We start from the raw sequence: 144179 nt of genomic DNA, 5'->3' as shown, positions 1-144179 counted from the left end.
TCATCTATTAATCTGGGTACAGATTTTCATCAGCTTCATGTTGCTGTTGTGGAAAAACAATCATCATGTATGCTAAAGCGTAGATAGTTAAGCACGTGTTTTTATTTCCAAATCATGGATAATGACTCCCAGCAACTATTACCTAACATCTCAGTCTCCTTACCAGCTTCATGATGGACACTGTCATTAACAACATGGCAGGTTCCATACAGGAAAGCTCGTGCCACTCAAACCACCACCTACATTTTAGGCTTACAGCAGAAGGACTGAAAGCCAGCTGAAAGAATTTGCCAAAAGAACTTGCCAGCCTCTTTGCTCTACAGTGATCTATTATATTAAGATGTGGTATCAGTACATTGTGAGCTTGATAAGCACTAGAGAGACTGACTTATCTGTAAAGCATGTCAATGTATTGAATGCAATGAAGATCATGGAACAAGTGTGGGACAATGTACTGACAACAATAATACATTACTTCAATTAAAGTGAATTTATGTTGATTATCCAGCAGAACGTGAACTCACTGCAGAGGGAGGATATATCACAAAATTAACTGAACCAGCATTTAATGAATTACGCATGTTGACAATTATAATTTGAGATTTTTCCAATGTTATTTTCTGTTCTTTTAAAAGCTGTAAGATGAGCTTTAACAGAATATGTTGTCATGACGTAAAATCTGGTTCAAATTCCATCCAATCAATGGCAGAGAAACAGGCCAATTGGTCTCGGTTGGTGATTATACTCTTTTTGTCTAATTTTATCAGCACATCCTTCTATTCTTTTCTCCCTTATATGCCTAGTTAACTTCCACTCAGAGGCACCTATGGTGCTGGTCTCAACTGTTACTTGCAATGGTGTATTCCATATTCTTATCACATTTTTATTAAAAGGAGCTTCCTCCTGAATTATCCAAGTAAATTTATTAGTGACTATCTTCTAATTATAACCTCCAGTCTAATTATTTCTCACATTTTCTCTAAGTCTACCCCATCAAGTTCTTTCATTATCTTAATGATTTTTGTCAGGTCAGCCCCCAGCCTCATCTTTTCTAAAGAAAAGCACCCCATTTATCCTTTCCTGGTACATACATACTCTCAGTTTTTTCATACTCTCTGAACTGATCCAGCATAGCCCAGAGCTAATAATTATCATATTTGAAGTAATCCTGCACAACAAAACGTTATATCATTTGTCAAGACTAAAACTGAAACTGCAAACTTAATACTGCTGACTGACTTTATTTACCATTTTAATTTTTTACCTATTTTAATTTATTTGCAATTACGTTATTTACTGAAGTAAAAATGTAAGGCTTGATATAACAATTCCAGTTGGCAGTGACTCTCACCAGAATGTACCTTGGGAAATTTCTGGTGTACAGCCCTATGACTTTCCATCTGCTTCCACAATTTCCTGAGATTCGTTTTCTGTAAGTGCCAATCCTTGCTGAGAATAACAGATTTTAGAATCAGCCAGATGAAGCAGATTTAATGCAGCAAGAATTTGTAATAAATAAAACTAGAAAAGCCATTTAAAATGTCATTTGCCCAAACTCATTTGTGCAATGATTAAAATAAAGTTGGTGCTCATAAAGTGTAAACCATCAACTTGCAAGAATATAATACCTTTGCCATATAAGGTGGACTAAGGCTTTCCTCAGTAGTGTAAACGGATAAGAAGTGATCCTGAGCCAAAGGTGATATTATATAATCAAAAACCTAAGGTAGATTCTTGAAGGAGAAAAGAAAGGTGGGGTACTTTCTTGGGATAGAATTCTAATGCATAAGTGCAGGGTTCAAACAGCTAAATGCACATCCACTGGCAGCAGGACAGAGTAAATGGGAAATGTACAAGAGGCTGGGGATGGAGGAGAGCAGAGATCTAGAGGTCTGGATGGGGAAGAAGGAGGCTATGAATGGGATTGATGAGGGATTAAATTCAGATTCTTGCTGATCTGGGAACCGCTGTAGATGAGCAAGTACAAGGGCAATAGGTGAATCGAACTTCGGTGCGAGTTAGCATGTAGACAGCAGAATTTTATACGAATTATAACCAATAGAAGATGGAAGTTGGGAGGACTGCCAGGAGAAAATTGAATTGTAGAGTCTAGAGGTAATAAAAACATGGATGCACCCGAATGTATAGCAGCGCTATTACTGAACCAGCAGGCTCTGAAAGATTCCTGTCACTCACACTTTAATTCCCTTGACTTAAAACAAATTTCTCTGATGACTGCCGTTAGCAGCTGCCTTTGATAAGCTCATGGCATTGCAGTTGTTTAATCACCTGCATCAACCCCAGAAAATTATAATAAGATGAGTCATGTTTTAGGAGGCAAAGTGATGCATCATAACTCATGACTAAGGAGCTGATTGTGACTGACAAAGTAAGCTTGTAAGATAATGATAGTAGCATCAAAAAGTCTTGATGCTCTGGGTAAGGGAAGTTATCTCTGGACAATCAGTTTAATTTTCAATCCAGTTAGTAGAATTCATATTGAACTAAGTTAACATGTTTTTTTTGACAGATATGCAAAATGCGTTCAAGCTCAGAAGAACAAAAAGTTAATCTTTATCAGTGAGGAGAACACAGAGGTGGCTGAACCTCCGGAGTGTTGCAGAATTAATGAGCAGCTGGAGGCAGACACAACAGTGGGAATATTCATGAGGATGAAGAATTCCACCTCAAAACAAAAACTTGCAACAGTTTTAAGTGTAGTAACACTTTGCTTACACTGCTTACAACTCGTGTATACACACACACACACACACACACACACACACACACACACACACACGCACGTGGAGGTTTTTGATCAGGGAAAAGAAAGAAGTGTATGCTAGGTCTAGGAAATTGGTACCATATGAGACACTTGAAGTTTGTAGGAGATGAAGGAGAGAACTTAAGAAAGAAATTAGGAGGACAAAAGGAGGCAATTAAATGACCTTGGCAAGTAGGGTTAAGGAGAATCCAAAGATCTTTCATAAGTATATTAGAAGCAAGAGGGTAACTAAGGAATATAATAATAATATAATAATAGGTAATATAATAATATTACATAATTATATAATAATAATTATAATTATTTTTAATTATAATTATACAATAATATATTAACAATAATAATAATAATAATAATAATAATAATAAGGAATAGAATAATAGGTCCACTCAGGGACCCAAGGGGTAAGCTATGTGTGGAAGCAGGGGATATGAGTGAGATCCTAAATGAATACCAGGGAGAAGGGTATGGGGTCTGGAGACTTAAGGAGGGGGTACACTGATATTCTGGAACACGTCCTTATCAAGAAGGAGAAAGTACCAGGAATATTGGAGCACATTAGAGCAGGTAAATCCCCAGGGCCTGACAGCATCTATCCCAGAATGCCAAAGGGAGCAAGGGAGGAGATTGCATCTTCATTAACCATGAACGAGGTAACAGAATACCGGAGGATAGTTAAGGTTGTCCCCTTGTTCAAAAAGGGCAGTAGGGATAAGCCTGGAAACTACAAGTCAGTGGTAGGGAAATTGTTGGAGAAGATTCTAAGGGACTATATTTATGTTGACTTCGAAAGATAGAGACTGATTAGGAGGACTCCAGATGGTTTTGTGCAGGGGAGATCATGTCTCACAAATCTGAGTTTTTTTGTGGAGGTAGCTAAGAAAATTGAATCAGGCAGAGTGGTAGATGTGGTTCACACGCACTTTAGAACAGCTTTTAACAAGTTCCAGCAAGATTGGCTGGTCCAAAAGATTAAGGCATAAGGAATCTGATGTGTATTGGCAAACTGGATCCAATATTGGCTTGGTGATGGTACACAGAGGGTACTGGTGGATGGGTGCTTTTCTGAAAGAAAGCCTGTAGCAAATGTACTGCAGGGCTTGGTGCTAGGACTTTTGTTGTTTGTAATATTTGTAAATGACTTAGTTGAGAATGTAAGTGGTCTTATTAGTAAATTTGCAAAAGTGGTAAAAATTGGTGGAGTTGTAGATAGCAAAAAGATTGTCCAAGGATACAGAGGGACACAGGTCAGCTGGAAAGTTGGGCGGAGCGATGACAGATGGAATTTATTCCAGACAAGTGTAATGCACTTTAGGAAGTTGTATCCTGATAGGACATATAGAGTAAATGGTGGGGACCTTAGGGTGTCAATGTAGAAAGAAATCTTGGGTTGCAAGTCCACAGCTTCCTAAAAGTGGCAGCACATGTGGATAGGGCAGTGTAAAAAGCATTTGATATGCTTCCTTCATAGGGAGGGGCACTGAGTTTGAGTTGGGACATCATGTTGCAATTGTACAAAACATTGGTTAGACCGCAGTAAGAGTATTGTGCACAGTTTTGATCATTACGGGAAAGATGTAGTCATGATAGAAAGAGTTCAGAAGAGATTCACCAAGATGTTAGCTGGAATAGGGGGCTGTAGTTATAAGGAGAGATTAGATAGGGTGGGTTTATTCTCACTGGAATGTGGGCGGCTCAGGGGTGACCTTATAGAGGTTTATAAAATTATGAGGGACAAGGGATAGATAGTCTTTTTCCCAGGGCAGGGAGTATAGAACTAGAGGGCACAGGTTTAAGCTGAGGGGGAGACATTTAAAACTGAGGGGTAAGTTTTTCCACAGAGGGTGGTGAATAACTGGAATGAGCTGCCAGAAGAAGCAGTTAAGGCAGATACAATTATAATGTTTGGACAATAACTTGGATAGGAAAGGGTCTAATGCCAGCAAATGCAATTAGCATGAATAGGAATCACAGTTGGCATGGATGAGGTGGGCTGAAAGGACTTGTTTCTGTGCTGTACAATTCTATGCTTCTCTGGAAACCTATATTGTAGCTATTGGAAAGCTTGTACTGTTACCTTGCAAGGACCTTTGTTTGCATGTTTTGAGATATTGATGGTCACTTTACAACAACCTGTCACTGATAAAGTAATAGCTCACCCATCATGATGTATCTTGGACTGAAAATCCCTTGCAATGTTTTATGACATAATTTGTAATTTTGAAAGGATAATTAAACTCTCTTGAAGTATTATGTGTCACTAATATCTTCCAGAGTTGTTGTGAGGACCAGAATATGAAGTATCCTCAAGTTGACATTATATGTTTCTGTTTGTCCTTTTAAGAAAATTTCATAATTGTAAGATTTTCAAGGCACAAACTAATTGACTGGTTTCATCTGGCACAATCCCAGCTACTTTCTCCATGTCCATATTAATGAATGCATATCCAGATGATAAATGACGGATCAATCATTCCTTAATATACTATTAGAAACTCACTTAAACCTCATGCAGCAAAGTATAATACTTTCAGAGAGGATTATAGGGACCATAGTTGGTAAATACCTGAACATTTCATCAAATCACTGAAGAACGTTGCAAAACAGTGCAGCCTGCTGAGCAACAGCTAATCACTGGCTAAAACATTTGGATTTTCAATCTCACTGCACGGGTGCATAGTCCATAAGTTGCTTTTTGGTCTCACTGTAATAATGACAGTTTCAATGCCAGTACTACCACAATATCTTGGATACTATCATTTGTTTATTTCTGAGACGAAAAATATTTATTACAGAAGTAATTTGTTAAATTAAGTTAAATTAAGCAAAATTTTAAAACAAAAGGAGTGTCATGGTTCCATAACAGTTGGTGTTGCTACCTCATAGCTCCAGTTCAAACCTTGGATGCTGTCGACCGGGAGTTTGCATGTCCTCCCTATGACCCTGTAGGATTCTTTGGGGTATTCCAGTCTCCTCCTGCATCCCAAAGATGTGCTGGTCGGTTAATTTGGCTTCTGTAAATTATCCCTTAGTGTATTAATGTAGGCTAATAGCAAATGGAATCAAAGGAGAGATGGTAGGCAAGAGTGAGAGAGGATAAGTTGCAGGCATACAGGGAAATAAGGGGAAGGGGAATGAATTGCTCCCTGGAAGTTGGTATGGGTTGAATGGCCTCCTGTATTGTTATAAGATGAATATTTTTAACACATTGCACAATCACAACTGATTTTAGATAGTGCCTTTAACAATGCAAAAGATCTCAAAGCATTGCGGCGTGGTAGTGTAGCAGTTAGCGTACGCTATTACGTGCCAGTGACCCAGGTTCAATTCCACCGCTGTCTGTAAGGAGTTTGTGCGTTCTCCCCGTGTCTGCATGGGTTTCCTCTGGGTGATCCGGTTTTCTTCCACATTCCAAAGATGTACAGGTTAGGAGTTGTGGGCATGGTATGTTGGCTCCGGAAGAGTGGCGACACTTGTGGGCTGCCCTCCAGCACAAGACGCATTTCACTGTATGTTTCAATGTACTTGTGCCTAATAAATAAATATCTTATGAATGTCATCAGACAAAATTTAACATGGAGCAGCAAAAAGAGATATTAGAACAGATTTGTGTTTTTAATTGCATCTTAAGGAAGAGATGTGGAGATGCAGGGAAGTTTAAGAAAAGTATTCAGCAGCAAGAATGAGGAACGCTAAGCTCTCAGAAAATTTTTGGACCAGTAACGGTTACAGAGACAGGCATGACATATGGCACAAGCAACTTAGCTGACCCTGATACTCACACCCTCATGGACATGTGTAAAACCACCAACCTGATATCCAAAATACTAAAAGAAAATTCTTTTAAGTTATTTAGTTCAAAGTAAATAATTTTTCTCTACTTCTGAATGCATTTGTAAACTGTCACTTATGCAACAAATCTTTTAGACTCGAGAAAAACTGCGAGACGTGGCACATCTGTTATCCAAGTATGTTTTTGGAGCATGATATGGCAAGACTCATTGACTGCATTTCATTATCATTTCCAGAAATCTACTCCATTTAAACAAAAGAAAAATTTTTAAAAAGGGATCAGGCAGATAGTGCAGAGGACCCCGGAGGCTGTTCCCCTCAATAACAAGTTTTCTGCTTTGGAAGCTGTTGAGGGGGATGACCTGCAGGGATCAAGCAGCAGTAGCCAGGTCTCTGGCACTGAGACCGGTCCTGCTGCTCAGAAGGGAAGGGAGGACAAGAGGACGGCAATAGTGATAGGGGACTCGATAGTCAGGGAAACAGATAGGAGGTTCTGTGGAAGTGAGCATGAATCCCGGATGGTATGTTGCCTCCCAGGTGCCAGAGTCCAGGATGTCTCTGATCGGGTCCACAGTATTCTTGAGAGGGAGGGACAACAGCCAGAAGTCCTGGAACATGTTGGTACCAACGACCTAGGTAGGAAGAGGGATGAGGTCCTGAAAAGTGAGTTTAGGGAGCTAGGCAGAAGGCTGAAGAACAGGACCTCAAGGGTAGCAATCTCGGGATTGCTGCCAGTGCCACGTGATAGTGAAGGTAGGAATAGGAGGAGATGGCAGATAAATGCATGGCTGAGGAGTTGGTGCAGGAGGGAAGGTTTTAGATTTCTGGATCATTGGGATCTCTTCTGGGGAAAGTGGGACCTGTACAGAGAGGATGGATTACGCCTGAACCGGAAGGGGGCCAATATCCTTGCAGGCAGATTTGCTATGGTGGTTCGGGAGGGTTTAAACTAGTTGCAAGGGGGATGGGAACAAGAGGGGTAGGTCAGAGGAAGAAGTGGATGTGGAAAAGTCAGATCTAACATGTAGAGAGGCTTTGAGGAAGGAGAAGCAGAGGACAGGGTATAAAAGTAGAAAGGTGGATGGGCTAAAGTGCATTTACTTAAATGCAAGAAGTATCAGGAATAAGGGTGATGAACTGAGAGCTTGGATAAGTACATGGGACTATGATATTGTGGCCCTTGCAGAGACTTGGCTGTCACCAGGGCAGGAATGGATATTGAATATTCCTGGATTTCAGTGTTTTAAAAGGGATGGGGGGGGGGGGGAAGAAGAGGAGGAGGGGTGGCGTTACTGGTCAGGGATACTATTACAGCTGCAGAAAGGGTGGATACTGCATAAGGATCCTCTCTAGAGTCAGTATGGGTGGAAGTTAGGAACAAGAAAGGAGCTGTTACTCTGCTGGGAGTATTCTATAGGCCCTCCGGTAGCAGCAGAGATACTGAGGAGCAGATTGGGAGGCAGATTTTGGAAAGGGGTAAGAATAACAGGGCTGTTATCATGGGAGACTTCAACTTCCCAAATGTTGATTGGCACCTGCTTAGCGCCAAAGGTTTAGACGGGTCAGAGTTTGTTAAGTGCGTCTAGGATAGATTCCTGTCACAGTATGTTGACAGGCCGACTAGAGGGAATGCCATATTAGATCTAGTATTAGGTAATGAACCAGGTCAGGTGACAGATCTCTCAGTGGGTGAGCATTTGGGGGACAGTGACCACCGCTCCCTAACCTTCAGCATTGTCATGGACAAGGATAGGAGCAAAGAGGACAGGAAGATATTTAATTGGGGAAGGGTAAATGATGAGGCCATAAGGCTAGAATTTGTAAGTGTAAATTGGGATGACATTTTTGAAGGGAAATGTACTATGGAGATGTGGTCGTTGTTCAGGGATCCCTTGCAGGATGTTAGGGATAAATTTGTCCCGGTGAGGCAGAGAAAGAATGGCAGGGTGAAGGAACCGTGGGTGACAAGAGAGGTGGAACAACTAGTTAGGAAGAAGAAGGCAGCATACATAAGGTGTAAGCAGCAAGGATCAGACAGGGCTCATGAGGAATGTAGAGTAGCAAGGAAGGAACTTAAGAAGGGGCTGAGGAGAGCAAGAAGGGGACATGAAAAGGCTTTGGCGAGTAGGGTTAAGGAGAATCCCAAGGCTTCTTTCACATATGTGAAGAGCAGAAGGATAACGAGAGTAAAGGTAGGACCGATTAGAGACAAAGGTGGGAAGATGTGCCTGGAAGCTGTGGAAGTGGGTGAGGTTCTCAATGAATACTTCTCTTCAGTATTCACCAAAGAGAGAGGCCTTGATGACGCTGAGGACAGTGTTGGTAAGGTTAATGTTTTAGAGCATGTGGATATCAAGAGAGGGGATGTGCTGAAGCTGTTAGAAAGTATTAGGACAAATAAGTCCCTGGGGCCTGATGGAATATTCCCCAGGCTGCTTCGTGAGGCAAGGGAAGAGATTGCTGAACCATTGTCTAGGATCTTTGAGTCCTCGTTGTCCACGGGAATGGTACCGGAGAATTGGAGGGTGGCAAATGTTGTCCCCTTATTCAAAAAAGGTAGTAGGGATAGTCCAGGGAATTACAGACCAGTGAGCCTTACGTCTGTGGTGGGCAAGCTGTTAGAAAGGATTCTAAGAGATAGGATCTATAAGCAGTTAGAGAATCATGGACTGATTAGGGACAGCCAGCATGGCTTTGTGAAGGGAAGATCGTGTCTCACAAGCCTGATAGGGTTCTTTGAGAAGGTGACCAGGAAGATTGTTGAGGGTAGAGCAGTAGATGTGGTCTACATGGATTTTAGTAAGGTGTTTGACAAGGTTCCACATGGTAGGCTTCTTCAGAAGGTCAGAGGGCATGGGATCCAGGGAGGCTTGGCCATGTGGATTCAGAATTGGGTTGCCTGTAGAAAGCAGAGGGTTGTGGTGGAGGGAGTGCATTCAGATTGGAGGGCTGTGACTAGTGGTCTCCCACAGGGATCAGTTCTGGGACCTCTACTTCTCGTGATATTTATTAATGACCTGGATGAGGGGCTGGAAGGGTGGGTTAGCAAGTTTGCAGACGACACAAAGGTTGGTGGTGTTGTGGATAGTGTGGAGGGCTGTCGAAGCTTGCAGAGGGATATTGATAGGATGCAGAGCTGGGCTGAGAAGTGGCAGATGGAGTTCAATCCGGAGAAGTGTGAGGTGGTACACTTTGGAAGGACAAACTCCAAGGCAGAGTACAAAGTTAATGGCAGGATTCTGGGTAGTGTGGAGGGGCAGAGGGATCTGGGGGTCCATATCCACAGATCCCTGAAAGTTGCCTCACAGGTGGATAGGGTAATTAAGAAAGCTTATGGGATGTTAGCTTTCATAAGTCGTGGGATCGAGTTTAAGTACCGCGAGGTAATGATGCAGCTCTACAAAACTCTGGTTAGACCACACTTGGAGTACTGTGTCCAGTTCTGGTCGCCTCATTATAGGAAGAATGTGGAAGCGTTGGAAAGGGTGCAGAGGAGATTTACCAGGATGCTGCCTGGATTGAAGAGTATGGATTATGAGGAGAGACTAAGGGAGCTGGGGCTTTACTCTTTGGAGAGAAGGAGGATGAGGGGAGACATGATAGAGGTATACAAAATATTAAGAGGAATAGATAGAGTAGACAGCCAACGCCTCTTTCCCAGGGCACCAATGCTCAATACAAGAGGGCATGGCTTTAAAGTAATGGGTGGGAAGTTCAAGGGAGATATCAGAGGGAGGTTTTTTACCCAGAGAGTGGTTGGTGCATGCACTGCGCTGCCTGAGGTAGTGGTGGAGGCAGGTACGTTGGTCAAATTCTACAGCTTGTTAGATAAGCATATGGAGGAACTTAAGTTAGGGGGATATGTGGGAGGAAGGGGTTAGATAGTCTTAGGCGTGGTTTAAAGGTCGGCACAACATGGTGGGCTGAAGGGCCTGTATTGTTCTATGGTTTCTATGTTTTTTTTATCCTCTGTGACTTGTTTTCTGACTGAATTCAGCATGTTCCTTTCATGTAATTCAGAATCTTCAACTTCAGTTCCAGTTAAACCCTTACACCAACGTCATTATGGAAGTTGCTTCATTTGGTGGGGTATTGCTTTAATAATGTCTTGCGAAACATTTTAAATATTTCCAATGCACTTCTCTGAGCACATCACAAAAATGTTTGATGATAAAAGTGTTTGGCACAGCTTTGTGGGCCGAAGGGCCTGAACTGTGCTGTAGGTTTTCTATGTTTTCTATGTTTCTATGATAACATTAGCACTGTGGCTTGAGTAGTATAGCGTATACGTGGACAAAACAAGGGAGATGATTGTGGATTTTAGAAAGGCCCAGGCTGACCACTCACCCCTGTGCATCAATGGCATCATTGTAGAGAGTCAGCTGCTATAAGTTCTTGGGAATATACATAGCAGACGACCTGTTCTGGTCAACCAACACCTCCTCCCTCGCCAAGAAGACACAGCAATGTCTCCACTTCCTACGGCGGCTGAAGAGATAGAAACCTGCCCTCCCCCACCCTCACCATATTCTACAGGGGTACATCTCTGCCTGGTAAGGTAACTGTAACACCTCAGACTGCAAGACTCTGCAGAGAATTGCGAGCACAGCTGGAAAGATCATTGGAGTACCCCTTCCCTCCATCCTGGACATCTACAACACACAATGCACCCGCAAGGCCTGCAGAATCATAGATGACCCCTCTCATTCATCTCACAACCTATTTGTCCCACTGCCATCTGGCAAGCGGTACCGGAGCATCCGGGCCAGTACTACTAGACTGTACAACAGCCTTTTCCCCCAGGCTGTCAGGCTCCTGAATACCCCAGAGGCAGTCTCAGACAAATACTGCGTCAAAAGTCCTGGTTTGCACAATGACGCATAAGAACTTTGGCTGCTGCTGAACATGTTTATACACCTAGTGCAATACACTGAGTTCTGTATTTTCTTTGTCCAGCTCGGTTTTGTACTAACCTTGCACTAATTTTGTATCCTGTGTATACTATTTTTTGCACTATTTGTGTTTGCTCAATTTTTCTGTCTGCGTTTATTGTATGTCCTCTGTTGTGTGAGTCTGAGGGAAATGACATTTCGTTCCTCCATGTGTTTTACAGCATATGGGTGAATGACAATAAGGTATAACTTGAACTTGAACTTGCATATATATAAGAAATTAAATGATTGCTATAAAAATTACAACATATTTTGAAGAATGAAAAGACAACTATAGTGTGCCCTGGAAAGAAATGTCTGAACTGCATTCTATTGCAGTACAATCCTTCATTGTTTCCACAGAGCACCGTTAATGGAGGAACATTTGTCTAACTAATTACTTGCCCAATTAATACAGAATGAAAAAAAAGATGAAATAATTGCTTCTTAAAATTTGGTAACCCTTAAACTTTAATGCTTTTTAACAATAAAAAGTAAACCTAGAGCCTCATTTTTTTCTAAATACATATACATATTCCAATTGAAAACATTACTTAGATTATCATAGCAGAATGGCTGCATCCTGTACAATCTTAAAGGAAATTAAGCTACAGCGCACAGTCCAGTCTCCACTTTATACAAAGCATTGGGAAAGGGCAAGTCATATTTACAAGGGTTGAAAAGTAAGGAAAGGTCACAAGTAGAAGGAAACATTGGACAAGTTGGAGTTCTTTTCACCATTAAAGAGATAACACTGGAAAGACCCAATACAGATCTTTCTTTTCAAGAAGTGCTTTAGGTGGGTAGATGTAGACAATTTTATTTTTCACTTTCAGGATAATCCAAAACTATAATTCTGGGAATCTAAGATGCAACAAGAAATAATTTTGCAAAAACACCTTTACTCAAAAATTCATGAGGAATTGAAACCTACCACCACATTGGAGTGGTTGAACTGATAATTGCACTGATGCATTAAAAGGGCAGTAAGGTTACCGCATGAGAGAGAAAGCAATAGAAAGATAGGGGATAAAGGTGAGAGAAGGTTGGTGTGGAGCACAGAACTGGTGGGCCAAATGGTCTGTTTTGGTGCTGTAGAATTCCAGATAGTTTAATGAAGATGCCCCAGGCCAAAATCCACGTCACATGTTATATTTTACAAATTGCAGTCGACAACATCTGATCAACATCACATCTCTGCTTCTTAACATTTCCAACTCAAGTCTGATCAAGTAGATTCTTACTCGAACACCTTTCCCAATGTGAATATATTTTTACAAGAGTATGAATGTTTATGAGAGTTGATTAGTTTGCAAATCCTTATAACCCAAGTTCTTAGCATCAACTGTGATGCCGCAGATCTCCAAATTTATTAAACATTCCCTGGCCAACACAGGCTTTAGAATTTTATTTGCTTATTGGATCAACTGGATACCAAACACTATTGCAGTGTAGTTAAGGCTTCTATTAAAATTACCCTTGGAATTTTGCAGTTCTCTGTTTGCACTATTCAGATATGACTACGAAAATCCATGAAAAAGTACATGAGTGGATTTCATGGCATGTTGCAGCTAAGGAAAAACAGAAAGTCAAACCTTGTGAAACCAATGCATTGATACAGGCATGGAGAAAATAAAGATTGGAAATAGCGCAGATCAGACTAGAGCAGAAGGAAGTAAGTCAGAGCACTAAAGAGGGGAAAGCCTTATTCTTGGGGTGCTAGCAGTACAGCTGGGAGATTAATCTTGCATTCCTGGAGACACCCTGACTATCAAAAAGTGTAGACAATCCCTATCCTAATACTAATTCCCACTATGACATGTACTTCATATCATGAATTAGTTGTAATTGTAGAAATTATGGAAAGGGAAAGACTGGGAAGATGGTAAATTCACACAAATCTATCACAAATTGATTTTTCTCCTTCCAGTATTGGCAAAAAATTCTCTTGTGAATGAATTCAACCTAGTTCCTGTTGCTGTGTAAATCCAATTTTAAAAGTAATGGTAATTTCTTACAAGTTGGCATCAAACTTATTCTCAGTCAGGGTGCCTTTTGTATGGGAAGCACAAATGTTAAATTGGTGAAGAAAGGGCTAAATCTGTTAGCAGAATTTTATAAAAGAGTACAGAAAATTTCTGAAAATGTTCTACGGGCAAACCAGTTAATAGAAGTGTTTTTTTAAAGATATAACTTGACTTGCAATCTGCAAGCTTTTTTTGTGGTTTAGAGAAAAATCAACTTTATTTACATTGTTGAATTTTATGTTTTATTAACCAAATAGCAAAAAATTCCTTTGTCATTGTTTTAAATGTAAAATCTGCATATTGATAGCTATAGTGTGAAAAAAATATAAACTAGTGAGGTATGTATATCATTTTTTCAATAGAGTCACCTTAAAATAAGATCTTTTTAAATCAGACAATTGCTTTTTTAGTTTTATATTGTAAATGGCACTTTCATCTACATCTATTTATTTATCAATTGCATTAAATGCTCCCAGTTATTAGCATATCACTCTAAGGATTAAATTCAATAATCTCTGCGTGTTTAACTTAACCCTCATACTTCCATACTTCCAGCATAAAACCAATGATATATAGAAAGTGTGCAGGTACACTGGCCCATAACTCCTAAACACACAAAGCTTATTATTATGCAAAATCCAACCTTTTATCACCAATTATATTTGCTACCAATGAAGAACAAGAAGATTAAAAAATGTTGATTATGGTAATTATAATGTTATGATCACTTTGAAAGAGTGAACGGAGTTTCGGGAAGAAATATAAAACTAGCCTTCAAATCAGCAGTGTGCAAAAGGAAGGCTGCTAACTATATAGACTTCTTTTCAGGCTTCTCTTTAGCTCATGTGCTTCTTCATCTTTAGGGGACAATAAAGTTCTGTAGCTTTCAAGGAATAATTTGGAAATGTTGATCAAGACACCTTGTTGAACCCTTTCAGCCATAAAGAATGCCATGAATGTCAGTGGTTTAATAAGTAAGTTTACTGATGGCACAAAGATTAGTGGAGTTGTAGATAGTGAGGATGGTTGCCTATAGTTACAGAGGGATTTAGATCAGCTAGAAAGTTGGGCAGAGCAGTAGCAGATGGAATTTAATCCAGACAAGTGTGAAGTAATGCATTTTGGGTTGTCCAATACTGGCCGTACATACATTGTAGTTGTCAGGGACCTTAGCAACATTGGTATACGGAGGGAACCTTAGGGTACAAGTTCATAGCTGTCTAAAAATGGTGACACAGGTGGATAGGGTAGTGAAGAAGGGATTTAGTAACAAGGAGAAATTGGATAGGCTGGGATGACAAAACCAACTGGAGCACAGGAGACAGAAGGGTGACCTAACAGAGGTTTATAAAATTATGAGGGTCATAGATAGGGTAGATAGTCACAGTCTTTCTGCCAAGTGTAGGGGACTCCAAAACTATAGGTTTAAGGTGAAAGAGGAAAGATTTGACATCTGAGGGGCAGGTTTTTCACACAAAGGGTGGTGGGTATATGGAACAAGCTGCCAGAGGAGGTGGTAGAGGCAGGTACATTTATTGTAATTTCCAATTGGCAATCCACAAGATATGAGCTTTTCTCCTGTCTGGTATTGCACCCTCTCTCCCAGTTTCTTTTGTAGGGAATCTTTTAAAGTGAGCTACAGCATAAACAAATGGATGACATTAAAAAATACTGTAAAGGATTTGCATTCATATGGCACCTTAATACTTCCACATGAATGTTTCACATTCAAAGAATTATCTTTGAAGCCCTGTTGCTGTTTGTAAAAATATGACCCAAATGCACAACAAAATTCTAATAACAGCAACTGAATACTGTTATTGCAATGATAACAATTAATGAGATACCTAATTGGTTGATGTAGATTTTCAGAAGATATGAAAAATCCAAAATCCAAGATATTTCTAGTTAATTCTGAGGCACGGAAACAATTCCAAGTTGCTATTTCAAATCATTAGCAGAATTTCAAATAAAAATTTAGAAAGGACTTTTCAATGAATTTGGATCATTCAGTGAATTGATATCATTCAGCTGGCCAGAGACCCTGTGTCATATACAAAGTCATGTCACAGAATAGCATTGCTTCTCATGTTGAGGAAATAAACAATTGAAATGTTGCAGGCATTTTTAATATGTTGCTGTATCTATATGATTTCTTTAAATGACAGACCCAGTTACATAAATTGCATCAGCTCCATTTTTGCTTCCCATTAAATCCTTTGAAACTTTTTTTCTGAAAACATTAATTTTGTTAATAAGCTAATAATAAGTATTTTTAAGATTACATACAAGTTTTTGATCTTGTATCACAATCTGCAACTAAAAGACTGAATGTTCTAGTACTCTGATCTTAATGTATTATCAATCCATCATGCTTGATTCGCAGGTTGTTTCCAACATGTTGTTTTATAAATAATTAGCAATCAGGCTACATCTGAGGTCTTCATCTTTAAATACCCTTTTCCTCAGTCGACCAAAGACTGTACTGGCACGTCGATGCCTGTCCTTGCCGCGAAATGGCTCCCAATATACGGGAAGTGATCAGTGTTTTCCAAGGTTACACGTGAACCTTTATTGTTGGAGGATAGTGTAGCGCAGCAGAGTCAGGTTAGTAGATGTGTCATGGGAAGAGATTACCAAGCAGACAGGGGACAGGATTAAGAAATGAGTTCAAAGTTTCCTTGAAGAAATGCAACATTCTTACTGATTCCTGGGAGCCTTCAGCCCATGACCTCTCAAAGCGGAGAAGGAACTTTTGGGATGGTTTTGAAATCCTTGAAACTATGCATTGGCAACACACAGAAGTCTTGTGTATGCAGCACAAGGAGTGTCCCACCTCACAAACTGCCCATCTATGGAAGCGTCTGTGGTTTCCATGATAGCCTTATGAGCCACCTTGGAAAATACAATATTAGAGTGGAAGCAAGTCATCCTCGATCCCAAGGGACTTCCTAAGAAGAATTACCAAGAAAACATTTGATTGTAGTCATCTATAATTTAACAGAAGGGTTATCATTATCCACATACCTGAGCATGTTTTCAAGAATTTCAGCTTTCAAGGACTCTGGAAAAAGCATTGCAGGATTTCAGAAATTTATTTTGGATCCTACTGTAATATTCTGGCAGATAAGCTCCTGAGATAGGAGAAAACTGAGTCTCAAGAGACTGCAGATGCTAGAATCTGGAGCAACAAACAATCTGCCGGAGGAACTCGACGGGTTGAGCAGCATTTGTGGGAGAAAAGGGATTGTGAATGTTTCAGGTTGAAACCCTGCATCAGGATTCAGGACCGTCCTGATGCAGGGTTTTGACCCGAAACGTCAACAATTCCTTTTCTCCCACAGATGCTGCTCGACCAACACAGTTCGCCCAGCAGATTGTTTGTCACAGAAAATTGAGTCTCTTTTGATTTGATCTTGGCTACAGCTTCATTTTCCTGCCAGTTCCTTATAAACCTTGACTCTCCCGTATACTAAAAAGCTGACTTTCTTAGAGCATAGAGCATAGAACAGTAAAGCTCAGGAACAGGCCCATCAGCCCACGACATCTGCGCCAAACACAATGCCAAACTAAATCTCTTCTGACTGTGCATGATTCATATCGCTCCATTCCCTGCATATTAATGTGTCTATCTAAAAGCCTCTTAAATGCCACTATCATATCTGCTTCTACCACTTTTTTTTCTTGAATATTCATTTATGGGATGTGAATGTCACTGGCAAAGCCAGCATTTATTGCCCAGCTTTAATTACACTCGAGGTGGTGTTGAGCTGCCTTCTTGAACCACTGCAGTCTTCTCAGAAACACTTGTTGTTGGGAAGGGAGTTCCAGGGTTTAGACCCAGTATATTGAAGGACCATCAATATATTTACAAGTCAGGATGGTGTACCACCTGGAGGGGAACCTGCAGGTGGGAAGTGTTGCCTTGCCCTCGTCCTTGGGTTGGAAGGTGCTGCCAGAGGAGCTTGGGTAAGGAGCTGCATTGCATTTTGCAGATGGTAAACACTGCAGTCACTGTACACCAGTGGTAGAGGCAACTAGCATTAAGATGGTTAATGAGATGCCAATCTGGTGGGCTATTTTGTTCTGGGTGGTGTTGAGCTTCTTTGGAGTTGTTGATGGTGCACAATGTTGCATTATGCCACTGATTTGAGTCTTGTTGAAGGTGGAAAGGCCTTAGGGTGTCATGAGGTGAGCCATTCACTGCAGGATACCCAACCTCTGACCTGCTCTTGTATCCACGATATTTATGTAGCTTATCCAATGAGCTTCTGGTCAGTGGTAACCCTTAGGATATTGATGGTGAGGGACTCAGTACTGCTAATGCCAGTGACTGTAGAGTAGGTGGTTAGAATCTCTTTTGCTGAAGATAGTTATTGCCAGTATTTTTGTTGCACGGTGTTACGTGCCACTTACCAGATCATGCCTGAATATTATCTGGGTCTTGCTTCTTGCAGGTATGGGTTGTGACATTTGCTGAGAAGTTGCAAATGAAATCACACATTGTGTAATGATCACTGAATATCCCCACTTTTGACCTTGTGTTAGAAGGAAGGTCATTGATGAAGCTGAAGAGAGTTGGGCCTAGGACATTGCGCTAAGAAACTCCTGTGGTGATGTCCCGGGAGTGGGATGATTGACTTCCAGTAAACACAACCGTCTTTCTTTGTGTAAGGATGACTCCTGCCATTGGAGTGTTTTCCCTTTGATTCCCATTGACATTTTACCAGGGTGCCTTGATGCCGTACTTGGTCAAATGCTGCCTTGCCGTTGAGAGCAGTCACTTTCGCCTCATGTCTCAAATTCAGTTCTTTGATCCGTGTTTGGACCAAAACTGTGATGAAGTCTGAAGCCAAGTGATTCTGGTGAAATCCAAACTGAATTTCAGTGAGTAGGTTCTTGATAAGTAAGTTCCACTTGATTGGAAGTTCCACTTGAAAGGAGGTGTTGACAACACCTCCTTTCAATCTGAGTAGACTGAGAAATGGAAATTAGCTGGGTTGAATTTGTCCTCATTTTTGTTAAAGGAGTAAACCTTGGCAATTTTCCACTTTGTAAGGTAGGTGTCAGCATTGTAATTTACTGGACCAGCTCAGCTTGAGGCACAGATAATTCTGGAGTGCAGGTGCAACAGCTGGGATGTTGTCTGGTCACAGAGCCTTTGTTGTATCCATTGCTCTTAGCCTACTTTTACTGCCATGTGGCATGAATCAAATTGCCTGAGGACTAGCCTCTGAGATGATAGTGAGCTGAGAAAGAAACTGAGGTGGATCATCCACTCATCACTTCTGGTCAAACATGGCTGTGAATGCTTCAGCCTTTTCTTTAGCACTCTTTTGCTGAGCCTTGCCATCATTGAGTATGAGGATATTCTTCAAGACTCCTCATCCCATTAGCTATTTAAGTGTCCACCACCATTCATGATTAGATGTGAAAGGACTTGTAGAGCTTTGTTCTGACCTGTTGATTGTGAGATTGCTTAATTCGGTCTATTGCATGCTGTTTTTGTTGTTGAGCATGCAGATAATCCTGTATCATAGCTTCACTAGACTGGCACCTCATCATTTTTATGTATCCCTGCTCCCAGCCAGCCATTCTGAACTCCTCAATGAACCAGAGTTAATCCTCTGTCTTGACAGTAATGGTGGACTGAGGAATATGCCAAGCTTTGAGGTTACAGATTGTAGTGGTGTGCATTTGTACTGTTGCTGCTGACGGGCCAAATTGTCTCATGATCTGCCATATCTGTTCTGAGACACTACCATTTAGCATATCTGTCGTGCCGCACAACAGGATGGAGGGTATTCTCGGTGTAAAACCCGTCCTTTTTCTCCACAAGAACATGCGGTGGTGTCTTCTACCAATGTTGTCTTTCTCTGTCTTGAATATACTCATTGATTCAGCTTCCATGGTTCTTTGGGGAAGAGAATTCCTAAGACTCATGACCCTCTGAGAAGAAATTCTTCTCTATCTCTACCTTAAATAGGCAACCGATTCAGCACATCAGATTAGTTCTTACCCATCCATGTGCGACCTCAAGCCTCGGAGAGATTCTAAATCACACATGACATTCCTGATCTATTAATTGGCAGAGAGTTGCTGAGTGAGGTGTTTCTTGTTCCTTCTTCAAGCCTTATCTTTGGAATAGCTACTCAATGGGCTAAAACAGAACTAAAGGACTCAACTCTTTTTCAACATCTTCATGGTAGTTTCACTGCATGCTAGTCCAATGTACAGTCATGCTCTTATCTCTTCTTTCCAGGCCTAACTGGATCGGTAAACTGCCAATGGGTAATTAGTAACAAAGTACAGATACAAGAAGATCAACAGATAAATAACCCAGTATTTACGGATGAAAGTAGCTATATTGGAAATAATTGAAATTAACCCATGGGTATCTGAACTCCAAAATATCTGCAAATTCATTAGCAAGATTTAGCCAACCAGTCAATGCCAAACATGCTGTTTATTGACATAGCTCTTGAACATGGGTAATCAGCACCAACAACCGACTTAGCCTCAGGTTTCGGTGCGTCTTCTGCCCTGAATCTCCCTCAGAATTCTCACTCCAACATTATACAAAAAGCAAACACCTGCAAATCTCCACACCAACCTTCCTCCAGTCAATCACAAACAGACCTGCAAGTGTTGATTGTCCCTATAAAGAGAACAAGGTGGGTGAAGGGGGTGGGATCTGTGGTTCATGCTGCTGAATGATGAATTTAATAGCATGCTTGACACCTAGGGCTGGCTGGATCATCATGGTCCCGTTTAGCAGCACTAGCATCAAATTCATGTTGCACAAAGATTGCCTACATGACCTGCCTACAAAGCACCTCTGGGCCTCCACAAGGGATCCAGTTCTGTGACCCCTTCTGAATATGGCAGATTACGCAAAGCGTATGTGCACTGCTTTACAACGCACATGCATTGCTTTAAAACACATGTATTGGTTAAAATTTCAAATGAATCAGGACCCATAGATACCATAAAATACTTGCTTCAAAGCCCAATTCTGTAATCCATATTCTATTTGTTGTATGCTGGGGCTACCTAGAGAGAGGATCAATTTCTATTGCTTTGACTCAGTCACAAGAACAGTACCAATAAATTATATTTCATCGAGACTCCTGCCTGTTTTGAGTGGGAGTCCTGGCCACCTATTTCATAACCTGCTCACAAATTGTATTGGGGAATAGATCCCAAGCAGAAAATCAGGGAAAAGACTTCTTAAAATATTTTCAGCTTGCTGCCATCCAATACTTGCTGAAAGAAACAAGGGAGTCAGACAGAAATGACCCCTATATTTATAATTCTGACCACATACGCAAGGTTAGTGACGTGAAGTCAGGCCTGATTGATTCTGGTAACAGAATGTTGTAAACAATGCTGGAGACTATAAAATGCCAGCAAGTGTGGTGGAAACATGTTGTTGTTTCCATCTGTATCACTATCTGGAATTTGTCAATTAGTGCATCCCATCAAACATTTATAATTAGCAAGAACAGGGTGAATGGTGTGGGATTAGTTGCCTCCCTAAAGTATGGATACTGAATATATAGTCCCACAAGTCTATGTTTTGCTTACAAAACAAGAAATATATTTATTAGATTCTGACAGCAACAGCATGGACACAATATCCTGCAGTTTGAATAAAACTCCCTGCAGATTTTGCTGAAATCCTTCACATATTTATATTGATTCCCTTATAATGTGATGAATTGACAGTACAGACATGTACTGTGGCCTTAGGTTGCATTAATGTTCATGAAATTTGAATGCAAGAGCATGCATCCTAGAATAATCTCGCAGAATTCCCATATGTGTGCATAAAAAATTGAAGCATAAGGAATATTTTTTTCATTCAAAGTAAAAGTCAATTATAAAACCATCCCTGGTCACCAACCCTTAGTTTTAAATCTACTGGCTTTGTTTATTAAGGATGAAATCATTTATATTAAAGAGAAGCTACACTTTTTTTTATTCCCTTCAGAAATGCAACCATTATTTGATCAAATCAACAAAGCTCCATTGTGTATTATGCTGTAGATATCTTAAAAGTACTACTAAAAGAGTAGGAATTATGAAATGAACTAGATAACTAAATGCATCATATAACTCAAACCCAAACTCACACAGCTCCTGGGTGGAGAGCATACACAACCTATTCTGCTTGTATATCGATGGGATTACAAATCAAAATCTTTTTTCAAGTTTTTCTTAGGCTTGTAGTTTGAACTTGTCAATACAATAGAAATTGTAGTTACACAGATACATATCAAAATATTATTTTAAAAACATAAAGAAATAAAACAAAAAAACAATAAAACATATGTTCTAAATAAATGTTGAAGGAATTCCTCTTTCAGTAATTCTATCAAAGGTTAGTCTGAAGAAAAGGTATGATCATCATCTACATTGCTTTGCCTTATGTAGGATTTTCCTTTGCTGAATTGTGTTTTGATGGGACCCTGGATTGGATTGGCTTGGTGGACTTACCTTATAAAGCAAGGAACATTCTTCAGGTACTTTATCTTCATAACTGCAGGCTGGGTGCATCTACTTTGTTGCAGAAAAATCCTTAAGCAAACTTTACCTGCAATTTTTCTCCAAGTACCCTCCCTCACTTCAGTCTCCTATCCTTATCCTACTTGGTAATCCCCTAGCCATCTTCATTGGTGAGAAACCAACTATCTACTTACTGAATTGCCCACCACCCTATAAAGCTCCTGCTGACTAACCAGCAGGTACAGTAAGAACTATAGCAGCCGGTAATAGGAGGCAAAACAACAAGATGCTGGAGAAACTCAACAAGCCAGGCAGCATCCATGGAGAAAAACAGTCAATGTTTCGGGTCAGGACCCTTCTTCAGGAAGCCCAATATATCGGGGAGAAAACAGAGCAGTGATAGCAGTGATATTAGTGGCTTCCCCCTTCCCTATCTTCCATCCTGAAGAAGGGTCCTGACCCAAAACGTTGACCATCTGTTTGTCTCCATGGATGTTGCCTGGCCTGCTGAGTTCCTCCAGCATCGTTTTGCTTTTTCATCTAGCTTCCAGCATCTGCAGTCCTTTGTTTCTCTAATAGGAGGCAAATCCACATTTTCAATTCACAATTCAATATAATAAAATGAAATTGGAATGACCGTCTATATCTGAACGGTATGAAGTGCCATTTTCTCACAAATGCCTTTACTAACTAACCCTTTTCTCTTTGTTTCCCACATGCTAAAGATCCTTGTATAAATAAAAATAGGTACATAAACATTCTGGGGAAAAAAAGAAATGTTAATGGCAAGGGAACAGTTCTTTACAATTGCATCAAATTATATTTTTCTCACATACATTGCAGCACTTTGCCTTCCTTTGCTTGAAAGCTGTTCTTATTGTGGACAGGATTCTCAGTGTAATTAATCTTGGTGAGTCATCTTGTTTGAAGATTTCTATTTCTATAATATTTGGAATATGATTATGTATCTTATCTGGGGCAGTATTGTTTAGAAAATTGTCCACAATGCATCATTCTAAGAGAAAGAATAAAAGTATCTACCCATTTGGTAAAAGAAAATTTAATATTACAAGTGGACTTCAGGATGCTGAAAGAAACCTCTCTCTTAATTATTCATCTTAAAGTTGATTACTTCTACTAAATAATGTGTTTTTTTTAATATTACGGATCACCTAAAGTAAAAGACGACACAATTCTTTCAAGCAAACCTTACCTGCACTTTCTCTCCAAGCACCCTCCCTCACTTCAGTCTCCTATCCTTGTCCTCCTTGGTAATCCCCTGGCCATCTTCATTGGTGATCACACACAAATAGCATATTGCCTGGCGACAGAAAGAGGAAAAGATAATGACTCAAAACCAATGTCCCTTTAACATGTGATCAAATGAGCTCCATCCACAACTACCAACCTATTGTATATGAATCTTTGTTTGGGTCCATATCATTGACTGGGCGGGTAGCTTTTACACCAGAACAAGAGCAATGAAAGCATAACAGTACATAATACAGATTTCATCAGATCAGGAAGGGGAATGTGGGATGGGTCAGTTTGTAAATTCTTTGTCTGGAGGTTCAACTTCACTCAAATGTCTCCAAGTAAAATCTCCCCCAAGTACAAACTTTAGAAAATGTGCTTGTCTCACAGTATGATTGGGAAAACTGAGAACCAAATTGGATAGCACTGGAAAATACGCAGAAGGGTCATATTGAGTGATTAACTTGTGCGTGTGCGACATGGTACAGGACCTCACCGAATTCTTATTCTGAACAGATTACCATGATTTCAGAGTCTAGTAAGTGGTACTATGCTGGTGCTGACTTTACTGCACATCCATATCACCCAGTAAAAGGCTTGCACCAGTTGAAGCTGGCTAGCATTGATGATCCCAGGCCAGCCTCACTTAAAAGGGAGGTGCATTACAGCTGCTAGCTGAGATGGCAGTCACTCCACAGGTAAAAGGAGCCTGCTAGAAGTTATGACTGACCACAGGCTAGAGCAGGGAACCCAATTATCAGATGATGTTCTACAAGTCAGGGGGAAGAGAAGTCCTCTTTCCACAAGCAGCCAGAAAGTCCTCCACAGAGAAAATGGCAAAGAACGATCACAAAAGGTCAATGTCAGGAGTGAAGCCACAAAGGCATGTAGAGAGCACTGCAAAATGTTGAACAACCACACATACACAACACAAAAATTAGTGAATAAGTCAACAAATAATTCAATCTCCTATTAACCACAACACTCATACTGTATTATATTCAGTACACCACTATCACTCACCTAACAGCAATCTCCGTTATTCATAGGCTCCACATGCTGTCGTATAATTACCTCTGATTGATTCCAATTGATTCCAGTCTTGCATCTGCATCACAGAGATTGATCTAGCATTCCTTGTCAGTAGCTCACTATTCAAACTCACTGCTCAACCACATTCTAAGCCCACATTACTTTGGGAAGATCCCCCTATAGGAATATCTTGAAGAAATTCCAATCCTCCATTGCATGCCTCTGTGAAAGCACAGAGCATTCCAGATGTAAATTTCATCACATGGTGAGACAGAGAAGTTCAGGGATTCGACATTCCCACATCTGCACATAATCATAAACATAATAGAACTGGGGAAGGGAGGAGGAGGAACACTAACAGAGCTGCTGGTATTTTTCAGGATACACTGGGCTATAGCAGGACACTCACAAAGTAGTTTCTCTCTTTCTGGCATAAAAAAAATTCATGATCAGCTGCAGCAGGAATCTGGAGGGGAGGGAGGAGAGAACATGTCCTGCAAGGATCCAGTGTCTCAACCGCCTAGATGGCAATGGTTTCCGATCAATATTTGAGTGCCTGTGGCTAGTAGCAAAATGAGAGCACTGAAAGGCAGAGTGCTCCATCTAATTCTCACATCCCATCTCTCCTCCTTCAGAAGTCTCTTACCTGTGGAGTGACTTCCATCACAGCTGGCATTTCTAACTTGACCCCTCCCTGACTGTAACATTACCCCAGTCTAACAGTTCTTTCAACCTTCTGGCAGAGTTGAATCAGGCCAACTACACAACAACTACATTAAGTCAAAATGTATGTTTTTTTTCTTATTCTTCAGTGATCCACATTGCAAATAGTAAAGGTTATAATGTAAACCTGAATGCAAACCTGGGTTCTACTTAACCCAGCAATTAGCCATGAGAACAAGTCTCCCGTGTGTGCTGGTAATCAGCCTTTGCACATCACAACATCTTTCCCTAAAGAAGTAAGCTGTGTACCTGTAAAATCAACCCCATCCCTTCATTTGATCATCTACTGTACACCATGCCTAGCAACTTTGATATACTATGTCCATATATGATTCCTGACTGTAATTTCCCAGGGTCCCAGGTTCTGAGGTTTTCAGGATACCCTATTAATCGTGTAATTGATGTGCTGCCAAATCGTCCTTTGATCTGTCATTGTAAATGTTTTATGACTCCTTCTTGTGTTTGAAGTACCAGAGATGCTTAGTCTCATGTCCTTGCAAAGTCTAACAACTATGCAAAAGCTTCTCCATCCTTTCGTTGTTCCTGTGAGAATATGCTAAAACCAGCCAGCAGTTTGTCCATTTTCATCGGTAGTAAAACAACTCTAGCAAAACAGAGTTCAGTTTAAAATTCCATTAGTTACATCAAATAAAATTCTGGGAATTTGGTCCACTTGAAGTAAACTAAATTTTAATCGCATCCCTTCATTCTAATGATTCAGACTCTCAAATTCGTCATTTTCAATTCTAAGGTTCCAATTGATATGCAATGGGCTTCTTGTAGAAGGTCTGATTACACTCTACATGTGTGGCTTCCTTCTTTCAGATTGCTAAGAATTCCCACCTGGCCAAGTGACAGCATCTGAATAACAAGACTATGATGAAGAAATCTTTCCATGACTAGACTTGACGCATGATCCCACCAGCTCAGACAATGGCAATTTAGCACTCTGTCAAGTATAGCTTCCAGCCAGCAGTGAGTTACCAGTTCATCACATGTAATGGGAAGGGATTATCAGGAGGATGGAGTAAAAAAATGCAAGGATGTACTCAGTCTCTTTGAAGAAATTCAATGATCCCACTGATCTGGAAATCTCTGTTCTATGACCATTCAAAGAAGAGAAAGAGCTTTCAGGATGGTTTGGGAATCTTGAGCACACAGAAGCCCTGTGGTAATAGCAGAAGCAACAGACTATCCCACAAACCACCTCAAACCCACCTCACTGTCGGGCACCTCCTACCCCACAAGGGATGAAGGATAGCACTGAACAAATTCATTGGCTCTTAAAATATATAATAAGTATGGAGTCTTATTCCCTCAGAGAAAAATTATGTGCTGTAGATATGTATTTTTTATTTTACTTTCTCTGCTTTTCTGTTCTATCTTTTTTCCTCAATCACATCTGTATCTGCAAATCTTTATTTTCTGTATATAATTTAAATTGCATTTAAATTTCTACCTTGCCTTTTCTGATTGTGAGAATTCCCCAAACTGATTTGTTGAAGAGCTCATTATTTCTGATCACTCATGGCTGCAAGACCCCCATGCTGTAAAAGTGATTGGATCAGAGGAAATCTACACTGAGCCCAGTACAGCCTTCTGTGGGCAGGGGAAGGGGAATGCTGAAGCAAAATCAAAGCCAATGTGCTCAGCTGTTTAGTTTCTTACCCACTTTTCCTGCAGAGTACCAGCGCAATCCCAATGAAATTTTAAGGCCAAGGAGTTCAGACGAATAAAAAATAATTTAATACTAAAATCAAAATTATATGGGATTCTACGGACATTATCAATGCAATCAGGAGCTGGGTAGGGGATGTGAGGATAAAGGGAGAGAGAGGAAAAGAAAAAGCAGAAAGAGGAAAGAGGTTTTTCTTAACATGTAGAAGGTTTTTAATATTTTAAAGCTACACCTTCCAATTTTGATTATTTTAAATATATGCATCCCAATTTTATTAATTTTCATTAATTGATATTTTAAATAAAGTAGCATCTTGATTTTAAACAGTGCTGATATTAGTGACCAAATGTCGTATTTCCCAAATGAAAATATCAAGACCTTACTGCAATCACCGTCAAGTTAGCTTAACATAAAAAATAATCACTTTAAATTTTACAGAGTTTGGAATAGATCTGTGGAACTAATTATTGAAAAGACCCTATTCTGACAATATAGCAGGTATCTCCTCTATGCTAAAGATGATAGAGGTGCAGATCTTCCTTGCCAAAATCTCTTCGGTTCACAATGGAAACAGCCGCTCTGCCGATAACCCACTAGGGGCTTAGTAAGACAGAACCTGGAGTAATGTGTGTAGCTTTGGTCTGCTCATCTAAGAAAGGATGCAATTGCCACAGAGAGAGTGCAGCAAGGATTCACTAGACTGGTTCCAGAGACGGCAGGTTTGCTGTATGAACTGAGATTATGTAGACTAGGATTGTATTTTTTAGATTTTAAAAGAATGAAAGGGGATCTCATTGAAACTTACAAGATCAACTATGATTTTGTTTAATGGCAGAGAAGGCTCAAAGGGCCAAAAGGCCTACTCCTGCTCTTATTTCTTCGGTTATTACCAGAATTAGCAAAGCTTAACATATTGAAAATCCATCTCACAGTGCCACCTACAGGTACCATGAGTATTGCAGATAAATGTGAATGTTTTTACAGAAACGGTTTCCCCAGAAGAGATTGATACAAACATTTTCAAGGCATTTTTAAAAGAGCTATGATGTAACATTTAGTTTCAATATTTAGTTACATGTTGCACTCCAAAATCTGTATAAAATTTGATTTTATACTGTCTTTTTATACTGGGCAGGCACAGTAGTGTAGCGGTTAGTGTAACACTATTACAGCGCCAGCGACCTGGGTTCAATTCCCGCCGCTGTCTGTAAGGAGATTGTACATTCTCCCTGTGTCTGCGTGGCCTTCGTCTGGGTGCTCCAGTTTCCTCCCACATTCCAAAGATGTATGGGTTAGGAAGATGTGGGCATGCTATGTTGGCGCCGGAAGCGCAGCGACACTTGCGGGCTGACCCCAGAGCATTCTACGCAAAATGATGCATTTCACTGTGTGTTTCGATGTACATGTGACTAATAAAGATATCTTATCTTCATTATAATATTAAATTCTTAATATTAAACTAAAATGGTGAGTGTGATCAACTCTTAAAATTTTTGTTTGGGGTACTGAAGACTTGGTCAGAAATATCTGTTATGGATAAATCATGGTCATAGCTAGAATTAACTCCTGCCTGAGCCAGGACCTGGACCTGCTGCAATTTGCCTACTGCCACAACAGGCTTAACAGCAGACACAATCTCACTGGCTCTCCACTCAGCTTTGGAGCACCTAGACAACAGCAAAACATACATCAGGCTGCTGTTATCGATTACAGCTCAGTGTTCAACACCATCATCCCCTCAGTACTAATCAACGAGCTTCAAAACCTGTGCCTCTGTACCTCCCTCTGCAAATGGATCCTTGACTTCCTTATTGGGAGACCACAGTCAGTGCAGATCAGTAGTAACATATCCTCGCTCACAATCAACACAGGCACACCTCAAGGATGCGTGCATAGCCCACTGCTCTACTCTCTCCACACTCATGACTGTGTGGCTGGGCACAGCTCAAATGCCATTTATAAATTTGCTGATGACACCACTTTTGTTGGCAGAACCTCAGACGGCAATGAGGAGGCGTACAGGAGTGAGGTAGATCGGCTGGTTTAGTGGTGTAGCAACAACAACCTTGCACTCAACATCAGCAAGACCGAGGAATTGATTGTGGACTTCAGGAAGGGGAAGCCCGGAGAATACACACCAGTCCTCATTGAGGGGTCAACAGTGAAAAGGGTGAACAACTTCAAGTTCATGAGCATCCACATCTGAGGATCTGTCCTGGGCCCAACACATTGATGCAATCACAAAGAAGATATGCCAGCAGCTCTACTTCATTAGGAGTTTGAGGAGATTTGGTCACCAAAGACTTGCAAATTTCTACAGATGTATGATGGAGAGCATTCTGACTGGTTGCATCACTACCTGGTATGGAGTCTCCAATGTGCAGGATCGAAAGAGGCGGCAGAGGATTGTAGGCTCAGCCAGTTCCATCATGGGCACAACCCTCCCTGCCATCGAGGACATCCTCAAGAGGCGGTGATTCAAGAAGATGGCATCCACCACTAAGGACCCTCACCATCCAGGACATGCCCTCTTCATGTCACTACCATCGGGGAGGACCTGAAGACCCAAACTCAATGTTTCAGGAACAGCTTCTTTCCCTCTGCCATCAGATTTCTGAACGGCCCATGAACCCATGAACACTACCTCGTTATTTGTCTTTTGCACTATGTATTTATTTTTGTAACTTATAGTAACTTTTTACGTCTTACACTGTGCTGCTGCCACAAAACAACAAGTTTCATGACATTTGTCAGTGATAATAAACCTGATTCTTATCTCTCTACTCTTGGCTCTTGGGGGTGGGCCCTTGGGTGTCTGAGCCACAGATGGTCTTGGCACCATTGAAGTCTGGCCTATTTTTTCAGGTGACGTTTCTGTCTCCATAGGTGCTGCTTGTCCTACTGAATAATTCTGTTTTTGTTTCAGATTTGCAGCATCTTCTGCAATGTGATCCCAGTCTTCAGGCCTTGCCATATCATCCCTGCTTTTCCCAGCTTGGCCCCTCTATATGAATGCCTATCTTTGGTTTGCCCTGGCCAGCACCACAGCATAATGGGTGGCAAAGGCAAATACCAGTGACCCAAGTTGGATCCTAACCCCTGGTGCCCTCTTTACATGTTCTCCCTATGACAACGTGGGCTTCCCCCAAGTGTGCAGGTTTCCTCCAACATCCCAAAGATGTGGTTACTGTAAATTACCCTAGTATAAGTCAGCGGTAGGAGAAATAGGGTGAAGTTGATGGGCATAAGAAAGAGAATAGATCAGAGTGAAATAGTTGGAGAATGGGATTTCCCTGAGAGCTGAAGTAGATCCAACGGGCTAAATGACTTTTTTCTATGTTGTAAGATAATATGAAATAACTTCAAATCTTCTTGCCTAGCCATCAATGAATGTCATACATTAAACTCATCAGTCTCAGCACAGAACATTGCTTTACAGTCATTCTACCTTTTCATTAAAATTGATAGACAGTAGAAAATATACTTCTGGAGAGGTACAAAGTTAAAAATTGTTGGAAACACAGCGTGTTAGTTATCATCCATACAGAGAGAAAACAAGTTTCAGGTCTGGACCCTTCCTTGGAACCAAGTCTTCCTTCCTTGGATGCAAGTTTGAAGAGCACTTTCTGAAATGTCATTGAACAGTTAAACAGTAAAGCCTAACCAAGTAAGATTAATATTTAGGGGACTTCAAAAATACTTTAACAACATAAGGAATGACTTCAATGAAGGGCCAACATGGAGTAACTTATACGCTTTTATTTATTCACTTGTATTTCCAACTTTTTTCTTTCTATGTCTGAATTTTATACAATTTTTTCCTTTCTTTCTAGGAACATTCATGTAATTAGCTTAATTTTGATTTAGTCTGGATACACATGAGACCGCAGATGCTGGAATACAGAGCAACAAACAACGTGTGGAGGAACTCAGAGGGTCAGGCAGCATCTGAGGGAGCAAAACCCTGCATCAGGACAGCATTATCAATTTTAATTAAGTGTTATCAATACATCTTAGAGCTATGACTATTGTATTCACAGTGGTAAGACCGTAAGTCATAGGAGCAGAATTAGGCCATTCAGCCTATCGAGTAGACTCCGCCATTCAATCATGGCTGATTTATTATTCCCCTTCAACTCCATTCTCCTGCCTTCTCCCCATAACCTTTGGTACCCTTACTAATCAAGAATCTAGCAACCTCCGCTTCAAATATACCCAATGACTTGGCCTCTACAGCCGTCTGTAGCAATGAATTCCACAGATTCACCACCCTCTGGCTAAAGAAATTCCTCCTCATCTCTGTTCTAAAAGAACGTCCTTCCACTCTGAGGCTGTGCCCTCTGGTCCTAGTCTCTCCCACTACTGGAAACGTCCTCTCCACATCCACTCTATGCAGGCCTTTCAATATTCGGTAGCTTTCAATGAGATCCTCCCTCATCCTTCCAAACTCCAGCGAGTACAGGCCCAGAGCCATCAAACGGTCCTCATACATTAACCCTTTCATCCCCGGATCATTCTTGTAAACCTCCTCTGGCCCCTCTCCAACACCAGCACATCCTTCCTTAGATATGGGGCCCAAAACTACTCACAATACTCCAAATGCGGACTGACCAATGCATTATAAAGCATCAATATTACATCCTTGCTTCTATACTCCAGTCCTCTCGAAATGAATGCCAATATTGCATTTGCCTTCCTTACTACCAACTCAACCTGCAAGTTAACCTTTAGGGAATCCTGCACCAGGACTCCCAAGTTCCTTTGCACCTCCAATTCCTGAATTCGCTCTGTTTAGAAAATAGTCTACGCCTTTATTCCTTTTATCAAAGTGCATGACCATACACTTCCCTACACTGTATTCCATCTACCACTTCTTTGCCCATTCTCCCAACCTGTCCAGGTCCTTCTGCAGACTTCCTGCTTCCTCAACACTACCTGCCCCTCCACCTACCTTTGTATCATCCACAAACTTGGCCACAAAGCCATCGATTCCGTCATCCAGGTCATTAACATATAACGTGAAAAGTAGCGGAGTCACTAGTCACCATCAGTCAACCAGAAAAGGCCCCCTTTATTCCCACTCTTTGCCTTCTGCCGGTCAGCCAATCTATCCATGCTGGTACCTTTCCTGTAATACCACAGGCTCCTATCTTGTTTAGCAGCCTCATATGCAACACCTTGTCAAAGGCCTTCTGAAAATCCACTCTTGCCTTTCTCTTACTCCTTATATATCTGAAAAAACCTTGGGTATCCTCTTTTAAATTATTGGCTAGCTTGCCTTCATATTTCATCTTTTCTCCCCTTACAGCTTTTTTTAGTTGCCTTCGATTGGTTTTTTAAAGCTTCCCAATCCTCTAGCTTCCCACTAATTTTTGCAATATTGTTTGCCCTCTCTTTTGCTTTTATGCCGTCTTTGACTTCCCTTGTCAGCCACAGTTGCCTCATCCTCCCTTTAGAATGCTGCTTCATCTTTGGGATGAACTGCTCCTGCATCTTCCAAATTGTTCCCAGAAACTCCCAGCCATTGCTCCCCTACCGTCATCCCTGCTTGGGTCCCGTTCCAATCAAATTTGGCCAGCTCCTCTCTCATGCCTCTGTAGTTACCTTTACTCAACTGTAATGCTGATACATCTGATTTTAGCTTCTCCCTCTCAAACTGCAGGGTGAATTCTATCATATTATGATCACTGCCTCCTAAGGGTTCCTTTACCTTAAACTCCCTAATCTAATCTGGTTCAATGCACAACACTAAATCCAGAATTGCCTTTTCTCTAGTGGGCTCGACCACAAGCTGCTCTAAAAAGCCATCTTGTAGGCTTTCTACAAATTCCTTCTTTTGGGATGCAACACCAACCTGATTTTCTCAATCTACCTGCATATTGAAATCCCCCATGACCACTGTAACATTGCCCTTTTTACATGCCTTTTCTATCTCGTGTTGTCATTTCTACCCCACATCCTGGCTACTATTCAGAGGCCTGAACTCAGGGTCATTTTACCCTTGCAGTTTCTTAATTCTACTCACAAGGACTCTACATCTTCTGATCCTATGTCACTTCTTGCTAAGGATTTGATTTCATTTTTTTTTACCAACAGAGCCACCCCACCCTCTTTGCCCACCTGCCTGTCTTTTCGATAGGATGTGTATCCTTGGATATTTAGCTCCCAGCTGTGATCTTCTTTCAACCACGACTCTGTGATGCCCACAACATTATACTTGCCAATGTCTAACTGTGCTCTCAGCTCACCTACATTATTTTGTATTCTGTGTGCATTGAGATATAACACCAGTCCTGTATTCACTACCCTTCTTCTCAAATTTGTCTCCATGTTGCCTGAAGTTAAATTCTTATCCCTTTCTGATCTTTCTGTCTTAGTCCTTATTCTGTAACCTCTCCTGCACCCTCCTGGTGTTATTAATACACCACACTTTTGTAAACCAAGAGGAAGTAATATTGTTTTAAAAAGGATAATCTAGCTATCCCAAAGAAAATTTGTTTTTGGCTTTAAATACTTCTGCAATTTTTTTTTATCTCCGAAGCAATCTTACATTATTCTACTCATTAATTTCCCCCCTCCCTCTGAAATGCAACAGAGGAATAACAAATGGGAAAAAAAGAGCAAAATCCTTTATCTTTCTGATAGTCACATGGTACAATAATAACACTGGTGAACAATCATAGCAAATCCATCTTTCTCAATTGCTTTACAACGGACACAAAAATAGCAGAACGAAAATTCCACTGGAGGGGGTGAGCTTTGAGAATCTTGGATCCAGTCTCCACTTTTCTTGAATACAAATGATATTTCCATTCACGATGTCTCATGTTATTCATATACTGCATCCCAAAATTCTATTTTCTGAAAAAATGTCAAAAGGTTTAACATCATCCAGGTGAATACTTCCATATCAAATCATTTATTACCTTCTCATATGGTCTTAAAAATCAATGACAAGCCATTCAACTCTGGGGAACATACTTCAAACTGAACCATATCAAAATCCATATACATATTCTGCAGGCAACATTACAGGATAGTAATCAAAGGTGAAAACTCAGGTCAATGTCCCCTTCTTTAACCAGAGTTAATGAGGTCCAGTTGTAATGGTCATATCATTGTCCTAGCCAAGGTTAACAGCAGGGCAGCACTAGCATATTTAAAGTTCCAGTTATTCTATCCTATAATCCTATAATACCATCATATATTATTTAAGAGCTATTTTAAAATTGTCTGCTTAATTTGCTAGGTTATTACCTTCAGTTTACAATTAACTTAAAAAAATTAATTCTGTGACTTTGATAGCTTGTCTTGCAATGATTATAGATTTGTTTGAAAATTCAAATGTAATTTAAGGACACTGCAGTCAACAGTACATTAAATTTGATTAACCACAAGGGCCATGATATTTAATTATACTTAAGAACATCTGCTCAAATAATGCTGTGAAAGGGAGTTATACTGGTTTGTTTCAATGCCAATGGAGAATGATTTGCATGTGCACAATTCATTATGAGTAACTACAGCAGGACTTGTGATCTTTTGTGCAATTACACATATGGGTCTTGACTGATTTCAGAAGGAATTCGTGAACCATACATTAACCTGTTCAATGTCCCTTCTTTGGTAGAGTTCTCAGAGCAGTGGTTCTCACCTGGAACTACTGGTGGTAGGAATAGGGATTGGAGGAACAGCTGTAAGGAGAACCACAATGGACACAAGACCAGCAGCCCCACTCCTCCAACATGACAGTGGAGATCGTGGTGGCAAAGGTGGACAGCTGGAGAGAGGGTTAGAGTCCTCAACGCCTCCACTCCTTGGCCCACCATCACAAAGACATCTGGTGTACCACTGCATTTGAGTTGAACATCAGGTTACCACAGGAAATAAATATTTTTAGTCGGCGTCTAGTGAACCACTTGCAGAGTAACCTATACCTGTCAACCCTTTTTAATGTTGAGCTTTCAACAAGAGCTTTCAAGTCCTGAGGATTACTTCGAAAGCTTAAGAAATTTGGCTGTGAATCAAAAAGTAAATTTTGCTAATAAGGCTAAAGCATGTCATGAAAATACAGACTATTTTCTAGTGGGTTAACTGGAATCTGCAGAAAAGAATTTCATCATTTAATCTGTGGCCTAACACTTACTGTAATAACATTACAATCTCATGCAGGGAATCCCAAGTTCCTTCCAGCCCCACTGCCACCACCCGGCCTCATCAGCTTCCTCCACCTTTCCCCACCTCCTCCTGCTGAGCTCATCTGTCTCCATGCCACACCCTGCCTCTCTCCACTGCCATTCCTGCTGCGGGTACTCTGTTTTTCCTGTCAGTATAATGTTCTGTCACCCCCTGCCTGAACCACACCATCACCAGGCTCCACCCAACACACTGCCAAGCTCCTGCCCTTATCACCCCTACTGCTAGCCCCTGCTCCATCACTCCTGCCAGGGTCTGGGTCCTGCTCCATCATCCGCACCAATGATCCATCATTACCAGCTTCCTACCCCCATCATTGGCCCCCTTGTTCCCTCCAGCAAACAACTGGAGGGAAGTATCCATGGTCTCAGGGGTTAGCTGATCAAATGCTGTCCTGCTTTATAGCTCAGGACTGTCCCAAAGAAATTGGGACAGGATATCCATTGGATGCTTGACATCTGGCCACAGTAGACTTGTTACATCAGTGCTTTCTATCAGCATCAAACTCAAAACCACATTATTACAAAAGGCCAAAGACTGGCATCTGGTCCCAGGTAAGATACCCAAAAATTATGGGTTGATGTGAAATGAATTGCGTGGGAAGAAGCCGATTCCTGCTGAAATGTTCTCTGGCAACAGCAGAAGAATGGCAAAATTATATTAGGGATGTTCAGAGATTTAAAAAGTTAATCTAATGACTGACATGTGACTAATTATGCAATTCAAACAAATTAAATGCAAGTTAATGGTGGTTCTGAATCGCACCGTCATCGAATAGTGGGCTGGAAGGAGCTGCAACATTGGCCATACTCCTGTGCAGGGTGAGAATCAGAAATGTGCTAACAGTCAGATGCCAGCACATTCAATCTGCTCTGCTGTTGGACTTGCCATCGACTCCAGCGGTCTTTCTGGCTCATGCAAATGTGAATTTTATGCCAGCCGTCACTGGCACACAAGCAACAACCCCATTTGTGGGGCAATCAATCTTTATTAAGGAGGTAAGTTCATGCTAAGTTTTTGTGTAGTTCTGCTCATTTCACTTAATGTTTTTAATTAATTCAGTGACTTAATCTGTTTTAACAATTTTTTTATATTTGCTATTTTTAAAGATGCAATGAGTAGAAGACATTTAAGAGACTTTTAGATAGCCACATGAATGATAGAAAAATAGGGGGCTATGTGGGAGGGAAGGGTTAGATAGATCTTAGAGCAGGATAAAATGTCGGCACAACATTGTGGGCCGAAGGGCCTGTACTGTGCTGTAGTGTTCTATGTTCTATAACAGATAAGGGAGAAGCAGAGGATGTGGTGTATCTGAATTTTCAGAAGGCCTTTGATAAAGCTAAAGACTACTGTGCAAAATTAAAGCACATGGGATTGGAGGAGGTTAGGGGTGGGCCTTGGGTTTGCTTTCCAAGGCTTGACTGCCATCTGCAATCCCTTCTATCTCATGGTAGGGCCATGGAGTAGAGGTTTTCAGTACAAAGGATCCCAACCGCCATGACAGGTTCAAAGGGATCACACACAGGACAAACTCGAAGCCCCAATTGGGTCCAGTACAATCCAGCCCAATGTTTTCCAATGATCCCACGGAAAACACCTTGCTTATATTAGTAAGTGGCCCAATTGCTTGACCTTAATAACCTTGAATAAAATGCCTTTAAATTTTAATACTTTTAAATCCCCTTGTCCATATCTTTTGTAACCTCCTCCAGTCATTGCTTCAGGTCTCTCTTCCTATAGTTCTGGCTTTTTACTTACTTATCACAACCCTCAGAGCCCATGCCCTCTCCCAGGGAGCAATCCCATCAGTCCCATTCCTTAAATCCCTATGGTCCTGCAGCTTATTCTCTCTCACACACAGGCCCATCAACTCCCCTTCAATTCTTACCTACACGAAGGGGTTATTTACAGTATCCAATAAATCTTCCAGCACATTTTTGGAAATGCGAGGGGAAACTAGAGAACCCAGGGTACACTCTGCACAGACAGCAACCAGGGCCTGGGTCAAACTTGGGTCCCTGGAGCTGTAAGGCAGTGGAATTAACTGCTGCACCACCGTGCTTCCCCAATCTACTCCTCCTCCTTAGGCAGTCCCTTGGGATGGAAAATTATCTGCTTCCACTTTTGTTTTGTGGATCCTGAGGTGGCTAATGAGACCAGGAAAGAGATCCTGGTAAGAACGATAGAGACCACGAGAATGGGGACATGCGGAAAGGTGCAGGGTCCAGTGACAGGGAGAAATCCATGGTCTGGGGTCAGGTAAGTTAGTCCAGTAGCCCACTGGTCAGCTGGTGTGGGTGCATAGTAGGTCTAAAAGTGGGCACACCACTTCCCTGGCTTCAGTCACACACGTACCCGCTCAGTCCTGAAATCTGCATAACAGTGAGAATTATGGCCATGATGTTTATTCATGTTTTGGAATCTTAAGAAATTCTGGTAATCCTTATGTCTTGTCAGGTATGTCAGTTAAAAAAAATTAGACAGAATCATTTACCAGTTTGATGTGTACAATAGTCAGATTTTTTAGTAAATTATAAACCCCAAAAGCTTAGAGAATGTGCCTGTTATCATCCTTGCCTTCCTCCAAAAAAGCCCAATTTTGGAGGCTCATTAAGAAAGAAGCCAGCAACTGGTGCAATTATCAAAAACTCGCATTAATGATGAATTTGATCTAGGACTGCAGCCAATTCTTTCACCATCAGGGCCTTGAGGGACCTGCACACATGATATCATGCATCAACTGCATTAGGACCCCTGCCCCAATGCCACTTCAAATGGTTTCACCTGCAAGTGAACATCAGGCCTCTTTACTTTCAAAAATCTTTAAAGTCACGTGACTTATCGGAAGGAGTGACCTGACAGAGGGGCGAAAAGCACATAGCCTTTCTCCCCAGGGACGGGGTGCTAAAAACAAGAGGGCATAGGTTGAAGATCAAAGGTGAAAGATTTAGAAGGGACATCAGGGGCAGCTTCTTCACACAAAGGGTGGTGCGAATTTGGAATGAGCTGTCAAAAATAGTGGTTGAGGCGGGCACGTGAGCAACATTTAAAAGTCATCTAGATAAGTGCATGGATAGGGGAGGTTTAGAGAGTTATGGGCTAAACACCGGCAGATGGGACTAGCTCGCTGGGCAACACAGTCGGCATGGACAAGTTGGGCCAAGGAGCCTGGTTCCATACTGTATGACTCTAAGATTGAATCCTTAGCTATTGTATATGCCATTTAATTTTACTTTCACTGACCCCAAGATAGGCATAAAAATAATGTAGATAAACATTTATAGCATACTAAGTTCCCAGAGAACTTCAGATTCAGTGAGTTAATCTCTGGAGAACTTAATAATCATTAAAGAAATATGTTTTATTATGACAAATTAAAAAGAAAGATGATTTGAAGTGCTGACAAATACATTTATTTTATTAGAAATTACATTTGGTACCCTGGGTTTATTGGAAATTGAATGTGAGAGTTTGGTCATCCATAAACTGATCTCAATTGAATACAGCAGGAGCAATTACAAATTCATATTCCAAGTAGAGGACCTTGCTGTCATCAGAAAATCAGCAACTTGGAGACATTTTTCTTGTTTATTTCACTTCCATTCATTGTTCCATTAAGTGGCCACATCATAACAATGTGCACAGTGAACTCAGTTATACGTTGGCGAGGCCTAACTCGGAGTATTGTGTACAGTTTTGGTCACCTTATTATAGGAAAGATGTTATTAAACTAAAAAGAGTGCAGAAAAGATTTAACCAGCACATTGCCAGGACTTGGGGGTCTGAGTTACAAGGAGAGGTTGCATAGACTAGGACTTTATTCCCTGGAACCTGATAGAGCTATACAAGATCATGAGGGACATAAACAGGATGAAAGCACAGTCTTTTTCCCAGGGAGGGGGTGCTAAAAACAAGAGGGCATGGGTTTAAGATCAGAGGTGAGAGATTTAAAAGGGACATCACAGGCAGCATCTTCATACAATGCGTGGTGCTTATTTGGAATGAGCTGCCAGGAACAGTGTTGAGGCAGGCATATCAGTAACATTTAAAAGCTGTCTAGATAAGTACATGGATAGGAGAAGTTTAGAGGGCTATGGGCCAAACGTGGGCAGATGGGACTAGCTCACTGGGCAACAGAGTCGACATGGATGAGTTGGGCTGAAGGGCCTGCTTCCATTCTGCAAGACTCTATGAACTCCCAAATTTAAGATCAATTTTGGTTGCATGTTAATTTCCCACTGCAAGTGGCAAATTAACTTGACTGTATACAAAAGATTACGAGTACAGGGGAGATCCACATTTGTTGCAAATGGTAAAATTACTGACAAATTTACCTTAAGCCTATGGCAGCCATTATCTTCAGTGGAGTAAAGGAAGAGTACAGCTTCATCACCCTCTCAGGCAGTGCCTTGGGATTAAGGATGACTCACTTCCACTCTCACTTTGTGGGTTCTGGGGTGGTCAATATGGGAACCGTAGACTTACAGATCTAGGTGGGTTGGCTGATGGTGTGTAGTTTGTGATGTGGTCCACTCCTTATGCTGCTTACGTAGGACCTTAGTGTGCTCACCAAATATGAACCCAAGGTTCTCAATACCATTCCAAATGCTCCTTCTCCAGTTTGCGCAGTGACAGGATAGAATTTTTTCCTCTGTCCAGTTGGTAATCCTTTCCCATAACACAGCTGGGAATAAACTGTCCGTTTCAGGAGTCTGGTCCTGGACATCTGAATGCTGTGGCCTATCCAACAGAGTCAATTGACTGTAATGAGGGCCTTAATGCTTAGGAAAGAGGAGACTGATGTTAGTTCACATATGTTTCCAGTGAATTTGGAAGATTTTGTGGAGACAGCTTTGGTGGTACTTTTGCAGTGCCTCCTTATGTCTGCTGCAGGTTTCAGAAGTATACGAGGTCAGGGGATCACTGCTGCCCAACAGATCATAGTTTTATGCCAGATCTGAGGTTTTGATCTACAAATACCCCTTTTTTTTTATATTGACCAAAGGCTGTGTTGGTGCATTACAGGTGGTGTGAATTGAACCACAACATCTGCCTTCACCAAGAGATGGCTCCTGAGAAATGAAAAGCGGTCTCGACTTTCATTTATTTTTTGGAGCTAGGTGTGGCGCAGCAGGCACAGGTTGGAAGAAGATATTGAGTTCAAGCCCCATCCTCTTGTACACATCAGTGAAAGCATTAACAATTGTTTAGAGTTCAGCCTCCAAGCCTGCATAAATGCAGGTCATCTACATACTGCAGCTCAGCTACTGAGGTTTGGGTAACCTTGATTCTGGAGTATAAAATAGAATGTTGGACATGCCAAGTACACTGATAATGAATCAGGGACAAAGACTCAGCAAGATCAACAAGAAAAATAAGTCACGAAGAAAATAATAGTACTAAGGCATGACAAATTTCAAGGACAAGATAGTGTCCATTCCACCTTGAGAAATTTGTATTTGTATTCCTTGTATTAAAAATTCCACATCACTGAGCTACGTACAAAAGATTAGAAGAGGAAGCCAAGAAATTATAGACTAGTTAATCTAATATTAATATTCTACCAATTGAGCAATTAAGGATAGAGTGGTTTGAAATTTTTCAGCTGAGCAGAAAGTCAGCAAGGATGTTCTAAGAGTGGATTAAGCTTGACTGACTAAACTAATGAAAACAAAATATTGGCAGGTAAAAAACAAAATCACAGGAAGATCCAAAAGACACTTTAATGATACCAAATTGGAAGTAGAATAATCAAGAAAAAGGCAAAGCCCATTGGAAATGGACAGACAATCTGTGCGTAAAGTTAAAAGATGAGGACATAGCTCTGAATATGGAGGAGGAGTCCATCTCTTAAAAAAAATGAACATTTGACTTGAGGTGTGCATGAAATGTTGGATGTAATAAGCATAGAGCCTAAATAATATTAAGATATTTGATATGTTGGAAAACAGATGAATGTTAAAGTCAATGAAATGTATCCTAGACTATTAAGAGAAACAAATGATGAAACAGAGGGGTCTGATTGTCATTTTTCAGTTCTCTGTCTATGGTCATCATGCTTGATGATCTGAAGTCTACTGTCATTGTTTAAAAAGACAGACAGTGGTACACTGAATAATTCATAACCCAATCAGTCTAACCTTCATACTGGGAAAATTATTTGAAAAAATTCTGAGGGAAAAATTAATGATAATTTCAAACAACAAAAAATAATCATGGATTTATGGAGGAAAGGCTGTGACCTACTAACTTGAATAAATTAGTTTAAGAGATATCAAGAAAGATGAGGATAGAAGATTTAATGCAATTTATATGGATTTTAGCAGATTGATTCCTGGAATGGCAGGCTTGCCATCTGAGGAGAGATTAAGCAGACCAGCCCTCTAACTCTTTAGAAGAGGGGATCACAAAGAAAAAAAAAACAAATTCTTAAAAGGCTTTACAAGGGAGATGGAGAAATGATGTTCCCTGGCTGGGGTGTCTGCAACTGGGGTCAAAATAAGAGGTCTGCCATTTAGGATGGAGGAGATTAAAAATGTCTTCACCCAGAGGGTAGATGCGGCTCATTTGCTAAGTATATTCAAGACAGAAATAGACTGTTGTATATTAAGGAGGTTGTATATGGGTTCTGGTCAGGAAAATAACACACAGAGAAAGGTCATTGCTGATCTTGTTTGAATGGAGCTGGCATGCAGGCCTGAATTACTCCAGCTTCTATTTCTTATGTTCTTAAAAGGTGCTACAGGGAGTATGGCAAAGAATCAACTCCTTGGAATCATTGGGAAAGGGGCAAGGTGGATCAGTGGCAGCAAGAAGAGTACAATGGTCAATGGGTATTTTATGTGATCATGAGGCGAGTTCCAGTGCGATTCTGCAAGACTCTGAACTAAGGTCCCTCACTATGATTTAGACTTAAATGTAGAGGGCATAATTAATAAGTTTGCAGATAATACAAACATTGTCCACACAATTGATAGAAAGGGAGAAAGCTGTAGACAATAGGAAGATGTACAAGATGATAAGAGGCATAGATCGAGTGGACAGTCAGAGACTTTTTCCCAGGGTGAAAATGACTAACACAAGGGGGCATAATTTTAAGGTGATTGGAGGAAAGTTTAAGGGGGATGTCAGAGGTAAGTTTTTTTTTTACACAGAGAGTGGTGGGTGTGTGGAATGCACTGCCAGCAGAGGTTATGGGAGGAGATACATTAGGGACATTTAAGAGTCTCTTAGATAGCCACATGAATGATAGAAAAATGGAGGGCTATGTGGGAGGGAAGGGTTAGATAGATACTAGAGCAGGATAAAATGTCAGCACAACATCATGGGCCGAAGGGCCTGTACTGTGCTGTAATGTTCTATATCAAAAAGATATGCAGAAAAGTGGCAAATGGAATTCAACCCTAAGTCTGAGGTAATGTAAAGTACCCTGTAATAAATTTTACAATGTTTTACAAGGCAGAAGATTCTTGGAGCAACAAACAATCTGCTGGAGGAACTCAGCGAGTGAAGTAGCACCTGTGGGGTGAGAGGAATTGTTGATGCTTTGGGTCGAAACCCTGCGTCAGGACTGAATGTAGAGGGGAGATGGCCAGTATAAAGAGGAGTGGTGGAATAGAGGCCAGAGGTGACTGGGGGGGGGGTGCGAAGAGCTGAGGGCATGTTAAAGGATGATGGCCAGATCAAGCCAGGTAGAGAAGGGAGGAAGGGTGGAGTTGAAAGACATGATAGGAGCAGATTTACAAGGACATTACCAGAACAAAAACAATGCAGGCATGGTTTAAAAAAAAGGGTCCTATCCAATGATCATAAATCTTTCATTATCAGGCAAAGAAAAACATTTCAGAGAATATTCGAATACTGGACTCCCTAGTGAAAGCTGGGGAGTTTGTCATAAGTAAAAAGGATTTGAATAGGCTGAGGCAAAAAGAGCATCTCGAAAGAACATCAGACTGCAAAAGTTGCCCAAACCAGACAAGGATGAAGGCACCTAACTCATTAGACTTGTGTATTTTAGTGCATAGGAAAAACAATCTTGTTTTATTTTGTAAGTTTATTGTAATGACAAAGTGACATACCTTTTTTTAATATATTATTATTATTGATTTGTTCATGTTATCATTTTTATCATAACTGCAGAATTGGACACCTATGTCTACCTTGTTCTAAAATTAAAAATAGGTTGTGCACACAGCAGAGCACTTAGCAAAGAGAGAACTGTTTGTGTAGATGCAGAGTAAATAATTAATTTTGCCATGTCAAACTTTTGCATAAAGATATACTGTACACTCCACATATATAACGAATAAGCATATCAGATTGAGCAAGTAGCTCACTAGCTATGAGAAACAACAAAAAGCTAGACTTCTTTTAAATCCCACTCTCAAAAACAAAACTGTGTTTTCAAGAAGTGGTTTACCAGGATGGAATATTTCAAATCTGTCTACATAATGCTGCTGAATGGTCAAAAATTAAAATTAAAATATGTTCCTTGAGTTACAATAAACAGAAAAGGCAAAATATCCTTTCAATTTTTTTTTTTCCAGAATTGTACTTTACAAATGAGAAGTAGCAAGAGAGGCAACTGGATTAAGATATCTTCATGTTTTAACTGGCTTTACTTCTTCATTTCATCATAGTCTTTGACTCTTTTTGCTTGGAAAGTCTGTCATCATCCCTTTGCTTTCCTTGTTCACTATTCTCACTAGCTGACCAGAAATTGCCATTGATTGCCCATCTAACAACTCCTCTTTATTTTCACAATTAGACAAAGTACCTAACAAACCTCTCTGTTGACTAGCCATCTGCTTGCCAAATTCCGCAGATTATTGAAAGAAAACAAATCAAACAAAACTTAGCAGAAATCCCAACACACGAGGCATTACACAAAGTTAAAAACTAAATATTTCTGCTTTGTTTCAAATGTTAACTTGTTTTAACCTGCTTTAAGGGAAGATAAAGAAAATTAAGCTATAACAGCTTATTAACTCAAATGTAATGAATAACAGCATGAATGTGAATAACCCATAAAGAAATAAATTGTTCATGAAAATCACAATATAAAACTTGACTGCTAGTGAGGAAACTTATTAGAACCCTGCAGAACCCCATTAGAACTAGCCACATATAAAACTGAACAAAAATCCTTTTGACAGCTCAGCAAGTGGTCTCTTCCCTTCCACATCTCTCTCTACCCTAATCTAGAACCACAAGAACACAAAAAAAAAAGTTGCAGGAGTAGGTCACCAAGCCCCTCAAACCTGGCCCACCAATTCAATATGATCATGGCTGACCTATGCCGGCCTCAACTCCTCTGCTGTGCCAGTTCCCCATAACCCCCAATTCCTTGATCTTTCAAACATTTATCTATCTTCACATTAAAGCACGTACCACCAGGCTCAAGGACAGCTTCTATCCCGCTGTTCTAAGAATATTGAACAGTCCCCTAGTATGATAAAATGGACTCTTGACCTCACAACCTAACTCGTTATGACCTTGCTCCTTATTGTCTGCCTGCACTGCACTTTCTCTGTAACTGTAACACATTATTCTGCATTCTGTTATTGTTTTACCTTGTACTACCTCAATACACTGTTGTAATGAATTGATTTGTGTGGACAGTATGCAAGCAAGTTTTTCACTGTACCTCAGTACGTGACAATAATAAACTAATTTACCAATATATCTAATGATCTGGCCTCTACCACCCTCAGAGTCAGAATTCCAGAGATTCACCACCTTCTGAGAGAAATCTCTACGCACCTCGTTTTAAATGACCAGCCCCTTATTTTGAAGCTATGTCCCCTTGTTCGTGACACTCCCACTAGTGAAAATATCTCAACATCTACTCTGTAAAGCCTCCATAGGATCTTGTATGTTTGAACAACGTCACCCCTCATTCTTCTAAACTCCAAGGAATATAGACCCAACCTCCAGCCTCTCTTAATAGGAGAACCCTCTTATCCCAGGAATTAGTCTAATGAATCTCCTTTGGGCTGTCTCTAATGCTACTATATCCCTTTTTTAGGTAAGGGGACCAAAACTGCACAGTATTTCTGGTGTGGCCTCAGCATACCCTGTACAACAGTAGCAAAATCTCCCTATTCTTAAACTCCACGCCCTTCACAATAAAGGCCAACATGCCATTTGCCTTCTTAACTACTTGTTGGATCTGCCTGTAACTTTTTGTTACTCATGCACTAGAACAACTAAATTCTTATGAACGTCATTCCTTTCCTGTCCCTCTCCATTCAGATAATAATCCGACTTACGATTCCTCTTTCCAAAGTGCATGATTTCACACTTGCCCACATTAAGCTCCATTTGCCAGGTTTTCGCCCAGTCACTCAACATATCTATATCCCATTGCAGAATCACAACGTTCTCATCAGAGCACGCCCTTACAACTATCTTTGTATCATTGCCAAACTTGGAAACTTTACAATTCATTCCTTCCTCCAGATCATTAAGGAAAACAGTATACAGTACCTTCAAGAACAGATCGCTAGGGCACTCCACATGTTACACTGCCTTCAGCCTGAAAAGATCCCATTCATTCCAACTCGTTTTCTATGTGACAGTTTTCAATCTGTGCTAACATATTTCCTCCAATAACTTAGACTCTTAATTTATGTACCAGCTTACATGTCACCTTGTCAAATTCTTTTTGGAAATCTAAATACAGTACACCTATATCTAATTCCCTTCTATCAATTCTCCCTGTCACATCCTCAAAGAATTCAAGCAAATTATTTACCTTACATAACTTAACAGGTTGACTAGATTTGATTATATTCAGCTTTCCTAAATGATTAGTTATTTCCTCTTTGATTATTGACAGTAGCATCTTGCCAACAATAAATGTTAAACTAACTAGCCTCCAGTTCTTAGTCTTCTGTCTTACTTCCTTTTTGAACAAGGAAATCACATTAACATTACATTCTAATCTCCTCATACCCTTCTGGAATTGAGCAAGTTTAGAAAATTTTCAACAAGTTGATCTACTATCTCTGCAGCCACTTCCTACAAAACCTTTGGGTGTAGACTATCAGATCACTAGTGATTTGTCTGCCTTTAGCTCTGAATTTCTCTAATACTTTATCGCTTGTGATCGGAATATTTAGAAGTTCCTCCATATTATTTAAAATTAGCATCTCTCTTACCTTAGCAGTATTTGCACTGTCCTCCAAGGTGAAGACTAATATAAAAAAAATGATTTACCACATCTGCCATTTTTGTTTCATGTTATTAATTCACTAGCCTCATTCTCTAAAGGTCTACCTTTGTTCCTGCCTTCCTATTTACATATCCATAGAAATTCTTACTATTTGTTTTGATATTACATGCAAGTTTTTTCTCAAAATCAATTTCTTCCCTTCTTATCAGCTTTTTAAGCTTTCACTTCTAGATCCTAAAAGCGTCCCAGTCCTTGGGACTACCACCAGCCCTTGCCACTTTGGATGCCCTATTTTTCAATTTAACGTTATCCTTGACCTCCTTTGTTAACCACAGATTGTGCCTCTTTCTCATGGAATCCCTCTTTCTAATTGAGGTAAATTCCTGTTGAGTGATATGGACCAGCTGTTTGAATATCTGACGCTGTTCATCTACTGACCTGTCTCTTAGCTTATTTTCCCAGTCCACCTTGGACATCTCCACCTTTATACCATTATAATTGCCCTTATTTAAGTTGAAGGCAGTGGTTTTGGTCCTGTGGTGTTCACTCTCAAACTGCATCTGGAATTCAATCATCTTTGTGGTCACTACCTCCGAAGGGATCTTTAACCACAAGATCTCTTATTAATCCTTCCTCAATACTCATGAACAAATCTAAAACAGCTTGTTCCTGGGTAGGTTCCATAACATACTGTTCAAAGAAGCAATCCCTGATGCACTCCACAAATTCATTTTCTACGATACCATTGCCAATGTGATTTGTCCAATTAATATGTAGATTAAAACTTCATGACAACTGCCGTTCCCTCCAAACATGCACGAGTTGTCCCGCCCTATCGTGAGGTCATATTTTGGGGGCCTGTAGACTACTCTCACCCGTGTCTTCTCCTCCCTGCGATTCATGACTTCAACTCAGACCAATCCTACCTTACTATTCATTGCCTCTATATCATGACGCAATACCGTTCTGATACCTTCTTTAATTAACAATGCAACTCGACCTCCTTTTCCTTTCATCCTATTCTTTTGGAACATCATATAACCTAGAATATTGAGCACCCAAGTCCTGGTCATCCTGCAATCATATTTCTGTAATAGATCATACTTGTAAGTTGTTATCTGTGCTGTCAACTCATCTATCTTCTTGCAAATGCTACGTACATTGAAATAGTATTAGCCTTTGTTTTTTTTTTATATATGGTTTTTACTAACTCTTAATTTGTTCTGTGCTGCATACTTTTGTTTACATTTTCTGCCCCAGCCTGTCACCTTTTGTTTGTGAATTTCCCCCTCACTATCCTGTGCCACTGAGCTCTCATTTCCTCGATTTATTAAACATCCTGTTCTTGGAGCCCTCCCTACTCCTATTTAGTTTAAAGCCCCATCTACAACCATATTTATGTGACTCGCCAGGATACTGGTTTCAGGTGAAGCAGATCCCAACAGAATGACATTCTCCACGAATTGGAACCCATTTCTACTACATCACACTTTAAGCCACACACTTGCTTCCCCAATCTTTTTCTACCCTTTGCCAATCACCTTTGTGGTTCTGCTTTTCAATTTTGCTCTGAGCTCCTCAAAATCCTTCAGAAGACCCTCCTTGCTAATCCTACCCATGTTATTAGTGGACGACAACTGGATGCTCTCACTCCTGCCCCAAGTTCTTCTCCAGCCCAGAAAAGATTTCCTTAACCCTAGCACCAGGCAGGCAACACAGCTGCAGGGCTCTCAGACTTTGCAATGGAGAGCAGTATCTGTTCCCCTAACTATGCTATCTCATATGACTTCTAAATTTCCCTTTTCTCCCCCCATTGAATGGCTCTCGTGTGATGGTGCTATAGACAGTTTGCGCATCCTCTCTGCAGTCCCCACCCTTGTCCACAAAAGGAGGAAGAATCTTGTACCTTTTAGACAAGGGCTGTGGCTCCTCTGGAACTATCCTTCAGATCCCTCTACCTGCCTCTTCTGCAGTCACAGCGTCGTGCCTTGACCATTTGTCAATTTAGAGATGGTTAATCTAGGGGATGTGATTGCCTCCTGGAATACTGTGTCCAGGTAATTTTCCCCCTCCTCAAGTATTTGAGCTCAGACTCCAGCTCACTGATCCTGAGCCAAAGATCCTCGAGCATCCAACACTTGCTGCAGATGTGATCACTGTTTACCACAGTGGTAACAATATAGGCTTTGAGAGAGTGCAAAGGGACTATGGTGCTCCTATCATGTGTCTTTGCTGCCCTCCTTTGACCAGTAACCATTTTCACCACACTTAAAAAGCTTTATAAACTCAACTGGGAAATCTTCCTCAATTTTGTATCGGGACCTTACCACCCATTTACAAGAAAAAATTTCAAATGATAGATTGCAAGTTCAGTCTGTCTTATTCATGGAGTATTATTGTACTCTTATTCATAGTCACCATGGTTTATTTTCCACTTACTGTATGACCTTCTGGCAGCTCTTCTAAGAGGTTTTCTTTAGGATTTATGCAGGTTCAGTTCTATTGTATTAAAAATATTGAAAAATGTTCCCTCAGCAGCCTTGATCAATTTCTATTAGGCAGTTAAATATAAAATATAATCAAATCTCAAGCTAAATTACTTGGTGATAGCTTATAAATCATTAGTTTAATGGATCTACTTAATTTCCAGAAAACCAGTCTCAAATGTCCCTTTAAACAGCTTTATATATAGCTATTGTACTTTGATTTTTTTAAAATATTTTCTTGGCTATAATGCATAAAATGATTTAACAGTACAAAAGAACTATTACAAAAATGTATTTCATCTTTCATAGAAACAGACCATTTCAGTCCACCGAGTCTACGCCAGCTTATGGAGCAACCACATTCAAGGAATCCCATTCCCCTACTAAGTTTTTCTGAAACCTATTCTCTCCACATTCTCATCAACTCCTCCCAGTTTCTACCACTCGCCTACACACTCTGGGCAATTTAGAGTGGCCAATTAACTAACCAATTCACACATCTTTTGGATGTGAGAGGAAAATGAAGGACCCAGGGGAAACCCAATGTTAAAAAGGAAAGCTAGACATTATACTTGCCCTGGATCTCCAGAGTGCAAATCTAACCCCATCCAATTTCAGGTAGAATGCAATTCTCCACTCTTCTGGGTTTAAGGACTCTGTCCCTACCAAGATTAAGTTGTTTTAGTCCAATTGTTTCAAATCAGAAAGAACCAAACAACAGATTCTGTAGGGATTTCGAAAATAGTGCTTGGGCTGGAAGAAAGCTATTGCTGGAAATGTTCTAACTATGATTTGAGGGCAAGGAATGAAACCAAGTGAGGGCAGACCCATTCAACTACACAATGGAGAGGCACTGAAGACTGATTGTGTAGTCAACCACGTTAATGACTGTAAAGAGATATAGGAAGGAAAATGAATGAGAGATCTGGATAAATACTTGAAGAAAATTTTACAGTTAAAGGGAAAGAACAGTCAAGTGGGACCAAATAATTTTTTCAAAGAGCAAGCACAGCAATGTGGAGCCGAAGGACTTCTTCCCATCTTACACCTAATGATGAACCAAGCTATGGATATCAGCAAATATCAAGCTTTAACCCCAGCTTGTGATTCTTAAGAACAACATAAATGGAAGCAGGAAGAAGCCATTTGGCCTCTTGCAAACTTTAAAGGATTACATTATTTTAATAGATTTTTAGCACCCAGGGCTATTCAGGAATGTTGAGATTGTGGATGTCAGTGAGGAATTGGAAGACAATGACAACTCTGCAGAGCGCAGATATTTTTTAATTGTGAATTTGATTTTGATACCTTCTTGGATGGCTAAACCTGGAATAGTTCTATCTGATGACTTTAAAATTTTAAATTCCTCGGTTTTACTGAGGCCATGGCTTTTGAAGGACCACCAATCAGCAGTGAAATTTAAAAAGTAGTGTCAAGTCAACTGAGATTGGAATGGAATAACCTGTATTGTCATTTATGTAATGAGGGCTTTGTAGCTTTTAATGCTTTTCAGAAGCATTTTGAGAGGGCACATTTTATATGCCTATTAGGGCGCAACGTGCCAAGTCTGGAAAAGTTGATGAATACCACACAATTGCTTGTCACAAATAAGAAAGGTGCAATCACTCTGATGGGATTATACTACAGACCCCCCAATAGCCACTGGGACATTGAGGGACAGACATGCAGGCAGATATGGGAAAGGTGTAAAACTAAAAGGACTGTTGTTGTGGGGGACTTCAACTTCCCTAATATAAACTGGGACCACCTTAGTGTAAGAGGGTTAGACGGGGCAGAATTTGTTAGGTGCATCCAGGAGGGTTTCTTAAATCAATATGTAGATAGTCCAATGAGAGGAGGGGCTGTACTGGACCTGGTGTTGGGTAATGAGCCTGGCCAGGTGACTGACCTTTCAGTGTGGGAACAGTGACCACAGCTCCTTTAGTTTTGAGGTAGCTATAGATAAGTATTGACCTTACAGAAGAGTATTAAATTGGAGCAGGGCAAATTATGAGAGCATTAGGCAGGAACTAGGGAGAATTATTTGGGAACTGCTGTTTTTGGGCAAGTCCACATCTGACATGTGGGGGCTGTTTAAAGACCAACTGCACAGTACAGGATAGGTATGTTCCAGTAAGGAAGGATAAGGATGGCAAGATAAGAGAACCTTGGATGTCGAGAGAGGTGGTGAATTCAGTCAAGAAGAAAAAGGAAAAGTACGTAAAGCTTAGGAAGCTGGGATCAAACAGAGCACTTGAGGATTATAAAGAAACCAGAAAGGAACTCAAGAAGGGAATTAGGAAAGCCAGGAGGGGCCATGAAAAGTCCTTGGCAAGTAGGATTAAAGAGCATCCCAAGGCATTCTATACTTACATCAAAATCAAGAGGATAACTAGGGGGAGGGTAGGACCACTCAAGGATAAAAGAGGGAACGTGCTTGGAAGCAGAAGATGTGGGTGAGGTCCTCAATGAGTACTTTGCATCAGTATTTACCAAGGAGAAGGACATGGAGGATAGGGAGATCAGTGTGGAGCATGCTAAAATGCTAGGGAATTTTGAGATAGAGGAGGAGGTAGTGTTGGGTCTCTTAAAGAGCATTAAGGTGGATAAGTCCCAAGGGCCTGATGGGATATACCCCAGTTTATTGAGAAAGGCAAGAGATGAGATTGCTGGGGCCTTGATCAATACCTTCGTGTCCTCTCTAGCCACAGGCGAGGTCCCAGAGGACTGGTGAGTAGCTAATGTTGTTCTATTATTCAAGAAGGGAAACAGGGATAATCTTAGTAACCATAGTCTCATGTCAGTGGTAGGGAAGATATTGGAGAGTTCTTAGGGATAGGATTTATGAGCATTTGGAAAACCAAAGCCTAATCAGGGACAGTCAGCATGGCTTTGCGCAGGGCAAGTAGTGTCTTACTAATTTGATTGAGTTTTTTGACGAGGTGACAAGGGTGATCGATGAAGGTAGAGCTGTGGATGTTGACTACATGGATTTCAGAAAGGCATTTGACAGGGTGCCTCATGGGAGGCTCACCCAGAAGATTAAGATGCATAGGATCCACGATGAATTGGCTGTTTGGATTCAGAACTGGCTTACCTGTAGAAGACAGAGGGTAGTGGTCGATGGGACTCATTCTAGCTGGAGGTCTGTGACTAGTGGTGTTCCTCAGGGATCTGTAATGGGACCTTTGCTGATGTATACAAATGACCTGGATGAAAATGTACATGGGTGGGTTTGTAAGTTTGCAGATGATACGAAGATTGGTGGTGTTGTGGATGGCGTAGAAGACTGGCAAAGGATACAGTGGGATTATAGATCAGTTGCAGATATGGGCGGAGAAATGGCAGATGGGGTTCAACCTGGCCAAATGTGAAGTGTTGCATCTTGGGAGATCAAGTGTAAAGAGACAGTACAGTGTTAATGGCAAGACCCTTAACAGTGTTGATGAGCAGAGGGATCTTGGGGTCCAAGTTCATAACAGGGCCAATCCAGATAAAGGAGGAAGTGAATCAGGGCAACCTGCTTTCTGGAATTTTATTCAATATCATGGACATTTGATTAGATAAAGATGGCTGCAATTTTATCTGGATAGTGACAGTACAAAGTCTACCACCTCAGCATTCAAGGGTGCAGATGGGAGTTCTGGGGATGTCCAAATTGGAGATCTGTATCCCTTTAGCGATGGTGGGCGTAGACACGGTGGATTGTAAAGCCTGTTTAGTTCTGTAGGACTATGACTAATTCTGGATTCCATTAATGTCCAAAAGTCCATATATTTCTATCTGGATTATACTCAGTAATTGAGCCTCTACAGCCCTCTCCAGAAGAGAATTCTAAAGATTCCCTGCCCCCCAGGTGAAGAAAATTCAACTCATCTGTGTCATGAATACAACTGATAATCAGCACGGTTTCTGTTGGCCAAAGAACCCATTTCTGTGCTGTATGTTTCTATGACTCTCTGGCTGACCCTCTGTTGTGAAACTGTGGAAACATCATCCCTGCTTTGACCTTATCAGGCTCCATATGAATTTCTATGTTTTTGTTTGCTTTCAGTCTCTGCACAAAAGGGGAGAATTGGCTCTCAATCCACGAGCATGCTGCAACACCCTGCTGTGAGCAGACATGCCTCAACGCTGGCTGAAAACAGAATTATTCTTGACTGTAGTGATTGCCATAGTCAAACAGCCAGCCAAGCCTCATGATGAGGCCCATAATGATATCCAAGAGGATGCTGAACAACTGTAGGACCCTCTTGTGTGATGCCAGGGAAGTGATAGAACCAGAAACAATAGCAACATTTAAGAGGTATTAAGAGTTTATTTTGGCATCATGGTCGGTGCAGACATGGTGGGCCGAAGGACCTGTTCGTGTGCTTACTTTTGTGTTTCAAATGTAAATAAGTAAAGGAGTTAAAGAAAATAATGGACAAAGGAAAGACTGTCATGGGACAAATTTTAAGAGAAACTCCTACAAAATTTGAAGATAAAGTCCTGCGACATCTTCACAACCTGCAATAATAGATTCTAATCTGAATACATGAACAAAAAAGTTTATTTGATGAACAGAGCAGGTGCCAATTTACAAAAATTGAATCAGCCATGCTTTTTCTATTTACCTTCCACATCCGATGTTTTTTTGATCAATTTTCCAAATTTTCAACATAACTATTTATTGTTTCCATTTCTTCTCGATTCTCTGAAACTTCAGGAATGCCGTACAATTTCAATACGTCCTTATAAAGAAGAAAATCATGCAGACAAGATGGGAGTGGTAATTGACGAATAAATTTATCAGAACGAAGGTGTTCACTTTTCAGTGTTGATCGAATTTTTAAACGACTGAGATGAGTCAGTGAAGGAATATCATCTAAATTGGAATAGAAGATAAGATATCTTTATTAGTCACATGTACATCGAAACACACAGTGAAATGCATCTTTTGCGTAGAGTGTTCTGGGGGCAGCCCGCAAGTGTCGCCACACGTCCAGCGCCAACATAGCATGCATAAACTTCCTAACCCGTACATCTTTGGAATCAAGTAGCATGAACCACTAACATCACAACTTAATGAAAAACAAAAAAAAAGTTATATACATTTGGTATAAATGAAAAATAAATCATTACAGACTTGTTGAAAACCTGCAATATTCGCTTTCCAACAAGTATATTTCAAATTAGCATGTCATCACATACAGTATATAACCCACTGTTCCCATTTGCACCTGGATTATATCATGACTATACGTTTTTTCTAATCCTCTTTCCTGATGCAAAACTAATTATTAACATCGAGCTTCCACTTTAATATAGACAAGATGCTCAAATTAAAATGCTTAAGAGGTAGCTGTTTGACTATGATCACACTTAACAAGTACGGTTCAATTTAATAGGAACCTCTCAATCCTATGCACCAGTTATAACTGTTTTCAGAGCAGATGGGGCAGAAGTCAGCACCAACAAAAAAATGTCCCACTGTCAAATACAGTCTTAAAATGGGGATGGTAAGTACTAATATCAGATACAAAAAATAAATGGATTAAATGTCAAAATCATCAACAAAGCAGTATGAAAAGAATGGCATTATTTTGTAAGTGAAGTAAAATTACCACTATAGTATATATTCATTTAATAATAGTCAAACAGCTTCATAATTTTGGAAACCTAGTCTCTGTTATTTAGGCCTAGTGTTACTCCATTGTTGCAGCACCCTACGAAGCTTTAAGTGAGATTTATTGTTAGAATCCTCACTCATCACTTAAGACTATTGCAGCAATTTACACTGTAAATGTATGGCAGTTAAAGCAGCCAAATAAGAATAGGTGATCCGTGTCTTCAATCCACAAAATCTATTTAACAACTAATTTCATTAGCTGATAATGGAACCAATCATACAGAATGAAAGCCAAGTTGAAACATATTCAAGATAATAATCCCAAATGTGCAATAGTAAATAAAACAGTCGACTCAGGTGGTAGTATTCTGCTAATTGTGAAATTGTGACAAACTATAGACTAAGCTTGATGAAGAAATGCAGTCTGGAGAAGATGCTGCATTGTTGAAAATGCTATCCTTCCAATAGAATACTAAATTAAGGCACAGTCTGCTTTCAGTATCCCATGACCCTATTTTGAAGAGCAAGGGAATGATTCCTAGCAACCCAGCCAGTATTTATCTTTTCATCAACATTTCCAAATAAAAGATCTGTTCAATGTCATCAATGTCACTGCAACTCTAGAAGTTTGTTTAGTGCAAATTTGCCAATCCATTTCATAGAAAATAGGAGGAATGGACATTTCAGCCCTTTGAACCTGCTCTGTCATTCAATATGATCATGGCTGATCAACCAAGTTCAGTACTCTGTTCTTGCTTTCTCCCTACATCTCTTGATTCAAGGAGTTAGAATGATATCTAACTCCTTCTTGAATAGATTTAACAATTTGGCTTCAATTGCTTTCTGTGACAGAGAATTCCACCCCAGTCGAAGAGAAGAAACTGATAGCAGAAATTTCTCCTTATCAAGTCCTACATGGGGTTTACTCTAATCCTTAGAAAGTGACCCCTGGCCCTGGTTTCTGCACCATCGATCCACTCTCTTTTCATACGTCAGTCTTGCCATACGAGGAATAAGTCCAGTGAATCTTCAATCACAAGATCATCTTAATCATCTGCTGTACGTGGATCTCTTTGCACCTTCCCCTTATGCCAAACTTTTGTTGTTCTGCTTGTGTCAGCAAAGTAGATTACTTCACATTTGTCCACATTAAATTGTATCTGCCATGTATTTCCCACTTTCTCAATCTGTCCAAATCATGTTGGAGCCTCTGCATCCTCCTCACAGCTGACACTCCCACCTAGCTTTGAGCTGTCTGCAGATTGGGATATATTACACTTAATTCCCTCATCTAAATGATTAATATATATTGTGAATAGTTGTTGTCTTAGCAGTGCTCCCTGCCATATTGGATTATTCACTGCCTGCTACTTGGAAAAATACTGGTATATTTCCTCTGTCCTCTGTCTGCCATCCAGCTCACTATTCATGTCAGTACCTGACCTCCAATCCCACATGCTTTCGTTTTACACATTTATCTCTTAGTGAAACTTTATTTGATCTAAATCACTCCAAAACATTACAGGTTAGGAAAGTTGCTAAATATGTGCATGCCTTTTTTGATTAAAAAGCAGATAATTTGATGGAGATAAAGCAGAATTCAACAAGCTTGACTGTAACTTTGCCAAAAGTTTTGAAAACAGCTGTATGGAATTTTTTTTGAACCAAGAGAAAGACAAAGTCTGTGATCAAAAGAAATACAATGACCGATAAATAAACTAAGTAAATTTGAATGCTGGACTCATACTTATGCTTAATTATACAGGCCTAAAAATAGATTTTTTGTATAAGAGAGGTAAGTAAATAAATGTCTACAAATAAAAAAAATTGTAAGATGGTAGTTGTACACCTTTCTCTTGCCTTAGCCATTAAAAGTGAATATCCCACATATGTTCTTAACCACCTTGTCTCCTTCTGGGATCTGCAGACATACACTCAGAGGTCTCTCTGTTCCCCTTTATAGCATATTTCTCTGCTTTGTTTCCCATCCTCAAATCCATTACCTTGCACACCTCTACTCTAAATTCTATTTGCTTGGGCAAAATCAACAAGCTGCGCTCCAAATCGGAATGTAATTTTTTTGTTATTTATATATCTGCTCAAACCTATTTGCTAAATGTAAGTATTTTGCATGAAGTAGCTCAACAGGAGAAAATTTTAGAAGGTAGTATTTTCCACAACCAAAATAAATTCCTTGATATACTTAAATGTAGTGACCCATAACAAACTAATTATATAACTGAAAAAAACTGTTTTAATCGTTGTCTAGTCCACCAGTTGTGATTAATCAGCTTTTAAGTAATTGAAAATGAATTTAAAGAACTACATAGAACCACTAACTTATTGAATGGTAGTCACTTCCCAATGAATTTGAAGCTTTCTTAAAGATGTCAACTGATGCAAAATAAAGCTCAATTTTAGGACCTTCCTTGAAAAACCCACTACCTGTATAATCACAGCGGTGATTAATTCAAGATACAACTTGTCTGACATTGAGGCTTGTATTTTCTTTCAACATGGAGCAGAACAGTGGCACAGCTAGTAGAGGTGTCTCTACTAGAGGTCCAGTTACCAGTGTTCAGCCCTGACCTCTAGTGCTATCTCTGTGATCGCATTGGTTTCCTCTGGATGTTCAGTTTTCTCCCACATCCCAAAGATGTGTGGGTTGGTAAGTTAATTGGCCACTGTAAATTGCCCCTAGTGTGCAGGTGAGTGGTGTAATTTGGAGAGAATTGATGAGAATGTGGAGAGAATAAAATAGAATTACTGTGGCATTGATGTAAATAGATGGTTGATTGTTGGTGGGAATCAGTGAGCCAAAAAGCCTGTCTCCATGCTGTATGAATGTATGAACCTATGCTTTTAAAGATCATATGAACACTATTTGTAGCAGAGGGATTTGGGGGTCCATATCCACAGATCCCTGAAAGTTGTCTCACAGGTGGATAGGGTAGTTAAGAAAGCTTATGAGGTGTCAGCTTTCATAAGTCGAGGGATCAAGTTTAAGAGCTGCAAGGTAATGATGCAGCTCTATAAAACTCGGGTTAGACCACACTTAGAGTACTATGTCTAGTTCTGGTCGCCCTATTATAGGAAGGATGTGGAAGCATTGGAAAGGGTGCAGAGGAGATTTACCAGGATGCTGCCTGGTTTAGAAAGTATGCATTATGAGGAGAGACTAAGGGAGCCAGGGCTTTACTCTTTGGAGAGGAGGAGGAATGAGAGGAGACATGATAGAGGTATACAACATATAAAGAGGAATAGATAGAGTGGACAGCCAGCGCCTCTTTCCCAGGGCACTAATGCTCAATCCAAGAGGGCATGGCTTCAAGGGAAGTTCAAGGGAGATATCAGAGGAAGGTTTTTTACCCAGAGAGTGGTTGGGGCATGGAATGCGCTGCCTGGGGCAGTGGTGGAGGCAGGTACATTGGTCAAATTCAAGAGATTACTAGATAAGCATATGGAGGAATTTAAAATAGAGGGATATGTGGGAAGAAGGGGTTAGATAGTCTTAGGCGAGGTTTAAAGGTCGGCAGAACGTTGTGGGCCGAAGGGCCTATATTGTGCTGTACTGTTCTATGTTCTATGAAGTTAATTTTCTCTTGAAATTACTTGATTTTTTAGCACCTTTAGGATCTTCTGCAGAGACAGGAACACATGCTTTCAAGGTAAATACCTCAGTGTCGGCTGGCATTATGCTCCCACCAATTACAATTTGAACACATGAATCAAAAGCAGGAGTAGGCCACTCAGCCCCTCAAGCCTGTTCCTTCATTCAATAAGATCCTGGTTGATCTGACTGCAACCTCAGCTTTGCACTCTTGCCTATTTCTGGTAACCTTTCACCTTTGTGTTGGTCAAGTCTCTATCTATCTCTGCTTCAAAGAGATTCAAGATCTTTAATGCCCATTGAGGAAGAGCATTTCACAGACACTCTACATCTTGACAACCAGAAAAAGACCCGTTTATACCTACTCTGTTTCTTATTATCTGGCCAATCTTCCATCTACATCAATACACTATCACTTCAATTCTACGCCATCAACCTTCATTTTCCACAATAATCTTTGAAAGTGACACCTTGTGAAATGATTTCTGTAAATTCTAGTATATTCTCTTTATCCATAGCATGTGTTACTTCTTCCTCGAACTCCAAAATATTGCTTCAACCTGACTTTCCTTTCAAAAAAAACCACGTTGACTTTGCCCGACTACCTTGAATTTTTTCTGTGCATATCCCAATTCCTTTAATAATCACTTCTAACATTTTCCTTATGACAGACGGTTAGTTAACTAGTCTGCAGTATCCTGCTATCTCCCTCCCTTCTTAAATAAAGAAGTTATATTCACTATTTTCCAATTCCTCTTCTCCCCTCTCCCATCAGGCAGAAGATACAGGAGCCTGAGGGCACATACCACCGGCTCAAGGACAGCTTCTATCCCACTGTGCTAAGACTATTGAACAGTTCCCTTATACAAAGAGATGAACTCTTGACCTTACAATCTACCTTATGACCTTGCACCTTATTGTCTACCTGCACTGCACTTACTCTGTAGCTGTGACACTTTACTCTGTATTCTATTATTGTTTTTACCCTGTACTACCTCAATGTACTGTGTAATAAATTGATCTGTACAAACGGTATGCAAGACAAGTTTTTCACTGTACCTTGGTACAAGTGACAATAATAAACCAATAACAATCTTCCCCAATCTAGGGCATTTTGGAAAATGATAATCAACACATAAACTAATCCATCGGGATTGCAGATTCAATAATTGGTTCTTCCATGATTGTAATTTTCTTTGAATTCCTCCTCCTTCCAATTTCTGCTATTTTTGGGATGTTACTTGTATCCTCTATAGTGAAGACTGAAGAAAAAATACCTTTTTAATCCATCTACCATCTCCTTATTTTCCATTAACAAGCCCCCAGATGCACCTTCTATAGGACGGACACTGACTTTATTTTTTAATATCTACAGTAGCTCTTAATCTATTTTCACATTTCCAGCTTGCTTTGTCTTTATACTCTGAATTTTTCCCTCCTTATTAAATTTTTAGTCATTCTTTGCAGTTTTTTTTTTAAATAATGTATCCAATCTGATTTGCCACCTGCCTTCATACAATTATATGTTTTTTTTAGGTCTGCTACCATCTTCTCCTTGGAATATTTATTTCTTATTGAAATTATTTATCCTGATCTTTCAGAAAACACAATGTTTACCGCTGCATCTCAATTAACTAATCCTTTAACCTAATTTACCATTGCCCTTCAGCCAGCTCTGCTTTCATGCCCACATATTTGCCCTTATTTAAGTTTTAAATACTATTCTTGGACCCACTCTTCTCTCCCTCAAACAAAATTTAAAAATTAATTAATCCTATCTTGCGCACAATGTGAGGTGGCATACTGGCACAACTAGCAGAGTGGCTGCCTCACAGCTCCAGTGACTTGGATATCATCCTGTGTGGAGTTTGCACACTCTCCCTGTGAAGGCATGGGTTTCCCCTGGGTGCTGCAGTTTCCTCCCACGTCCCAAAGAGTGCAGGTTGGTAGGTTAATTAGCCACTGTAATTTGCCTCTTGTGTGTTAGCTGAGTGGCAGAATCTGGGGAAGTGTTGATGGAAATATGGGGAGAATGAAATGGGATTAGAAAAGGATTAGTGTAAATGGTTGCTTCTTGGTCAGCACAGATTTGGTGGGATGAAGGATCTGTTTCTGACAGTCCATGAATACCAGGTCAAGCACAGCTGCTCCCAGACTAATTTCTCCTTCCATTTAAGTTGAAGCTGAAGCCAGTAAAAGACAAAACGGTCAGTCAACATCTATCTGCCCAGCCTGAAATGTTAGTTTTGTTTCATTCTCCATATTACCTGACCTGAGTAGTTCTAGCATTTTCTGTTGTTATTTCAGTTTTCAAGCCTCTGCTGTTTTTTTTCCCCACTTTTAGATATCTTATCAGTACTTCACTCTTAAAATTACTCCATGCTATCTGACATCTCATTTGGAAACTCCAATCCATTGAATTCAATACTGAAAATTAGTAATGCCACCATACTCCTCTGATCATTGCATTGCATTGCATTGCATGAATTTGGTATATTAAAAATGTTGGGTGGACAAGATACTTGTAAATGTAGCACCATGCAACAGGTAAAACATAATAGAGGGGCGTGTTTATAAGTTCTGTGATATTTTACAATAATTACAAATAAAAGTGCCATTGTAATTTATATTTAAAGAAATTACATACCAAAATGTTTCTGTTCAATCCAAGTGGAGCTTGCGACGCGACAGAAAAGAATCTGGTCCACAACCAGAGGAAGCCTCTTCCAGTTTGTAAACTCAAGTGTAAAGTTAAGCATACTGTCACCGGCTGTATTTAGCCTGCAGGTTTAAAAAATAAAAATGCAACTGAATATACAGAATAAAAAGCCAAATATTCAAATGCTAGAAATGTACAAAGAACATGCAAAGCAGCTAGCACCTATATTGTTCTCGAGTCATGACAAATGGTATGCCGCTAAATGAAGTCTTATTAAAGGAAATGGTCTTCACTCCATCACAAACATCTCCTTTCTCCACCCCTTCCCCTCTCCACAACTTAAATCATGATTGTTTTCTCACATTTCCAATTCTAATGAAAGCCTACTGTCTTAAACATCAACACTGTGTCTCCCTTCACTGAATATCTCTCAGCATTTTCTGTTTTAATTTCAGATTTCCAACATTTGCAGATTTTTGCTTTTCATAGCACTGTTGCTCTTCAGCAGAATGATTAGAAGGCTTCCCGATTAAATCCCAGCCCTTCACTGGGACCCCAACTCAGGCAGGGCTGCCATGTAAATATTCCAATAACAAGGGATAGATTGTGGGTAGGGTAGCATTGGTAATTCCAAGAATCTTACAGCCAATCCTGCTTTAAAAGGGTTCACTGAAAATTTTATTTAACGTTGGCAAGAGACCTGCCCTGGACCAGGTCAGTGCTTGGAGCCAATCCCTGGTGCCCTGTAGTGCCTCAGACCCAGCAGCACGTAGGTCTGGGCCTGACATTGCATAGGGTCAAGGGACTAGACATGCAGCAATAGTATTTACGTTTGTACCAGAGTCTTAAGATACAGCCTCCACAGCACTCCTCCCAGTCTTCAGGGTAATCTGACTGATGGTATCACTGATTGCTCTTCCTAAGGAGTTGTGGCTATCCTGGAGTTTTCTGACCCCACCCACATGACCTCTATTGGATTTACCTGATAACTGATGACCCACATCAACATCTTACTGCACATGCAATCGTCGTTCAGTGATGGGAACCCTATCTGTTTGCCTTTGGACCCCACTACCACCACCCCAACCACAGTTTGGACACACGCTCAACACCCCCAACACCCCCGTGCCTTAATCACAGGCCCATGACTCAGCAGCACCACCCCAACTATTGATTAAAGACCAGTGCCCAAATCTCCTTCAGCATCCTACTCATGCTACGGTTCCAAAACCCAATCACCAATGACACTCTTTCCTCCATAGCCCTAGGTTTACCTGCTTTCCTTCGCAACCTGTACTGGTGAAATGTGCAAAGGAAAAACCTTGCCCCTTTTGAGCGGTGGGCCCGCAACCAAAACAATCATTGGTACAGCAAGCAATGAAGAATAAACATAGCTATAAGAGTGCCAGTGAATTTCCAGGCCAATATGCTTTCTAGGGTTCAGGATATTGAAGCCACCAAGTGTTGAACAAAGGTTTCAGACAGGGTCATAATTTCTGGGAGAGTGAAACCATGCCTCCACTTTCAGTGCAGGACAGCTTTGCGTCTCTGAAGCTGGTCTCCGTTTGCGTGAAATGAGAATCACATATGATTTTTCATAACACCATATTATTTTCTGACAAGAGGCATCAGTGATGATGGTCATTGGCATAAAACACGGTAAACAGTGAGATGTACTTGGTACAGAAATGAAGCCTGATAAATAGACAGGAATCTCATTCAAAAAGCTGCTTGGCCATCAACATTGTCAAAATGATAGTGGAATTCAAACTTTCATTACATTCTTTCCAGTTCAGAAAATAAAATGCAACACAGCATACAGTATGTTTAGCTACAGCAAAGAAAAATGGAAAAAAAGTAAAAAAGTTAAAATCATAGGAGTTATTAATATTCTTTTAAAAAGCTTTAATTTTTTTGGCAAAAATCTAGTTCTTTGTGAAAATCTGTTTTTTTGCAAAAAAAGCTCATTTAAAAAAAAATGCAAGGCCAGAAAATATATGTTCCAGTTGTATCAGCAAAATGCTGTTGGCCTCTTGAGCTGAGCAAAATAATCAGTCATACTGATGCTTGAAAAAAAATTTGGAGGAAATGAATTCCCAGTGATGGATTAGGTAACAGTACATTAATTCACGCAACAGTAAACTTGCCTTACTATTGCAGACAGGTAAAGTTACCACTGGACAACACTAACAAACTTGAAGATTGCTTTTTATGATAATAAAAATACTTCAAGAATCATGAGCCAGAAATAAATAGTCAACCAAATACATGGCCAGCATTAATTTTCCATTAATGTGCCACTTTCATTCATCATGAATAAAATTGGCTTAAAGTGAAGCCTATAAACATCAGATTTGTAACAGAAAATGTCTTGATGTAGAAACTTTCCAGTGAACAAAAGACAAAAATGTAGAGATTTGAATTTTAATTCAATGATAGAATAATCATCAATCATTATTACTTGGACCAAATAACTACATTTTAGGTCTAAATATGATTAGCTTAAGAATCATTGCAGGTAAGGAAGCAGATTCCACTGCTAATAGACAGGCACATGTATTGGTCTTTAATGAATGATGCCAGTAGAGAATAGATCAGTAAGTGATATCTGATGCAGTCACAAACGAAGCAAAAAGCATCTCTTATTTTTGAAATAAATATAGCTCGAAGATGTACAATAAAACAAAGACCGACTGCAGCTTTCAAGGCAAGATTGGCAAACTATTGTTCTTCAGTCACAGAAACACACTAGGCTTAATCTTGAACTCTAGCCTTTGCAGTGCTTCCACCATCTTTCCTAAAATCACCATCACAATAATTTACTGGTACAGCTCTCATCTGTAGTATTTGTATAATTTAATGCAGGTTTTTAAGAAAATAATCACATTACAAGATTGCTCTACATTCAGCTCAGCCCTGGGAAAGTGTCATATGAATCCAGGGAAGTCCTGAACTTCTAGGCAGTCATTTAACTGTGCTCTACTGCTGGTCATGGAGTTCAGTGGCACTGCACAAGGTGATGGCAATGCTTACTTGGCTACTGAACTTGAGGAACCTGTAACAGGTTAGAAATAAAAACAGAAAATGCAGGAAATAATCTGCAGGCCAGAAACAAGTATAAATGTTTCAGGTGGATAACCTTTGTCAACTATATCGTTTACCCTGTGTCAGGTTAGATCTGGTGCAGGAATGGGACTGCTATTAATTTGAATGGAGAGGAACAATGCAAAGGACCAAGTGAATTTTAGTTAAAATAATTAAAGAGCTGCAAATTAAGATTATTTATATGTTTCTATGATAGTACCTGGATTTTTTAAAATACTTAAACATTGTAAATATTTCAGAGTTCAAATATTTTTCAGAAACATTCAATGTTTTAACAGCTCTGGCAGCTGACAGCATCTTTGTGCACAACCTGTTTTGTCCCATTCTGATCACCAACCCCACCCCAGAACTTGAGTTACATTAGAGTATGGCACAGGGTTCACTGGCAAACTTGGAGCCGTCCTCAATCAGCACCGGGAATAGTGGAGAGGAGACTACCAGGATGTTACCTGGGATGAAGCATTTCAGTTATGAAGAAGAGCGAATGGATAAGCTGGGTCTGTTTTTCTTGAAGTGGTGAAGGCTGAAGATGGGATCTGACAGAGAATCAAAAAATTGTGAGGGGCATAAACAAGGTAGATAGTTTCAAACTTCTTGCCCATAGCAAGTGTTTAAAACTAGAGGGCATATTTTAGAGTAAAAGGCAAGATATTTAGAGGTTATCAGAGTTTCATCCCACATGTGGTTAGAATCTGGAATGCACTGCCTGAGAGGTTGGTGGAGGCAGGTACTCTCTCTCAAGTTTAATAAGCTATCGAATAAGCACTTGAATCACCAAGGCATAAAAGGCTATGGAACAAGTGCTCGTATATGGAATTACTGTAGATCCACTATAGTTTTGTATAGAACAACAAAATTGTGCACATTTATCCTTTTACAAATTAAATATATCACTATTAAAGAAAAAATCCTCATCGTGTGGTATGCCTTCTCCAAAATTCTTCTCCCAAGGATAGTGTAATATTTGTGGACCCATCACTACAAACTGATTTTTGTGGTGGTTGAATCTGAACTGATCAAGTACTTAGTGGGACCATCAAATTGAGAGCAAGTAGTTTTATTACTTGAGTTTTATTATGCATTGCCCTGAGATACCATATGTCAATTTTCCAAGAGATTGTTCATAACATTTGGGATTGTTCTAACTCCATTTGGAGGACTGAGAACTAGGCTCCATTCATCAGTGATGTATTACAGTAGGGGAAGCAAGACATGGAATTTGGATTGCAAGGTTACATTTGTCCAAGCAATCTCAGATTAATAATTTCAATTTATTTTTAGCATCCTTTGAGCAACTTAAAAATAAATTCATAATTTTCTTACTTTATTAATTAAATTTTGGTTTCCTTAAATTAATAAATCTGTATCTTTGCCATTTTAATGTAGTCATTTGCAATTTTTTTTGGTGAGTTAATAAATTTGTACCTGTGCTATTTTAAGGGTTAACACAAACAGATTAATCTGGAATACTAAACAGCAGAACCATATTGTTTAAATGCCTAGGAACTTTAAAAAAACTGCTACCTGCTCTCTAAATGCACTGTTGCCCAGAAGTCTTCATTATAAGGGAGTTTTTATATGTGCATGGCAGAATCACCAATTTTTATGTCTGCACAATGCTCCAGATAACTGGTGCTATTTAATCTTCAAGTGACAAATAATGATTACTTTATGACTGTGGTCATAAAAGATACAACCCCAAACTGGTTTTCACGGGGGGTTTAAATTTCAATACTGGAAAATTCTTGGCTGAGGAAATAATAAATGCAGAAGGGATGCCTTCTGCTGTTAGTAGTCATTCATTCCAAATCTGGCAAACATGAAGAATGAAAGGGGGAAGAAATTGTTAGAACTCACAAACAGTGAGTTGCCTCTTCAAAGATCCAAACCTGAGCTTTTCAATGTGCAAGGTTGGGGGGGGGGGTGCAGAAAGGAGAGGAGGGTAGTAGTAAAAGCAAAGTTAAAATGGTATTCCTTTTAATGTCTATCCATATGATACATATACTTTTTTAAAAAAATGAAATTATGGACATGTGTGCATTTTCATGCCTAAACTTTATGGACAAATGTATAGAACAGTACAGCACTGGACAGGCCATTCAGCCCACAATGTTGTGCCAATCCTGATGCCAATTTATACCAAACATCCTCCTCCTGTGCATCATCCATATCCCTCCATATTCTTGTGTCCATCTAAAAGCCTCTTAAACTCCACCAAACCACCTGCTTCTACTACTACCCCTGGTAACCCACTCCAGACACCTACCATTCTCTGTGCAAAAAAAAACTTGCCCCTCATGTCACTTTTAAACTTCTCCCTCTAACCTTAGAAGCATGTCCTCTGGTGTTTGACATTTCTACCCTGGGGAAAAGATTCTGACTGTCTGCCCTATCTATACCTCTCATAATTTTATAAACTTCCATCAGGTGTCCCCTCAGCTTCCTATGTACAAGGGAGAACAAGACAAGTTTGTCCAACCTTTCCTTATAGCTCATACCCTGTAATCCAGGCAGCATCCTGGTAAACCTCTTCTGCACCCTCTCCCCATCCTTCCTACAACAGGGCAACCAGAACTGCATGCAATATTCCAAGTGCAGTCTAAGGTTTTATATATCTGCATCATGACTGACTTCCTCTTATACTCAACACCCCTACAAATGAAGGCAAGCATTCTATATGCCTTCTTTACCACCTTATCCACTTGCATAGCCATTTTCAGTGAACAATTGATCTGGACCCCAAAATCCCTCTGTACCTCATTACTATTAAGGGGCCTACCACTAACTGTATACATTCTCCTTCATTTGCACTTGGCAAATTTCAATGCCAGCAAATGCCCCGATAACCAATGGAATGAAGGGTAGTGATATGCTCTGTCTATCCCATTGGGGACCTGATATGAAGAGCAAGGTGGAGTAAAATGAATCACTTTCCAATATTCCTCCTGATCCAAGGAATCTGCATGTCAGCAAGGTACCAGCACCCAAGTTGTTACAATAGTGGCATAAGGTAGTCACCATCTGGAATATCTTGGCATGGCCTGAATTACCATTAATTGTTTTATATTGTAGATGACATTAAATTTTTTCCTCACCATTTTCCTGCCCTACCTTCCAGCAAGTGTTCAAAATGCACCAACACTGACGTGATTTTTGACTGACTTTTAAATCTGCTCACCGAGTATTACAGCGTAGTCAGGGTCAAATTCAAGTACGCCATCTTAGATCCTGTTTGCCAAGGTTATGACATCCAGTAGAATTGAGGAATTTTGTTCCCAAGATTTTCTTTCTTGGCAACATTCAGAAATACAAAACGGGAGCTTTTGTTGAATCTTCATTGCTTTTCATCTTTTTTTTAAATACTTCTGTGAATTTTCTCACTCTTTTAAGTCATTTTACAGACATCACAATGCACAGATTTTCAAGTTAAACTTACATTCACTCCAGCAAAACAAAAGTTCAGATACTGGACTATGAATATTGCTTTAGTAATAAAATGTTATAGGTAGAATAAACTACAATATCAAGACATGTATTAGTAGGTTACCATTTTGCAACATTAAACTTACGCTTCCTGTAATATTGAAACTTCATGAAAGGGTTAATTCTATATGCAAAGTCTCATTTACAAATCAATTGTACATTACAATATGTTTCAAGCACTTCATTTTGAAAACTGGTCAGTTGTAATTATCTATTACTTAATGAGACTTGTAGACAATCAGGTAACATTGCATGCAAGCTCAGTAGTGAAATACAATTATTAAAACAAGGACTCCAATGATAATATTTCAATCAAATATGTATATCTTCTGTATTGCTATTTAACTATAAACAAGACATTTGCACATTATTTCAAAATAACAATTTGATGCTTCTCTGAACTTGTTACTTACCAAGCTTCACTAAGCAAATCCACAGGATTCAATCCAGCCAGTAACAGGTGAGGTAACCACTGCTTAAACTGTTGTTCTGATAATAATCCATATTTTACAATGCCAGCTAAATGACTGCCTGATGGTAATGAGTAGCCTTGTTCCAGAAGAAACTGCAGCAAATGGAAGCACTGATATTGCAGACAATAAGAATAATGAAGACCTGTGATAACAGCTCCAGCTTTTAGGAGGATGTAAATAATTGCAAAAAATCTGGAGAATGATTAACACAAAAATAGCATTAGTCCAGGCCCTGAATCATTAAGATTTTTCATTAAAAGCAGACAAATAACCACAAGCCAGTCCTCAAAATTTATCACAAGCTATTTTAAGAGATTGATTAAAAATTAATAATCATTGTTCCTATGTACAAATAAACAAATTGGACATATTTTGCTAGCTGCTAAGGCAAAGTTTATGTTTTCTGTCTACAGCCATACATAATGATCTACTTTTGGATCTACAGCAGAAAAATGAAATGACCCTCATACAAAGTGTCCAATTTAGTGGCCAGTATTGGCAGACAAAGGCAAGCTAAACATGCCTGCCACTGAAATATCACAGCAGGACTTTCTACACACAAGTCCCATCGGTAGGGGGCAGAACAATGCCCTTGAAATGCTGGAAAACCTTTGAAAGCTAGCCAGGCTGCAGTTGCCTGGCTTAATCAGCTATCATGCTTATAATATACTTTGAATACTTTTGATGATCAGAAACAATTAACTTTTGAAAATTAATCAATAAAACCTACTTAAAAATGCTTAAAACTGAAAAATTAACACATTCTCTCAAAGATGTTCTCCCCTACTGAACTCCCTGCATCAAGTACAACTTTATGCAATTTCTATGAACAGATTCCCCAAAATAAATGCTGGGGAATCATCCCAACTCTCACATGCACAAGCACAGAAATACTGAACTTGCTGACATTTACCTGGTGGTGTGCCATTAAAATCCAGCCACTAATTCATCAAGTATAATGTTGACAACGTAGTTTTTCAGCTCGTAAGAATATGTTACAAAAGATTGTTAATCACTTAAATTATAAATAGATAAGTGAATAAAAATAGAAATTAGCTCCATACAAAATAAAACTACTGCAAAATTTAGAAATTTAATTTTGTGATATCCTCAAATAAGATATTGTTAAGAAATAGGTACTTTTGTACACAAGATAACAGATTTGCTCAATTTTGATTTGTATATGGTTCACTTTTGAAATCTTTCAGTAACACATTCTAACTGGGCCCATAACAAACCACCAGGGGCTGGTAATGAGAGGTTGAAAGCAACATGACATTAAAACATGAAAAGCAGCTTTAAAAAAGCTTTAGAATTACAAGACGTACAAAATCTTGGTCAGGAAAAGTCTAACTGGTTCATCAAGCCTGTACCACACTCGATGACCACTGGACCATCATGATTAAACACTTCCCACAACATTCCTGCAGCCATGCAATATTCTGGCAGAGAGAATTATGGATCTTATGGATTTGAACCAATCAATTCCACTGTAGCCAAAGTCATCTGCGGTTGGCCCAGATTTGTGGTAGTAATTTAAACATTATACAGAACAGCCAAACAAGATGACACATTCCAATTTTGTATTACACCATTAAATCTAGGCAGAAATTATAATTCCCAACCCACTGCTGGCCATTATCCAGGCCCCATCCATTGACACACATGTGCATCTTCCCTAGTCTCTGCACCTTTCTCCAAACTTCTAGATGCTTGCAAGAATCTCATCCAAAGTCTATTATATTCTTTTTCGTGGAAGAACTTTCCTTTATCCCCACTATAATGCAGTTTATAGAACTCTATCAAATCAATCATTAATGTACTCTCCTGTCATTTTTCAAATGCCGAAAAGAGGTGTACACAAGGCGGACTCCTGCCACCCCAGCCTCTTGGCCTCGTGACACCTCCCGTTACATAATCTGATTTTCCTGCTGGGCTATTATTACATGCACAATACACAAGAAAGCATGCCTCTACATCAGGTTTTTAGTACGCTGAATGTTTGATGATTCATGCGAGGATGCCTTAATTGTGCAAAACATTGCCCTCTGCTGTTTGCGATTCTGGTGGAGCTGAATAAAGTTAAACAGGGCACTCCAATTTCCTTTGTGCCTTGGTACAAACTGCATATCCTCCTTATTTCTCTGGTCTGGATAATTCTTTATCATGACTGATCTTTTTACTCTTCCCTCCGAGTTGCTTCTATATTTCCCCTTTCACTCCCACTTCTAATCCAGCAAATACACACACACACACACATATATATATATACTCAATCACAGGCATAATAAATTTAGTAATAGGAGTGTCCTTTGGCTAAAGCTGCTTTTTAGGCTTAGCTCAAACCATTTCCAGCTTTATCACTGACAACCCAAAAATAAAACGGTATCAATAATGCCATCATAATTGATAATAAACTGGCATCTACAAACCTTATTAATAGTCAAAAAAACTGATGGTATTTCAGCAATATGCAAACATTTGTGCACATCCAAAGACTTAAGAAAGTGATTAGATTTAAAGCTGCAGGAAACTTTAAATCTTTCCCTGCTCTTTTCCACTCCCTTCTAGAAATAATTGGCTATTGTTTTTGATACGCAAGCCAATTTCTGAAACAATACCCATCAGGAGACAGTACAAAGCAATTAATTTTTGCAAAACACAACTTCAGAAAAAAAATTTAGGGGCATTTCATTTCTGCAAAGACCAATTCTTCACCATCTCTACAGCCCAATGAGATTGCACATAGTACAGTGAAAAGCAGACTCCTGTAGTTAAGTTTGCCAATGTACATTTAATACAATTCTTTATTCCATTACTTTGTAACACATAGCAATTTGAGGGTTTCCATTGCTGCCTCTCATTGAATAGTTTCTAAAGTTATTTCTGAAACATTATCATTTTCCATACCAATTATAAAACTTTCAGGTCTTGAGTTTTGTATGACCAAAGCTGAAAGAAAACTCTGTATTAATAATAGTTTAAACATTGAAGAGCAGAAGCAAATAAGGAAAAGAGCACACTACCTTCTGAACCTAATTAAAAGCTGAAACAAAAACAGTATCAAATCTTTTTTAAAATAAACATGCTATCAACTGTCCACGCTTTTGAAATTTCATAATTCTTGCTTGTTTTTCCATTTCAATACATATTTTTGGTTTAACATTACTATTTAAAAGTAACCTTAGGACAGACATATTAGATGACGTCATAAAGTAAATTTGATAAACACAATTTTCCTTCTGATTTTTTTTTAGAAAATATGAAACATGACATTGGATGTAATTGAATGGCAAAATGAATTTGAGGTACTTAGCATACTCTCATTTTCTTAATGAAAAGATGTGTCAAAAATGAAGTGCAATAATAATGAAGTTAGCATTTTAATTAAGTTGCTTGAATCAAAATTACTTGTTCATATGCAGAATATTCCATGACAGTGTAACAAATTAAATTTTAAAAAACATGGAGTGTATATATTTTATCATGAATATTTTTTCCCTTACAAACTAGCTTATTATATTTCCAACAAAACACCCGTCTTCCTTCTACTTTATCTTTTAACGTTTCTGGCTATTCCTTGGGAAGGATCTTATTATTATTGATATTACTAATGTTTTCTCTGTATTAAATATAATTTTCAAGGAACTATACGGTCAGAGAGTGAGAGAAATGCATGTAAGACTTAATGCAATTTTCCTCTGCATGTATACATGTACAGAAGTATCCCTCCGCAGACAGCATTACCAAGGAAGCAGAAGATCAGAAATCTACTGCTGCAGAAGCTGTTGAAAAGTTTCAAGTGAGATAACTGCATGTGTAACATTGGCAAAGGTACGTATGTCTCAGGCCAGCAGCTCTATAGAGAACTGCCATCAAGGACTGCAACACACAGGAGAGCTCCCATTCTGCTGATGGACTTGGCACTCCCAGGATACAGCACAAATCTTTAGCCCAAGCACAAGCATCCCTGCAGTTTCCCTCTGTTCTTCTTGGGCAGTCCTTCTGTGTACAGTCACTTCCACTCCTGATATTTGTACTTAGCCTTCACATCCCCACATTGAATCTTCCTGGATGCTCCTCCATTTTCTGTAGTCACAGGCAATGAATTGCCATGAGTCAGTAAGGATGCTACTTCTTCTCCCCATGGAGACTTTCAGTGTGCCTTTGAAGCATTTTCTCTACTCTCCTGGTAATCTGCCGTGATGAAGGTTGGAGAAGACTGTTTTTGTTTTGGGAGTCTGCGATCAGGTGTGCAAACGATTTACCCACCCACCAGAGCTGATTGAATGTGGTCAGAGCCAGAACACTGAAAACATTGGCCTGGGAGGTCACTAACATTGATTCACTTATTCTGTCGATCAACCTGGAGGAGCTTGTAGATGCAGCGTACATGACACTTCTCCAGTGACTTGAGGTGCCTACTGTAGGTTATCCATAGCTCTGAAGCATGCAGGAGGGCAGGGTAAACAGTGAGCTTGAATTTGTACTGAATTTGAAGTCTCGATCTTCAAACACTGCTTTCTAAAGCTGACCCAATGCTATGCTGGTACACTGGAGGCAATAGTAAATTTCATCAATGCTGAGCAGTGGCTCCTGAGAAGTGGAAAGTGATCCACCTTTTCTAAGTTTGCATTGTGGATCTAAATTGCAAGGAAGTGATGTTATGGCGAGAATAGGTTAGTAGAGCCCTTTGTTTTTTTTTAAGATGTTTAGCTCAAGGCCCATCCTTTCATATACTTCAGTGAAGGAGAACAATGTTTTGGACCTTGGCCTTCAAGTAAGCACAGATGCAAGGTTCATCAAAGTACCATAAATCAATTACTGAGATTAGGATGATCCCATTCTAGAGTAAAGGTGACATATGTTGAACAGTTCCCTGTCCATCCTGCAGTTTAACTCTAGAAGGGAGCTTGTTAGAGACAAGATGCAGTTTTGTAGTGAGGAAGGCCGAAGGGTGTTACCCCAATGGTTCTGTGTAGCCCTATTCATCTGAATGGGGACACCTGCCTTAATTTTAAAAAAGCTTTACGGTTAACTTAAATGTTTTTGTTTAATTTGACTTAATTCACTTCAGAGAGGTTTTAAGTAAAAGCAATTTTTATTTAAATCTTCCTGAACTGCTTTTAAATGTTACTGAAAATCAGAGATGATTAAAAGTAATTCAAAGGCCTTTGTCAATAGCTGTCAGGCGGCCATCAGGAACAAGGCCTGCCTTCTGAGGCCTAATCACTAACACAGGCCATTCCACTTTGGAGTCATTGAGTCATTCTGCAAACTTTGCAGCAGCAAGGCCTCCACAACAATGAAACCCATGGCATCAGGGGAAGGAAGTGCAGCTGTGAGTGGAGTATGAGAAGCCAATTTATGCAAAGCAATGTTTGAGCCTAGTGTTTCTTCAGGACATCAAGTTCATTAATTTAAAAATCACAGTGGATATAAACAAAAATTGGTCAGATTTGACAATTGTTTTTGCTGATAATGTGCATGATAATTTGGGGGGAAGATGGTGGAATAATTAAAGAAAGAGTTTCCTCCCCAAACTGGGAGCCTCCATAATTATATAGGAGTATTACACACTAACGTATCTTTGGATTAAGTTTGTTGCCAAAAAGCAATTCCCCACTACCCCCCACTTAATTGAAAAACTACAGTTGACCTTACCTGCCCATGCTATTTTTGTGCGAGTAGTTTTAGTACCTTGCATATGTCAGCATGACCACCTTATTTCTCAGCATCCCTTCTGATCTTCCCTTCTCTGATCTTGAATGAGCAGTTCTCAACAGTGATTTCAGTTTCATCCCCCATATCCTCTTCTTAACCAATTCCAAACCCAACATTGAACCCTTCTTCCACCTCTATGCCTATTTCTGTAGGCTGGGGTGTTCACTCCGTTATGGGTGTCCGTGTTTCTCTCTCCCAAATTCATGATTCGCCTGCACCACTCCCTCTGGCCTCTCACCCTTCATTGCTAACTGCTGATGGGACATTGACCCTCTTGATTTTTCCACTTTCCTCACTCACTCTAACCTACCCCCTTCTGATCTTGTAATACCCCCTTCACTAGGAACAAATCCCGATATCGTCACCAAATCTGCCACCAAAGGTGACACTGTTGTTGTCTTGTGAACTGACCTCCATTTTACAGAAGCCAAACGTCAGCTCTCTGGCACATCCTCATACCTCCCTCTGGATCACAACACAACTAAACATGAGGCTACAAAACAACTATGATCCTTCCCTCCACAGTTACCATTCTTATAGTACCCCAGCTCAGCACAATTTGTTTCTACCTTCTACCCAGGGTCCACAAAGCCAGACTGTCTAGGCAGAACCCATTATTTAAGCTGCTCTTGCCTCACCGAATTTATTTCTTCCCATCTTGGCTCCATTCTTTCTCCGCACCCCTCCTCCCCACCAAACTCCCCCCCCCCCCCCCCCCCACACAGTCCCTTACACTTACATCCATAAACACATCTGATGCCCCCCACCACTGTTTCTAGTTCCCTGGACATGACCATGGATACACAATCCCTCTACACCTTCATCCCATATTAGCAGGGTTTGAGGGCCCTTTGCTCTTCCTTGAACAGGGGCCCAACTAGTTACCCTCATCCAACACATTCATTCACATGAATGAACTTGTCCTCAAACTGAACAACTTCTTCAACTCAAGGCACTTTATCCACATTGAAAATATATCGCTTGGAACTCACATGGGCCCAAGCTATGCCTATCTTTTTGTGGGATACATGGAAAAGTATTTTTTTCCAGCCCTACTCAGGGCCACTTTCTACAGTACCTTAACAACTGTGTTGGTGCTGCTTCCTACGGAAATATAGAACACAAAAATTTATTTATATTTGCTACCAATTTTCACCCTGCCCTCACCTTCACATGATTCATCTTGGACCTTTTCCCTTCCCTTTCAGGATTTCTTCGTCTCCGTCTCAGGAGGTGATAAACCACAAACATTCATTACAAGCATACAGATTCCCATAGCTTTCTTGACAATACTCCCTCCTATGCTGCCTCCTTAATGATTCCAATCCAATCTCCCAGCTCCTCCACCTCTGTTGTATTTGTTCCAATGATGAGACTTTCCACAAACGTGCTTCCGAAACGTTTGCCTTGTTCCCGAACTGTGGCTTCCCTTCTACCATAGTGGACAAATCCCTTGACTGCATCTCATCTGCACTTCTGCTCTCACCCCCTCTCCTCTTGGAAAGAATCGAGTTCCCCTGATACTCACCATCCACCCTACTAGCCTGTGCATTCAATGATCACCCTTTGCAATTTCCGCCAGCTCCAACAAGATTCCACCACCAGACACATACCCACCTTCTTCCTTCACCTTCCCTTTCACCAGTTTGAAGAGACTGTTCCCTTTGCAGCTCCCTATTCTACCACTCTCAGTATTACTGCAATTTCCCATGCAACAGCAGGAGCTGCAATACCCGTCTCTTCACCTCTTTTCTTCCCACCATCCAGGGTAGTCTTTACACATGAAATTATTCATTTCATTTTTAATATTAAATAACCCTAACAGTTCTTGCAGCTGGCCATAAAGGGGCAGGGCTTTATTGGCTGTCAAGGCCTTCATGGTTATAGCTTCCTCATTGTATCATAGGAAATCCTGTCAAAACATTGGCCACTCTACTAAATTCAGGAATGCTTCAGGCCAGGAGGTCCTCCATAGCCAGATCTGTGAAGTGTGAGTACAAGGAGTGGGCAGCAATTTGCATTGGGCTTGGGCCAGAAAGATTCAGCCCAAGAAGTTTAATACTATTCACAACAAAGCTTGACTGGAAGCCCCATCACCTGAAAATCCCTCACCAATTCATACACCCTCTGGATTTTGAGATGTATCTCTGTTTCATCATCATTGCTGGGTCAACAGCATTATACGTATTTTCACCAGGTGAACTACAACAGATCTCGTCGACTGCAACTGCAACGAAATGTCAACGGTTTATTTCCCTCCACAGATACTGCCTGACCCGCTGAGTTCCTCCAGCTCCTTTGTGTGTTGCTCCTATTCATACTGCTGTCAGTTCCATGGTAAAATAGTTTCCTAATAACAATTTGCCCAATGCAAATTTCTGCAAAATTTACATGGGCAAGTGTACTAACAGCTGGTTCATTTATTCACTGCAATTTACAATCTCAGGCCCTGGTTTCCCCCCCTTTTATAAATTGGTTTACAGCATCTGTGAATTTGGCTACAAAAATAATAAAAAATAATCTGGATCTTTTCAACTTATGTAGGAATAGTAATCAGATTCAAATTTTGAATAGCTTACCTCTGAGAGAAAGCCATGCACAATGGCGATAGGCACTCATACAATGGACACTCTTGGGCATCAGGACTGTAGCCAGCTTGCAGCAACATTTTCAAGCATTCTTGCTGTCCTCCATACACTGCTGAATAGACAGGACTCACTTTACCTGTCCCTTTATCACATATTCGATCAGTGATCGGTATTAGGAATTCCAGCACCCTGTCAGACATCAATACACATTATTAAATGAATATTACATTCACACCCAACAGGAACAAAAGAAAAAAATACTTCTCTTGCTTTCTGAATTGTTAATAATACAAGACTGAATGATGAAGCAACCAATGCAATGCACACAAATATATTTGAATAAAATTGAAATAGCACAAATCGAGAAGAATTTCAATGAATTGGCTAGATGAGAACACAGTGGAAGCTGACTTAAGATCATGTTATTTTTGAAACAATTTGAGGATGGATCTTATCCTTGCCAAGTATATCAATTGCTGCAATGAATATCAATGAAATGTTAAGTACAAAAATGCAAATGTCATCCTAAAAAAAACAAAACAAAACCTTACACTCTTCAAGGGCTTGAAAGCAGTTACAAGGACTTTGTAACTTAAGCAGTAGGTATACAGACAATATACCCTCACTTAAACTGGAAAGGAGAAATTGCTTTAAAGTAAGATTTAAACATTGGTAGCAAAAAGATGAAAATGTATTTCTAGAAGAGCGTAGAAGGTACAGAGGGGCGATGGGGTATGGTGGAATCTCTAGACATGCGTATCTAGAAAATTAAGATAAAATTAAAAATACATTCTGGCACTTTTAAAGATATGACTTAAATATAAGAAAGAGAATAAGAGCCACTGCAGTAATTCAAATTCTAGTTTTTGATCTTCAGCTCCTTGCAATGTAATATGTATCACCTGGACATCATGCTTTAAATATATTCAATGTGCATTTTTTTTTCCCCACAGCTCAATTAGACTGTGTGCACTTACTTGACTTTACCCATCTGGGCAGCAGCATGAATAGGTAACTGCCAATCATCTTCATTGCAATAAAGGTTTGCATCAGCCCCATGTAACAGCAGCAGTTCAACACATTCCACATGGCCTTCCTGAGCTGCTATGAACAATGGTGTGGCCTTATCATAAGCCTGGCAATTAACATTACTACCTGCAAAATTAATTTTAAAAAGGTTATCTTACTCAAAGTTCAGTTCATGGTTCTTAATGGCAAAGTGCATGCACAAAATATTAAAGTGCAACTAATCATTTACTTAATGAAATTCTATGCTAGTTTTTTCAAAATAATTTTATAATTTTTAGGCAGTAAATAAATAAAGAATTTTAGTAGCAAAGGGAACACATACAAGTGTTCTATTTAAGTCAAATCAATTCATATGCATGTGAACATTACAATTACTGAGTCACCCAGCATCAACATTCAAGAGCTGCCACGGATCAGAAAGTTATCTGGACTAAGCACAACTGGAAGAATGCAGCTCTAACAAAAGTCAAGAACCTTTAACCACGTATCACAAAGCACTCTTTTTGATTAGCATCCCATATACCACCCTGCATATTCACTCCCTCCACACCAAATCAGGGTACTGCAGCATATGCCATCTTCAAAATGCACAGCAGGAACTCATCAAGGTTTTGTTGACAGCATCATACAACTGCCTATATCTCTTTCTACCTCACAGGACAATGGCAACAGGCACATTAAACTCCACCTCCAGGTCACAAAACAGCCTGATTTGGAAATGCATGAATCGATTTTCCTTCTTCATTGCTAGGTTAAATTCTGGAACTTCCTACCTCTGGAAGTACCTTCTCTATAGCTGTGCAAGAAGGTAGTGCACCACCATCTTCTTACGAGCTATTAGGGATGTGTAATAACGTGATGTTGTAAATATGTTTACATTATTACCTTTGTACTTAATGTTTCAGATTATTAAGCCGTTTCTCTCTCCACATATGCTGCCTAACCTGCTAATTATTTCCATTATTTTCTGTTTTCAGTTCTCTGGCACTCTAAGCATTTAACTTTTGTATTACATTTATACAGCAGACATTACAGTGAAAACAGCTGTGTGTCAAGAATATCTGTACAAATCTAATTTATTAACATGCAAAATCTTAGCCAATTTACTTATCAAGCACAAATAAGTTAATAATGAATGAAATAATCCAAAGTATTTAGCAGGCATCGACTCTAGATGATACAGATGTGTGTGACACTGCAATCTGTACACAATTTAAAGGTATCGCTGCAGATTCCCGTTTTTCAGCTTGTAGCTCTAATTGGTGCTACTGATTTTTAAAAAATCTTTTAGCAATATTTCATAATTAAAATATATCAGCTGATGCAAAAGAAATGCACTTAATTTAAAACATGGTTTAAATTCATCTGAACAAACCAACTTTTACTGGATGTTATAATAGCGACAATAATCAAGACAAATACTACCTTTTTCTGGTGAAAACTACTGTTTCCCCATGGTGTACAAGACAAACAATTCATGTGCTGTTTAAATATCAAAGCATTTAATCAAAATGTAGGAGACATTTCTTGGCATCCTTTCTCTCTCTATGCTGAAATTGCCATCAAACAACATTTTGCTTAGGCATTTATCTATGCTATCAATCTTTGCTGCATATAGTATAATTCTAGAACCAATGTGCAGACCAATTAGATAGACATGGCACTCAATAATCTTGCCGAATTCACAATGACTAAGTTAGCCAAGTTTTATGATTTCCTCCGTAACTCGGTGCAATATATACTTAAGGTTATGCACATGTTGAATTGCATATTCTATATGTTCTTATTCAAATACGTGCACTACAATGTGGATGAACCAAACAGGCCAGTGAGTATGACTTGAATAGCGTGCCTTTTGTTTTATCCATTCACCAACATACTATCTATAGGAATATGCGAAGGTCAAGCATCATTACTTTGATTCAAAGGCAGTAAGAGAGCAAGTATATTGGATCCAGCCATTATAATGGAGATGCAGATCCAAACTAGATTCAAATTTAGCAGTTCTATACTTTGTGTGTTATATTTATTATGAAATATATTACACTAGGCCTTCATTTAGCACTCAGGAAGAACTGCCTGGAATAAGCCTGTTAATGGAATGAGTATTAAAGGGGTCATTGTTGCCTTATATACAAAAATATACTACTGACAGCACTGGGAACCTAGTTCAGGCACTCCTACAGCAAAGAAACAGTTTTAAAATGACTTCATTTCTGCATGGCTCATTGAGGAGTGTGCTACCAACAAATACGCAGAGGCTGCCTGAGAGGATTGGGGCAACAACGAATCTGCTGGAAGAACTCAGTGGGTTGAGCAGCATCTGTGGGAGGAGAGGAATTGTCAACGTTTTGGGTCAAAACCCTGCATCAGGACCAGATGCAGGGTTTCGACTCAAAGCGTCAACAATTCCTTTCCTCCCACACATGCTGCTCGACCCTCTGAGTTCTTCCAGCAGATTGGTTGTTACTTGAGATTCCAGCATCCACAATCTCGTGTATCCTGTGAGGACTCGTGTTGCGTGGGCTAGGAGAGCAGTGCCAAGAACAAGATTTCCCTGAAGTATGAAGCAACGCCACTACCATTGATATTGACCTTCTCCACCAACACCCAACCAACTCTCATCCCTACATTGCACAAAGAGGTCAAGCCTCCAAAGGGGCAATAATGAAAACGTTACTCAATTTCCTCCATCTCTTACATTTAGGCAAAGGCATTGGAGGAGTAGAAGGGAGGCTACCCACACAGATGCAGGGCGTTTTGAATACAGTGTTTCATTCACCCAATGAGCAGAGGGGCCACTGAGCCCTCAAACCACTGCAACAGCAAGTGCAATCTGTGGTCTGCCAGATATATTCATTAATAATGTTTCACAGTGGTCCCTTTGACTTGATCATAACCAAACATAATCATCTGTGCTGTAACATCACCATAAAGAAATTTTGTCCACAACATGTTATAAGTGCATCTATCTTCTGTTGTGTCACATCAGCATTGGCCACTTGTATCTCCCTCCCCAGTAGAGGGGAGGACTTGAGCAAGAAAGAGGAGAAAGAGTATGATGATGATGATGATGATGAACAGCACAGTGTGTCATTGTGCCTGACATTTTATATCATCACCTCAGAGGCTGACACCATGAGAGATAAACAGATTAGATTAGAAGTGCACGTGTCACGTGGAGATAGACAAGACATTAATGAACTACAGTCTGGCACCAGGGTTGGACAGTTTAGTGTGGGACTTGCCAGAGATGGATCTACATATCCCTATTGCCCCAAACGACTTAGAAAAGGACCATAAATGATATACTGCCAAGACAAGTCTCATGCAGGTGCAGATGCAGAGCAAGAGGTTCAGCAAGTCGTGAGACCCGACTGACCAAGTGGAGGAGACAAAAGAATCCATCCCCAAGTTCTCTGAAGGAGGCTTTGCAGAACCAGGAAACTATTATCTCCAATCTGGAGGCCATGAACACTTCATACTGAGGACTAGTAGAAATCCAGTGTCACAGTTCCTGCTGATTCAGGTGACTGCTACACTGAAGGCACAGAACGAGTTCACACAAAGATTGTGTTTCATTGCAGTCTCACATCATTTCAAATGGAGTTTTGGGCTCTGTCATACAAGAACGGCCTGAAGCTCAAAAGGGAGCAGCTTGATGCCCCCACTGAACAGAGAGATACCACTCAAGAGCAGACTGCAGCTCTCATTAGCCACAAGGTGCTACTCATGATAGTGTGTTGATTCCCTTAAAGAGAGAGATGCTACATGTCAGCAGCAAAGGATGAAAACAGCAGACACTTACAATTTGGGATTTGTCAACAAGGTCATCTCTGTATCTGTAGTTCGATACAATGGTACAGAAAATTGACCAAGATGCCACCTAGTATGCTGGTTCAGAACACCGATGTCCCTTCTCATAAAGGGCACCATCATCTCACACCAAGGCCTTTTAAGCAGCAATTGCACTTGTGCTCTACAAACAGCAGTCAGAGAATATTCAGTGAAATCAACTGGAGTGCAGGTGTCAGCGTCTTCTGGACACTGACACCCATGCACTGCAGCACAGAAGTACGGAGGTTAGAGAGTCATAGTGTTACATCACGGAAACCGGCCCTTCTGCCCAACTCATCCACGTCGATCAAGGGACCTACCTAAGCTAGCCCCATTTGCCTGCATTTGGCCCATATCCTTCTAAACCTTTCCTATCCATGTACCTGTCCAAATGTCTTTTAAACATTGTAAATCTACCTCCTCTATCACATCCTCTGACAGCTCACTCCATATACTCACCACCCTCAAAGTGGAAAAACTTGCTCCTCAAATCCCCCTTAAATCTCTTCTCTCTTACCTAAAACCTATGTCCTCTAGTTTCAGACTCCCCATCCCTGGGAAAACGACTACCTACCCTATCTAGGCCCCTCATGATTTTATATACCTCCATAAGGTCACCCCTCAGCCTCCTTCCCTCCTGGGAAAACAGTCCCAGCCTATCTGATCTCTTCTTACAATTCAAGCCGTCCTGTCCAGGCAACACCCTAAGCTAGTGCCAATGAGTCTGTTAATTTTAGAACACAACGATATCAGTTCCATTACAAACTGAACCAAGTAGCCAGGAGCATCTAGTGCAGCCCGATCATTTGAAAGGCTACGCAGGTAAATGGGATTACTATAGGCAAGTACAATGGTCACATGGACATGGTGGACCAAAGGGCTTGTTTCTGTGCTGTACAACTGGGACTCTATGGGTGAGGCGTTAACATTCACTAAAATGGAAAGTGAAGGTTTGTTTTCTTTAAAACTTTATTTTAATTAATGTCAACTTTAATTAATTTACATACATTGAATTTGGAAGTAAATGTTGATTAAATTAATTCTTAATTTTTTATGTTTCCAAACGCCTCTGATGATCCAAGAAATCCAGAAGTAGTGGTAAAGGTCTTCAGACAGCAAGGCACAGGTCTGTTCCAGCCCAATCTGGCCTAATGTTATTTGAAAATGTCGGTAGCAATTCAAAGTGAGTGAAATATTGCATAATATTTTAGCAAAAGACAAAGTAATGAAAAACATCTCGCCAGCACCACTGTGTGGAAGCTCAAAGGAAAAACAATTACTTTACTGAAGCTAGTATTTTTTTTGCCAATTTTAAACTATGCATCAAATCTTACTGACCTGGGCCTGCCACAGAATTGCACCTCACAATCTCCCTTACATTTGTATCTAACTAGTAAGATATGCAGGCAGGAGACACAGGAGAGATACTGTCTGCTGACAGTCTATCTTGCTACCCTGAAGCATCTCAAATTCTACGTTCTAAACCACCAGCACCTATCAGCATGAATCATGGCAATATTTTTAATTAGTTACAAATTACTTCAGTGTGCTGTCACTTATTAACACTGATATATACAAACCCAGTCTTTGGTACATGTTTTTAAGTGGAGGCTGTTAATTAGAAGGTTTAAAAAACATACCACACTAATGACAATAAAACATGCCTCCTAATTGTGAGGATGCTATACAAAATAAGATTAAGCAACCTCAATTCATATTCTAGTGTGTCTTGACTTCAGAGGCAAAACCTATTGTGTTGGCTACAAATTTGGCAACATTCTCATGTATCACTGAATGTCATGTGAAAAACAGATAATTCTGCTCTCCATGAACTCTGCTCCTACTGAGAAGGGAACACTTAATGCTCTACTTGCTACCTCAATCTGAAGTTCAGGAAAACATTTTCATGGAGTACAATGCTTTTCAAAACATGTATCCTCTGGTAATTCTTCCCTTGCGGTTGGTCACCAGGTTGATATTTAGAATTTGCTACTCAGAGAGTGGTTGAGGGGAATAGCATAGTTGCATTCAAGGAAAACTGAATAGATGCAAAGGAGAAGTGAATTGACATATTTGTTGGTGGAACCAAATAAGAGGATGGAGAAGGCATGTGGAGTATAAACACAGCACATGCTGAGCCAAATGAAATGTTCTCATACAACATGTAAACAGGCCCTTCAGTCCACCAAGTTCACACCTACCAAGAAGCACCCACTTACGCCAATCCTACACGGATCCCATTTTATTCTCCCCATAGCCAAAAACTGCCCAGAGATTTTACCACTCACCTACACACTGGGGATAATTTACTGTGGCCAATTAACCTACCAACCTGCATGTCTTTGGGACGTGGGAGGAACTGCAGCACACAGGGGAAACTCAAAGTCACAAGGAGAATGTGCAAACTCCACAAAGGCAGCACTGGAGTCAAGATTGAACCCAAGTCGCTGAAGCTGTCAGGCAGAAAGCTCTACCAGCTGCACAACTCTGCCACCCAGTTCTATGTTCTATTCAATGCTGAAACTAAACCCTCCCATGCCCCACAACTAATTGCATCAACATCCACCTATTCTTTCCAAACTCATTCCCTTCTGTTTCTTCAACCTCATCCCCAATGATATCTAGACATTTCCTAATCTACATGTTAGTTGATATTGTACATTTCCTTCTTTTCGATCACCATGTCCTTCTCTGACAGAACTAGAGCCAGAGGCTCCTCAGAAAGCCCACCTCAACCCAAGTTGGCTTGTTAATTACCACCTCCGCCTTTAACCTCCCTTTCTCTTTGAAAATCCTGTTGCCTAATTTTTGTTGAATTTTAAACAGTTAAGCTCTTCAAAACACTTTTGTCATGTACCACAATGAAAAAAGGCTGGTTCAGAATCAGACTAAATAGTCATAAACCAAAAAATTATTCCAACATACATAAGTAAGCTGGCTTAATGGCTAACTACTGGTGACAGCACATTCTTTAATACAAAATGCTTTCAATATTCACATTTTCCTGCCTTTCCCAAAAGGTGAAGAAAATGCTATCATACAAGCTAAAATAGTCAAATCAGATAACAACATGCACTGGTGAAATAATACAGTAAGATAGTGAATCAGTACAATAATTAAAAACAATAAAATTAGAACTAACCCATAAAAGACACATTATGATATGATTGGCATCAAGTAGTTAATCTATATTACAAAGTATTATTTCTAACCACCTCCTCTGGTTTCGTTGTGGTAATCTTATTTATAATTTGTCAACCATTGGAAATAAGTATTCACTATGCTTACAAGAATTTTCATAATGTTGAAAATCTCCATAGGATTTCCCTTAATCTTGTATGATACAGTAATAGTTTTTTTAAAAGTCTCACTTTTTCAAGCCTTTCTTCATATAAGATGATTTCATTCCAGTATTACTTGAGTAAGCTTTTACTGCACCCTTTCTATGGCTTCATTATTATTTTTCCTATATACTCCAACTGCAGTCCAATCATGATCTATAACACATTCATATGCACTTGCATGTTGTGGCTTTTATTACCAACTTCACACATTTAAAGATCCATTCTCCTACATTAAATGTGCATCTCTTTAAGGGGAAAAAGGCAAAAGGGGAAAAGTGATGCAGCCATGGCAATCAAAAGAAGTTAAAGATATTATTATATCAATGGAAAAAGGCATATAATGTTCCCCAAAAAAAGGAACTAAACTTGAGGATGGGGAAAATATCAGCATTCTGCAAAGGAGGGCCAAGGCATGACCAAGAAGATAGAGAGTATATTATGAGAGTAGGCTAGGGAGAAACATAAAAGCAGACAATAAAAAGCTTCAATAGATATATGAAAAGGAAAGGATTAGTTAGTAGTAAAGTGGATCCCTAACAGACCGAGACAGGTTAAATTATATTGCAGAATAAAAAAAAAGGCAGAGAGGTCAAACAAATATTTTGTTTAGCTCTTCATCATAGAAGACAGAGAAAACCTCCCAGAAACAATGAAGTGCAAAAGATCTAGAGTAAATGAGGTCAAAGAACTGAATAAAAAAAAATTAGTATTGGAGAAATTAATGGGACCAAAAGGAAATAAATCCTCAGGACCTGAACACCTGTATAGGGTAATAAAAGGCCATGGGAACTAGTGGATGAACTGGTTGACATCTTCCAAAATTTCATTTGATCTAGAACAATTCCCTTCTAGGAAAGTGGGAAATGTAACACCGAAAAGGAAGGAGGACAAAAAACATTAATAGCAATGAAAATCCTGAAGTCTATCATTAAGGTAATGGCAACAGGGCATTTAGAAAATAATATTGTGATTGAGTAGTGTCAATATTGGTTTATGAAAGGGAAATAATGTTTGACCAATCTGTTAAGAGTTTTTGAGGTTATATATAGCAGAATAGTTGGAAGAAACTAGTTAATATTGCACATTTAGACTTTCAGAAGGCCTTTGATAAGGTGCCACACAAGAGATTATTAAACTAAATTAGAACATCTATTATTGGGGATAACATACAGGCATGGATGGAGAATCGATTAATGGACTGAAAACAGAGTAGAAAGCTGATACAGGTGAGATGCCACAGGGACTGGTGCCAGGCTCCATCTGTTCACAGCCCAATCAATGATCTGGATCGGGGATCAAGTAATGATGTACCTTTGCTGATGATACAAAGCTAGGTTGCAGAGAGGCTTCAGTGGATGTAGGCTGATTAAGTGAATGGACAAAAACATAGCACCGAATGCAATATGGAAAAATATGAGGTCATTCATTTTGGTTGGAAGAATGAGAAAGAAAATTATATAAATAGAATGAAATCTCAAAAAGTTGCAGTATAAAGAGAACTGTACATGAAAAACAAAAAGTTAGTATGCAAGTACTGCCAATAATTACAAGGCCAATGCTGGCCTTCATTGCAAGGCAAGTAAGGAAGTTTTGATGCAACTTACAGGGCACTGGCAAGACTGCAATTGGAGTACTGCACACGTTGGAGAAAGTAGGGAGAGGTTCACTTGGTCGATTTCTCAGCTGAAGGGATTGACATTTGAAGAGGTTGAGCGGGTTGGACCTTTACTCATTCGAGTTTAGAAGAATGAGAAATAATCTCATTAAAATATATAAAATTTTGAGGGGGATTGACAAAGTGGATGCTGAGAAAATGTTTCCTCTAGTGGGAGTACCTAGAAATAAGGGGCATAATGGGTCACCTGTTTAAGATGGAGGAGGAATTTTCTCTCTCTGGAATTCTCCACTCCAAGAGCAAAGGAGATGAAATAATTTAATATATACAAAACAGTAATTGACAGCCATTTAATCAACAAGAGGGTCAGGGGTATAAGGAAAGAGCAGGAAAGTGGTGTTGAGGCCAAGATTGGATCAATTGCTATCTTATTGAATGATGAAGCAGACCTGATGTATCAACTGGCCCACAGCTGCTCCTGTTTCTTATGCTGTTATAGTGCTCAAAATATTAGTCCTCTCTGGGGATCTTATCTAAAGCACAATTTATGACAATGGGATTCAGAAATTCTCTGGTGCATAAAGTAAACTCACAGCAAAAATACAAAAAATCCTTCCCAAATTCTCCCGATATGGAAGCTAAGGCGTTCTCCCATACTTTGCCTTTGGTTTTGCTCACTGTGGCACTAAATTCTTACATTAACAGATAGGTCAGAATATGAAACAATGAGAGAACCTGGATGAAGGGTCTTGATAATAGAAGTCACCACAAAGGGAAAAACACATTGAAGAAAACCTGAGTAACAGAGAAGAAATATCAAGGAAATTTTAACTTGTAGGCTTGGTTGCAGGTGGTGGGATTTGGGGTGGGGGGAGAGTGGCAGTCAGGTTCACTGATCATTGGCAAATTGTCACCATATTGAGAAGCCCAGTTCCACATTTTGGAGTGCATTAGACTGCCTGTGTACAACCCCTTCCCCCAACTCAAGAGGGGCGATTGGTCTACAAATATGATAATTGCTCAACTGAAACATGATTTCAGCTGAATTTTAAAATTTCCCCAAAACGTGCTGTGAAAGCAAATGAAGAGCGCAACCAAACTTAAACCAACAGGGGAGGATTTAAAAGCTACTGACTGTGATTACTATTATACAAGTAGAATTAAACATTAAAAATTGAACAATGGAATTGGTATCAAATAATCTCACAGATATAGAGAAAATGTCCAGTTGTGATCAACTGCAAACCTTCATTTAAACCTCAAAAGAACATTAGAGTACATTTTACCATTGCCTGCATACCCCCTTTGACCAAGAAAGCATATGATGTCAAGTTACAAGCTGAGTAGATTTACCATGAAAAGGATTGAAAGCACCTTTAAATTATGTCATAGTCCGAGTGAGAAAACGTGATGTTCACATCACGTGTGATGACAGGTGCCTATAACTGCAGCTAATCCAAACACTTCACAAAATAAAGTATGTTTGTATAGCACTTTATGAAGAGAAATATCTCAAGGCACTTTAAACAATGAATTATTTTTGGAGCTTAATGACTGCCCCACATGGGAAAACAAATAGTTATGGCACTCCTGAAGTATGTTTAGAAATGTCACTGCATTCATGTGAGGTTACAAAACTGACAGAGAATGCTTTCACAACGGCAATCCTCACTACATGCACTGTTCAGAGAAATGAAACACTATGCTAACTTATTACACTACTCCAAGTTCAAACAGCAGAGCCATTTTTAAATTAGCATTGCAGTTAGATACTTTCAAAGATTAGGGTGCAATAATCTTAACAGGATAACCCTGTTAAGTAGAAATACTTATAAAATAGTTCATTCCAAATAGCCAGAATTTCTCACTCATTTCTAATGCAATATCAAAACATTTTGAACGATTACCATGTTGTACAAGGATTCTTAAACTTTCCAGCTTTCCATACTGCGCAGCAAGAAACAACGGTGTAATTCCATAATCATCCTTGGATTCTTTATCAGCCCCCTTTTCAAGTAAGAACTTCAATATTTCTAAGTGTCCCTGCAAAACATAATAAATATACTTTAGACACAGTTATTCTGAAGTTATTGCTATGGTCTGTCCAATATAATATGAAATCTCATAACCAATATCCTGCTTTGTCAGAGAGATGGGTACAAGATCAGTGCCACCCACAAATCAGGCACTAGCATTTGTCAGATTATGTCACAAGGACACATGCCACCAAGATGCCCGAAATCCATTGTCTGAATAAGCACATCAACATTAATGTCCTCTCCCAGGCCACCATCCCCACCAGAGGCTCCAAGCACAGTCAGCCAGCTCCAATGAGCAAGCCACATATTTTGCATACCCAACACCAGAGCCCCGAAACATGCACACTACTCCAAGTTCCATCATGGTAAGGATTGCCAGGGGACATAAGAAATGCTTCAATGATGTTCTCAAAGCCTTCTAGGAAAAAAAGAAAAATCCTCACCATCTCACAGGAATCCCTGGCAATCACAATGGAGGAACATCTGGGGAGGTACTGAAAACCAAGTCTTTTCATTGGAAGCATGTGGAAGCCAAAAGAATATGGTGAAGGAAGCTGGCCACCTCCTATATTATCCATACACCCACTCCATCAAACACCTCCTGCCCCACCTACAGCAGAATCTGTAGTCCCACATTGACCTCACTGGGCACTTTAGAATTCATGGAACTGGAGTGGAACCAAGTTATCTTCTACCCCAAGAGTCTGCCAAAGAAAACATTATGAAAGTTGGATTGAAAACTCATGGCCTCCAAGTTAAATCAATGGGCAATTATAATACTTATAACCAGACAAGAATTGTTAATTTTTCAGTTATTGGAAGTAAAGAAAAGTCAAAATCAGGGAGACAGATTACCCTACTTTGTAAAGAAACAATGGACATATACAACAGTAGGCAAGCCTAAGATGATGAGTGATGAGAAATGTGAACAAGAAAACTGGAATCAATATCCTGAAAACATACATTGAGGTTATCATTCAAATTCCTAATCCCTTCTTCTTAAATCTTCATCAAGGAACCATTGCAGCCTTATTATAAATCCATTCCAAAAAGTTGAAGACACTCAAATTTAGTTCAACCTTTCCTGCGTCAACCAGTTCAAATTGTATTACTACAATCAACTAGCCATCTGGATCATGCAAACTATTAAGAGAATGACCTTTCCACACACAGTCAGGTAAATGTTTAACTGCACATTATTTTTAAATATTTGGTCAATTAGCATAACTTTGGACCTGAATGTGCAGTTGTCAAGCACACAGGGACACTTGATGTGAAAGCTTTGGTTTAACTGAAGATCTTTCTTTTTGTGCCCCTGTTAAAGGCATAAAAAATATTCAAACAGAAGTCCCAGGAAGCTCACAACAATAATACTGACTTTCAGCTTCGTTCTTTAAATTTATGCACTAAGATATGATGACCTCCAGGTGGCACCCAGTGTACATTTAAATCCTCTGATCCGAGTAAGACCACGATAAAGGGAATATTGCAAGTTTCTTCTGGGTATCCCCCCCAAATAAGTGTCTAACTGGAATCAGTAAATAAATAGTGCAAGGCAACTTGGGCTTGTCCTGCCTTATTACAATGTGACGTATATACAGCTGTACCTGCTTCAGGCTCAAGTGATTGTTGCTGCCCTTCACCCCGAACAGGGGATCTGCAGGAAATTCTCACACAGTTTCCAAGAGATGAAAAACGAGTCTCCATCTATATTTCCATCATTAGCCATGAAAGCACTGTCCCAAAATCTGCCTCATCAACTCCCTCTTCTACTCCAGCTCAACCAATTATGCATTGCCAATTAAGCCCATAACCTGTCCCTCACAAACCCACTAGTCCTGATGCAGGGTCTCAACCCGAAATGCTCAACTATCCCTTTGCCTCCACAGACATTGCTTGACCCGCTGAGTTCCCCCAGCAGTTTGTCCTTTGCTCCAGATTCCAACATCTGCAGTCCCTCTTCTGTAAGTCTATATGTCTGTTTTTTTTTATTGTGGGACAAAGGCCACTCATAGTTCCATGAAGATCAAGCAAAGATTTCATTCAAGCAAATGCACGGGAAAAGATCTCAGTCTTCCCAAGGAACTTGGCGATAGAGATGGAGCACATATTTATAGCTCCTATCTTTCTGTTTTCATATCTATATTTTGAGAGTCTCTAAAACCAACTACTTTGTGCAGGCCCACAATCCCAGCCTTGGCCCTGGTCAGGCACAGTAGCATAGTGGTTAGCATAATGCTTTACAGCACCAGCGACCCGGGTTCAACTCCGGCCACTGTCTGTAAGGTGTTTGTATGTTCTCCACGTGTCTGTGTGGGTTTCCTCTGGGTGCTCCGGTTTCCTCCCACATTCCAAAGACGCACGGGTTAGGAAGTTATGGGCATGTTATGTTGGCGCCGGAAGCGTGGCGACACTTGCGGGCTGCCCCCCAAATCACTACACAAAAGATGTATTTCACTGTGTGTTTCGATGTACATGTGACTAATAAAGATACCTTATCTTATAATTTCCATAGTAATTCAACTATCTTGTCCGCCTTTATTCCCTTTATCTCCTCCCTCAAAAGAGCAATAAACAGTCTATTACTGCAGGCTGCAATAGCCATCATCCCCAGAGCTACCACTTGGTCAAGTATCCCATCAAGCCTAGTCGTAACCACAATGCTTATGTTTAGATCTAATATTAACCCTATTAGTGCAAGCCCCTAGTCTCTATTTCAATTCCACAATTCAGTAAAAATCATGGCTGAGTTGTAATCACATTTTAAATAACACACTTTAGTCTATATCTCTAAATACTTTTGGATAATAAATGTCTAACAGTCAAAGGATTAAAGTTAACAATTCACCTAGCATCACCCACCATTTATGGAAGAAAGTTCCAAACTTCTACCAACCTTTGCATGTAAAAGTGTTACCTCACTTCAGGAGAGGTCTGGTTCTAGGCAAGTTTTAAGACTGTACCACGCAACCCTCGGCACCTAATCAGGAAAAATAATTTCTCACAACTTACCCAATTAGTTTCCCTTGAAATCATGATCCAACCATGGCCTTGCATAACTGCAGCATCCCCTACCATTCTTCTCCACAAAGTATAAAGGTCAAACTTATAGTTATTCTCTATGTCTGTCTATCCACATGGACCTCCAAGGATTAATTACATGAAAATCCATTTGTTACAGTTTTATCCTATTTATGGGTTTTGCTGAACCTATTAATGATCTCCTTATAGTCTAATGCTGCCACCTAACACTGCCCACAATCCCATCTATCTTCATGTCACCAACGAACTTCTCACCCAACATCCAATTAGTTTGGAAACAGGATGGACTGTTATGATTCCAAGACAGATACTCGTCAGACTCCACTCATCACTTCATCAAAAAAACTGCAGTTAACGAAGATCAGAAATAAAAACAGAAAATGCTGGAAACCCTCAGCAGGTCAGGGAGCCTCTGTGAAAAGAGAAATATAGTTAACCTTTTGAGTCAAAGATATTTCCCCAGAACTTCCATTCTGATTACCTGCATAACATCCCTGCTCTCTGCCCCGTACTGATAATAAGCACAACAGGATAAATTAGGCAACAGTCTCTTATGACAGAATTTAAACTTTCTTCTGAAAATCCATTAAGCATCACCTATCAATATTTCAGAAGATGTACTGTGCTCACACCCACTTCTTTTAAAATTCTGGCCATATGCAATTATTTTCTTCAATTTTGTTAAGATCTTGTATTTGATTCAATGTTTGCTTGGGATATCCAATATGAAATCCTCTTCTTCCACTGTTAATACTGATAAAAATATTCCACAATTCTTTATTTTTACTTACAGTATCACCTCTATTTCCAAGGAACCTACTTAGCACCTGACTACAACTTTTGTCCCAATATAATTGTAGAAATATTTAACATTGTTTTTGATATCCTTTGGAAGTTCATTTTCATCCATTATAAAAAAAAGAAAAACTGCTGGAAAAACTAAGTAGGCAAGACAAAAATAGAGATAATGTTTCAGGTTGATTACTTTTTAACAGAACCCTTTTTTTTTACAGCTGTTGCTATCTACTTTGTCACCTTTCGTTGTTCTTTTCTGCTTTTCCTTGTTATTTTACACTTATGCTTTGATTTTGAGCTAATGTATTAGGCACGTAAACTGGTTAATTTTTTTTAAATACTTCCCCCTTAATCTGTTTTATTAATAAATTTGACCAGTTTATCATGTCTCTGTCATCAAATTAAACTCAATCTTGCCTAAATCTAGAACCTTAGTAATTGTTTCTCATTTTTCCCTTTCAAACACTACTTTGAACTTGACTACAATCACATTAATGTCCCCAAACCATTCAGCTGCCAATGAAATCTAGTCGATCAACAACTCTGTGACCAACCTTCTTGGTGGTTCTAGGCCATACTATTGTAGAAAATTATCCTGAACGTACTCAAGAAATTCACTACCTTTCTGACACTGATGTACTTGCACTACCTAAATGAAAACTGCATACCTGAAAACTAGACTGACCAAGTCACAGGAAGATGGTGTCAGGCAGTCTCATGTCTATGATATACAAAATATGAACAAAAATCAGGAACAAAGCATGAATTGCAAAGTTCACCATTTTCATTCAGGCTTCCTCCACGCATCTGCTGCATAATACATGAAGGAGACTGAACACACATTCTTCTGGCAATTTTGCTTGTGTTAGAATGACCTGCTCTATCCACAGGCCAATCCTGTGGAAGCAGGCCTTCTCTCCTTACCCATCCCAGCCTGGAACTGGAAGGCCAACTCAAGTGGGCACTCCCTAAATTATTTACTAATAATCATAATCATACTAATAATCACCAACCCAAACTCATTTGCCTCACCCAACCTAATCCACCCTCTCACTAATCTTCTCTCCTCCACCTCCCAACCAGTGATAGCAGCCCTTTGATTAACTAACCCCTAACCTTGATCACAGGCACCCTCACCACCACCTCCTACTGACATCTACCCCTCCCCATTCATCCCTCATCTTTCCCAACCCCACTCTCCATTTTCTCTTGGGGTGTTTCCCGTTCCCTCATGTGGCCCTTAATCCTGACCCCTGACTTCCTTTGTGCAGTCTGCACTGGTAACTGAACCACAATCAAAATGGTTTTTAACCCTCCCTACAGCAGTGGTTTAAGTCATCCCTCCAATGTCAAGGAATTAAGAGTTTTTTGTCCAGAATTTAAGCCATACTGCCTTTGCTATGTTTGGATAATCACTGCATTTATGCATGCAACTACTTCACAGCTATAAGTACATACACAAAATCTGCATTATAGTCTAAATTCCTTACCGATTTTTAATCTTATCCATGAAGTTCTCTACTTCCTGCTTGCGTTTTGTTGTACCCTATCTCATCTTCGAACTGATTTCATTATCAACAAGGCTACCCCCTCCCCTTTATTATTTTGCCTATTTTTCATGTCATATCATATTTAATACTCAACCCTGATGATCTTATAGAAATAAAAGACTGCAGATGCCGGAATCTAGATGAAAAATACTATGATGCTGAAGGAACTCACCAGGCCAGGCAGCATCTGTGGAGAAAAGTTGGTAGGCAATGTTTACAGTCAGGACCCTTCTTCAGGACTGAAGATAGGAAAAGGGGAAGCCCAATATATAGGAGGAAAAAGCAGAGCAGTGATAGGTGGACAAAAGAAGGGAGGCAGGGTGGGCACAAGGTGGTGATAGGTAGATGCAGGTAAGAGACAGTGATAGGCAGGTGGGAAGGGGAGGGGAGAGCAGATCCACCGGGGCACCAAGGGATAGGTCAAAAGGTGAGGGAAGAAGGGAAAAAGAGAGGTAGACTAGGAAAGGGAAAATAAGAAAAGAGGCACAGTGGATGGGGTGTGGGGTGGGGTTACTTAAAGTGTTAAAATTCAACGTTCATGTCATTAGGCTGCAAAGTTCCAAGACGGGAAATAAGATGCTGCTCCTACAGTTTGCGCTTGGACTTCTCCTGGCAATGGAGAAGGCCGAGGACTGACATATCTTATACTCAATGATGGCTACCAGGTCATACTCTACAAGTGGACTTCACACATTAAATTTATTCAATTTGTGTGCTTGTGTAAAGAACATACCCTTTAATTCACAATTAATTACTCTACACCATTTAGTTTTCCCTTTAGCAGCATTGCTCTGCATCATGCAGAATTTATGACTATGACAGCATCAGGTACATGTCCCTCCATCCCAAGCCACACACCATCCTGATTTGGAAGTACAATGATATCTCAATCATCACAAATTCAAAATCTTAGACCCTGTAAAAAAAAATGAGAGCACATTTTCACTACGCAGCCTGCTCCAGTTCAAGAAGCCCCTCTACAACCTTGTGTGTGGCACTTAAATGCTAACCATTGTCATCCACATTCAAAGAATGATAAAGCAAAATAAATACATTACTATCATTCACTGATTGCTTTAAAATTTTCCTCTTTCCCTACTAAAGTATAGGCAATGGATGTTACGGTACCTGATAAGCAGCCTGGTGCACAACACTCCATAAGCATGCAGAATGAGATCCATTAATCCTTGCTCCATACTTTAGTAGTGTCCTTACAACAGCAAAATGGCCCTTCTCTGTTGCTGCAATTATGGGAAACTTTGGTCAAACTTTGGAAATTATGATCAAACTTTCTCCCAGCATTACACAATGCAGTAGAACATCAGATTGTAGTCATGTCAATGCATACAGATAAACAAATGCATTTTAAATAATGATCAAATTGTGCAAGGAATGAAATGAAAGCAATAAATTATGTAATTCCTGGTATAAAATGATTTTGTATTTGTAAATTCATTGTACTGCCTTCCAATTTTGAGAGTTGATCATTTTACACTATATATTGTCTAAAGATATTTTCCTCCTAACTATATGCCACATTTTATTTACAATAAATCATGTTGTATGATTGAGCTGAAACCCAAACCTTGGTTGTTACAAAGTGCATTTTTCATTCTTAGAATCTTCTTCTGTGGAGTACTGGCAAAGACAGATACTTGTGAAACAGGCAAACCAAAAAAGAGATTGATTGCTTGTTAACTATTAAATAATAAACTATTGACTATGCTCCTGTGAGAAGGAAATGCTACTATTTAATTACCATGGGAATACCAAAGCCTTGGCTCAGCTATACAGCATAAAAAAAAATCTCAGGGCTAACGCAGATAAACTCCTAAAGTATCCTGGATACCAAACAGTATTGGGATGCAGCTCAATAATATCAGGCACACAGATAACCAATGAAAACTGAAGAAAAACAAATAATCAACACTAAATTGTAAATGTAAGACTTCAAACAACACAGAAGGAAAGCACATGCAGTCTACCTCCCTTATAATATGGGCATTCATAAACTGCTTAACTGTCGTCTTGAGTTACAAGTTTGTCAATCAAGCTTTGGATGCTATAGACAAAGTGTCATTTCAAGTCAGAAAGCTACAGGTATCCCTTTATTTACAAATGTTCACATTACAAATTTTTGCTATAATGCCATGTCCTCGATGGCAGGGAGGGCTGTGCCCATGATGGAGCTGGCTGAGTCTACAACCCTCTGCAGCCTCTTTCGATCCTGCAATTGGAGCCTCCATTACAGGTGGTGATGCAACCAGTCAGAATGCTCTCCACTATACATCTGTAGAAATTTGCAAATGTCTTTGATGACATACCAAATCTCCTCAAACTCCTAATGAAGTAGAACCTTCTTCGTGATTGCATCGATGTGTTGGGCCCAGGAACTTGAAGCTGCTCACCCTTTCCACCGCTGACCCCTCAATGAAGACTGGTGTGTGTTCTTCCGATTTCCCCTTCCTGAAGTCCACAATCAAATCCTTGGTCTTGCTGACGTTGAGTGTGAGGTTGTTGTTGCAACGCCGTACAACCAACCGATCTATCTCGCACCTATACACCTCCTCATCACCATCTGAGATTCTGCCAACTGAGAAGTGTGGTCTAACCAGAGTTTTGTAGAGCTGCAACATTACCTCGTCTCTCTTGAACTCAATCCCCTGCCTAATGAAGGCCAGCGCACCATACACCTTCTTAACTACCCTATCAACTTCCATGGCAACTTTGAGGGATTTATGGACTTGAACCCCAAGATCCCTCTGTTCTTCCACACCGTTAGAAATCCTGCCATTAACCTTGTACTCTGTCTTCAATTTCGATCTTCCAAAGCATATCACTTCACACTTTTCTGGATTGAACTCCATCTGCCACTTCTCCGCCCAACTCTGCATCCTGTCTATATCCCATTGTAACCTACAACAACGTTCTACACTATCCACAACACCTCCAACCTTCATGTCATCTGCAAACTTACTAACCCACCCCTCCACTTCCTCATCCAAGTAATTTATAAAAATCACAAACAGCAGGGATCCCAGAACAGATCCCTGTGAAACACCACTCGTCATCGTCTTCCAGGCAGAATACGTTCCACCTACTACCACCTTCTGCCTTCTGTGGGCAAGCCAATTCCAAGTCAACACAGTCAAGTCTTCATGGATCCCATGCTATTTCTGGATGCACCTACCATGGGGAACCTTGTCAAATGTCTTACTGAAGTCCATATACACCACATCCACCACTCTACCTTCATCTATTTGTTTTGTCACCTCCTTGAAAGACTCAATTAGATTCATGAGGCACGACCTGCACCTCACAAAGCCATGCCGACTATCCTTAATAAGACTATGCTTCTCCAAATGCTCGTACATCCTGTCCCTAAGAATCCTCTCCAATAGCTTGTCCACCACTGACTTAAGACTCACCGGTCAATAATTCCCAGAATTATTCCTATTACCTTTCTTGAACAACGGAACAACATTTGCCATCCTCCAATCCTCTGGTACCACTCCTGTGGCGCAAAGATCATTGTCAATGTCCCAGCAATCCCTTCCTTTGCTTCCCATAGTAACCTGGGTAACTTATCTGTCCTAATGTTTTTCAGAAGCTCCAATACTACCTCTTTCTTAACCTCAACATGCTCTAGCACATTAGCCTGTTCTGTGCTGACCTTACATTCCTCAAAGTCCCACTCCATGGTGAAGACTGAAGCAAAGTATTAAGGACCTCCCTTACTTCCTCCACCTCCAGGCATGTTTCCCCCTTTATTCCTGAGCAGTCCTACCCTCACTCTATTCATTCTCCTGTTCTTCACGTATGTGTAGAACGCCTTGGGGTTTTCCTTAATCCTACTCGCCAAGGCCTTCTCATGTCCCCTTCTGGTTCTCTTAACATAACTTTTTCCAGGATAGCAACTGTTTCATAAACCTAGGTATATCTGTAGTATCACGAAACACATCTCCTTGCTAGAAAATTGAAAGAAAAAAACTACATGAAGATATAGACTATTCTAGTCTGAATAATCTTCATATTTCTTGTTCATTGACTGGCTAGTTTAGGGACAATAAAATGATTTGCAACAAATGTCCCTAACAGTAAAAGACCAAATTTTATTCTGTATGTAACTCCAAATTTAACACTGGGGCTGAAGAAACTCCAAGAAATTAAACTCTAATAAATGAAATTAAATATACAAATTATAATAGATTAAAATAACTAATTATTTAAATCCATCATTTATGTGCAAATGACAGAGGAACAGAAGGTGAGGGGCAGATTTATTATCAGGAGCAAATGTCCAAGTTGTAGCCTTCTATCCAAGGAACTGATTGTGGACTTTAAGGGGACGTAGGGAGAAGACACACCAGTCCTCATTGAGGGGTCAATGGTGGAAAGGGTGAGAAGCTTCCAAGTTCCTGGGCGTCAACATCTCAGAGATTTATCTTGGGCCCAACACATTGATGCAATCATGAAGAAGGCATGCCAGCAGCTCTACTTCGTTAGGAGTTTAAGGAGATTTGGTATGTCACCAAAGACTCTTATAGATTTCTATAGATGTATAGTGGAGAGCATTCTGACTGGTTACATCACAGCCTGGTATGGAGGCTCCAATACACAGGATGCAGAGGGTTATAGACTCAGCCAGCTCCATCATGGGCACAACCCTCCCCACCATCGAGGACATCTTCAAAAGGTGGTGCCTCAAGGCGGCGGCATCCATCATTAAAGACCCTCACCATCTGGGACATGTCCTCTTCTTATTACTACTATCAACGAGGTGGTACAGGAGCCTGAAGACCCACACTCAACAATTTAGAAACAGCTTCTTCCCCTCCGCCATCAGATTTCTGAACGGTCCATGAACACTACCTCATTATTCCTTTTTTTCCCCCACACTATTTAATTGTTTAATTTTATAACTTATAGATGTGTCTTTGCACTGTACTGCTGCTGCAAAACAACAAATTTCACTTCATATGTCAGTGGTAATAAATCTGACTCTTATTCTGTTGCTATCAGCAGTTTGCAGTCTTGCTCATCACCAGAATATAAGGAAATGTGTAGAATTGCTTTGCTGATACAGTGGAGTTAAGTGCTGCCCATTTTAGTTTCTTTTAGTGCCACGATATGTGCCAATTATTCCTAATCAACCTTTCTCAACCTCCTAATCACCAGAAATTAAATATTACATGTTGTGTTATACTGCTTCCAGTTCTATTTGTTATTGGAGATTTGGAAGACAATTTTTTTTTTTAAAACTTTTCAGTCTCTTGCCAACCCAATCTATCTTTCCCTCTTATGCACTTTAGCAAAAATTACCTTCTTAGTCCTTGCGCTGCTAATTTCATAGTCCTTCAATTTGATTGGTTATGATATATTGTATATAAAACATATGTGTATATTCACCCAAGTCCACTGCCAGATTTCCCTCACTGTGATATTTAGTTTATATATTATAGCAACTTGCACTTTTAAGACCTTAAGTAAGTTTCAAAACAAGTGCATGTCTAACTCATGACAGATACTATTAGAGGCCCTGCCAAATTATGATTAGGGCTCCACTTCTAGTGCTTTACCTAAAAAAAGTGGTGTTACATTTTCATTAGTGACGGCATTCGGATTTGCTCCAGCCTGTAGCAGAATCTGGACGATTTTTAAATGACCATGTTTAGCAGCAAGATGAAGAGCTGTTTCACCTTCAAAAGTCTTCAATTCCACACCTGATGTCACCGAAACTAGGGGAAATAACAAAAGCATTTTTTATTCCATTAAGGACATTTGTCTACAAATAAATACACAACTCAATCCCCTTCTCGTGTGCTCCCCTTCTTTTTGTTTTCTTAAGAGTTTTACTTCAAACATCTATTCCTCTACCATTGTTGTTGACCTTCATCTTCCAATTCCACATCTGAACAGGCCAAAGTGGTTGGTGCATTCAAGCAAATCTCATCAGCCCCCACCCCAACATTGACCTCTTGACTTATAGACGATTGAGGTCTTTGATGCAGAGAGGTCAAGATCAAGAGAGTACTTAAGGAAACTGATGAAAGCACTGACTGAAATCATCAAGAATAAAGACCATCAGTCCAGAGATGCAGGAAAGAATGATAGAAAAAAGTTGAGACAAGGATGGTTGTGAGGTTGAAATAAATAATCAACAAAAAAAGATGGTGAAGGTTGAAAGACAGGCAAAGCTGCCGGTTTCCTCCCACATTCCAAAGGCGTACGGGTTAGGAAGTTGTGGGCATGCTATGTTGGCGCCGGAAGCGTGGTGACACTTGCGGGCTGCCCCCAGAACACTTTACGCAAAAAGATGCATTTCACTGTGTGTTTCAATGTACATGTGACTAATAAAGATATCTTATCCACCTTTGTGATTAAGGCTGGTGATGTGTTTGAGCTTTCTGGTCATGACCGAAGATTCCATCAGTGCTACAATATCTACAAAATCAACCATAATATAGCCATAAACAAGAAACAAGGACAGAATGAGAATGGAAAAAAAAAGCAAAAAAAATCAAAGAAACACAAGTATTACGAGCCAGGTTGCTATTTGGTGAATGTCCCTTTAAGGCACCTGGACAGTAGAGTAGTAGTGTGTGTGCGGTGTTATCAAGACAACAACACTAATAACAACATGCTGGCTGTTTTGCTCAGTGAGTGAGGCAGAGGCAGAGGCAGAGGCAGAGGGAGAGGGAGAGGCAGAGGGAGAGGGTCTCCGTATCAATGGATGAAGAACAATAGCTGTGTCTGTCACTACAATCCATGTATGGATTTTTGGAGCAATCAAGTGGAGTCCACTTTGTCATTAACCTGTACTGGAAAACAGGTATTTTCTGTGGGCGGCCACGTATCGAATGCCTTCGGGGTGGCAGATACGTTGGAACAAAGCAGTGGAGATCATCGGAGACTGAGGTGTTGTATGGGTTCCATCGTGGACTATGTGGATTTCATAATTTCTCTCTACATTTTCTCTTCAGTCAGCAGTGGTTTTGCAAAAGCCTTTGCTCACGTTTCACCTGATGACTTGCTAAACTGAACTTTGAGAACTATTCCTAGACTTGGAGTTTGGGAATTTGCCACACACACACTTTGAGTTTATTAGTTTTGGGGTTAATGTTGAATATCTAACATTTTCACTTTTCTTATTATCACAAGTAGTTATTAATAAAATAGTTTCTAACACTTATACATGACTTGGTGTGTTTCTGTTGTTGCTGGTACGTAACACAAGATATAAGTAAACATACAAAAACATAATGATAAGCGAGTGTGCACTTTAGTTTACAGTGTCAATATAATGGTATAGCTACCTAATGATACAGTGTCATTAAGGTTGAGTTTAATGAATAGGGATTTCAACCACTTTTATTTGGACAAGGAGAAAAATATGTTTTCCTAATTCGGTTTCAACTGAAGATGCCATGATACAACCTTTCACAAAAAGTTTTAAAGGACTGACTGCAACTGTTATATGTAAGATTGGTGTTTAGGTGACAGGATTAGGTCTTATTTCAATAAAACAAACTATCCAAATACTTAGTCATTTACAGTACCTGTATGTAGTAAAAGCCTCAAGCATTTTAATGTTTTGTGTGATGCGGCTTCATGGATTGGATACCAACCACGGTTGTCTGCAATGTCAAGGCTATGACCTTTTTTGATCAATGCTTTCAATAGTTCTACATTTCCCTTCCTTGCAGCAAGTCCAACCGCTGAACAGGTATCAGAGTATGCCTCTGTGAAGTCCATTTTCCAGAGCTGAATTAATGAAGAAATAATATAAAGTCAATAAGTGTTAAATATTATTTCACACCTACACCACCATCTTCATGGTTAGTACACATGTATTCAATGAAGAAATTGCAAACAAAATTACAGACATACTGATATTTATCAGAAATCAATTTATTATCACTGACTTAAATGATGTAAATTTGTTGTTTTGCAGTAGCAGTACCATGCAAAGACATAAAAATTACTATAAATTACAAAATAAATAAATAGTGCAAACAAAAAAAAAAATCACAAATTAATATATATAGTTTCAAAGAAGACATGTTAAAACAAATATCTATGAGAAAAACTTATTTAAAATCCCAGTGGGAATTGTGTATAGCTTTCAGTAGCAGTTATTTGAATGGGAGATGTTAGACAGAGCCAAGACAGTATCAGTGTGTTTTCCCTCTCATACAAATTGGTATTGGCAAACTAGCAATAAGAAGTGTATTCAAGGTAGTTATTTGCAACTGTTAGGTCCTAGAGCCAACAAAGGAGTAAGACACATTACTTTTGATAATGAGTTACAAGCAAGATTATTATTAAAATTTATCTAATATTAACAATAGGATCAAACTCAGTAGTACTTGAAAGGGAGAAATGCAAAACAGCAACCACAATTCTAGATATGGGCAAAGCTGGCTTCCATGCAATGATCTGGAGACTGTCCATGGTAAACAGAGCAAATTGCCTAATCTTCAAAATGACAGGATCATGGAGAGATAATCCAAAAAGGAAGTCGATGTACTGAACCAGTTGATACCCTTAAACACCTAACACTAACCAGAAATTTAATGGGAACATTGACATATACACTGCAGCTCAAAAGGCAGTCAGAGGACCCACATCCTGCAGTGAGTGATTAAGCCGCTGATTCCACAACTTCCTTCAACCCTTGACAAAGCAGATATCAGGATTGCAATGGAAAGTCTGTAATTGTTTGAATGATTACCTCTCCAATAACAACAAAGAAGCTTGATCCCATCCAGGGCACTTTATTGGCATCCCATCCATCATAGTCAACATTCATTCCCTCTGTTATTATCACATTGTGGCTGCGGTGTGTACTATCTAAAAACGTCAAGGCTATTTTGATAACCCCCATATTTGACTATGTAGATGGCCAAGGGCATCAGACTCATGGAAACACCACCACCTGCAAGTCTTCCTTCAAGTCAAACACCATCCTGACTTGGAACCTCATTATTGGTGGGTCAAGATCCCTACCTACAGCTCTGTGAACGCCTCTTCACTATATGAACAACAAATGTTCAAGACAATGGTTCTCAAAGCAATTAGAGAATGGCATCAAATGTTCACCTTGCCAAAAACAAACACATTTTGGGAATGAGATAATTTTTCTTAAAATAAATTTTTATAACTAGATTAAGAAAGAGGCTAGTCAGCAATGGGAGACTTCTTAAATGGTAATATTGTAAATGGAAGCAAGAAAATTGTAAATATGGTGAATGATCACTTTGTGCCAGTACTTACAGTAGAGAAAGAGATTAGCATCCAGCACGTTGATAATCAGTCAGAGAATTTTTAAAAATTATTTGAGTAAAATAACAATGAAGAAAATAATGACATTAAATAGTGGCAATCCCTAGTACTATGTATTTTCCACCTCGCACATTAAAAGGAAGGGACAAGTAGGTCACAATGTTGCAAATGTCCCAACTATAACCTTCCAAAGTTCTCATGATTTGGGAACGATTCAGTTAGATTAGAGAATTGTGCACTTCAGTCCATTTTTATGATAACTGATAGAGGGAAACTAATTATACAGCAATTAGATTAAAATGTGTTGATAAAATTAATACTCCATAATTCCAGATGAAGCGATTGAATGCCTTGAAATTTTTCAGTTGACCAGCAAGCCAGCATAGATAAATATGTTTGTCTTATTGGGCAAACCCACACAAATCATTTGAACAGGAAGCCATTAAAATAACGTACATGGGAGATGTATACAGATGCAGTCGTGTGAAGGAGACACTTTATTAACCGTCTTCCCACATACACACACCACTACCCCAACATATCAGATAGTTAGCTAAGGCTGAAGCTTGTGGCATGGAAGGCAATTTACTGGCCTGCATGGCAATAATCTGAATAACAGAAAGTAGGGATAATGGGCAGAAAAATCAAATTGCAATGATGTAATTAGTGATATCCCACAATGGCCCATAAGGGACTGTAGTTATTCACTGTGTGTATAAATGATTCAGACAACATAATATGAAATTACATAATCCAACTTTGCCAATGACACTAAAATGGGCGACATTGTCAGGAATATAGGTGGAAGCATGAAACTGCAAAGAGCTGTTAAAAGATTGAGCAAATGGGCAAAACAGTGGCAAATGAATGTCAATGTGGGCAAATACGAGGTCATCTACATTGTCTCAGATTTGGGGACTCAGAATACAGAACTAAAGGGATAAAAAAAAACAAATATTTGTCAAACGATTAAAGAAAAATTGAAACAGAGTTGGTCCAAAGAGACTGCAGTTCGTCTCTATACACAGATCATTAAAGTGCAATGGGCTGATACCGTAAACCAATTTCATCCACGAAATCTGTCATTCCCCCCAACATTCGTCCACAGAACTCACAAAGAACCTTAAGTTAACAACAAGCCTGTTCCAATGTACGATCGGTATGCAAGACAAGTTTTTCACTATACCTCGGTACAAGTGACAATAATAAACCAATACCAAAAGACCAGTGGGATACATTGGAGCAGGGTCACAGTCGCTCACACAGAGGAGGTTCATTATGACATTGGGTTGGAGGGTGGCAGAAGCCCACTTGGACGGATTCATGGGCGGCGTTCTTTGAAAGTTGAGCACGGATCAGGGAACTAAGAACACGGAGAATTCAAAGAGGGGGCGCTGGAAGGTGGAGCCCGGGTTTGCAAGAGCGGGATGCAGGCCTTGCTGAGGGGAGGGGAGGGGCGATGCTTAGTGGCAGGCAGCTCAGCGCCAGCAGCTGAACCAAATGGTGGCCACCTTCCTGCAGACAACAGGAGGTCAGAAGGGCGAGTGGGAACCGAAGCGAAGCCCGTTCTGCGGGAAGTGCGCTGCCCGTCCACTCACCAAATCCACCCGCTCCCCTCGCCGCTCCTCCTGTTTGGCTGAAACCCGACCGGGGGGGGCTGAAACGGGCCCACGTGGCTAATAGCTGATTGGTCACAGGTCCGACAGACTTGAGTGATAGGTTGATTCCGACTGACGAATCAGAAGAGGGAGCGAGTGGGGTGCGCCAGGCTTGCCGGGAGTTGGTGTCTTCGCCCGCCCGGTGAGACAAACGGAGCCGCCGATTAGAACTACGTTTCCCATGTGCCCTTTCGCGCAGAGCGGCGTGCGCCTGCGCAGTTGCGGCTCCGCCGACGCGGTGTGGCGGCTCTGTGGAACTGCAGGGCGCTGAGGTTGTTCGCCCGTCCGTTTGCGGTTGGAAGTGGTCGGTCGGCGGCGGTGTAACCGGCAGCCGCGGAGGCGCCATGTGGATATTCGGGTACGGCTCGCTGATCTGGAAAGTAGACTTCCCGTACCAGGAGAAGTTAGTGGGTTACATTCGGGGCTACATCCGCCGCTTCTGGCAGGGCAGCACCGACCATCGGGGCATGCCGGGCAAGGTGGGTGAGTGATCGGCAGGGGTGGGGAGAGGGGGTGGGGTGGGGAGGGTGGACAGGTGTGGGGGGAGGGTGGATAGGTGGCGGGGGGGATGGTGGACAGGTGGGGGAGAGGGGGTTGGACAGGTGGGGGAGAGGGGAGTGGACAGGTGCGGGGGGAGGGTGGACAGGTGGGGGGGAGAGGGGTTGGTGGACAGGTGTGGGGAGAGGGTGGACAGGTGGGGAAGAGGGGGTGGTCAGGTGGGTGTGGGGGGAGGGCGGACAGGTGGGGGTGGGGGAAGGTTGGATAGGTGGCGCCGAGGGTGGACAGGTGGGGTAGGGTGGGGAACGTCGACAGAGGTGAGGCTGGACACGTGGCGAGGGTGGACAGGTGGGGGAGAGGGGGGAGGGCGGACAGGAGGCAGTGGGGGGTGTGACGGGGCTGGACAGGCGGCGTGTGGCAGGTGGAAAGTGGCAGTGAGGTGCTACAGGTTAGACGGGTGGCAGGTGGATGTGATGGGGTGGACGGGTGACGGGGTGGACAGCCACCAGAGGTGTCACAGGGTGAACAGGTAGTGGGGGTGTGACAGGTTAAATCCAGAATTACATGTTGACAGGCAGCCCAAAGAGGAGAATGTGTTTTGTTGTAGTTGAATGGAGTTAATAATTAGGGGAATAAATTGAGTCCTTTGTAAGGAAGATTTAGAGCCCCAAATGGTGTAATGCCACCATCTGACAAGGAGAGGAACATTTCACAACACAGCTATAGGAGAGTAAGTACGTGGCAATGCGATAGGGGCGGGACGTGCAGGAATCTTCAAAGTTTGTGCCACTCTCAAACTGATACTCAGCTTTAGAGACTCGAGTAACATCTCTTTGAAGAGGTCCAGAATAAGGAATCATGGGGCAAATGACTACAGGGCAGAATAGCAAAGCATGGAAAAGCAGTAGTTATAGGTGACTTGGTAGTCAGAGGGGTCGACAGGAGTTTTGGTAAGAGTAATATGTCTCAAATGTTTGTTTTCTCTGGTGCCAGAGTAAAGGACATCATTGGAGAAGGTGCAGAACAGTTTTTTCAGGAAAGGGATGAAGAACCAGAAGTCACGGTACCTGTCAGAACCAACAACACAGGGTGGAAGAAGGATTAGGGTCTTACAGTCAGAGTTTCAGGAAATGGGTTAAAGATAAGATATCTTATTTCGTCACATGTACATCGAAACACACAGTGAAATACATCTTTTGTGTAGATTGTTCTGGGGGCAGCCCGCAAGTGTTGCCATGTTTTCAGCACCAACATAGCATGCCCACAACTTCCTAACCTGTACGCCTTTGGAATGTGGGAGGAAACCGGAGTCACCACCTGATAACACTCAGTGCCGCAGTTGGAGGATAGGCAGGTTAATTCATGGACAGCAACTTGAAACAGAAGGGAGATCTTCAGATTCTTGCAGCATTGGGACTAGTTCTGGTCAAAAGGAACCTGATTAAGATAAACAAATTGCACATCTAGAGGATTAGAACTAAATCCTTGTGGGGGTTTCACATGTATTGTTTGGCAGGATGGATGGTTGTTGTTCAATGGTAGGGAAGTAAGCATCAATATGTATCAATAGAAGAGAGGAATATGATGTGAAGAGGATTTAGAGTGATTGATAGCCGAAGAGAATTAGGAGGCAACAGGCTAAAAGAATCCATATAACTAAATGCACAAAGTAATGTAAATAAGATCGAGCTCTGGGTACAAGAAGCCTAGAGGAAAGATGATATGATGTAGTGACAATGTTCTTGACGTGGCTCAAAAGGTGTGATTGGGCACTTAAATATTCCTGGATACAAATGTTCATGAAAAATAGAAAAGGAAAGAAAATGGGAATATGTTTCCAAGACTGATTGAGATGATGCTGGAAGGAAGTGTTCATGAGGTAGGTGTCAATGACAAAATTCATCAGGTCAAAACAACAAAGGCACCGTTACTTTGTGTGTATGCAGCTGCTAAAAAGTGTTAATCTGCTGGGAAATTGCAGACAGGTGCAGGAAATAAAGCACAGTGCCAGTGAGGAACTTTAACTATCACAATATTGATTTGAATAATATTTCAGTAAAGGTCAAAATGCATAAGAAATTGCTGAAGATGCTCAGGAGGACATCCTTGGTCAATATGTTCCTGCCCCAAAGAGAAAAGAGGAATTGCTGGATTACTGTTGGGAAATGAGGAAGACCAGATTGATGTACATCACTCTTGGCTAGCAGTGGTCACAGTATCATCAGTTTCGATTTGTGATGGACAAGCACAAGGAGCGATCTACAGTAGAACTTCAGAACCTGAGAGGAGCAAAATCAATGCATTCAAAGAGGATTAGGCCTGGGTAAATCTGAGACAAAGATGGCAGGTTAAATTGTATTTAAAAAAAAAATAGGCAGTATTTAAAAGTACAGAAATGGAAAACAGCTACAGCAAGTGAAATGACTGATACCGCATATAATGCTGTGGATCAACACACAAGATGCTGGAGGAACTCAGGGTCTGGCAGCCTCTTGTTTCTCCATTTGGAATTCTCTATCCCAGAGAGCTGTGGAGGCAGAATCAATGAATGTATTCTATGCAGAGATTGACAGTTGAATTACAAGAGAATCCATGGGTATGGGGTAAGAGTGGGCCTTAATGCTATGGATATCTACTTCCTAGCCTACGACTGAGAAATGGCCCAGTGGTTGGTTCCTGAAGGGTTTGAAAGGAGGTTGATCAAGTTGGGCCTATGTCATTCGGAATTTAGAATAATGGTAAGTGATCTTACTGAAACATTTGGGAGAGATTTATAGAGTGGATGCTAAGAGGTTGTTTTGCCTTATGGGGCATAGCTTCAAAATAAGGGGTACACCTTTTAAGAATTTCTCCTCCCTGGAAGATTACAAATCTTTGGAATTATCTAGCAAACGATAAACTGTTGGAGGAACTCAGCAGGTCGGGCAACATCTGTGGAGGCAAAGGGATAGTCAGTGTTTCGGGGTGAGACCCTGCATCAGGATTTCTGCAGTTTGCTTCCTGCTCCAGAATACAGTATCTGCAGTCTCTGTCTCCATTTGGAATTCTCTAGCCCGGAGAGCTGTGGAGGGAGAGTCAATGTATTCAATACAGAGATTGACAGACAGTTGAACTACTAGAGAATCCATGGGTATGGAGTAAGAGCAGGAAAGTAACATTGAGGCCAAGATCAGCCGTGTTCTTATTGAATGGCAGAATAGGCTCAATGAGCCAATTGATCTGCTCCTGTTTCTTATGTTCTACAGGGGTCCTGCCTTCCCAAGCCAAACTGTTGTTTCTTTTTTATTGCTTTTTCTCTTTGTATTATCTGTCATATTACTTGTAGCCACCTTAACTAAGTATAGTGTGTGTTCTCTAAGTGTGGGTTGACCACTACTTTGTACAAATGTACACTCTTGTATCCTCGACCATAATATTCAGTCTATATATCTTTTTAAATTGTTGCTCTCACTGTCTAGATGATGAAAGCCATGAGCAGATCGAACCTAGTTGAGATCCTGTCAATTCTCTCTGCCTATTCAGTCCCATTCATGGATATTTGTGATGCACATTTTCTCACCTGTATAATACTGTAATCAGAGTCGTACAGCATAAGAGCAGGCTGACCATCAAATATCTTTTATACTATTCCCATTTTTTTCCAGCGCTTGGCATATGGCCCTGTATGCCCTGGTAATTCTAGTGCTCATCTAGATAAGATAAGATATCTTTAGTAGTCACTTGTACATTGAAACACACAGTGAAAAATGTCTTTTGTGTAGAGTGTTCTGGGGGCAGCCTGCAAGTGTTGCCACGCTTCTGGTGCCGTCATGGCACGCCCACAACTTCCTAACCCGTGCGTCTTTGGAATGTGGGAGGAAACCGCAGCACCCAGAGGAAACCCACGCAGACACAGGGAGAACATACAAACTCCTTACAAACAGCGATTGGAATTGAACCTGGGTCGCTGGCGCTGTAATATCATTACACTAACTGCTACACTACCATGCCTGCCCCTTAACCGTTGTGAGAGATCTGCCTCCTCAGGCAATCTGTTCACCCTCTAAACTTTCTAACCCTTGTGTTAAACCTATACCCTCTGATTTTATTCACCTCTGCTATGTTGAAAAGCTTCTTACTATGGACCCTATCTATGCCCCTCATAATGTTGTATACCTTATTTAGGTCCTTCTTCAGCCTCCACTGTTCCAAGGAATACAAACCCAGCCTATCCAGTCTCTCCTCATAAATGCTCCATCCCAGGCAGCATCGTCGTGTATCTCCTCTGCATCCTCTCAATTATAATCACATCCTTATGATCGCATGGTGACCAGAACTGTACACAGTACACCATCTGCAGCTTAATCAATGTTTTGTATAGTTGTACCGTAACCTTCCAGTTTCTATATCCTCTGCCCTCGCTAATGAAGGCAAATATCCCAAATGCCTTCATTACCACCTTATCCACCTGTGCTATCACATTGGACTTTTTCCTCTGCTCAATATTCCCTAAAGCCCAACCATTCATAATGTACTGTATGCCCTAGCCTTATTAGTCCTCCCAAAAAGCATTGCCTCACACTTTGCAGGATTAAGTTCCATTTGCCTTTGCTCCAGCTGTCATACTAACTCATCGATATGCTTGTAATGTACCATGCTGCCACTGCAAAAAAAAAGCCAATTTTCATGGCATTTATACCCTGGGTATGTATGCCCATGACAATAAACTTGAAATTGAACTTGAATATCATCCATATCCTTGTGAAGGTTCATTTTGCCAGTTCTCCCTGATTGCATTGTTAACTCAAATCCTGCAATGTGTTCACTGCATTATCAATTTTTACTGTTTTCCTTTTGAAAGTGCTGTCACAAAATTAGACCAGTTCAAATTGGGTTTCATTATTCACTACTTTAATGTAAATGAGAAAGAATTAGTACCACAACCACTGCCCTATCTATGATGCCATTTACCCTCTCCCTAAATTATTATCCCCCACAATTAAGCAATTTCTTAATATCATCTGAATAAAGAATTTAATTTTGTAAGTCTTAATTATGAATCTTTCCTGTGAGACTTTTTTTTTAAAGTGCACTCACAGGTATTTTAATTTTGTTTTCTTTGGATCACATGCATACAATGCCAGAAGGTTTGCTTGTCATACTTGTTTATTAAGGGTAGTGCAATGAAACCACACCTGCATCTGCCCTTTTGGATTAGTTTTCGTTACTAGTTTTGATCTGAGTCATGTTGACTAGCTCAGATTTTCATTGTAACAAAGTAAAAGAAATCTAATCTGTCCAATCATTGCTCAATCACCCAACTTTTAATTGTCAGTAAAATGATGGGATGGGTAAATAACAGTGCTCTGAAGTAGCATTTACCCATAACATACTTGAACATAGAACAGTACAGCACAGGCCCTTCAGCCCATGGTGTTTGTACTGATATTGATGCCAATTAAAACTAGTCCCACTTGTTTACACCTGTCTATATCCCTCCATTCCCTGCCTGTTAAACAGTGCAGTCGTATCTGCCTACATCACTTCCCCTGGCAGCATCTTCCAGGCACCTACAACTGTGTGTTCTAAAAAAAAACTTGCCTTGCAAATCTCCTTTAAAATTTTCCCCTCTGATCTTAAAATTATGCCTTCTAAAATTTGACATTTCCACCATGGGAAAAGGACTGACTACCTACCCTATCTGTACTTTTTAGAATTTTATGTACTTCTGTCAGGACTGCCCTCAGCCTCTGATGCTTCAGAGAGAACAATCTAAGTTTGTCCAACCTCTCCTTATAGTTGATTCTCTCTAATCCAGCCAACATCCTCAAATGCCTAAACAAAATTTCATACAGCTGCAACATGACTTCTTGACTTTTATACTCAACACCCCAACCAATTACGTATGTCGTACGCCTTCTTTACCACCCTATTTACTTGGATTCTGCTCCAGGCCTCACTAATCTTGGCCAGACTTGGACCTGACCTCAACTTCAAAGCTAAGATGCAAGTGAGTGCCCGTGTTGGCTGTCTTCACTCAAACTGAAGATTGTATTTGACATGCCTTCTCTCCCCAAAAAACAGACAGTCCCTTTCACATTTTCTACAGGAGTTATTTTTGGAGTAAATTAAGATTCTATGTGGAAAAATACTGACCACTAAAAGTGATTTTGATTATTGAAAATAGTAAGTTTTATAATTGCTTGATTTGAGTTTTATTTATTTTCAGAACATGGGTGTCACTGGCATTGAACATCCATCAGAAATTGTCCTTGAAAAAGTGGTGATGAAAGTCTGTTGTTCCTGTAATGAAGTACTGGAGTAAAAAGTTCCAGGATTTGACACTGATGGTGGTGGAATGGTGTTGATATAAACACATATACACCTAGGATGTGTGATCTGGAGGGGAGTTTGCATCTGCTGCCCCTCTAGTTAGTAAAGATTGCACTTTTAGGAGGTGCTGTTGAAGAAACCTTGATGTTTGCCTCAGTGCATTTTGTAGATTGTCCATGTTAATGCCATGGTGTGGTGATAGAGGTAATGAATGTTTAAGGTGGTGAATGAATTGCTCATCAAGTGAAATAATGTTGAGCTTCTGAGTATTGTAGCCTCATTTATTCAGGTGAGTGAGTATTTGTTCTTGCATATGTCTTATGGATAATGGAAAATCAAGAGGCGAGTCATCCAGTTTTATTACCAGAATTGGGCTGCTTAAACAGTTTCATTGTAAAGCAAGGAATAAACTTTATTTGAAATCTTTTAAAATGAGTCCAGATTTGGTTTGTCCATAAAACTATGTATGATCACATGATTTTATATTTGTGTATTTCTCATTCTATCCCTACAGCCTGGAAGAGTTGTCACACTTGTTGAAGATCCTGAGGTAAATAAATAATCCATAATTGTTAATCAACACTTTTAAATATTTTTATTCATGCAAAATGTATTTCAGTTTCTGTGTAGTAACAATAACAGGTCATTGTATATTTATTGGGTGATGACATTGTGCAAAGTATCTAATTTTCTTCGGTTAAAACACAATAGGGTTGAAGATCTTTAGTCTAAATATTAATAGTCCAAATACATCCAAAATTTGAATGCTTGTGCAGGATACCTGCTGAAAAGACTGACCATGGTAGAGGTTGTTGATTTGTTTTGCATGCACTGCTAGATCCCATATTATGAATGCTATAATTGTTTTTTTTAATACTATAGTGTATAATGGCATATAAAAATGACATTGTATGTAGAAAACCACTGTTTTTCTACACTAACTACTTCATAACTCATCAAACATAGAACAATTCATCTCCAAGTAATGCTGTAAAGCTGCTATTTCAAAACAGTGTTCTATTGACGATTAGAGATTTTCTTCTTCAAATTATGTTTTCTTGCTACACATATTTTTGTACGTGTGGACAGCCATTTCAGAACATTATATCACCTATGTCACCTCTGAGTTATGTAGTTTTATTAAGCAAGTATGTGATGGTGCTGACAGGTGCTGAACAGTAACTATAGATGCAGTATACAGTAGTTTCAAATGGTGTGATTGTTCTTTTGTAATAGAGTTGAAGCTCATTGCACATTTACCATTTAACTGCCTCCTTTTCAATAAAAGGATGATTGCCAGAATACTGCACGAGAACATTGTTCACAATGTATTGAGTCAAATGTAACACAAGTTACATTAGTGTTTCAACAACTTGCAGTTTTAGATTGTCTTTAAAATAGTAAACTATTCCCTGTTATTAGTGAAGTCTTATCAAGGTGGTATTTATAATTGGTGTCCAAAAGCCTGGTCAAGGAGTTGACCATCTTAAAAGAGGGTGAGAATATTAATTTCATAAGTGGGTAGAACTATTCCTTGTTTTTATGTGACACAAGTGCCATGACATTGTTTTTCTCACTCAAGACCTGAATAAACAATCTGTAAATGTGCCCTTAATGTTTGAGGGAAGATGGGCTTTTAGTTGTTTTCTTGTTTAGTTGAGACATTTGACTAATTGAGTACTTGTGCCAATTATAATTCCTTCTTAAGCTTAAAAATTTGGGAGACAGTTGGTCTCATTTTAGTTTTGTATTTCACCCAAGCTGTTGGAATGTAGTGTGCAAGAGCTTTCCTGGAAAGAATGTGAAACAATGCAATCGGTCAGGATCAGTGGTGTATTGGGTAAGGATGACAGGAGAGAAATTCTAAATATGGTGTATGGAAACTTCATGATTGCTCATCTTTTTATAAATTTTGTGGGGCAAGACAATCACTTCTGTTGGAAAAACTCATAATAAACAATTTCCATTATTACATGAGCTACTGGAAAATTTCATTAACAGTATTATACTAAAGGAAGCACATTATTAAACATAATTAGTATACAAAATGCTTAGAGAATCTCTACTTTTACAAAATCATTTACTGTATGATATTCTGAGGTACTATTTATCTGGAATTGAAGAATGTAAATTACAATTAACTTAAACATGTTCACATCAATGATGTGCTTAGTGGGAAGTGTATGAAACTGCTGACACATTTCAGCATGAGTGTAAATACAGAAGTCTGGAACTTGCTGGCCTCTTTCAGTTGGGTTTTGCTGACTATGCCCTGACATTGGAATCCTCAAGGAATGCTGCAGTGGAGAATGAATTTGCTGCAGTTCCCCATTACTTGCTTCGTGGAATGTGCCCATTGTTTCTGCACCAGATAAGACTTTGCACAGAAACAGCAAAGCTGTTCACTTTAATATTAAGGAACAACTGAAGGGGCAGGGATAAATTAACATGAAAATTTAGTAAAATGATTGTGAATATCAAATGAACATCAATGAAACAAGATACAAAAACATTGAAACAGGATTCAATAACTTTATTTTTTTTATTTTTGTTGAACATCGGTATTCAGAAGCACTCATTGTCATTGAATGTTAAGTAAACGTGAGGCGCGTTGCCAGAGCCAACGCTGTGTTTTAAGATTTTTTTGTCAGTGGTACTTGTGCTACTAAACCTGCGTGATGGCACTGCTTTGCATGGGGCTTTGCCATTTAAGATCAGGATGACTTTTGACAGCAAGTTGCTATAGGATTAAGTTCATATCTATTGTCAGTATTGAGAGAGCAATCAGCTCCCTGCTGGCAGCAAATTCTAGCCCCATGGATTGGTTCAACACATACATTCATAAAAATACAGAAAATGCTGGAAGTACTCAGCAGGTCATGCAGGATCTGTGGAGAGAGAAAGATAATTGACATTTCAGGTTGAAGACCTTTAAATCCGATGAAAAGTCTTTTCCAGATGACCTTATGAGTATTTTCAGCATATTCTGTTTTACTTCTGATCTGCAGCATTTGCTTTCTATATTGTAATGCCAGATGTCTTTATTGCAGGTAATCCATTGCCTGTTTGTCTATCCTTTATCCAACAATAAACCAATGCAAATTCATTATGAATATAATGACAAATAATTATTACCATGTAATTTGTTTATGTCTAGGGCCTTGTATGGGGTGTAGCGTATAAACTTCCAGATGGAAAGGAGGAAGAAGTAAAGAAATATCTTGACTTCCGAGAAAAAAATGGTTATAGGACTACTACTGTTATATTTTGTCCTAAAGATACTTCAATTAGTCCTTTCCCTGTGATGCAATATATTGGAACATGTGATAATCCTAATTATTTGGGCCCAGCGCCCTTGGAAGACATGGCTCTACAAATTTTGAATGCTGTTGGGCAAAGTGGAAGGAACACAGAGTATCTTTTTAAACTTGCCGACTCCTTACGAAGTCTTGTTCCAGAAGATACTGATGAACATCTTTTTTCATTGGAGAAGATGGTTAAGGAGCTTATGGCAAGAGAGAAAAGTAACTATGTAAACAACTGATGCAACAAAGTAGTGTGGAAAAAGGTTTTTACTTTATCTCCTTCTTACTCAGTTTTTATTTCTGCTGCATATTTATTCCTGTCAATCATCCATCAAAACATGAAGATGGTATTTAATGCAGTAATACCTAAAAAGTGAACTCCAACTATCAAAACTGGGTGCTCTCATTGTTCGACCATGGTCATTGGCAAAAGTCCTGCTTACTCTCGAGACACAATCCATATCTGATTTTATTGTACAATTAAACACAAGAAAAGTTTGCACTGGATACTTTGTGTATTTGGGTATTATGTTTATTGTCAACATTTGTTATAAAAACTGTTGTATCTAAATGAAGAAGCTGTAAGTTAAATTCTACTTGAGATGGTTATATCCAGTGAAATTACATTTATATGGATGCTGTCATCCATCATTGTTGCTGTAAACAGCGGACATTCAGGGATTGTAAGTGTATATTGGAATGCAAAATTCCAAAAGTTGATCTGTTTATGTACAGTATTTGATAGTGAGTTTTCCTATTGTAAATCATTTTTGTAGTTCACTTCAACAGAATCCACAGAATGTTTAAAGAAATAAAAACAGGTCAAGCAGTATCTGCAGAGAGGATAGAGTTAATACTTTGATTCCGTAATCTTCCACCTGAACCAGGGAAAAGCCAAAGATGTCTCTAAGCTGGTGCAAGGGCAGGAAAGTTACGGAAGGCAGGAAAGAACAAAAGAAAAGGTCTGTGATAGGGTGGAGATGAGGAGTTGAACGAACAACAAAGGGATAAAGGTACAATGCAGGTAAGCCAAGTAAAAAAAAAGCAGTTGGGTCTAGCAGAGTTGTAAATGAAAAAGATCCTTGCCATTGCCATCACCCTGCTGTCTGAAAAGACGGAGTAGTGAGTATGATCTGAAATTGCTGAACTTCATTTAAGTAGGGCACCCTCATAATCACTGCTGCCATTTTTATGGATCGTAGGTTCTGGCAATAGTTGCTCTATTGCACACAAGTGTGTATATATATGGTTTGTGGACAAATTCCACCCCTCCACTTAGGGGTATTAAAACTTAACTAATTTGACATTACAATCTAAGTTGTATACAGAATAAGAAGTTCTACATGGTTCCACATTATTATTAGGTATTTCAAAGCTATAATGGTTGGTCAAAAATATTGCTTTTTGACTTGCATTGAATATTTTAAATTGGGGTTTGCTCCAAGATTCTATGGTAATTCAAATTTATCAAGCTGCTGTCTTTTAGCTAATGTGATCCTGTGCTTCCTGAATGTGTTGTACAGTAATATCACCAATCAAACTTTATAATTTTGAATGAATCTCAAAAACCTTAAGGCACTTCTAATAAAATCAACACAGTGGGAATGTTGGTTTGAAATGTATTCTATCTCCAGTGTTTACACACAGATGTCGTCAAATTTAAAAATCTGAACTTTTTTTTGTTCTGCATTACTGGCCGCTATTATTTAAGGTTCTAACTAACAATCCAAGTATAATATTACTGTTATTTTCATGATTAATTTCAAGAATCTGACCTTTCTAATTGGAACAAAAATATATTTCATTGATTCTCACAAGATGGAAGGGGAACACTTGCTCTGCCATGCCTGTGATGAGACTTTGAGAGAGTTGTCATGTTTTCGATCCACATCCTAGTATTTTCTCCTTCATCATGGTAATTAGTTTGCTTCAAATACATCGCCTCCTATCGTTTTTTTCCCCACAGTGTTCTAGTGGAAGTAGATTGCATGCTTTCTGGTAGTTGTTCCAGATCGTCATGCTCTGCTCTGTGCATCAACTTCCCCTTATTTGCCCAGACTTCCTCAAGAATGTAACTACTCTAGTCATGATTTACTGTGTTATTTTTGTTAATCACCTGCTAACATTTAACTGTATTTCAGAGTATAATTTTAATTTATATAACTGCTATCGTTCCTTTAACCAATTAAGCAGACAGCCACTATGCCATGTGCTTCCATTTTCGGAATGTCTATTCTGTTATTTTAATCTCATGGAAATCCATTTATACAAAATTTATTGCCTTGCTTTAATTAGCACTCTATTACTTCATACAGCTAGGGTATGAGTAGTGTCCAGTAAATCCATGCTAAATGTCTCTTATTAATCCCTGCTTCCCCAGCTGACAGCAGTCTCTGACAGTTTCAAACTGTTGGCCTATAGTTACCAGGTTTATCCCATTAACCTTTGTTAACATAGCCAGTATGTTACTCTTGCAATGCTCTTGTACTGTTCCCATGTCTAAGGAGGACTGAAGGATTGTGGTCAGAAGTTCTGATAACTCCACTCTAGCATCTGTCACAACTTGGGCTGCATCCTCTCCAGATAGAGGTGATAAACAAAATGCTCTGGATACTATAATTCCAAAATAAAAATAGAAAGTGCTGGAACAATTCAACAAGTCAAGTGCATCTGTGGCAAGAGAGAGTTAGCACGTCAGGTTGATGACCGTTCGATAGTTCTAAAACATTAATTCTGTTTCTGTCTGATGTGTGACTCCTTAGTTTTCAGTTATGCCAATCTGTTTTGATGTTGTATGACATTGTCCTCCCCTCATTTTTCAGCTTTAACATAAGCCTGTTTATCTGAAAATATAAAAGTGTCAGCCTCCTGTCTCCAAAATTAAGATTTCTTGTCCATAACATGCACCACCATTCTTAACTATCCTTTGAGACTTAGATTTGCTTTAATATTAGCTACTTTTTTTGTCTCATTCTCTTTTTGCCCTTGTACACTTTATCAATTCCATCCACCCACCTCCACTTTCACTCTGCAGGATCTGGAATGTTGTCTAGTTACCATCTGTGGTCTGTTGTACCTGACACTTGTCATGAACTACATTAGATAGAATATGCAGCACAACAATGGACTTTTCAGCAACTAGTCTTTGCACGAGCCTCTGCTCATTCCATCTACCTTATTGCTGTCTTTCAGCATATTAAAACATTTATATCTACTAGACCAAACTTTGGAGAGGGTGGGGAGAAGATTATGGAAAGGTTCCAAGTATGAGGAATTTCATGTGGAAGCATGGTGAGTTTGAGGTGAATCTCCAGACAAGAGATGTACAAAATCATAATGGATTCAGAAAGGATAAGTAGGTTTTCCCATTTGCAGATAATTCATCAACCAGAGGATGTAGATAGAATGTAATCAACAAATGATTGAAGGGCAGAAGTAAAGGGAACAATGTATTTTATGTAGTGAGGTGTTATAATCCAGATTGTATTTGTGAAAGTGATAGGTGCAGATTTATTTGTTTTTTATTTGGGGGTATTGGCTAAGTATTTGTTTTTTAAAAAGGTGCTAGGTTATGGGCTGATTGGATTGCTCTACATAAAGCTGGTACACATATGAAGGGCCAAGTGGCCTCATGCTGTGATAATTCCACACTTTTATATCTTTCCAGCACTATGTACAGACTGCTCATTATCCAAGGTAATCTTCCAGAGGTATGCAAGATTTTAAATAGACCAGAAAGGGAAATCTAAAATTTATTTTAATCATTGTACTTTTTTCTTACTTTGAATTTAAATTAGTTTAAAGCAAAATTTAGAATGGATATCATGCATGTTTTCTTTTGAACAGTGATCAATGGATAGTGGAGGCAAAAAGAGTGGAATTGCTTTATTGTGGGTGAATGAATTAAGATCATAACAATTAGCAGGAGTTCACTATCTGGTCCATCAAATCATCTCCGCTGATCTTCTACCTCAGTGACATTTTCCTGCACAATTCCCATGTGACCTGGTTTCTTTAATATTAAAAAAAACTGTCAGTTTGTTTAGCATGAACTCAATAACTAAACTTCTCCAGACCAGGATAAAGAATTAAAAAGATTCAGCCGTTTCCCCCCAAATTTCTACTCATCCCAGCCCGAACTGGCCTCTTCATTTTTCTCTTCAGAGCCATTCCAGGAATTACATCTGAAAATTAAAAAAAAACTGCAGCTGCTGGAAATCTAAAATAAAAGTAGCAAATACTGGAAATACTCAGCAGGTCGGGCCACATCTGTGGGAAGAGAAACAGGGTTAACATTTAAAGTTGAAGACCCTTCATCAGAATTGGGAAGGAGACAAAGAAAAGCTTGTTTTCTGTTTTTTATATTTATGCCTATCCTCAAATACTCTCATAATAAGAGCCAATATACCATTTGCCTTTCATGTTTGCTGCACATTTCCAAATCTATTATTTTAAAAAAATATTGTTTTTCTGTTTTTTGCACCTAAATGCACAATATCCCCTTGAAGCCTGTGCTCCCCACCCTACTTGCCTTGTTTTGTATTGTCAGCAAGATGGAATGAATAGCTTTCCATGTGTATAATGATTTTGTGAGGATTCTGCAAATGGCAGAGGGAGTTGAGGAGACTATTTCTCACAAAGAAATGCTGCAGTTCCTGCCTTCCAGGATGATCACAGCTTTGTCAAAGTACGTCTCTATGGAAATAATATGGTATAGCACACAGAGGGGAATTATCCCACAGGCCCTGACCAATATTTACCCACCTGAATGATTGAAAAGCAGAACAAAAACACAGTGCTGGTAATACTCAATTGGTTGGGAGAGGGGGAGAGAGAGAGAGAGACTGTCCAGCACAGAACAGGCCCTTCGGCCGACAATGTTGTGCTGACATAGCTATTCCCTCCTGCCTACAGAATGACCATATCCCTCCATTTTCCTCTCATTCATGTGCCCATCCAAACCTTCTTGAAAGCCCCCAATGAGTTTGACTCCACCACCCTATCAGGCAACGCATTCCAGGCATCTACCACTCTCTCAGTAAAAAACATAACCCTCACGTCTGTTCTGAACCTACCCACTCTCACCTTAAATGCATGCATGACCTCTAGTATTGGATCGCTCAATAATCGGAAAAAGATATTGCTTGTCCACCCTATCTACGCCCTTCATAATTTTACACACCTCCAACAGATCACCCCTCAGCCAGCGCCGCTCCAAAGAGCCCAAGTTTATCCAGCCTCTCCTGATAGCACATGCCCTCTAATCCAGGTAGCATCCTAGTAAACCTCTGCAGCCTCTCTTATGCCTCAACATCCTTCCTATAGTGAGGTGACCAAAACTGCATGCAATACTCCAAATGTGGCCTAACCACAGTTCTATAGAACTGCATCATAACTTCTTGACTCCTATACCCAATACCTCGATTAATAAATGCAAGCATTCCATAAGCCTTCTTAACCACCTTGTCTACCAGTGTAGCCACTTTCAATGAGTCATGCACTTGCACCCCAGGTCTCTCTGCTCTTCAACATTGTTAAGGGTGTGCCCTTAAGAGTGTACTCTCTCTTGACATTACCAAGGTGCAACATCTCACATTTATCCCGGTTAAACTCCACCTGCCATTTCTCTGCCCACGTCTGCAGCTGATCTGTATCACCATGTATCCGTCGCCAGTCTTCCACACTGTTCACCACTCCACCAATCTTGGTGATGTCTGCAACCTTCCTAACCCACCCACCAACATACTCATCCAGGCCATTTATGTACATCACAGAGAGAGAAACTCCGTTAAAGTTTCAGATAAATGACTCCTTTCCTCGTCAGACAGGCCGCCAAGCCTTTCCAGAGCGCCGTGTTCCCACTTCGGCCCTCCTGGTCTGTGGAAGCTGGCTGCACAACCCAGACGGCGCCCGGGGCGGGCATTTCGTCGGTCGGCGCTATACCAACGCAGACCGTTCCCGGAAGCGACGGTGCCGCGGCGTACCGGAAGTAGACGTGGCAGATGGAGCAGCCGCCGAGTGCAGTGGAGGCGGCCCGGGGTGTCGGGCTGCAGGGCGCCCGGTCGCCGACTCGGCTCTTGAGTTAAGTGCCAGCGCCGCTGGGCGACGGCTGCGAGGATGCTGCGTGAGCGGCTGCGGCCCGGCTCGGGTTCGGGCTGCGGCTCCGGGCTGGGGCTGCTGCCCCTACTGCTGCTGCTGGCCGGCGCCGTGGTCAGGCTGACCCGCAGCAGGACCGTGGCCGTGCTGAGCGATGATGTCCCCTTCAGGATAACGTGGCCCGGGCCCGAGTTCACGCTGGTCAGTATGTCCTGCTCACGCTTACCCCGACGGTGCAGCAATGAGAGAGACCTGTTCAAACGCCTTGTTCAGCAATTTTTTTTCAATATCAAGTTATTTTTGGGCTTGACTGACTCCAGCATACAACTGAGTTGTGAAAGAGCCACACTTACCCATGTCCGGAAGCCGGGACTCCCTGTCAGGAGGGATTCCTCTAGCGGTCAGTGGAGTGAGTGGTGAAGTGGGTCGGAAGGTCATGTGGTTCCCAGGGAGTCCAGCCAGCCAGAGTTGGCAACTAATGCTACATGGCAGATTAGTGGTGGAATGACTGTGGGCACCGATTGTAATTTAAGTTCTGTTCGGTCACTGCATGAATAAGCACAACGTACATGAAATAGATTTAACGGGAATGTTTTCTCCGAAGTGTCGTAGTCATTATTGCACGATCTGCCATGGAACTCTTATCAGCCAGTGTTATATTTTCATTATTTATAACATTGTGGTATATTGCTGTGAAATTAATATCCCAAGGTGGAATTCATTAGTTACCTTAATAGAAATATACATTCCTGAAAATGAATAATTCCAGAATGATACTCAAGACAGTTGTATGGTTAGTTTTATTGTGCTAGCCATGTATATATCTCTGTATATTGCAGACTGCTTTCATATTAGCATGTGGTAATGAAAAGTAAATTTTTTGCTGTGTTTGAGGAAGATAGTTATACTCATTTTACTCTGTGACTTTTAATTTTATCATTTCATTTCAGCCAACAACTGGTGGCCTGTATAAACCTGATGATTTTATAATTATCACTACAGCTCACAATGAAAGATACAAATGTATGTTACCATCAATTGGTAATGGAGATCAGGTAAGCCCTGGATTTATAGTGTTTTATTACAATTGCTGTTTGTTGTAGCTTTGTGATGTGTTACATGAATACTGTGAAATGCATTCATTTAAATTGCAAATGATGACTAAAAATAGATTTAAATGTGTCTTTCTGTTTGTGTATGTTTATGCAGAACACTGATTTCTAGTTAAAAGACGCAGTGTCAAAGTGCTATTGTGTGAAGAACAATCACTAGGTTTAAGAGACATTTAGACAGACACTTAAATAGGCAAAGCATAGAAGGGTACAGAATTCATGCAGGCAGATGGGTGAAAAGATCAGCATGGATGTCGAGGCTGTACAACTCTTACTTCATAACTATGTAGAATGTTGGGCAACGGCTCTTAATCTGTGAAGGATGATGTACATCATAAATATTTTTTGTTCATTGTTAATGCATGAAGACATTTGTGTTTTAACCATATTAACAGTCATCTGTAATTTTACCATTGTAGTTTAACCCTAATGCCCACTTGAAAAATGATGGGTTTGATCTCCAGTTAGTGTTAGGCAATTTTATCTCAGCAAGTGTAGCCAGACTAATTCCAGAAATGACTCTTCTCAACTATGAACCAGCTGATTTTGGGCCTGCCTTGTTTTCATCTATATGTTGCTTTTGCTTCCACATATACTATTACACCATTTGTGCTGCCTTATGGTCATATGGTCAAGGATGAGCTGCAGTCCCCTCCAGTTGTATCGGGAAAACAAACTACAATTTGGCTTCTGCGATTACAAACTTCATACCCATACTATCAATTCCATTCTCCACCACCACCACCACCCCCCCCCCCCCCTTACTGACTTACTGGCCATATTTTACTTTGTGGTTCAACTAAACTCTTCACTATATCCTATTTAATCCCAAAATGAATTTCCAATCTGTATAAATTATACTAAAAAGACCACTTAATTTCACCTTTGTAATATTGCTAGCGTTCACCCCACCTCAGGTAATCTATGCCAATCTTCAACCATTGCTATGTTACCTCCAGGTTTTGATTATTCCAGTGCTATCCTAGTAAACCTTCCATCCTCTGTGTGTGAACTATTCTCTCCAGCGTCATCAACAGCCATCACTTCTGTCTCCTTTTAGACCCTTCAAAATTCACTGCTGTTATTTGCCTATATTGTTAAAGGTCCCTGAAGCCTGATGAGCTTTAATTGCTTGGTTTATATCTTCAGAACAGTAACAACTTAGTTACTAAACTTCATATTAGCAGTTGCATATCTGCAGTTGTAAGATGTAACTATGTGTTTAATATTACTGCTGACTATTGAATATGCCAAAGAATATATAAATAAAGTAGAAAGATAATTTCATTTAATCTGCTGGGTTTTTGCTGTAGTGTAACAGGTTTGGTAGTGAGTCAATGGAAAATAAATCCTACACCTAATGTTTTCTAACTGAAAATGCAGTTTTTTCATATGCTAAAGCATGCTTTTTTATATGGTGCTGATTAATTAAGTTTTTGCACAGTATTTTTCTAGAAATAATAAGGACATGTATCTACTTAAATGCAGTTGCCTGTTTTCATTACTTAATTTCCACAGAAATAATGCAACAAAAGATCTTCTAAAATGTCTAATACATGTAACTGCTTTTGCTTCATCTTGGGGAAGTAATTGTTGAATGATAAGGTGAACCTGCACCTAGAACAATACAGCACAGGAACAGGCCCTTCAGCTCATGATTCAAACTGCTCGATTTTATTACTGTAATATTGTAATCTAACACATCATTCTGCTGACTTTAGTTAGAAGTCAGTTTATATTATTTTTAACAACTGACCACAGTAGAGTGAGTACCAAATCTAAAACTAATGCTTTACTTGATAGATAATTGTTCTTCTTTGTATTTAGGATGAAGATAATGATTACAAAGGTCATGGGCCTGGTGAACTATTGGAACCACTCCTTAAGCAGAGCAGTTGCTCTTACAGGGTAAAATTGGTTGTAATTAATTAATAGAATATATTTGGAACAATGGAAAATTATTTTCCTGGTGTATATACATGCTTTCCCAGTATATTTTTCTCCCTTTGTTATGTTGATAAGTTGTGGTGACTTTTTTTGATACTCACAAGGTGGTATTATTAAGAATCTGTGAATATTTTCCCACATTGATCAATCATTTGTAAACCTACTGGCATTTTGTATTTCATCTGTGCTTTATCTCATCAGTCTTCTTTCTAGATGTTGATTTTGTACTCATGGAATATACTTGAAACGAAAGCATGAAGTAATGATATTAATTTAGTTACATTTCATGGTTCATCTAAAATGCAGATTTGTTTGTTCTGTGATGGATTATAATGAAACGTCCAAAGATGATTGACCCAAATCCCTTTTGGTCCATGACATATGGTATAATTTCTTGAGCATATATCTTTGATTGGTGGCCCTTTCTTAGCATCTTTAAATACACCTCAATGGTTGGCATGTTCTCAATGGGCCAAAGGGTCTGCTTCCATGTTGCATGGCTCTATGACTGTGACCTTCACCGGCTTTCCTATTATTACAATTTTTTTAACATGACTCGCAGAAACTTAGTGGTCACTTTGGAGCTGTCGGAGAATGCTATAGATCAGAAAAAGATACTGGGCAATTAGAAAAAAGTTTTCACTTAACACACTTGCAGCATTTCATTTGTTTCCTACCAATCAATGAAGTGTGTTCACTTGGGTGAATTTTAATTGTGTGTCATGACAGCTGGTCAACTATTGATTTACTGTTAATAAAATAATTTTTTTTTCTAATGCTATATTTCAATGATGCATTTATCTACTGCCTCCCAAAGTTAGGGAAAATGTTGTTGAGGGCAGATGTTGTAATCATCACTTATGTATGCTGGATAACTTTTACTCCCTTTTGCTTTTGAAGTTCCGAATATTATAATCAGTTGTACATAATTATGTTACACTTCCTAAATGATCACAATCTTTTTATATTTTTGATATTTTATCTTTTCTACAATAATTGGTATTTTATTTGTATATACATATTTTATATTTGTGCCTTTGACCCATTTGTGTATATGCAAGTGTTCCTAATTGAACATTTCTATAGCAGACTTTTTTTGTATGCTGCAGATTGAATCTTACTGGACTTATGAAGTTTGTCATGGAAAACATATTCGCCAATATCATGAGGAAAAAGAAACTGGACAGGTACAGTGGTTGATTGTATTAGTCAGTAGTTTTGCCAACTGTTAAATGTTTAATATGCTAACTTTTTTGCATTTTCTCATTTAGCAGAAAGTCAATATCCAAGAGTATTATCTTGGTACCATGACTACACCAACTGATTCTGAGGCCAAAGGTAATAACATCTACTGGAATTTTCATTTATGCAACATGGTATGTTCTTGTTTTAGGATGCTGTTTGAAAACTTGTGGGGGGGAAAGTTAACGAGTTGATGAGGATTGAATTAAAATCTGTATGAAAGAACAATAATTTAAAAAAAATAATTGTTTCAAACATAACCATTTCAAGTAATGAGTGCAACCAAAAACATTATTGTTTGTTCACTTCTGTTCTACATTTCTCAATTCATATTTACTTTACATGATACACTTTATAAGAGGGAAAAACCAAATGCTTTTTCAAAGGTTGATTTCAAGGGGTGTATAATAGGAGAAAAGAGGGGTGGAATATTTCATGGAATAAATTCCATAGTCTAGCTTCTAGGCAACTAAAGTTAAACTGTGAGATGAAAAAGTGGGATTCCATGGCCAGAGTTGAAGCAAAGTATAATTCTTGAAGGTTTGTGGGAGATTATAAAGCTGGGTCAAGACATGCCATGAAGTTGAATGCCAATGCTTAAGAATGGGGGGTGGGGAGAGAGAGGAGGAAGAAATATTTAATTTGTAATTATGAATCCATATGCCTAAACTCTAGTTTAATCCCATGCGATATGAACATTTTTAATTTGGTGCATTTTTTGCATTTACGTTTGTTGCAGTTTTTATGGTATGTATTTTAAATATGCTTGAGGTGTTGTAGAAAAGGAAGTATGCTTTAGATCAATAGAAACTGGAACATAAGTAGATCTTCATATAAACAGTAATTAAAAATATCATTGATCTTAGTCCTGTTCCAGAACAGTATGAAGATACTTGCTTTAGATCTGAAAGAGATGTGTCTCTGCAGTAACCTTTCAATCTGAGCTAATGTTAAATCTTTCACTGACTAACTGACAGCAGAACAAATGCTCATTATCTTGCGAATTATATCAGCATGTGTAAAAACATAAGTTAAAAAGCTGGAGGAAAATGTGTAGTGTCCCTGAGAACTGTCCTCAAAATAACAGTAGTTATTTATTCATATGGTAACTTCTACTCATCGTTAGTGTGTTAGTTTCTGTGGTTAGGTACTTAACTCTCCTAAGGTTTCATCAGTTCTGAGTGAAATTATGTATGAATAATTGATGAATACTCACACATACTGGGGTTTCCATATTCATCTAGATCCCGCTGCAATGCAGCCAGATGAATCCGAAACTGAAACGGAGAAATTTAAAGTAAGTAAAATACTATCCTTTTTGTAGCTCTTTTTCCCACTATGACATATTTATTACTACGGTACAAAGTTCTGATGGCTAAAGAATGTTTTGTACGTTCTTTTCAAGTCTTTAGAGTGCTTCAAAGAATTTTTGGCAGAGCTTTTTTTTCCAAATGAAATTGGCCACCTGAAAATAAGATGTATATTTTGGACATTATTAATAATTTTAGTAAACATTCTCCTTCATGTCTCTTTGCCCACTTCCAACAGCTCTATTATCATTATTAATACTGTGTGTAGGTCTTAGTTAGCTGAAATCTTGCCAGTATTTGACATTATTCATAAATGTTTGAGGTGTTAAGTAACATTGAATCATTTATGAAGCCTTCTGATGCTAATTTGGACACAAATAATGTATTACCTCCCTCTGTTAGAAACCCTGGTTTTAAAATGTCATTATATAGTATATAAAATTATGACAGGCATAGACAGGGTAGATAGTTAGTCTATTTCCCCCAGGTTGGAAAGGTCAAATACTAGAAGGCATAGGTTTAAGGTGAGAAGGGGAAGGTTTGAAGGAGATGTGCGAGGAAAGTTTCGTTTTACACGGAGTAGAAGGTGCTTGAAACGTGCTGCCAGTAGGGTGATGGAAGCAGAGGCAATAGCAACCTGCAAGACACATCTATACAGACATGTGAACAAGCAAGGAATGGAGGAATACAGACCACTTGCAGGCTGATGGAATTAGTTTAGATTGGAATTGTGGTTGGTGCAGACATGGTGGGCCCAAGGACCTGTGCTGTACTTGTTTCATGTTATGGTAAATCATTGCTATGGCCCATGGCATGGGAACAACAGAGGGTCTACGTCTGCACAGATTCTGTTTTTTTTTCATGGCTTTGTAGGAGTTTTTTTAGGTTGCAGTTTAGCAACCAACAGTTATTAACACACTCAGGAAATGTAAAAGCTTTTGAGGAAGTAAATGCTTCCTCGCGGGGCATTTACTATCAGTTATTCTGGCTGCCGTTTATTATATGTACAATCCTGTGCATTTGTTTTAAACCCACAATTCATAAGCACCCTTCATTGCAGTTTTCCAAATAAATGCAAGGGTCAGAGTAATGTTTGTACAAGAACAATCTAATTTTATGAATCCAAATTTACTAAATACAAGTGAAGACCAGTTAAGGTTGAATAAAATAAGTACTGACCAAATGTTTTAAAAAAAATACAAGTTGCTGGAGGAATTCAGCGGATCAGGCAGTATCTGAAGCAGGAAATGGGCAGTCGATGCTTTGGATTGAGACCCTTCATTTGGAATGCTTCAGATTGCAGCATCTGCAGTCTCGTGTCTCCAGTAACCAAATGTAGACAGTTTTGCTATGAAATCAAATGCACACTGGAATAAAGGAGGATTCATTCTGAATGCACAAGTTTTCACAGCTGCTGTGAAAATTCACTTGTCTAGATTCACAGATTCTAGTCTCTCAATCTGTTACCTGATGTAGAGGCAATATTTCAGAAACAACAATCAAGAATGTGCCTCTACAAGATGTTGCTAATCAGCCTGATAATTCACCCTTGTGAATTGTTCTGAATAAGCTAATGAATATCACACCCTGGAAAATGCCCTTGATGACTAATGTTGGGTTGTTATTTATTTCTATAAAGGCAAGAATTTCAATTATGCACACAAAATATAAACCACTGAATATCACTGGAACTTTCCTACCTTTTGTGTCTTTTGTCAGCTTCATCAGAGTCTAAGAAATGGATCTAGAAGAATTTGAAAAATGTTGTTTCTTGTGAACAGCAATTCTGTAAGAACCAAGGCAGTGTATCTTAACTGTCTTACTAAATAATGCCATTTGAAACTCTATAATTACCGGTATTGAATAAATGATTGGTATTAACACGATAAAATAAAACCTGAGCACTGTTGTTAGCATTCATGCTGGTGTTGTGATCATCGAAGGTGGTGTTTGATTAAATACTTGGCCTGGTTTTAGCACAATTTTGAATGTCAAAAGCCATCTAGATTTAAATGGCGTCCCTGTTGTTATGGAAATTCCAGTGTCTTGGAACTGCTTCATCAGTTTTTCAGCAAATAATTGGAATTGTTCATACTTATTGTTCAATGCACTTTGTACTAACTCAATGTAACTGCACTGTGTAATGAATTGACCTGTATGATCGGTTTGTAAGACAAGCTTTTCACTATACCTCGGTACAAGTGACAATAATAAACCAATACTTAAACTCTCCCATTTTAAATTCATCTGTATTCCCATTTTCTATATTGTTGACATTGTTTAATTCAAATTATTGTATGATTCAAAATAATTTCTTAAAACTGAATTAAGCAATGTAAATAGCCTAAAAATGTGGAAATTGTATACTTACACACCATATTATCAGATGATTGACAATGAGCAGCATGGCATAATAATGAATACAAATCTTTTGTTTTCACTTTTAAACAATAGATCATATAATGAGTCTCTTTTCAGATCAGTTTTTAACGTTTTCTGAATTCAAACCTGAGTTATTTTATCCAGTGGAATGTCATGTATTAATTTCACATGTATGTGATTCCATATTGTGTTCTTTCTTGAATGATTCCCCTTATTACGGACAACTAAATAAATTTTGTCCAGAGTTGTTGAAAGGGATATGCTAAAGTAACAATTATTTTGTTTCAAGGTTCACACCAAAAACATAGAAGGACAGATCACTCCTTATTACCCAGTCATAATGGGAAATGGTACACCTTGCAGCTTAAAACAGAACAAACCAAGAGTAACCACTGTCATGTATGTCTGCCACCCTGAAGCCAAACATGAGATCCTCTCCGTTGCTGAAGTCACTACCTGTGAATATGAATTAGTTATATTGACACCACTATTGTGCAGCCATCCTAAATACAGGTAAAACATTTAAATGTGTTCTTTAGCCTTGAAAACTTGTGTGCATAATGAAACTGGTACATTTTATAATGTTCTGTTGGTTTTGTCTATTCTAAGAACAGTTTTGTAACAATACTTTTAATATGATACCATATGGGAGCATTAATTTTGTTTTTATTTTACATAGATTTAAAACCTCCCCAGTTAATGACATATTTTGCCAGTCGGTACATGGCTCACCATTAAGGCCTCAAAGCCTTGAAGAGTTAGAAAAACAGCAAGAAGAAATGATGAAACCACCTTTTAATAACCAAAGAATCCAAGAGGTAACTACTTACAACGGATCGATCTTCACATAACTTTAGAAATAGCAAAGGAAACCTTTCATGGAGTTCCTGGCTGCTTTGCATATTACTCGTATATATTTGGAAAATTTGTACCAAAGCAACGGGAGGTCATTCAGCCCATCGGCTCCATACCAGCTTCAGGCCATTAGTCCCATTTGCCTTCTCCTGACTTATCTCTGCAATTTACTCTCTCTCACATGCCATACAATTCCCCTTCAACTCATTTTGCTACTGACCTACACTAAAGAGTAATTTGCAGAAGTGAATTAACTTGGCTAAGTAACAGCCAGAGGAAATGCATGCAGCGACAGAGAGAGCATGGAAACGCCACACAGCCAGTTTCCTGAGGTCAGGGTTGAACCTGGGTCTCTGGAGCTGAGCAGCAGCAGCACTATCAGCTACACCACCCTGCTGCCCAGTTTGTATCTTGGTATCTGATTTTAAAATCAAGCCCATAAAATTTGGGGAAATGATCAGTGTGAGTTAATTGGTGCTTTGCTGGGTTTTTGTTACCTTTTTCCTTTAGTCCATTCTAGCAACTATTTGCTTAGTTGAAAGCTGGCATTTTTTTTATTCCATGAAACCAGCTAGGAAAAACAAATGTACCCACTGTTGCAATTATATCTTGCTGTGTTGTACAAAATTTTGGTTTAAGTAATTATTAATAATATATTATTCTTAATTTTAGTAACAATCTTGCTTTGGGAGGATCATAAGACCTAAGAGCAGATCGCCTGCTCCGTCATTCGATCATGGCTCATTTTATTAATCCCTCTCAACCCCATTCTGCTGCCTTCTCCCCATGACCTTTGATAGGTTCTTGATTAGTAGGGGTGTCAATGTCCCCTTTAAATATACCCAATGACTAGGCCTCTACAGCCATCTGTGGCAACGAATTCCACAGATTCACCACCCTCTGGCTAAAGAAATTCCTCCTCTGTTCTAAAGGGATGTCCTTTTATTCTGAGGCTGTGTCCTCTGGTCCTAAATTCTCCCACTACTGGAAACATCCTCTCCACATCCACTCTATCCAAGCATTTCAATATTCAGCGTGTAAACATCTAGGATCTAACATCAAAGTGAAGAGTGAAATGTTATTTTGGTCTTCGTCTCTTATAGTTGTCCACGTAACTTTCATTTTTCTCCATTTTGGAAAAATCATTTTCAATTTCAAGTGCTCCTTCTCTGATACTGCTTAATTTCAAGGATTTCAAAATGAACCTGCTGCTTCATGTTTCAGCATGAAACAGTCAAATGTAAATGTGGCAGAACCTGTGTTTTACTTCTCCCTTTCACTTCTTGGCTGTCATTAATACAGTGTCTAATAAGATTTGTAGTTTATTTTTACTGGATGTTTTAAAACTCTCAGACATTAAGATTTAATTGTACACCAAGGCTCTGTTCACAGAACAGGGATATCGTTCTTGTTTATTAATCAAATTGGACTTCTGTAATCTGTTTTATATTTCCTAATAACCTTTCCAGAAATTGTGTTAGACTTATAATTTGTTTGCATAGAGACTTTAAATGCTCAATCCATGTAACTTCAAAATGAGTAGCAGACTTTCTTTAATTTCAATGCTTAACTTGAGAGGTAACCAAGCTTTTTTTTTGTTTTGAAATGTTGCTCGTGCATTTAAATTAATGTCATTTTAACTTTTTTTTCCATTTTGGATTGATTGATAGGAGATAGATGCAACATCCACAAAAGATGATAAGTTTGCAACCCACAAATCTATCAGCATTGGTGGACAACAGCCAGTTGCTGTAGGAACCATTCACATCTCCAAACTGACCGATGAACAGCTCATTCAGGAATTTCTAAGTGGCTCCTATTGTTTCCATGGGGTAAGATTCTAGCCTTTCCCTGTTATTTTTTGTAAAAATATTGATATTTAAATGAAAGATTACACCATCTGTTTCCAGGAGTTTAAAATAAATAGTGTTGGTAATACTCAGCTGGTCAGGGCAGCAACTCTTTGGGAGGCAGTGGGTGATTGAGTTAATATTGCAGGCTAGCGTGCTTCCATCAGAAATGCTATTAAACAAGAAATATGTTGATGGTGCAAATGTTCACAAACTTTTAATTCCGTGAAAGAGTGTCTGCAGGATGGTGAAGCCATAAACCCCAGAAATGTTTCTCTTCTTGCAAACGGGAGAGAATTCAAGAGTGATGATACATTTGTATAAGGCTGCACTTAGGCCACTGAATTAGTCTCTCTCTTTTTCGGTGACCATGATGCCTTTTGTGAATCAAATCTTGCTATTTTCCTATTAGCAAATGCTGAGCATTGAGGTGTGAGTGTTTGCTAAATCATACCACACAATCATATTTATTTGATCTCGATACCAAAAAACTGATGTTCTCCAAGCCTGTGTGTGTATGTATGTATGTGTATATATATTGTGGAAGTGGCTTCCCACTCTGTCCACAAGTTTTTGTTGTTAAATGGTTTAAGATGCAGTGTGTTCTGTGTTGACTGCTGGCCCATGGTTGGTGCACAATAAAAGGAGGCCGTTGTTTGCTAGGAAAATGAAATGAGTCATAAAGGAGATCTCAAAAAAAAACAACCAATATTCCTTGGCAAAAGCTTTGTTCCTTTGCCAGAAGGGTATCTTGTGAGCTATCTGCTGATTTATGCTGTGATATGTCTGTTTCATACAATTTTTTTTGTCATTTTAGAAATGATCGAATAGACGGACTCTGACATTGCTCTAATATTTCTCTAATTCAGCTATCCTTTCTTGAAATGTTTTTTTTTGGCCACATTATTAAAGGTTGAAATGCACTAAAACTAAAAAAATTGCTTCATTCTGTTGCATTAACAGGGCGTAGGATGGTGGAAATATGAATTCTGCTATGGTAAACATGTGCAGCAGTATCACGAGGTATGTGTCGTGGGAACGACATCTTATTTCATTTTTAGTGTAAATGCAATTTTAAATTTTTAACATGTGTTTTGAGATTACACCTGACAAAAATCTTTCTTTTCAAACTGAAGCAGAGCCTTATAACTTGAATCGCTTTTTTAATGTGTTAAACATGGTGACCTGTATTGCCTATGAAGCAGTAACAACATTGCCCTCGCTTAAAATTTGCACAGTAATTCATGTTAAAGGATATTTGAATGTACATGTGGGTTTAAAATAATCAAAGTATGCATAAATTGTCATTTTATTACATTTTAGTACAATTTTAGAACATTGTGAAGATTGAAATCTCCCTTTGGTTTGTTTTCCTAAGACGGAATAACTGAGCCAATCACACTCAGAAGATTGCAAGATCAATCTACGTTTAGTTAACAAATCTTATCCCAGTCAGTTGGTGTAACAACACATTTTGGTACTTGCCTAAAATTGTGACAAAATATTATCATAGTAGTCCAGAAGGATCACTGTTATACATTTAAACCCGTGCTATGCCAGAAAGCTGAAGTATTCAGTTCTGACACTTGGTGAAAAATGTACAAAAATATATTTAGAGGAACATTTGTCATTTTAGACACCAGTTTTGTTATCTGTTGCTCCCTAGTTATACAAAGTACAAGCAAGACACAGAATAAAGCACACTCCCCCCCACCCCATTATTTATTTTCCATTTCCTCCAATCTTGTCTTTGAGGGAGATTGCAACTTGTTGCCCAAATAAGGGCTGGAGCAAGAGCAGATTAAGAGAGATTCACTGAGTATCTTTGCAGCCAGGATACAGAAATTCCCATTTTATCCGTCAGGGCTGGATTTAAACCCAGGCCCCAAAAGTAAAACAAAAAAGGTGTCCGCCCCACTTTACCATCCAGTTTTTCCCTACTACTGATGGGCTCCTGTTTGATGAATATTGCCATACAATATTCAAGGGTGTCACTGAATAATTTACATTTGTTATCTGAAGGATAAAGGATCTGGAAAAAACATTATTGTGGTTGGAACCTGGAATAAAGAAGAGCACATCACATGGGCAGCAAAAAATTCAGCAAGGTCTTATCAATGGCGAGAAGATGGAACACAAAAAGTGAGGTACATGTGTAGCTTTGTAATACATGAAGACTCTGGCTTGGCTTTGAAGTATTGTGGACAACTCTGCATACCACATTTTGGGGTGAATCAATCACACTCATCAGTGGCTGTGGGTAGTGATGCTTCAGTCATAGAAAAGAAAAAGAAACAAATTGAAACAGAATGGTACCCCCACATCCATGGAATCCATGGGGAGGAACTAAAAAAGGTTATCAGTCCTTTGCAAACTACCTAGATGAAAGATGAGGTACTGTTCATTACTTAGGTTGGAAGAGATAGAGGACAGAGAGGTCAGAACACTTACAGGACAGAGAATTAATGACAGGAGAGTGGAAGCTTGGGTCACCTAATCATACTGAATAGAAGTGTCCTGCGAAGCAATCATCCAATCTGACTTGGATGAGGATGTGGAAGGGTGGGTTAGTATGTTTGCAGATGACGCAAAGGTTGGTGGTGTTGTGGATGGTGTAGAAGGTTGCTGTAGGTTACAACAGGAAATTGATAGGATGCAGAGTTGGGCTAAGAAGTGGCAGATGGAGTTCAACATGGAAAAAATGTGAAGTGATACACTTTAGAAGATTGAATTTGAAGGCAAAATACAAGGTTAATGGCAGGACTCTTAGCAGTGTGGAGGAACAGAGGGATCTTGGGGTCCACGTCCATAGCTCCCTCAAGGTTGCCGCGCAGGTTGATAGGGTTGTTAAGAAGGTGTGTGGTGTGTTGGGGTATTGAGTTCAAGAGCCGCCAGGTAATGTTGCAGCTCTATAAAACTCTGGTTAGACCACACTTGGAGTATTGTGTTCAATTCTGGTCATCTCATTATAGAAAGGATGTGGAAGCTTTAGGGAGGGTACAGAGGAGATTTACCAGGATGCTGTCTGGATTGGAGAGCATGTCTTATGAGGATAGATTGAGTGAGCTAGGGCTTTTCTCTTTGGAGCGGAGGAGGATGAGAGGTGACTTGATAGAGGTGTACAAAATGATAAGAGGCATAGACTTTTTCCCAAGGCGAAAATGGCTCACATGAGGGGACATAATTTTAAGGTGATTGGAGGAAGGTATGGGGGGGATGACAGGCAAGTTTTTTTACACAGAGTGGTGGGTGCGTGAAATCCACTGCCGGTAGAGGTGGTGGCGGCAGATACATTAGGGACATTTAAGAGATTCTTAGATAGCCACATGAATGATAGAAAAATGGAGGGCTATGTGGGAGGGAAGGGTTAGATAGTTCTCAGAGCAGGATAAAATGTCAGCTCAACATCATGGGCCGAAGGGCCAGTACTGTGCTGTAATGTTCTATGTTCTAATCCGTGTTTGGCTTCTCCAGGGAAGGTGGGACCACTGGAGCACTGATTTCTCCATGCACTGAAGCTACCTGAAATACAGAGTGCTTCTGGCATTTTCTGTTTTTGTTTTGGATTCCCAGCATTTGTGGTTTTCTGCTCCTATGTAGAATCTTTAGTGTAGAATCTTAGTGTAGCACTTCCAATATTTTTGTCACTTTTGTGTGGCCTGTGGTTCCTGATGATGGTTCCTGTGGCCCGTCATGTAGTACTGTGTAACAGTTTTCCAGGGTTATAAGCCATTTACAAATGAAAGTAAACTAGATAATTTTTGAATCATACTTTGCTGTCAATTTAATATTCTGTTTTAGTAAAACTTCATTAATCTGGCGGGTTTGGGACATTGGTGCCAGACTGGCAGATTTTTCTGACTAATGGAAATTATTCCAACTAATAGTCCAACACTCTTTTAATTCACTTTTTTTTAGTTGTTACACAGTGGTATAATAAATTTTTCAGTAAGTTCAAGGGAGTACAGGAACTGGGGCTCCAGCATGTTAGTGGGAGTGGTGTATTAAAGGGAGTGCAGGAACTGAGGCCCTCGTGTGTTAGTGGGAGTGTGGGAATCAGAACCCAGTGAGTCAGATGCCAAACCGTCAAGGTTTGCAAACAATTGGAAAGCAGATTATCAGGGTTCTACTGTAAGAAGATTATCATTTGAATCTCAGTTGAACATTCATGAGGTGATCTTATTGTGAAGTTTATACATTCTCTAATTTTTTTTGGAAACTGATTTTCTTATATGTACTTTATCACAGGTAATTTTAATTTTTTTCAGAGTTGTTTCACATTTCTATGGAAATGGAGATCTTTGCGATTTAACAGGAAAACCACGACAAGTGGTTGTAAAATTGAAGTAAGTTTAGTTCTAATGACTGCTGCATGCACTATCTTTAGTTCTAATAATTCAGTAGGTAATCTTCTGTATTTTCAAACTTAAGTTATGCACAATTTTGTTAATTTTCTGGGCTGGATTTATTTTGTAAATGTCAATCATACTTTGCTTTGTACATGTGTAACATGTAAATATACTTTTGTCACAGGTGTAAGGAATCAGAATCCCCACATGCAGTCACAATCTACATGCTTGAGCCACAAACCTGTCAGTACATTCTGGGGGTGAGTAAAAAGTGTTTGTAGTAGTATTTTTACAGTTGTATTTTGTGTGTATTTTACTATTTTGTTAGAAATAAAGCATAGTTAGATTTATATTTTTGGGCAGAAAATGTACCTTTTCTGTAAATGACTTCAGTGTTCATCCAATAAATCTTACACTGTTCAAAAGAAATGAAAGATTTGTATCTTGATGATGTATGTGTTTTGCTTTTTACTGAGCAAGGAATTTTTGGTAAAGTCAAACTGAGAAGAAGCATGAATGCAAGGTGTACTATGTTGGAAATGGACAAATCGAGAGTGCAATTCATAGCAAGGGTCCTTTCACAGCTAATCTGGGCAGCAATGTTACTACTATTAGAATATGATTATTAACATTGTAAATGCCATGTCTCCACTGCCTTAGGAGCCTTTAGGCAGTGAGTGAGCTGAGGTGTACAGCAGTGTCCCAGGTTCTAGTTGATTGGTATTGGAGGTGGGGTATTGATGTGGGCCATGGCAATGAACTCTGTGTATTGATGTGGGCCATGGCAATGAACTCTGTGCTATGTTCTAATTGCCTAATATCTACTTTATAGGTGGAATCACCGATAATTTGTAAAATTCTGGATACAGCTGATGAAAGTGGATTGTTTTCAGCACCCCACTAAATAAATGCGCAACTGGATTTCTGTTGGTGGAATAAAATTGACTGTTCTAAATAGTTGTGGACTGGACACGTGGTATCAAACTCTGTGATGAAGGTTTATTACATATCAGTTCCTTTTAGAAATGGACACCTGGAAATAAGTATTTGACAGACATCTGTGTATAAATAAAGAAACAGAGGAACCAATCTACAGTGATTGATTGTAAATACACTATAAAAAGACTGCATTGGAATACCTGTTGAATTTGTAAAATGTTTGAAATAATACTTGAAACTTGTACATCTGCTGTGCTAAATGTAATTTTACAAAGATGTAAATTTTAAATTTAAACTTTTTCCAGATCTTTACTTCAAGGGTCATCTTTGTGTTAAATTCTTTCAGTTACTTGCTACTTTGATACCTTTGGAAGTGTTTATTTACTGCACCACAACTATTTGATGCTCTAAATCTCTCCCATAAACATTTTAATGTTTATCATTTTCCATTCAATTTTTTAACACTTTGAAAAGTATTATGACCTCTGATTCTCCATACTTTAAATGTTGGTTATAAAAATGCACATAGTTTTCTTATGTCTGAATAAACATTCAAGTGCAAGTTGTGGAAAAGTGATTCACAGTGGGTAAATTCATTATCAAAGAAATAGTTCCAAATAGATTATAAGTTCTGTTCGTATGCACATCTGCAGGAATTAACTGCAGACCAGGAAGGTCCCAGATTCAATCCTCTTTCTGTCCTTAGATCACAGTAAGATACATCCACTAAACTCAAAATATTTGATTAGGTAGGGAACAATGGAGAAGCCTTTCCTCCACCTATCAGTTGTCAATATCCCTCCTAGAAATACACAGATGCATGCATATGACGAAGATATGATCTGGTGAGAAGGGGTTTTAGCTATGGTTATTAACTTTCAGAATAGATATGATGGGCAGGATGGATAATGTTTGGCATTGGTGGTTGGGGTAGTAGAAAGGTTGTCATGGCACATGCTGTCATTACAAACAACCTTTTCCATCAATGTCAGTAAAACAAAAGAGGTGGTCATTGACTTAAGGTGGGTGGACATGGTCCTGTCTACATCAACGGTGTTGAGGTTGAGAGCTTCAAGTTCCCCGGAGTGAACACCACCAATAGCCTGTCCTTGTCCGAACTTGAAGATGCCACAACCAAGAAAGCTCACCAGTGCCTCTACTTCCACAAGAGGCTAAAGAAATATGGCATGCTCACTAATTTTTATTGATACACCATAAAAAGCATCCTATCTGGATGCATCATGGCTTGGTATGGCAACTGCTTTGCCTGCGACTGCAAAGAACTACAGAGAGTTGTGGACACAGCTCAGCACATCACAGAAACCAGCCTCCCTTCCATGGACTTTGTCTACACTTCTCACTGCCTCAGTAAAGCAGCCAGCATAATCAAAGACCCCAGACATTCTCTCTTCTCCCCTCTCCCAGCAGCAAGAAATACAGAAGCCTGAAAGCACATACCACCAGGCTCAATGACAGCTTCTATCCTGCTGTTATAAGACTACTGAACGGTTCCTTAGTACAATAAAATGGACTCTTGACCTCACAATCTACCTCGTCATGACTTTGCACCTTATTGTCTACCTGCACTGCACTTTCTCTGTAACTGTTACAGTTTATTCTGCATTCTGTATTTTACCTTGTACTACCTCAATGCACTGTGTATGAATTGATGTGTATGAATTGATATGTATGAGCAGTATGCAAGACAAGTTTTTTTCACTGTACTTCAGTACATGTGACAATAATAAACCAATTCCAATTCTTTCTTGGCTGATCTGCTGAGCATTTCCAGCATTCTCCTTTTGGCATTAAACCTACACAACAGCTCTGATCTGTTTTTCATAGCTCTCTGTGTTCTTTTATCCCACTCTAATTATTCCTTGTTCCTCTACTAACCGGGCTGCTCTGTAAATAGTGTAATCACCTCGGCAACCCTGCCCTCACCCTATCAGAGGTAGTCCCTTCATCCCATCCATTCTTGCCACTCCATAACCCACTCTGCAACTTAAAACTAACTTGTTTTCTCATTTTCCCTGTTCTGATGAAGCATCTTAGACTTGAAACGTGAATTCTGTTTCTTTTTCCACATGTAGTCTAATCTGCTGTATATTTTGGAGACTCTCTTGTTATTTCACTCCATTTTGATGTTGTACTCTGGGTGCTGATGGCCACCTCATTGTTTCAGGGGTTGGCAAACTTAGGAGCTCATCTACAGAGTAGAAAACTGCAGCAAATGTTTAAATGGGAGGCTGGGCTGAAGGGATGGTGCACAATTGAGGAGGGAATCTGTCAGCAGCAAAAAGCATGAAGAGTGTCTCTGTTCATCTTGTTCCATAAAAGGTGAAATCCAAGAACTGCTAGTTCTGGCCATTTTGTGTTGGATAGCTATAACCCTGATTTACATAGAATAAAGAGACTTCTGTCTTTTTTCAGGTGGGTGAATTAAGCAACTATAACAAGGCTCATTCTAAATTACCTGTTAAATTCTAATTGTGTAATTTAACATTATGGTCAGAATGAGTCCTGCTGAGAATGTTTTAACATCTCAAATTGAATGCAGGGAACTTCATTCCAGGTCCGTTTAATTACTTGAAGTTAAAAAGCTATTAGAAATGGTGACCATTAAATTACCAGTTTGTCTTGAAAACTTTTTTTTTGCACTAACGTCCTTTAGGGAAGGAAATCTGCCATCCTTCCCTGCTCTGGCTAATGTGTGACTCTCTACCTACTAATGTACTTGACTTTATTATCTGAAATGGCCTAGTAAGAAATTCAGTTTGGGGAGCAATTGGGGATTGGCCATAAATACTTGTCTCACCAGTGACACCTGCATCCTGTGAATGAATAAATAATGCCACCTCATTTGTTCTATTTCACCAGAATTTCCTGTTTCAGTTTGAAGTGGATCAGCATTAACTTTTCCCAGCATTCTGTAACTTCTGTGAAGTAGTTTCTTTGGTTCATAGGCAGCTTAGCAAACAATACAAGTCCATGGAATCATACAGCACAGAAACAAGCCCTTTGACCCAACCTTTCCATACTGATATCAAATTGCCATCTATACTAATACTATTTACCTGCACTTGGCCCATAGCTAACTGTGCATTGGTGATTTAAGTGCTTGTCCACATACATATTAGTTAAACGTTGAGAGTACCTGTCGTCACCACCTTCTCAGGTAATGTCTTCCAGATTACAACCACCCTCTGGTTGAAAAAATTCGTCCTCATATCCCCCCTCTACATATCTTACCTTAAAACCTCTGCCCTATGGTCTCAGGCAGCTCTACTGTAGGGAAATGTTTCTAACTATCTACCCTTTCTATGCCTTCCATAATTTTTATTTACCTTTATCAAGTCCCTCCTCAGCCTCCACTGCTCCAACGAAAACAAACCCAGCCTATCCTTCTCTCCTCACAACTGAAGCATTCCATCCCAGGCAACAATCTCCTCTACACCCTCTTCAGTGCAATCACGTCCTTCCTTTAGCATGGTGACTAGAACTGCACTGAACATTCCAGCTGTGGCCTGACTAAAGTTTTAGAAAGTTGTACCAAGACCACTTTGCACTTAAATTCTTTGCCCAGCTAATGAAGGCAGGCATCCTGTATGTATGCCTTCTTTACCATCCTATCTTCAGTGCTGCCACCTTCAGGAGTCCTTGGACTTGTACACCAAGATCCATCCCAGGCAACATCCTGGTGAATCTACTCTGCAAAGAAGCAAAAAAAATTCTTAAGGAAATAATTGCACTCTACTAATCCTACTGATGCTTATTTTTTTCCTTTAACTGGCAAGAGTACCCTTCAGATTGATTTGACAAATTCATACAAATTAATAATTCTGGAATATATTGTATTCTAAAAAGAATCCAGAGTACATAAGTAAAAATAATGATGACCACAGTTCTTCAAAATGCTTCTGGAATTATGGAAAGTGGGCTGAACGCCACAAGTGAATTCTCACTGAGAGACGTGTTAGGCAGAGAAACCGAGAGGAAGTGGGGAAAAAATGGAAGACAACTGTCTCTTGGGCAGCCCTCTGAAGTTTAGGATGCCCTGTTGGACAGTGGAAGAGCCCAGAATAAAAAAAAATTGTCCTTTTGCTCTCAACTGCATGACTTAGGGGATCTGAAATAACGATAACTGGTGAAAACAATTTTGCACATGTAGCAGTCAACATACCTGGTTTCGGTGAACATTTTTAAGTGCAATAAGGTGAGAAAAAACTGCAAATAAAAATAACACAACTTCAGAGAAGTAAATTGACATGATGAGAACAGCGATGCAATTACCAGTCAGACTGTTTATTTGCCATAGCAGCCAATTTAAAATTGCACGGTTCGATTGAATTTTATGTCTTACAAACAACGTAGGTTTAAAAAATCGTTCCAACATTCCTGCATGGGGAGTAATTAAAATCAATTATATTTATTCAAAAATATTTGTGAAAATAATCTTGGCGGGAGATTACAACGTGCGCTTTGATAATTAGGCAAAACGGACACAGCTGCTGACATGCAACATATTTAGCACAGACACTATGGGTTGAATGGTCTCCTTCAAACGGACGGGATGGGTATTCGTTCGGCAGAGGTGTTCTCATGCTCCGGAACAAACTCTTGTATTTCTGCTGTATGGTAATACATGGCACCATGCGATTTGGCAAATGCACTAACAGCATTCATTGGTGGCGATCTGCTTGGGCTGCTTGATTTCCTGGAAGAACTACTGTTGTAAATGCTACAGTAAGGCTGAATCTTTGCGTTGATGGGGATTGGCTTATTTTGCGCACATTTCTGGTGCCCAACAGATACTTTGGGGTTTAATATACTACCACTCAAGTGACTGGGTCCATAAGACTGTGGTTTAGGAGACAGTATATAAACTGGATTTGTTTCATGATGAGATGATTTGTTTCTGTTCACATCCAGGCTCCCTTTACCTACTGCTCGTAACCAAGTCTTGTGCTTATAGCACCAGCAGCCGAGGGCCACACATTGCGTGCACCAGAGAATTCTCTTCCTGAGTCCGGCACTGCTGCGTGAGTATATAAATGGATTTAGTCCTGATTTAAATAATATTAATGTGAATCCAAAAAGCTTAAACTGATTTAAAATAAAACTACTCTGCGGTGTTGAGACATCTTGCAAGAAGGAGATTCCTAATGGCAAGCAGCAAACTATTACCGAGAATACAATGATAACACATGTGACTACAGCCTTTGAATCTTTTGTGCCTGAAAGGTTCACGGAGGACGCCAGTTGCAACCTGTTTTTAGAAGCCTGGACGTGAGTACGTCCTTGTGTGTAAGAGTGTCTTTGCATGTGATGGAGTTTATTATAATACTGATTTCGGTAAAGAGGTAGTTTAACAGTCTGCACACTGTTGGCACCTGTCCTCATGAGGGTGTTGGTCTTTAATGTATCAACAGTGACGATAGCACACTTCCTCACGTGTGCATTTCTCTTCAGGGCGAGAGCTATCACCACATAGGAGACCGATACAGTGCCCACGCAAAATGCAAAATCTGTAACATACAGATAGAGAATGATTCTACCATCTCTACTGGTGCATCCAAGGAGGGGCACACATACCCTGGAACTCTCAGGATATGTCCAGAAGGTAGCCAGGCTAGCGAGGGTGAAGCTCAGGGTCCATAGGCTGATGGTGAGGATAAGTGTAGAGAGAGAAGAAGCTGTTGCATTGGGTTGCTGACCTAGCACCATGCGCAAGCGATGGAGAGCTATTGTGGTCACAGATTTGAGGGACATTATTATCAGTCCAGCACTGGTGAGGTGAAAGGCGAAGCAGAAAGCCTCCGAGACGCTGCTGTCTGAATCGAAAAATAAAATGAAAGCGAACATGGGCGTTGTCACACAGCAAATGAACAGATCACAAAAGGACAGGTTCAGGATCATAAAGTCAAAGTTAGTGCGGAACTTTCTAAAGGCTGGATCGAAGAAGGACAAGAAGACGACCAGGTTGCCGTATGTCCCCAGGCAGAACGTAAGTAGCAGCAGGAGGGTACACGTGGTCAGAGTGGCCGTGCGGATCAGCTCCTGGAGATGCCCCGCCGTTTCGTTCTCAGTGACCCAGGCGGTCGAGCTGTTGGTGACATTTGGGAAGCTCTGGTCGGCTAAAGGCCGCCTCCTGTGTGTTAGGTTCATCGTTCAACTCGGACGCCCAGAGAACCCGTTTCTGCAACGCCAGTGGCTGGGTTACTGAACTGAAGCAAAAGACCGCAGACGGTGGGAATCTGAAACAGAAACAGTTCCGAGGAGGGGAGTCACTGATTCTGTCCGGGCAGAAAATAAACACCCCACCCCCGAACAAATTAGACCGAAGGGGCGGCGAACCCCTACGGAGAGGGAATTCCCCCCCGCCGCTCAGCCTCAGCTCCACCATCCAAATGACACCGATTCAACCTCGGATATTCGGAGGGGCCCCGAGCAGGACCTCGTTGGACCGGGACACGCACCGTTGAGCCGCCGCGGCCGCAGCGCCCGGCCTTACCTGCAGGAGCAGCCCCGAGGAGGGCGAGCGACGCATCAGTCCGGCCGCCACTCACTGCCGCTAACCCGGGCATCGCGCTGCCCGCCGCCGCCGCCGCTAGCTCCAGCGATCTACCGCCCGCCGGCGCCGCACCAGAAATCCCGGGAATGGGCGCCGATCCCACCAGGAACTCGAGGGGCAGAAGTTGAGCAAAGTTTAATTTCCAGGGGAGAAGCGGCCTCCTGGCCGCTCTCGGCAGCCCTCTCGCTGGTCTCCAAGAGCCCGGCTTTTACCGCCCGTCAGCTCTTCGTGCAGCCGGCGCACTGCGCCAAGGGCTGTCCTCGGTCCCGCTGCTGCGGAGCCGGAGAAGGTCCGGGCTCAGGACAGACCGGTTTCAGACTGAGCCGACTGGTGTCAGAATGCAGGAGGGACCAGTGTCAGAGTCTAAGTTCACTACACTATTACTTAGAATGGGCACGGTTGTCTTCTAAGGTTGGACATGCTAGGCTTGAATTCACTGGAGTTCAAAGTAAGAGCTGAATGAAACGTAAAAGACCCTGAGGGGACTTGAGATTGATGGGGAGGGGATGTTTCCTCTTGCATGACAACCTAGAACTAGATGTCACTGTTTAACAATAAGTGGTTGTACATTTAAGACAGAGGAGACGATTTTTTTTTCCTCTGAGGATTGGGTTCTTCCTCAAAGGTTGGTGAAAGCAAAGACTTCAAACGTTTAAGGCAGAAGTGGATAGGTTCTTGAAAGATTGCTGGGAGTAGGCAGGAATGTACAGTTGAAGTTACAGTCAGTTCAGTCCTGATCTTATTGAATGGTGGAACAGGCTCAAGGGAGCTGGTGGCCTTCTCCAGCTCCTACTTCAATATGCTCCTAGATATTGCTGTCATTATGACACAAGTCTAGGCTCATGCTTCAGAAGTAACACTGGCTAACTGTTTAAAACAGGACCCAAATGAGCAAATGCACTGGAAATTCTCATCTATTCTTGTATTCCAAACAGTATCTGGCACAATACAGGTTCACTATCTGCTTGAATGACTGAGCAGATGCAGGTTATATTTTTGAGATTTAGATGAAATGAGGTTAGAAACATTTCCGGATCGTGAGATGTCAAGATTGCAAACAGTCTAGTTCAAACTAGAAGTGCAAGGGATGGGCATGGCTAGTGGAATCATTGGCATTGCTTTCAGAGTTTGCAGTTGGTAACAGAGATGATGGCTTTGGTCTTCAACGATCATTTCAGGAAAAGGGGCTCATCTAAAGCTCATAACATTGTTGTAAGTCAAATGACTAATGTATAGAGTAGGAAAACATGACAAAGGACATGATTACTAACTACATTATGCATTAACAGCACACAGATGCATTACACATACAGTACAAATGAACTATTCAATATACATTATCTCCCAAGTTTCCTTCTCTGTGATTGACA

The 144179-nt window shown here is 39.8% G+C and overlaps 4 protein-coding genes across 10 annotated transcripts; 2 read left to right on the top strand and 2 right to left on the bottom strand.

Moving 5' to 3' along the window:
- Window positions 1–32299: 32299 nt before the first annotated feature.
- Window positions 32300–104055, bottom strand: asb3 (ankyrin repeat and SOCS box containing 3). Of its 3 annotated transcripts, XM_052012905.1 has the most exons (11): window positions 103979–104041; window positions 100655–100859; window positions 98675–98833; window positions 94224–94336; window positions 87577–87712; window positions 76822–76999; window positions 75836–76033; window positions 67473–67724; window positions 60460–60593; window positions 53208–53458; window positions 32300–33591 (listed from the first exon to the last, which is right to left on the bottom strand). In XM_052012905.1, the coding sequence occupies exons 2-10, from the start codon at window positions 100848–100850 to the stop codon at window positions 53232–53234; spliced, it is 1593 nt and encodes a 530-aa protein (XP_051868865.1). In that variant the 5' UTR covers window positions 100851–100859; window positions 103979–104041; the 3' UTR covers window positions 32300–33591; window positions 53208–53231. The 3 variants fall into 3 exon arrangements, with proteins under 3 accessions (XP_051868865.1, XP_051868867.1, XP_051868866.1); XM_052012907.1 differs by lacking the exons at window positions 32300–33591; window positions 103979–104041 and adding an exon at window positions 103567–103636 and having other exon boundaries at window positions 53056–53458; XM_052012906.1 differs by lacking the exon at window positions 32300–33591 and having other exon boundaries at window positions 53057–53458; window positions 103979–104055.
- Window positions 104056–104175: 120 nt separating this feature from the next.
- chac2 (ChaC, cation transport regulator homolog 2 (E. coli)) lies at window positions 104176–116338 on the top strand. 4 transcript variants are annotated; one of them, XM_052012913.1, is made up of 4 exons: window positions 104335–104396; window positions 107180–107274; window positions 111363–111398; window positions 114006–116338. In XM_052012913.1, exons 2-4 carry the CDS (start codon window positions 107194–107196, stop codon window positions 114390–114392), a joined length of 504 nt encoding a protein of 167 aa, XP_051868873.1. In that variant the 5' UTR covers window positions 104335–104396; window positions 107180–107193; the 3' UTR covers window positions 114393–116338. The 4 variants fall into 4 exon arrangements, with proteins under 4 accessions (XP_051868870.1, XP_051868873.1, XP_051868871.1 ...); XM_052012911.1 differs by having other exon boundaries at window positions 104371–104517; XM_052012912.1 differs by lacking the exon at window positions 104335–104396 and adding an exon at window positions 104493–104521.
- Window positions 116339–120127: 3789 nt separating this feature from the next.
- erlec1 (endoplasmic reticulum lectin 1) lies at window positions 120128–136808 on the top strand. 2 transcript variants are annotated; one of them, XM_052012908.1, is made up of 14 exons: window positions 120128–120450; window positions 121200–121304; window positions 123189–123269; window positions 124418–124495; window positions 124580–124646; window positions 125795–125847; window positions 128532–128755; window positions 128922–129060; window positions 130768–130929; window positions 131911–131970; window positions 132970–133094; window positions 135216–135293; window positions 135481–135556; window positions 136129–136808. In XM_052012908.1, exons 1-14 carry the CDS (start codon window positions 120271–120273, stop codon window positions 136198–136200), a joined length of 1500 nt encoding a protein of 499 aa, XP_051868868.1. In that variant the 5' UTR covers window positions 120128–120270; the 3' UTR covers window positions 136201–136808. The 2 variants fall into 2 exon arrangements, with proteins under 2 accessions (XP_051868868.1, XP_051868869.1); XM_052012909.1 differs by having other exon boundaries at window positions 120137–120450; window positions 124583–124646.
- Window positions 136809–140795: 3987 nt separating this feature from the next.
- Window positions 140796–142403, bottom strand: LOC127568000 (probable G-protein coupled receptor 75). The gene has a single exon (XM_052011245.1). It carries the CDS (start codon window positions 142401–142403, stop codon window positions 140796–140798), a length of 1608 nt encoding a protein of 535 aa, XP_051867205.1.
- Window positions 142404–144179: the final 1776 nt, after the last annotated feature.

Source organism: Pristis pectinata, chromosome 3 (genome assembly GCF_009764475.1).
Source record: "Pristis pectinata isolate sPriPec2 chromosome 3, sPriPec2.1.pri, whole genome shotgun sequence".
Taxonomy (NCBI): domain Eukaryota; kingdom Metazoa; phylum Chordata; class Chondrichthyes; order Rhinopristiformes; family Pristidae; genus Pristis; species Pristis pectinata.
The sequence above is the reverse complement of the archived record's forward strand: the minus strand, read 5'-3'. Positions and strand labels throughout refer to the sequence as shown.

What these genes read in the sequence shown, in the direction of transcription:
- asb3 (XM_052012906.1), bottom strand. Translation starts at nt 100,850, where the DNA reads ATGGACTTCACAGAGGCATACTCTGATACCTGTTCAGCGGTTGGACTT. An exon ending in TGTAACACCACTTTTTTTAG is followed by an intron (nt 94,337 to 98,674) that starts GTAAAGCACTAG and finishes CCATAATTGCAG; the next exon opens with CAACAGAGAAGGGCCATTTT. An exon ending in GCCCAGATGGGTAAAGTCAA is followed by an intron (nt 76,034 to 76,821) that starts GTAAGTGCACAC and finishes GATGTCTGACAG; the next exon opens with GGTGCTGGAATTCCTAATAC.
- chac2 (XM_052012910.1), top strand. Translation starts at nt 104,383, where the DNA reads ATGTGGATATTCGGGTACGGCTCGCTGATCTGGAAAGTAGACTTCCCG. An exon ending in ATCGGGGCATGCCGGGCAAG is followed by an intron (nt 104,518 to 111,362) that starts GTGGGTGAGTGA and finishes CTATCCCTACAG; the next exon opens with CCTGGAAGAGTTGTCACACT. An exon ending in CACTTGTTGAAGATCCTGAG is followed by an intron (nt 111,399 to 114,005) that starts GTAAATAAATAA and finishes GTTTATGTCTAG; the next exon opens with GGCCTTGTATGGGGTGTAGC.
- erlec1 (XM_052012908.1), top strand. Translation starts at nt 120,271, where the DNA reads ATGCTGCGTGAGCGGCTGCGGCCCGGCTCGGGTTCGGGCTGCGGCTCC. An exon ending in ATGTGCAGCAGTATCACGAG is followed by an intron (nt 131,971 to 132,969) that starts GTATGTGTCGTG and finishes TGTTATCTGAAG; the next exon opens with GATAAAGGATCTGGAAAAAA. An exon ending in CCTGTCAGTACATTCTGGGG is followed by an intron (nt 135,557 to 136,128) that starts GTGAGTAAAAAG and finishes TCTACTTTATAG; the next exon opens with GTGGAATCACCGATAATTTG.
- LOC127568000 (XM_052011245.1), bottom strand. Translation starts at nt 142,403, where the DNA reads ATGAACCTAACACACAGGAGGCGGCCTTTAGCCGACCAGAGCTTCCCA.